Below are 144,179 nucleotides of genomic sequence, written 5' to 3' on the forward strand. Positions count from 1 at the left end.
TTATCATTTTCTCTCCTAACACCCTATTTTCTTTATATGTGATTATCTTGATTTTTCTTCCATTTAGATATTTATTGATTGTCTTCTCCAGTATATTGTAAGCTCCAAAAGGCCAGGCTCCTGCATATCTTTTTTTTTTAACTTGTTGAATGTTACTTATTTATTTATTTTTGTGGAAGATCAGCCCTGAATTAACATCTGCTCCTAATCATCCTCTTTTTGCTGAGGAAGACTGGCCCTGAGCTAACATCCGTGACCATCTTCCTCTACTTTGTATGTTGGATGCCTACCACAGCATGGCTTGCCAATTGATGTCATGCCTGCACCCGGGATCCAAACCAACGAATCCTGGGCCACCAAAGTGAAATGTGGGCACGTACCCGCTGTGCCACCAGGCTGGCCCCATCCTGCCTCTCTTATTCACATCACCTAGCCCAATGTCTGATAGGTAGTTAGTTGATGGTAGGTGCTTAATACAGGCTGAAAAATGAAAGAGAATAAAGAACAAAAATACATATGTACATGTAAGAAAAATAATGAAAGATAAGTGCATACATAAGAAGACTTATTCTATTTTGAGTTAATAATTGATTTTTCACAAAGGTAACTATGTTATATTCCCTTAACATAGCAAAATTCCCTTAATGATGAAGCTCCTGCTCTATTTTCACCAATTCTCTATCCAAGAGGAGAAATATCCTTTGTTCTTTGGATAATCTTAGGTTTATTTTTAAAAGTAAGCCACTGGAAACTTCCTTTGAAGTGCAGAAAAATTAAGAGGGATTAATGGATAGAGAGATAGGTTAATGGATAGATATGAAATGGAACAATTTTACTAAACTGTTCAAGTTGAAATTTAAGTGATGGCTATACGGATGTTCACTGCAAAATTCTTTCAACATTGCTGTGTGTTTGCAAAGTTTCATACATGAAATCAAGAAAGAAGAAGTACATACTGAGTATAGTCTTGCCCTCAATAAAGTTGAAGTTCAATCTCCTTTATTTTCAGTGTCTTTAATGTTGGTGATTAGCAGGGAAATAATCAAGTCCTTTATTATGTACCGTTTAAGAAACAGACGGTATACTTATATCTGGTATGATTTCCAACAATACGAATTATGTGCTCACATGGTTAAACAAAAGTTTGATTACTTAGAACCCCTGGCTCTGTATTATCCCTCCAGCCTGAGATGTGCATGGTGGTCCCAGGGGATTTAATACAGTCAGACATGCAGCGTGACCGTGGGTGTTACTTGTTGGAACAGGAGAAATTATTTTTTCCCCTGTGACTCATTAGCCTCTCATCTGTGGAAAAGTGCTCCTGTCATTGTTCAAATCATTGAGTCTCTTTCCATATTTTGTGTCTGTGTGAATCCATGGCCATTCTTACTTTTGGTGGCTCTAGAATGGGAGAAACCCTCATATAATAATAATAATAATAATAATAATAATCGCCAGCGTCTGAAAGAGCGTTCTCAGCTTATGAAACTGTTCCACTTGCCCTACTTCATTTGATCGTCCAAAATATGCTTTGATGCACAGAGGTCGGGTAATATCATGTCCCATATCAATTTTACAGATTGAGGTAGGAATTGTATAAATGACCTTGACAATTTCATTGCAGAGTATTCAGTGACGGAGTAGAAATTTGAATCTAGGTTCCTGACTTCTAATCCAGTCACCCTTCCTTAATGTTGAACTAAATATGCACACAATTTCTCACAGCCTAATTTGAACAAGAGGAGTGAAGTCTTAGAGGACACAGGGTCCAGGACGACCTCATGAAAATAGCCACAGCAGAGGTGAATTTCTCTTTGTTTGAATTCATGCTAAGTCACCACAAAATCTCAAAACTATTTCTTATAATTTTCTTCCATGTTTAATGCAGTTCCTGTCCTTTCTGGAAGGTTAAATCTCACCGTGACTCCTCCCAAGTGAAATTTCTCTGAGCTGCATACTCTTTCAGGATTGTTGAGTAGAAGTTAGTCATCAGGAACTCTTTCTAAGTTGCTGCTGTGCCTGTCATAGGCTCCTCTCACTTTCCCCTCCCCAGGCATCTGTTCTTGCTGAGATGGAAAGATAACTATGTTAATACTTATTCCATCAGCTTCTGGGAAACTATTAAAGATATTCCACAAATGCCAACTGACCATGTCTTCTGCACTTGATCTTTGCCCAAAAGCTGAGAAGTGATTGCCCTTCTCTTCTAATGTCTCTTAATTCACCTTTATTTTGAATTTCCTGGCATGGAAATTAATAATCATTGACTACGCAGTCAGTCATCCCTGAGTCTGAAAACTTTTCCTTCATTTCCTACCTGTGACATCAAGCAAGTTACTTGTCCTCCCTAAGCCCCAAGCTTTTCATCTACAAAATAAGATTAATTACAGAGCTTGCCCCATGGGGCTGTTATAAGGATTAAATGGAATAATGCCCATGAAGGGTGTTGCTCATTTCTTATTGTTCAGTAGATAGTCTTAAGTATTGGTAAGTATTTTAATAATTCATAGTTAGAATATAAAAGTGCTTTTCATATAATTGACAAAAATTACCTTTGTATCTAATTAGAGTGAATTATATTCAGATAGATCTATTCCTTCCTTCATCCCTCCCCCTCTCTTTCTCTTCATCCCTCCCTACCTCACTCTCTCCCTTCTCTCCTCCCTCCCTGCCTTCCTTCCTTCCTTCCGTTTTTCCTTCCTTCCATCTGCACATCTCTATTGAGTGTCTTTACCATGTCAGGCAGTCCCTGTCCTTAAGGTTGTTGAGGGCTTCTGTGGAAGACAAAGAGATTAATTAAGCAATAATACAAATAAATGTAAAATTACATCTGTAATAATTGCTACACAGCATATAACAGGAGGCCTTGACTTAGTGGGGAAGATTCCCGGAGGTGTGATAATGGTGTTGAGATGTGCAGGTGAGTAGCAGCTAACCAGGTGAGAAGGAGCGAGGGTAGGAAGAATGAGAGAGCAGTTGAGACACTGGGTTCAGGAGCAAAGACCCTGTGGCAGAAGGGAGTTTGATGATTTGAAAGAAGCCTTTGGAGCTGAAGTAGAGGAAGCAAGGGCCGGAATAGTACAAGGCAGGGCAGGGTGCATAGGGAAGGGCTAATGCAGGGAAAGTCAGTTGGAAATCATCAGGGTTGGTCCAACCAGAGCCATGGGAATCCATTGAAGAATTTTAAGTAGAGGTGTAACATAACTCTCAAGAGTCATTTACCTTAAAGTAGTAGAAGGTTCGCTGATTAAGCTATCTTCCTTTGTACAACCATAGATCAGAACCCTATAGTACAGAGGGCAGAAATCAAATGACGTGGAGGAAGGATTATCTAAATTCTAACTCAGTGCTGAGTGGTCTGGGAAGTTGTGGAAGTAAGAGGGTTTCCTTCTTATCCTCTGAGTATTTTATTGAACAAGTAATGGAAATGCAGTCATATGCATCACCAAGTGCAAATACCAGTCGCTGCAGAGTGAGAGAGAGAAAGCAGTTGAGTTATTAAATTCAGGAAAGTGACTGTTTTATTGACTAGCAAACAGCAAGTACAAATTTACTCCATCATACATCTTTATTCTCACCAAGTACATTTTTGAACTGATTTCACATTTCCCCTGCATCATGTGTCTAAATCTCCCAAGTTTATTTACTTGTACATAACCTACTCCATTTGTGGAACTACAAAGTTGGCCTGTCTTGACACCAAGGAAGGAATGCCTTGGAAGTCATAAGTTTGCCCAGGGAGAGCTCTGGTTGCTGTTTCTAGAGAACAAATGATGCTATTTCTAGGAGAACAAACGATGCTTGAGCATCTCTACATGTTGGACAAGATAAGACAGAGAAAACCAACCAATATACAACACTCCCACTTGCAATCTTTATTTTAGGCAGGAGAAATTGTTTATAGATCCACCAGCAGGAGAAATGTGGGCTCTTGCCAGATCCATCCAGGGCTTATACAGACCTGCATCACTTAGTGACAGGGATATATCCTAAGAAGTGTGTCGTTAGCTGATTTCACCATTGTGTGAACATAATAGAGTGTACTCATGCAAACTCAGATGGTATGGTGTACTACACACCTAGGCTATATGGCATAGCCTATTGCACTTAGGCAACATGATATATATGAGGCTGCTGCTGGTATAACCCGGAGTATTATTTTAAAGTAAACTTTTTTTATAAGTAGAAAGAGTACATTCTAAAATAAGGATAAAAGTATAGTATAGTAAATATGTAAACCAGTAACATAGTCGTTTAGTATCGTTACCAAGCATTATGTACTGTACATAATGGTACAGGCTATACTCTTATTTGACTGTCAGAGCAGTAGATTTGTTTCTACCAGCATCATCATAAACATGTGTGTAACATGTGCTACAATGTTTTGACAGCAATCACATCACTAGGTGATAGGAATTTTTCAGCTCCATCAAAGTTTTATGGGACCACTGTTGCATATGCAGTCCATTATTGATTGAAACATCATTAGGTGATGCATGGCTTTATTATGAGAATCAGGAAGTCAAGAAAGCCTTTTTTCCCTTTTCATCCTCTGCCCAATTTCTCTATTTGATGTGTTTTTTGATATTATTACTATTTCAATGTCCAATTCTCCCAGGCAACTAGTTGTTATTTTCTTAGGTTTGACATGCATGGCTAACTCCCCACAACTGGGGACCAATTTAATGTATTGTCCTATATTGCTGCACCTTGTACCACTCTGGCCCTTGTGCCCTCTGCTTCAGCCCCCATGGCTACTTTCAAGTCATCATACTCCTTTCTGCCACCAGGTCTTTGTTTCTGAACCCAGAGATTTAATTATGAAACAAACAAACAAAAAGAATATATTGCAGTCTGTGGCGTAAGGCAATGAAATGCTCCCTGGTAGGATATTAGACAACAGAGAAATCCATAATGCTGACTCACTTGGAGCCCGGGATGGAAGCTTGTGCTGTTGTGCATTCCCTCCCTGCATCCAAGGTCAGCTGTAACATGCTCCCATGAATGGATGAGCAAAAGAACAGACACTAGATATCTTTATAGTACTCAGACTGTCCACTCATTCTTCTAGTATTGAAACTTTCTCATCTTAAGACACGTGTAATTCGATGCCAAGCCTGAAAAGTGCATTGACAGAGCCTTGGGTCTACATTATAGAAAAAAACCTCTTTTTTTCTTTAGGGTCACTCAATAACGAGGTACCATAGCTCTTCTCTGGTGGGTGGAGACTAGGCAAACAAGGCTTATGCTCAGGGACAGAGTAATTTTTAGCAGAAGACCAGTGATCTTTAAATGTTGAACCTTAACCTGCTTGATCAGTTACTTTTGGGCCTGGATGTGGAAAGCTCCTTTAAGAGGTTTTATAAATCGGAGAGAAAATATATATCTATACACATTAATTACACAAATGCATGTGAAATAGTGAAAATCTAAAGTGAATATTGAAATATTTAAAGAGACTTTAATGTTAATTATACTCAATTTTTAAAGAAAATGAAATTCACCCATTTGAAAGAGGACTAAGCAAAAATTTGTCCTTCACTAGGAACTTCTTAAATACATTATTCTCATCTAAAAACAATTTCACTATTTTCCAAAGTACCTCATTCGAGGTCTGTCATTTAGCCAACTTCTGCAATGCCTTCTTCATCAGTAAATCTTTACCTGCTCCCTCAATTTATGCCTGGTGACCAAGGTAATCTGACCAAGGTATATTGGTAAAACTAAGTTCAAGATTCTATTGAAAAAATGAAAACATTGGCTCCCATTTCCCTGTTGTCACCCTGCCCAAAGCCACTTTGTGTTTCCTCTGCTTCTTATTTGCAGAGAAACACTTCAGAGAAGGAGGTTATCATGTGTCCTCAGAATTCACACTCTGGCACACTCAGTGATGACAATGGTGCTCACAGTTAAACAGGAAAGAACTCTTGCACATTCACCAACCCCCTTCAGAGATGCAATTATGTGCATATTAAGTCTGAGATTCTGCATCATGTTTCCGCATTCCATAGTAAGCATCCATCCAGAGGGCTCCAGATTTGTTCTGTGCCTTGTGGGAGGGGTAAACAAAATCATCAGGAGGTGAGGCTCTAATATACAAGGAGCTACTCCACAGATCATTTGTTCTTTTACCTGGTTCAGAGCAACAACATCATCTTCAACTATATTTGAATAATCTCTTTTTCTGTTGCCAAGTGGTGGGAGACAAACACACTGAACTGTTTTGTGGCAGGTGTATTCACCTTTCTTTTATGGGAAAGATTGAGCTTTTCTTTCATTTTATTCTCTTCTGAAACCCAAACTATCATCTATCCTTTTCTCTACTATTTAAAATAAAAAGACTTCTCTGACTCACTGTAAGATAAACCAGATACTTGTAAACCACCCCATCGTATATTCACCTACCCATCCTATTTTATAATGTGAAAGACATTATTCTAGGCTCTGTGTATACAGAAATGAATAGGATAGATGCATGTCCTGTCCACAAGGAGTTTCTGGTCTACACTGGGAGATGCATATTAAATAATTCATTAACCAATGCATAATTTAATCATGGTTGTGAAAAACTTCATGAATGAAGAGATCTAGGTGTTACAAGAGCATGTGATGAAATTAATCTTGGGGTAAGGGAAGAGTGAGATGAGGAAAAGGCATTAGACATGAGCCTTGGAGAGTGAATGCAAATTGACAAACTGATATGAAGGTGGATTGGAAGAGTGTGTGAGAACTTAACACCTAGAACACTGGGCCTTTTTAAAATTCAATTTTATGTTTTTTCCTGGTTAGAAAAGCAACATATCACAGAAGAATCCTGAAGAATTAATTCAGTTGTGCAATCTCTCAATTTCAATGATCACTCCTCTTATCCAGTCCACCATCACCTCTTAGACCTGGACTATACAAAATCTCCCCAACTGGACTCTGAACTTATAGTGTTCACTAACCTCTTTCTACTCCGCATCCTGAATGAATGATCTTTCAAAATCTCAAAGTATATCATGTTCCTTAACTACTTAAAACATTTTAATTGTGGCCAGCTGTACTTCAAATAAAATCCAAACCCCATCGAAGTATAGGTGTGATCTTGCACCTGTCACCTCTTTAACTCTTTCCATGCACTGTCACACTCTCACTTAACAACTCCAGGCACACCAGCCTTCATTTTCAGTTCCTCCAACAGCCTTTTTTATATCTGTGGCTCAAGCCTCAGAGGAAGTTTTCGTTGAAAAATAACAAAAAAGTTATATAAAATTAAACTCCTTGTCAAAACCTCATTAAAAAAGAGTTGTTGTTATTACCTGTGATGCACCAACAAAAATAAAGAACCAAGCCATTTTTATTAATCTTATGGTAAAAGTACACTTTTCTTCAATCACTTTGTCTACCTGCAGATACCCCCACAATCTTCCTTTTGTGTTCTCCTCTTTGCTCTGTTGTTGTTTGGTTTGGTATGCTTTTTTGCCCAGAATCAAAATAGAAAAGGGCATTTAATGCATCCTGGTCTGGCAATCTTTTCCTGCCCCTCTCCACCTGGCTTACCTATGCTCTCATTTGGGACTCTTTCTGACCTTTGCATAGAGATAATAGGCTGCCTACATATCAGAGTTCCCATCACGTCTCCTTTGCATACTATAGCATGGTCTGCATCAATGAGTATTTGTGAAAAACAAATCAGGGGTTCAGCTCCAAATCATATGTGTGTGGCTTATTAAGATATCTGAAATAAGAACCCACCCTCTAAGAATTCTTAGCTAAATGTATTTTGAGGAGGGGATCAACAGACAAGAAACAATAGTAGAATTGACCCAGAATATATTTAACACCTATCATATAAATGCAAAGTCCCAGGATAGCCATGAAATACAAAAATCTTTATTTTTAACTTTTTTATTGAGGTAGCATTGGTCTCTATAGTGCATAACTTTAAACACACACACACACACACACACATATATACACATTTCAGGTGTGCATCATTATATTTAAACTTCTGTATAGTCAGCATCGTGTTCACCTCCAAAAGTCTAGTTGCCATCTGTCACCATACACATGTGTGCCTTTACCCTTTTGGTCCCCTCCATTGCCTTTCACCGCTGATAACTGCCAATCAGTTCTCTGCATCTATGTGTTTGTTATTTTAACTTCCAAGCATGAGGGAAAAGGTACGGAATTTGTGTTTCTCCGTCTGAGGTATTTCACTTAGCATAATACCCTCAACGTCCAACATGTTGTCAAAAATGGCAAGATTTCATCATTTTTTGTGGATGAGTGATATTCCATTATATATATATATACACCATGTCTTCTTGATCCATTCATCCAGTGATGACCACTTAATTGCTGGCATGTAGGAAGCTTTGCAGGAGAAGCTTGAGTTTTGGAGTCAGAAGACCTATGTTTGTGTTTTCATGTTAACAGGATGTGTGAATTTAGTCAAGTGTCTTTCTGTACTTGTTCTCTCATCTATAAAATGTCTCTAACACCTACATGCAAAGAAGATTAAGTGCATGTAAAAGAGTTTCCTAAGCTCCAAAATATTTGCTGTGATGATGATGATGAAGATAAGAATGAGGATGACAAACTGTTGGCTATAGTTCAAGTACTGTGCTAAGCATTTTACATAGATAATTTCAGTAAACTCTCATCAATATATCTATGAATTAGGTTCTATCATAATCTCCATGTTATAGATAAGATTCTGAGAGGAGACTATTTTTCCAAGGTCACATAGCAGGTTTAACTGTGGAACTAAAATGTGAACTCGTATCTATCTGGGTCCATAGTTAACACTCAACTGCCATGTTATATATCCAATATATAAGAGTCAAACATCCTTACCTTTGGGAAATACTTTATTAAAAGGCCATTGACTCTGGGTTATAGACCTTGGGTCCCGCCTGGTTCTATAACTTATTCTATATGTGACATTGGGTGAGTCCCAATCTCTCAGGACCTAACCAATTAAATCAGGGAGTTGAACTATGGGCTCTCTCAGGTTCATTGCTTTAGGGCCATTGGATATTTTATAATCTTTGTTTCAGTTGGTATGCTAGACATAGTTCATTAAGTAATTAGCAATCCAAGTCACCTTGGCTATATGCCAAATGAATGGAGTATACTACAGATATCAGAGGGAGTTAAAGGGTAAAGCTATACCAGGTGGTGAAGGCTTTTTGGAGAAGATGGGCCTGAGCCATGTATTATTTCCCTCCATAGCACTATATTTACAAATATTTTATTTTTGGTTAACCTAATGTGGTGTCATGGCCTGGCCTAAATAGGCAATTACAGCTCTTTCAGGGGAGAAGAGCAATCCAGTAAGCCCTAGAGAGACTCAGGCAGGAAGAAAAAGTTGGTGGTTGCATGCTTCCTGCCACCACCACAGTGTAGGGACAGCATTTTATCAACAGCAATGAGTCAGCTAGAAGTTGTAGCCAAAAGCCCAAGAGTTATTTGGAGTTGAATTTTCTTTCCTCGATGAGGCCTGTGGGAGCCTCATCCATCCACACCATCCTTGCCCTTGTGAGAGTGAGGATCTAGGCAGTGATTCTCTACCAGGGGTGATTTTGTCCCCCAGTGAACAATTGGCAAATATCTAGAGACAGTTTGACTGTCATTACTTAGCAGGGGAAGCTGGGGGAGCCTGCTATCTACATCTGGTGGTTAGAGGCCAGGAATGCTATTGAACATCCTGCAATGCTCAGCACAGCACCACCACCCCTTCACCTCTAGTAATACAGAATTATCTGACCCAAAAGGTCAATACTGCTAAGGTTGGGAAACTCTGACATAAGGGAACAGTATTTACAACAAAGACAGAGAAGCTAATTCACTAAGAGCAGCTATGAATAGAAGCTTCTTATTTCTATTCTCACCTCCCACTCCAACATCAGAAGGAATAGAGAGGAAAGCACCTCCAGTCACTAGATCAACACGTGCAAGGTCTTTGGGCAGGGTGGGAAAAGCTTTACACTGAATATGAGGTTGATTTTTTAACAGCTTCCTATTCTAAAAGATTTGAGACTCACAAAAGTTGCAAAAATTATAGTTTCCCATGTACCCTTCACGTAGCTTCTCCTTCTCCAGATAATGACGTGTTACGTAACCATAGTACATAGTCAAAACCAGAATACTGACTATGATGCAATACTTTCAAGTCAGCTACAGACACTATTCAGGTTTCACCAGTATTTGTATGCAATCCTTTTGTCTATTTGTTTGTTTCGGTGTACAGTTCTATAAAGTTTTATCACATGTGTAGATTCAATCATCACCACAATCAAGATACAGAACCGTTCCATCACCACAACAAAAATCTCTCTCATGTTACCTGTCAATAGTCACATCCTTACCCCAGCACTCATATCTGGTTACCACTGATCTGTTCTCTATCACTATAGTTTTCTCACCTCAATAATGTTACGTAAATGGAATCATACAGTATATAGCGTTTTGAGGGGTTTTTTTTCTTTATTTCCACTTAGTATAATGCCCTTGAGAGTCATCCAAGTTGGTGTATATTTCAATAATTTATTCCTTCTCATTGATGAATACTATTCCATTGTAAGTATGTACTGCAGCTTGTTTAACCATCTCCTTGTTGAAGGACATCTGGGTGGTTTCCAGTTTGGGGTATGGTAAGTAAAGCTGCTATAAACTTTTGTGTTCAGCTTTTATGTGAAACTAAGTGCTCATTTCTCTAGGACAAATACCCAGGAGTGCAGCTGCTGCATCATTCATATGATAAGTGTACATGCACCTTTATAAGAATCTGCAAAACTGTTTTCAAATGGGTCTGCACCATTTTACATTCCCATCAGGAAAGCATGTGAGATCTTTTAACTTGGAGACTTTCAAAATATAAGACTTTTAAAATGGAAAGTGCCTTGCTTTAGTGACCCAAATGAGGTGGTTTTAATAACTAAAATGACAGCATAGCTAAGTCATCTGATTGTGATCATATTAAGGAAACTCACTGTCCACCTGGAAAGGGAGGTCCCAAAGAGCATGGGAGGTAGCAGTCATTAAAGAAAATAAACCAGTTTATCTTTATACCTAAATAAGTAGAGATTCCACAATCAAACATTCTATCAATAATTGTCATCTTCTTTGAAAGGCAAATTTCTCTTTCCAGTTTTTACTTTTTAAAGACAAAGATAACTGCCACCCGGAGCTTCTGATTGCCATATGTTTAATTCATAGTATCATCCAGAAATCAACAAATTCCAGCCAATTGCAAAGAACCTGACTTCCTAGTGTGTCTGGTTGACCTTATGTGAAAAATAGGTATTTTTAATACACCTAGAAACAACTGGGTCTGTCAATTAATGATATGAGTATGATAGCATGTAAGTTAAGTTATGTTACTTCTCTAATCTATTACAAATTGTAACAAACAACAGTTACTACATCATACTTTCTATACAATTTGATAAGGTACATAAATGAGTTAACACAATGCCTGAGACAGAGTGAATATTTAATAAATATTTACTATATTTAGGCGAAAATGACATGTAAGAGGGTGGAACAAAATCAATCACCAAAATTGATTTCTGGTGATGAATAATGCATTAATATTAAAAGAGATGTCAGGATGATAGGCTGTTTTAGAATACAGTTCAATTAGTGTTGAGGCAGATTGAGTATAATTTGCTAACTGTTATCTAGCAGATATGAGGAAAGAAATATTTAGATCTACACTTATCCAATGAACTAGCCACTAGCTACATGTGGCTATTTATATTTAAATTTGAATGAATTCAATGAAATTAAAAATTTAGTCTCAGTAACCACATTTCAACACTAGCCACACTTCAAGTCATCAATAGGCATGTATGGCTAGTGCCTACTGTCTTGGACAGCACAGATATAGAACATTGCCATCATGGCAGAAAGTTCTGTTGGACAGAGCAGAAGGATCCTCAGACCTTTAATCATACTTCTAATATACTTGAACTTTTTAATAATATTATGTATTCTGTTTTTTGTGTTTAAAAAAACCTTTGCAAGAATAATTCTATAGGCTTCACCAGATTGCCAAATATGATTTAGAGCCATAGTAAAAGATCAAAACTAGAGGTAGAGACCTGATACACCATTGTCCTGAAGAATGAGAGTCAATGCTCTTGCACAAGGAGAGAAGGTATTTGCGAAGGAGGCAGAATCTTAGCAAATGTTCACCTGACAGGAGGAGAAGCTGATGAATGACTGGAGAAGGCAAAGATCTAAGAGAGTTCAGTATCGAGGAGCCAGAAGAAGAAAGAGTGGGCTGCTGAACTGGGTCAAATGCTACAAGATGAAGAGGTTGAATACTGAGCTCAACCTCAGCAACCTTAGTTGCTCCTGGTTTGAGCAACTAAGCAGTCGTGGTAACCCAGTGGAGACGTTTCTGTGTTTGATGGGGCTAGAAGCCAGTTTACACGGAACTGAGTGCGTCCTTCAGAACAGTATCAGTACTAAAAACTCTGCATTCAAGAATTTGGCAAGAGTGAAGGAAAAGAAAGGAAGGTAGCTTGAGGATATAGAATGAAACATTTTTTTAATGGACTTGCGGTTATTTGGAGACAGAGGAAAATGAATTCATGGTCAGAGAAATACCAAGAATGTTCTATTGGAGGTGGGACAGAACACAAGAGAATAGGCTGTGTTATAGCCAATATTTCTCCACTTGCCCTTCATCTCTATGTGGAGGAAGCCCCTCATCTTGGGGCCATCCCTGAGTAGGCTAGAAGGCAGTGACAGTGTCCCAGTACTAGCTTTGCAGGGCAAATCTTTCATTTAGGAATCTCCAGTTCCAAAAAGTCTGTTTAGGACCTTTTCATTCTTCAAACCTCACCTTAGGGTCACTTCCACCAAGTCTTCCCTGAATTCCCAAAGACATTTTGGGCCCTCTCTTTTCTATGATATGATAACAACCTATAAATGTTTCTCTCGCACATTGAATAAAAACACTTAAGCATTAGTATTTTGTCTAGGTCTTTTCGGTATCCTCAACAGCCAGCTTGTAAAAGGAGCTTTGCAAATATTTGTTGGATAAATAAACTAATGAACATGATGTCACTATAGTGTTCCCTTTAGCCTTTCAAAAAGTCTTCCTAAAAACCTATACTATAATTAGTGAGGGAAATTCCTTTTACTAGATTGGAATTACAAAGGCCAAAAAGGAGCAAAATAAGGACTCTTACAACCAACTGAAATGATTGGCAAATCCCATATCACTCAAACACGCTAGCTATGAATATTTAACACTATTCATACTTACTTGCCTATGATAAAATTAGCAGAGTTTCTTGGATTCATACAGGCCAGGAATCAAATCCCACTTCTTCAGTCTCTTGCTAAATATATGACCCAGAATTAGGTGCTTAACCTCTCAGATGTTCAATTTCCTCATCTGTAAGATAGGAGTGAAAATACCTACCTGTCTATTGTGAAGAAGAAACAAATAACAGATGTGAAGAACATAGCCAAGAGTAGAAACTCCATAAATGTTAGCTAAATGTATTTGTCATCTTGAGTGTTTAATCTGGGAGGTACGGAAAATATAGGATTAAAAGGGAGTGGTGGCAAAAGTTCAGTCTTAAATCCACGTGATAATTTGCTTGATGACTTTGAATTCTTTGACCCTTGGAAAGCCATAATGATTTCATATAGGCTAGAACATAATGCTTTTCTAGTTTTTTGTTGTAATTGTTCTTTAACATTATTCTGATAAAAGTAGTTCCAGACACTAAATGTTGGCAAGAACATCCCAAATCAAGCACTTTTATTGCTACCCCTTGCCATTATATGGCATAAGAACCTCAGAGTTTACTTGTTACAGAGAAAATAAAATGACAGAGGATGCCCCAGCATCATTTTGTGGCAGTCACTCTCATTACTCTTGAGCATTTTGTTACACAAAACTATTTTTAGCAGTTAACATTTAGTGATTCTTCCATTATGCCATACATTGAGCTACATGCATTTCCTTACTCCTCACAACAACCCATAAGAAGGGTGCACAGTGCCCCCATTTCCCACTCACTTGCTGTGTAAGTTAGGACTACTCACTTGCCCTCTCTGATCATCAGTTTTCTCTCATAAAGCAATATGAAACTAGGTGTCTCTTCCCGCTCTGACACTGGATTTTTCTTTCGTTACTACAGATAAAAATGCCAAAGGAGAGACTGTAATAAAGGAAGTAGGAGGATTCTGTGCTATAAATTGGTCCCATTTTTCTGGACTGGCCCGATAAAGACATTTATTGGCCTAAAGTGACTTCATCACTTGTGCAACATATTGTAATCCTCTCTGGACACATTGGGACCACGAGGAATTCTCTGGAAGCATAGGCACAGTCAAGTTGTGGAGATTTTCCAGTCACTCCAAGATCTTGGTTTCTAAATAAAATTTCCGGTTAATATAAACCAAATGGCTGATTCCACGGAAGGGGCAGGAAAAGTGAACCTGGTACATCTTTGTATGCCAGGAAATAAGGATTTTCTCAAAAGCTCATGAGGATATATGAAAAGAATAAGAAGTCAGTTTGACAGGGCTTCCTTTGACCATAATTGGTAAAATTTGCAAGATGAATAATAATAGAAATGGATAAAAGTCCATTGATTTTAAAAGAACCCATGAGTCCTTACTCAAACAAATAAATTAGATACATAGATGAATAGATAGCTATGTACATAGGTAAATAGATGGATATAGATTGATAGATAGAAAGATACAGGTGTCCTTACACATGCAGTGTGAAAGAAATAAAGCAAATGTGGTAAAATTCTGACAATTGATGAATCTAGACGGTAGATGTAAGAGTATTCACTTGTCTATTCTTGAAACTTTTATGTAGGTTCCAGATTTATTTATTTTATTTATTTATTTATTTACTTATTTATTTTTGAGGAAGATTAGCCCTGAGCTAACATCTTCTGCCAATCCTCCTCTTTTTGCTGAGGAAGAATGGCCCTGAGTTGTCATCTGTGCACATCTTCCTCGACTTTATACGTGGGACACCTACCACAGCATGGCTAGACAAGCGGTCCCATGTCCACATCAGGGATCCGAACCGGCAAACCCTGGACCGCTGAAGCAGAACATGTGGACTTTGCTGCACCACCAGGCCGGCCCCAGTAAAGAATTCCTCTATTTTTTTTTTAATTATTTTTTTTCCTTTTTCTCCCACAGCCCCCCGGTACATAGTTGTGTATCTTTTAGTTGTGAGTCGTTCCATTTGTGGCATGTGGGATGCCACCTCAGCATGGCTTGATGAGTGGTGCCATGTCTCTGCCCAGGATTCAAACCAGGGAAACCCTTGGCTGCAGAAGCAGACTGAGCGCACTTTATCACTGGGCCATGGGGCAAGCTCCAAGGTTCCAGATTTAAAAGCATAAACATTTGGGAAGAAAATTGAACCTAGTAATTTTCTTCTTAAATAGCTGTGAACTATGAGCTTAAAAAACTCTCTGGTAATAATAAGATTTCTTCTCTCTTTAGAGCCAAGAGATCCAAGAGATGCAATGATCGTTGATCAATAAAATCTCACTCTGATCATCCACAAGTTCTTTCTGAATTTTCATTAACTCTTTAACACAGACAACCTTCCTGCTCCATTTTGTCAGAAAGTCAAATTTTGCCATCTTTAATTCTTACAAAAAGGCAAGTGGTTTTGCTATAATAATTAGAAGATGCATAGTATTTATCTTAATTAGTAAGTTTCTAATTCTATATTCAGGGCTGATATAATAAAGGTGCTGAAAATGAGGTAAAAAATGTTGAATTCAAAATAACCAATAAATTTATTTTAATTTACATTGTCAACAAGCCTCCATCTACCATATGAATCACCATAATGGATTCCTATCTTCACACACAAAGACCTGTCTAGATTTTGCCTGCAGAGAAGCTTACTCTGGTCAGTTAAATCTTCAATCTTCACTTTGAAATACACACACACACATATAGACTTTTTACAGATGCACTTAGGGGAAGTACCCTTGAGTTCTTGAGAAACACAGTGATAGTTTTCTCTTCACTTGAAGAGACATGATGAAGGGGACATAGTTTACTAATCTCTGAAAGGTCCACAGAAAGGAAGAAAAAAGGATAATGAAGAAAAGAGGGAGGAGGAGAGGAAAAGAAAGAGAGAGAGGACAAGGTGAAGGAGTAGAGAATAAAAAGATAAGAAATAGGAGAGAAAAGAATCAAAACTTCACTTGTGTGATGGAGTCTATTTCGAGAAATAGCATGTTACAATAACATTTGCCCAGAAATTTGACCCCAGGCATCCACAGTGGATATGTGAGAAGGGTGTTAAGTACCTCTAGATGTGGCCTCCATGTCCTAGAGACTGAATGACATTATGCAAGGTTCATCGTCCTGGGGACCATGAGCAAGTGTCTCATGAAACCAAGCAATAAACCTATAGTATCTTCCAAAATTGAGATGAGACTATCCTGGATATTACTGAACAGGAATCAAAATTGCCATGAAGTTTTACAACAAAACTGAATTAACCAGTAATTTGAAGTTACTTGAAGCTTGACCACCAGTGCATGCATTTATTTTCCTTGAATATTAGAGAGTCCTTAGGAGAAAAATTTTAAGAGATCATCTCCATTCCACCACTTTTGAGCAATCTAATCCCTGACACAATATTTAATCTCGCTGTCTGATTTCCCCTGCCTAAGAAAAGGAGCTAATAATACTTATCATATACCACTATGGTGAGAACTAAGTAAAATGAGGTAAGTCAATATGACAGAGGCATGAAAAAGCTTGACAAATGTCTCTTCTCTTCACTCTTTCTCTCTAGAAATGCACCTGAAAGAACAGCTAAAGGTCACTGGCAAAGCTCAAACTTGGTCCCATCTTTCTGCTCATCCATTCATGCCTTTATTCACTGATTTAACAAATATTTAGTGAGGACTTAATCCTAAGACAGTCTCTACAAATAGAGTGAGGAATCAACTAGGCAAAACTGCTGTGTCCTGGACTTTAGAATTTAACTCCCTGCTCTGTTGTCTAGCCATTCTCATCTCTTCTTTGACAAATTGAACATAGAAAATCTTGGGTGTTTGTGTTTTCCTTTCAGGATTAGGTCTCCCTTTCTCCATTCTCTGCATGAGCTAAGGCAGTAGCTGAGACCACAAGAGTAAGTGGTTGTGATGAGGTGGTAAGAATATGAGGCTAGGCTGCCCCATTTGAATCCTGCTCATGGCAGGACCAGGCCAGCCAATTGGCAGCTGTCAGGAGACCAGCTGGGTGCTGGGAGTCCCTGTGACTAAAGCAGTCCTTCCTGAATGTCTACACTGGAACCATGAGACTCTTCAAAGCCAAAGCACCAGTAGCTACCTGGGGTGCTTTTCAAACAAACTTTGTCGAAATGATCAGGCTCCTGGGCCTTAATAGCAATGGTCATTTAAGTTATTTAAAAAAAAAAAGGAAATTGAAGTGAAGCCTGGGGAGGTGAGAGAATTACCAACAGACGCATGTAACTACATTTCTGAGGAAAAAATTACATACGTACAATAGTAATACTGGTGGCCGCTACATCTATTGAGTTACTCCATTTACTAGACACTAGACTAGGTTCTTGCCATATATAATATAATTTAGTCCTGTCTACAAATTTATGGTTATTGCTTTTGTTCACCCCTTTTTAAAAAATAAGAAAGCTGAGGTACATAGATAATAAGAATCTTGTGCAAGAATACTTAGACATTTCTGGCTCTAAAGTTTATGAAGTTTCCAGTATTTTAAAGAACCTCCCTGCCTCCAAAATGAAATAGGTACAAATGTTTTAAAAGAATGGATAGGCCGGCCGGTGGCGCAGCGGTTAAGTGCACACGTTCCGCTTCCACGGCCCAGGGTTCGCTGCTTCCGATCCCGGGTGCAGACATGGCACTGCTTGGCACACCATGCTGTGGTAGGCGTTCCACATATAAAGTAGAGGAAGATGGGCATGGATGTTAGCTCAGGGCCAGTTTTCCTCAAATAAATAAATAAATAAAGGAATGGATAGCCATCTTGATAGTCTAGTTGGTATCCATGCAGGCATAGACAGGAAAATAACAATTACAGAGCCCCTGCTATGAACTAAATGTTGCCAATGGTAACACCAGAGGATGGATGTGAAGGTCTTTAGCTATCTCCCTCAACACACACACAGACTTCCCACCAGTGTGTCTGCATTGTGTGATATGACCAGATGACATTAGCTCAAGATTAGATAAGGTGCCAGCCATCTCCCCTAGACAAGCCCCTACCCTGCCCCCAGCAAACTTCCAGCCAGATTGTTGCCCTCAAACTTCACTTACACTGAAATTACAGAGCTATCTTGAATTTTAGTATTTAACCTACCAAATGTACCAAATATATGTATATTGGATTTGTGAAACTCCCATCCAGAAATCATGGACACTACTGAGGGTTTCTGTAAATAGCATAGCACTTATGTTAATTCACTGTAATCCTGAGTGTTGTGCTTACTCTTTCATTTTACAGATGGGAAAACTAAAGCCCAAAGAAGTAAGGGAATTTACTTAGTTAATAAGTAATAGAGCTGAAATAGGATCCCAGACACATCTGGCTCCAAAATCCCTGCTTTTTCTTTTTTTCTTTGGCCCCCTATTAAAAAAAACCTGGTCTTTCTAAATTATAAAAATAACGTATATTCACTTGTATAAATTTTGGAAAATGCCATAATGAAGAAAAAACTTCACTAATAGTATAATCTAAAGAGAACTAATGCCAACATTTTCCCCCCGACCATATACTTTTGAGTAAATAGAATTTTGACTACTAATTTTTTCATTTATTTTACAAGTGTTAGTGCCTACCATTAAAAATCCTATAAGAAGTTTGTTTTTAATATGTGTATAATGTTCAATATATACACAATAAATTAGCTGTCTTTCTTACTGTTGGACATTTAGTCCATTTCTGATTTTTAATAATTATAAATATCACTGGAATAAAACCCTTAGTACCTATATCTTGGGCTGAATTACTGATTTAGTGAGGGCTGATTCCCAAATAGAAGAAAGGGCTTTTTCTATTATTTCATGCTCACTGTTTTCTTAAAATTAAGATCTGTCCCTCACCCTGCACCCCCACTCCCACCCTGGAATGTCTTCTTCTAGCTCTTTTCAACCACTGAGTCAAGTTATTATTACATGTATATGTCCAGACTCTAGGTTTGGAGAATACAGTGAAAAGAATTTGTGATGTAGAATCAGAAAATCTGATTTCACACCCCAGTTTACTATTCACTGACACAGTGACTCTGGCAGTTACCTGAGTTTTTCAGCCTGTCTTTTCTCAACTGGAAAATGGGCAGTAATAGCACTTCCCTGAAGAGATCAATGTGAGAATTAAATCAGATAAACATGTGACGAGGTTTCTGTAAATCATAATGTGTTCCAACAAATGTCGATTTCTATTACCTTTAGTCATTTGACAGATTTAGTTGGCTTTCAAAGGGAAATAAACGAGAGAAAATGGTTTATCATAGATTTTTTTTTTGATAAAACAAAATCTTTCCTTAAAAAATATTTTTAAACAAGTTTAAAAGCCCTATTATGTTGAATTGGCAAATCTAAATTTCTCCACTCCCACGCATGCCAGACAGCTGGTGAACCCAATCTAGCCAGGATGCAGAGAAGGGGAGTCATGTGACCCTAGCCTAGCCTCTCTTCCCAGGGGCAGGCCACAACATTCAGTCCAACTGTCATTGGCCCCAGCTCTACACTATAGGACATTCAATGATGAAGGAGGAGGCTACTAAGAAATCAGCCAAGAAGGAGAGGAGTAGTCAAGAGAGAAATGTTGTCTAACATCCAAGAAAAATGGTGCTCCAGCCTCCATCAGGGGAAAAAGACTCAGGACAGATAGAGAAGTTAGAGGCTGAGAAAGTGTTTGCTCTCAGGTTTGTGAAGAGACAACTAAGCTAAAGAGTGTTTTGTGTAGGCATCATACTGCAATGGGATAAAAGTATAGGAAAAGGGTCATTTTGTTACAATCAGAGGTAAGGATTAGAAATTTCATGAGTCAACTCAGAAATCCCAGGGGTTCAATGATGATGAAGTTTGAAGAAAAACATGAGGGCAGTGGGAGCCTTGTAAGAAAGAGTCAGCCCTACCGAGGTGAGAAGCATCAGGGGAATTGGAAGCCAGTAGCAACTGAGAAACTGACGCTTCTGTAAAGCAGGAGGCAAATGAGAAGTGGGACATGCCCAGAAAAATCCTCAACATGTACAGCTGGCAGGAGATGCAGAGACACAAACAGGAGGTCGAGCAATGGCTGGTGATCAATCACTAGGTCTTCGATGTTCCTGGCTGGGCTGACAGACATCCAGGTGGGCAGCAGGTCCTCAACCACTATGCCAGGGCAGATGCCATGGTAATAAACTCAAAGCTCTGCCCTTTCTCTCTTCCAGTTGCTGGATGGCTGGGACCTTGGTTCTCTTCCCAAAAGTATTTCAAGAACATGTTCAAGCTCCACAATCGCTCCTCTTCTCGAAAGCCAATTTTTCAGCATCACTATCCACCAAGAATTTGCAAGCAAATTAAGCCTCAAGGTCTACCTATTATCTGCACCGGGTTTGGGATGAACTCAGAGGTGGATGGTGGATACTATGTTTGAGTATTTGAGTTTTGTTTTGTTCTTGGTGTTTTTTGTGTGTTTGTTTGTTTTGAAATGGAAGAAGAACATTACAAATAGGTGAATAAAATCCAGAAAAATATGTCAGCATACAGGTAGAAATTTCTCAGATGCTTAATATTTGAATGTCTAAAGGACAGACAGTAATTCATCTCTTAGGCGTCAAAATGTTGTTCATAAAAATGATGAAAATCTACAATGGCATAGGCTTTTAGACCTGCAGAGCTGTCTTGCATCCTGTAGCTCAAACAGTGCAATACAGGTAATATAACACACTTTTATAGAAGAAATTAAAATCAGAGAGGTTAATTGACTGGTCCAAGGTCACCTAGCAGTAGATATCAGATTCAAAAACTTTATCTTTCTTAAATTCTAGTCTTTCCACTTTTCTTCACTACTTCTCCTCATCAGCCCTCCCCAACAAAATGGCTAAGGAAAAAAAAAAACCTATAACATTTATTGGATGCCTAGAATACCCTAGACACATTCAAATGCATCACCTCTCTTAACCCTCACCATGAGGAAGGTGGATATTATTCCCATATTACAGATGAGAAAATCAGTGTTCAAAGAAGCAAATACCGTATCACATAACCAGCAAATAATAGTGGTAAATTTTGAAATGAGGTAGGTTTTTGACCATAAAGCCTTTTATAGCTGAGACCTTATCAAATAAAATTTCATTTAATATTCGATAGGGAGGTCTCTGAAACCCTTAAATTCATTTAGAAATCCCTTTTAAAATATTCTATAACGAATTTTGTTTTATCCCAATTAGGAGTTCTTATCTGCACATTGTACAGAGAAAGAAACAGAGAATAAGAATAAGAGGAGCTGAATCACTAACCCAAGATCAGAAAATTAATAAGTGATGGAGCAGAAACTTAAACCTATGGGTTTTTACTTTGTTGTCCTTGTTGTTTCACAGTTTATTATATAAGTTCTCCAATTGGTTTCAAAGCATAGGATTGAAAAGATAAATACACTAAGCATCACTCTGTGAATGGTACTATACTAATAATAACATAATAAGGAATCAACTGGCAAATTTGCAAAGTAAACAAAATTTTGTCTTCTGATGCAATCAACATTTTCCCCCCAATTTCTCATCTCCCATCTCTGACCAAGTTCTTCTTCTCCTAACTTCCTGTATTGATTCCACAATCAAATGAATTCCTTTATAAACATACCTTGCTAAATCCTCACCACTTTTGTCACATCTGACGTATTTTAAACAAAGTTCATCCTCTTATTGGGAAAGTGAGCATGAGTTTGGAACAAGGGATGGGAGTATTGTGTGTGTCAGGAAGATGCTTGCTGTGTAGGAATCCAGACAACTGAGGGTAGAAGAAGCAAGATGGAAAGTATTTCTGCAAAAATATTAAGGGGGAGATTAACAAAAATAAAATGAAAAAAAAACACTACAGATCCCTATCTAGCCCGCCCCCTCATTCCCACAACTCAGAGATAACATGGATAATGCTTTTGTAACACAAGTTAGAGAATTATCTCAGAGGATATGATGGCAAAGACATGGAACTTCAACCACCATGAAAATAACTGATAGACTTACACATCTTGAGGCAGCTCAGCTGATAAATCTGTAATTTGCTAATAACTTTTATCTCCCAAAACTTAGGAAAAGACCAGGATTCTTCAATTCTAGTCAACAAGGAGAAATAGATTAATAAAATAGAAATCATCAGAACCTTAGAGAAAAATAGCCATGACACCTTAGGATTCATAGCTTTAGAATGAAAATTCTGAGAATGGTCAGCCTTGTACCTTAGACGTTAAGGAATTAAATCCAAAAATGTTCGTAGAAAATATGCCCCAAAAGAAGAAGGCTCAAGAAGAATGGGAAGGTATCAGGAGAATTCTGACAAGCACCATACTCCAGGACGACTCAGAGTATGGTGAGCCTGAGCTTTGGAATCGGTTATGTGAACCTGGGAAAATTATTGAAATGCTCTGGATCTCAGTTTCATCATCTGCAAAATGAGAATTACTTTCCCCATCTAACTGGCATATGGTAAATAAGACTAACGCTTATAAAGTACTTAGCATAATGTCAGACACTTAATAAATCTTTAGTAAATTGTGGTAATTATTACTCATATCATGGGCATCCATAGCCTGAGGATGTGATTCTTTTACTTCCTGTTTACCACCAGCTTAGAAATATGATTACATTTGGTGACATCTGATTGGGCACAGAGGGGTCCTTGAGGAGTGGAGAAGCAGCATGCTGTCTAGTGAAGGGGGACAGAACATAAAGTCAGAGGACCTGAGGTCCAATGCTTACTCTAGAACTTAAGAGGTATTTATAGGTTCTACCCTGAAAAGAAAACATGGATGAAAGTATGGCCTCTCTTTGCCAGCACTGGACCCATGGCTGCACCTGCCTGAAAGGGGCACACTTTCCTTATTCACACAGAAACTATTCTCCAAGCCTCCATCATCCATATAAAATGTGAATAATAATACCGAGTCTGTACCAAAGGGTCCTTCATTTATTCGTTCATTTAGTCAGGCATTCTAAAACCCATTTTAGGATTCCATCCTACTGATTAAGAGTACAGGCTTGGGAATGAAACAGGCCTGGTTTGCATCTGGGCTCCAACACTTACTAGGAATGTCCTGAGGAGGTTGCCGAAGCTCTTGGAGGCTCAGCTCCTATATCTGGAAAGTGGGACTAATAATACCTTCATCTCAGTATATTTGTAAAAGTCAGCGGAGATCAAAGAGAGTGCTCCCTTTGGTGCTTGGCACAGATTAAACACTCAAAAAATGCATTTCTTGTGTTTTATCATTACTTAGTTCTTCTGAGCTGGGAGTTGTAATTTTCTCAGGAGAACTTTACGAAGAAAAATAAGTGCATAAAACAAAATTGGCATTTCAGCTCCTATTATTACACATATGACTTATCTGATTGTTTTCAAATTACATGCTTTGAAACCAACGGCCCAGTGCTAATAACTAGAATCTAGAACAGGTCTTCCCACCTGGAAGAGCTCACCCCAGAAAAGCCAGAAACAACCTATAATTCCAAGAATAAATGATTATATAGGTCACAATATATCCGTATGATGGGTTATTTTGCAATTATTAAATTGTGGATTACAAAGCATTTGATGACAGGAAATACATAGAAATGAATAGCCACAAGTACTTTTTTTGTTTTTACCAGAAATAATTGAAGTTAATCAAAGTCTTTTTTTTAAAGTAGGATATAATAACGTATATACAACAATTGCATTTTTGTTAGAAAAATTTGGGTGCATATTTTTTTTTTTGCCTTTAAGCTATTTTATTGAGGTCATATTGGCTTATAACATTGTGTCAGTTTCAAGAGTCCATTACTATATTTCACTATCATCTGTGTGCCAAAGTGCTAACAGGTGAAAATGGGCCATGAGGATACGCTGCCTTTCAGAAAGGCCAGCCTAGTATTTAAGTGAAGGATGAAATCGAGAAGAATTGGTCAAAAAATGAAGGAAGCAGTCCAGGGAACATGTTAAAGGTCTGAACAATGCCTTGACATCAGGAATGGGAGAAGAGAGGGTAAGTGCCACAGATGTCTAGGAGACACAATTTATAATATTGGATGAGTGACTGAATGAACAAACAAGATGAAGGAGTCTAAACTGACATATGGATATCTGGCTTAGGTAACTACATGGTGATATCCATTACAGGAGTGAGAATCCAGGAGGATGAGAAGGTTTGGAAGGGAGAGTGGAGAGAGAGAGAGAGAGTTTGGGTTGCAGTCCAGCTGAAAGAATTTAGAAAAGAAACCCCAGTATAAGGAAGAGCTTTAAAATAATGGAAGCTCCCAAAGAATAGAATGTATTGCAGTAGAAAAATAACCCTCTGCTTATCCATGTGGGTAAAGGGGAATCTGGGTGACTTCATGTAAACATTCTCCACTTCAAAGTGGCTCTCTCCCAAGACAAGGGCAGACTGCATTCTCCCCACAAATTGTCCTATTCATAATTCGTGCTTTACCCCAAATATGAGGAGACTTGTTCTAAACATTGCCTTGGAGTAGATGAGATCTAAGAAATGTGAGAAGAAGAGAAATTACCCAACGATGTGGAATGGGTATCTACGATTGGGTAGTGAATAGTCTGGTGAGCCTTATTTAGGTGAGTGAATCAAGGACTGTATTCTAGTTGTCCTTTTTAAGATTATATACATGTATTTTCCATTGGTATTTTCTTTTCTGAATTTTGGAAAATGTCAACCCACCTCAGATGAAATGCTAAATAATGATAACATAAAAATGTGGTCATGTATTGATGTCTGATTCCAAGGTTTAAGTTCTTAGCCACTAGACTGGATCCTCAATAAGGTTTTAGAAGGATTGAATCAATGAATGAAGGAATTAATAAACCCATTAGTAGACTGGGTATTATTATCCACATACAGAAAAAAAGTTCAAGGCTTGAGAAATTAAGTAATTTACACAATATAAAACAGCCTACTTGCCTGCTACCCTATACTGTACCTTAGTGTGAGTTATCAAGGTACATTCTGGGTGGTTGCAGCACAAGATTTGGCAAACAGAATGTCCACTGGATTTCAGCCCATATGCACCGTCTTGGCTGACAGCCTGCAGCATAGAGGGCACAACTTGTGTAGAGTACTTAGGTTGTAAAGGCAGGATTTTGTGTCAGGCCTTCTGACTTTACATGCTTTTCTCTTCCACTAGTATCATACTGCTTTTATGGTAAAGTGCATCACTCCATGCCCCATTAAATAACAGCAACAATTTAGCCAGATTTTCAAGCTATTTGTGAAAGCAAAGTTATAATCACATCTTTCCTGTTTGATACTGTTTTGGAAATAACCAGTTTGAAGATAAGCTATGATAGAAATTTCTATGTAGGTCAAGGAGTAGAGATGATGGTTGAGAAGTGAATCAGAAGGCTAACAGATGAAAATGGGAAATGCTAAAGTAGCAAAAAGGTCAGAAAATAGAGATGCTGAGGGTAGGGCAGGGATGGTGGTACTTAAGATCTGTTTCCTCTGAGCCCAACATTTTGATGATTCCGACTTTCTCCTTGTTGGAGAAACTCTATTTAACCTACTCATTCACTGTTTCCCTTATTCAAAGACATCTAATCAAGCATATGCCATATTGCAGGCACAGGGATAGACAGTAGGTCTATTTAATCAATAGTACATGGTCCCAGTCTTCAAAAAATTCAAAGACCACTAGAGAAGGGAGTGAATACACAGATTCCTTACAACATAATTTGAAAAGCTTTAGAAACAAAGTGTCATGGGAGCCAGAGGGGATCATGAATAACTTTCCCGAGTGAGTTAGGAGAGGCAATATATCATCTGAATCTTGAAGGGTGAGGAAGAGCTGTTATGTAGAGAAAATGGAAGGAGGCAGTCAAGGCAAATGGAACAGTATGTGCAAAGTTTCAGATCCATACAAGGATATGGAATGTTTATTGAATGGGGAGAATTCCAGTGGACAAGATGGTGCATAAGGTGAAAGGTAAGCCTGGAGAGGTAGGTTGGAGCCAGAGGCAAAATGACTCATGTGGTTAAAATTTAAGAGGAGGAGATACTATTACCATCTGCCCAGCAGAAACAAACTGATTTTAACATCATGCCAAGACAATCTGAAATCACTCCTCTCTTGAGAGGCCTTTCAGAAAAAGAATTTTACATGTTAAGGCTGGAGTGGACCTTTACAGCTTCATGGCTTTAGATTCACATAGTGTTGAGTTCAAATTCCTGCTCCACTATTTAGTGAAGCTTTGGGGGCAAGACATTTCTCCACTCAGAAACTGGTGTCACTATCTGTGCAGCATAAGTGATAGAATCTCACAGAACCAAGATGATTATTATAAGTTGGCACAGAGAGCCCCTTGTACATAGGATACACTCAATAAATGTTGGCACTGTTCCCTCTCCTTCCTTCAGCAGGAATGTACTTGCCCAAGAATGTTAACAGAACCCATTTGTGCAGGTCTTTCAAGGAGATTTCACAACTTAATCTATTAGGAAATTCTTTTAAATCAAATGTCTCAAGACTACCTAAATTCCTTTGTTGTACTTCTTATTCAGTACAATGAAAAGAGTTCCACATAGTAAGTCAATGCTCGCTATTCTGGAAAACTCTGTAGTTTGTCTTTATCTGTTGTCATCATATTGATCTGTGAATCTTGCTGGGGATTAGAAGAAACAATGAACCAGGAAGAATATTATTGTCATCACACTGTTCCAGCACTCTGGATGACTGCTCAGAGTAAGATGAAATTGCAATAGCTTACCTTTCTTCTATACTCTGATCTTGATCCATCAGATTGATTCTGATGGATTTTCCATTCTAATATGCTCCTAAACAACAAACAGAACAGGATTTTTCAGTATAAATCACCATGAAATACTTTAATCTTGTTCTTAATCACTAACTGACTCTCTTCCTGGTTACGGGAACCAAGGTTTATATTCAGAAAGTGTGACAATTAAAAAATGATCTTTGGGATTATATAGTTCAGCACTGCCCAAAGGAGTCAGAAAAAGTGTGCAGAATTAGAATGGACTGCAGCGCCTGGACTGGTTCTAGTAGATACAAAGCCCTTTTTACCTCACTGAATCCGGAGCCAGTTTGGTGAAGTGAGTTTAAAGAATGATATTTCACCCTTCTAATTAACCTTATTCACTATATGAACACCTTCTTATAAATAGGCTTATATGTAATTCTTGGATATATCTAAAGTTGCTACTGGATTTGAAGATGGAGGATTCATTATATACACCAATTCAGAGCTCACACATTATGCGTAGGGATATAGGAATAATATCTCTGAATTCCTGTATTGAAGAGAAGGTAAGTAGTGCGTTCTTAAGACTAGAGGTATAAATATAAGAAAGATAGCCATTACACATTGAGAATTTACTATATGACAAGCAGATTCCAATTGACTCAATTAATCCTTATAAAAATGATGGGAATTGAGTTGCTATTATAACCACTCCCATGTTGGAGAACAGCAAATAAGACCAGGAGCTGGAGAGGAGACTTGTCCAGGATTACACAGCTAGTGAGTGGCAAAGCCAGATTTTAGATGAAGGAAGGCTGCTCCAGGGTCCAGTTTCTTAGTACTGTGCAATACCAGCACTCCAGAGTAATGTGCATGGCTTCCATGTATTCAAGTTACAACCTTGGTTAATTTCAATTTTAATCGCCCCTGTCCCCAATACCATAATAGGAAGAAGTACAGAATCTTTCTCTTGGAGAATCCTCCTTCCCCAAAACTGTTTCAATCCCTGGGAGGGAAGAGGATATCTCTTACTTCCAAATATAAGCAGAATATAGGAACCACCGCTGCTTCTCATAGCCACTTGGAATTATCACCTAATGTAGGACCTTAGATGGAAAATACAGTTGGCCAGCTCTGTTCTGTGCCTGGCTGTCACAATTCCCTGCAGAGACTGCCCTGGTGCTTTTTAGGAAAAGTGACTAGACTCCTTCAGTGACAAATTTAGCCAAGAGTGTGGCTTTGGACAATCCAGAGCTCAAGGGCTGTGCTTGCATGATCTCTTATGAATGTGTCTTAAGCTACTATCATCAACTTTGACCTATCTTTCTTCAGAGAGTACTTAATTCAAGGGTCTTATTTCTCTGGGCCTTGGTCAAGAACCAAGAGGGAGACTTTGGTGGGAGATAAGATTTGCATAGCCAGTCTTGTTGCTGCATGCCTCAGAGAGTGTGAGCAACTTCCACACCAAGCCTGTTGTTGGGCATTGAAGATTCATCATGGTGCATTAATTCAATCCAATGCTTTCTTCTGCTGCTCAGTAAAATACACTGTGATCTCTTCTAATGCTTGGTGATAACCTGGCAACATTGGACTTGACTAGCGAAGCAGTGAACTCAGTAGGTGGATCTCCAGAATGAGGTTTTCAGAGATGGTTACTAAGGGTAATTTTGACCAACTTGAAGCATCAGCCTGGGGTTGGAAGCAAATTCTCTATAACAGAGTTGGCACTGGTTCCAAAGATGGGCACAGGATGAGATGATAAAGGCATATCCACAGTCTTTTAAGCCTCTAATAATTCTAATAATTCTCTATGATTTATAGGATATCTTCAGAGTCAAGCACTTGAAGCATGACTTTGTGTACTTGTACCTCATGCCATTGCTCACCAGAGAGCTCACCTCAGGGGTGCCCAGCCAGGAAAGGAACAAAAATGTATGTAAGGTCTAAGGACTCACGAGCATGTAGAGGGATAGGGACAAGGTATATTTCAGGGCCAACTTATCATTTTCTGTGAAAACAAGACATCATGCCTAGGTGGGCCTACAGTAGCAGGAATGAGTGGATTCTGTATATTGCAAAAACAACTTCATCCTCCCTAGACACTCAGAACTCTTAAAGTGCTGTGAAAGAAAGGAACGGAAGTTTTGGTCTTGTACCCAACAGTAATTCCACGTCTCTAAGCACTTACTTCATGTCAGGCAATTTATGCCTATATGATTTTTCCAGAACTGCTTGTATTTCTTTGTTTGATGTCTCTATCTATAATCCCTGTGAAACTAAGTTCCATGAGAGCAGAGAATATGTCTATTTTGTTTATCTGTGTCCTCAAGATCCACCTGCCCAAGATCAGTCATGCCTTAAGAACTCTATAAATAGCTATTGAAAGAAACATGTTAATATCTTGACTATGGCTCTTTTCACATTTGGGGAAATTATACTTCAGGGAGAAAACATTAGTTTCAGAAATTCCCACAGTTGGTGTGTTAAAGAACTGGGACTCCGTGTCACTTCTATCTGGTCCAATTCCTTAGGTATTCCCAAGGCCGTGTGCCACTCATTCTTTCTCTAAAACTTTGGTTATCTGAAATACTGTCTCCCAAAGGACGGGGTCTCTAGAAGACTAAAAATTCATGAGGATGGTTTTACATTAAGCTTAAAGGGATTTAAACCAATATTGAGCATTTCAGTTGTTTGCAATGTATTTTTTTAAACAGCTTACGTTCGTATAATTCTTTTGAAATAATTTGTACAAAGTGTTGATCCATACATCATGGTGAGGCAAATAGATTAAGGATTATTTTTCTGCTTTAAGAAATGAAGAAGCCAATTCCCAGAGGGACAGGAGGAATCTGAGGTCACCGAAATGTTTAGATGCAGACCTGAGATAAAGACTCAAGTTGGCTCCTTAGGTCCACACGCATCCTGCAAGGTTGTGCGTCAGGAAGCACAGCTCTGTACTTAGAAGAGTTGGCTCTGAGGGTGTACAGCTTAGACACACAACTCCGCCCTGCCACAAGTTTATGGGTGTAGGCCAACTACTAAACCTCTCTGTGGTTCATTTCTCTCTCTATAAAATAGCAACAACAATTGCATCAACCTCATAAGAATTATTGGGAGATTATTGAAAGAGATGAAGGTATTTAAAGCACAGTGTCTGGAACATAGGAAATGCTAATTAATTTTAGCTACTATCAATAGCATGAACTAATGGTGGCACTAGTAATTGACAAACCTCTATATATGTTCCCATCATTTAGACCAGGACCTCCAGGTTAAAAAGGGAAGAAGATGCAAAGCTTAATTATTTTTCCTGAAATTTTTCTCTAAGGAAAAGAAGATCCCACCAATGACTGTGAGCTATGAGATAATCATTCATCATTTAAAAGAGTGTTGGTATCAGGGGGTAAAATTTTAAATTTTAAAGAAAGAAAATAAACTTTCTTTGGTACATCTTTTATCTCTATTTACCCATATACTTATAGAGAGAGAGAGAGAATTACTGTTTGAGCACAAAACTGTGAGTCAGGAAGTATAGTTTTAAGTCCAGCATCTGTCACTGACTAGCTGATGACTTCAGACCTGTCTCTTTTCCGAGCTTTGGTGACCCTCTCATCTGTACAAAAAAATGAGTGGGAAAAGATGACCAGGCTGGGAGGCACTCTAGACATGACCTATTAAAATTATCGATGGCCATCAGAATTCCAAGGGTGAGGGGGGCTTGAGAGATGAGCCCATCCAGAGGTTTCCCAGGCAGTGTGTAGGTTAAAAGTTGCATTAGTAAATGTTGTAATAAAATTTTGACTTCTAGAAGTATGTTCTTAGCTCTTTTTTATTTCAAATTCCTCTCCTTACTTACATCTGAACAATCCTGCTCTCTTTCTTTTACCCTGATCATTTTCTCAACTCTCTTGATTTTTTTTTCTTTTTGGAGGAAGATTAGCCCTGAGCTGACATCTGCCACCAATCCTCCTCTTTTTGCTGAGGAAGAATGGCCCTGAGCTAACATCCGTGCCCATCTTCCTGTACTTTATGTGTGGGACGCTTACCAGAGCATGGCTTGACAAGCAGCGCATAGGTCTGCATCCGGGATCCAAACTGGCAAACCCCAAGCTGCTGAAGTGGAATGTGTGAACTTAACTGCTGCGCCACTGGGCAGGCCCAGGTGTCTTGATTTTAAACCCATTAAAGCCATTAAGCTAAGAGAAATTTCTTCTCAGCCTTTTCACTGACTCTCCAGTAAAATGTGACAAGTTTGGAAATCAATCCTTGCCTTATACATACATACATGCACATATGCACAATACATGTACACAGAAGGAATTCCCCTCAACCAGCAGACAGACACTAAAGTCACTGCAGATCCTGCCTTGTTTCTGGAGCCCAATTAAGCAGCTCACAGGAAAGTCATACTTTGAACTAATCTAAGTGAATTATATTTGTCTTGTTCATCATCTTCTAGACAAGAGCCCTTTGCACACATAAACAGGTGATGACATTGAAAACACTCTTTAAACTGTAACACTAACTGCAGTAACACAGATCCATATAGACAACAGAGTTCCCCAAAACATAACCAGAGATCAATTGACACCTGAAATAACACTGATAGTTTAAAAGACAACCATTATACTTATGTCTCTCTTTACCGACCATCACCCACTCAGAAAAAGAAACTAATTCTAACTGAATCCTATAGCTGTTTGAGGAATGTTTACAAATCACTACTCATCTTTCTCTTCTCCAGAGAAAAAGAAAGTATCATAACTTTTTCAAAGATTTTGTTTGTTCATTGTTTTTTCTGTTTTTACTTCTGCCCAGTTAAATTTATTAATATTAACAAATGTCTGTTCATAAAATTAAGTCATTCATAAGTTTCTTCATTATGTTCATATGTGTTCCCTTTTCCCTGAAGGACCTAATTCCTTCCTTGAATATTTATCTCACAGTCCCAGCTGGTGGAAGATTTCCAAAAATTGCAGAGGACATTGGAGGCTATGAACATGTTCTATGCCAACCTGAGGTTCTTTTTCCTTCATCAAGCCGGGATCTTGATGTGGGAAGCCCTGGCTTGGCTAACGCTGTGGCATTTTGGCAATGGCTGGCCTATTACCGTATTCATTTCCTTTTCTCTCACAGTTTCTCAGGTAAGCAGGCATCCTAGCAATGGCTTAAAGGGAAGGCTCAGAATTTTTTCTTCCCTCTTGATAAAGAGATTGGTGTCAGCAGCTGCCTGACATTTCTTGGCAGACTACTCATTAGTGTCTAAGACCGTCAATTTACCAAAATTCACTGGGCCCAAAATTCTCTTGTCTATAAAATGGCATAATTTTTTTCATGGAAATATTCTGAGGAGGGCTAAACAAGTTAATGTGTAAAACACCCTAGTATATGGTAAATATTTGATTCATGACAGTTGCTACACTTTGCCCAATTTTACCTACACAAGTTGAGTAACTGAAGTTCTGTTCTCAGACACCTTTTTCTTTCATTCATTTTTCAACCAACATTTATCAATACATCAAAACATGAATTCTTAGAGCAGACACTACATCTTACTATACGAGGATTAAGAACATGTGAATTTCCCTAGAAATGACAACTAGCAGCTGGCAAAAAGCAGGGAATTTAGTGAATCATTGGTGAATAAAGTAGGGATCTCTGAGCATGGTCTTCTATGAGGAGCACAATGCATTGTGGGCACAACGGCAAATGCATCTGGTCCCTGTCCTTGGAAAATGTCATCCACTGGAGGTGACTGTCATTCAAATATCTAAACATACTCTATGACAGAATGACATTGATGTCAAGGAGAGGCACAAGCATGTGTTTTTTTGAGCAGAAAGAGGCATTTAATTCTGATCAGAACAACTAGAGAAGGTTTGTGGAGAATTAACATCAATGTTAATTGCAGAATTTTTTTTAAAGCTTTTATTTTTCCTTCTTCTCCCATAGCCCCCCAGCACATCCTTACGTATTTTTAGTTGTGGGTCTTCTAGTTGTGGCATGTGAGATGCCGCCTTAGCATGGCTTGATGAGCAGTGCCATGTCTGCGGCCAGGATTCGAACTGGAGAAACCCTGGGCCACTGAAGCGGAGTGCACGAACTCAACCACTCAGCCATGGGGCTGGCCCCGAATGGCAGAATTTTATATATTAATTTTTTCTTGAAAAGCTAACTTGCTTTATTCCTTGAAAAGGAGCTTTTGGAAACAAGAAAGGAAACAAACATTTGTTTGGTGCAAAGGATAGCCAGGCCGTACATATATTTAAGTTGCATAACAGCTCCATGAGTAAGGTGTTATTATCCTTGCTTATCAGATGAAGAACTGAAGTACAAGCTACTGATAACTTACCAAGAATCATGCTGCTCATAACTGTTAAAGAAGGTTTGGAACCCAAACATGCCTGACTCCACAGGTCATACTCTTTCCACTCCACATTGCAAGATTCTGACAGGCACAAGGAGAGCATTCTAGGCTGAGAAAACCTCTTCTGCAAAAAGCAGGGAAGTGAGAAAGAATGCGATATGTGTGGGAAATAGGAAGTAAACTTAGCTTGAGGTCAGACGACATCTCCCACTCTTCTTCTCAAACAGGCTCCTGAATCTAATAGCAGGCTAATTTATTAATTTCTTGACTTCTGAATTTCTCTAACAACTTCATCTTTCTAGGCTCAGAGTTCATTTTTGCATCATGACATACACACGTGTCCATATTTAAGAAGTCAAAGTGGAACCACCTGAAGCACAAATTTGTGATGAGTCATCTCAGAGCACAGATGTTGAGAGACTATGATGGGATTCTTGAAAGTCATTTCCCTGAGGCAGCGGTCTCCAAATTTGTTTGTGCACTCATATCAATAAAACATGTTTGTAAAACCCCACAAATAAATGTAAGCATACTAAAAATGAAGATATTATATATATATGCGTGTAATATAACATTATAATATATATGTTAAAATTAGAATTTTTTGAGAAAAAGGTTTATTTTTATTTAAGAAGTTCTAGTATTTTCCTTACCCCAATAAATGATTTAGCTCAATCTCTGGCACCCCATTAAGGAGCCCCCTCACATAAGAAAGATTGTCTTTACAAATGAAGAAATGCCTGTAAAAGCATGAGAGGGAATATTCTTAGAAGTGGTCTGGACATTTATCTCTGGGAAACTAGGGGAATCCAGCAAGCCTGATTAGTTCTGCAAGGTTTGGGCTATGAAGAAATTAAGTACAAATTGCAGGAAAATAGATAAATTTTAAGAGAAAGAGAAGAATGCATAAGGAAGATCAGATGGCTCTGTTCAAGAGTCAAGTTTTGCAAAACCTAGATTGCTGGAAAAAGCCAGGGCAGTGATGGCTGTTGGTCTTATCCCCTCTAACATAAGCTGCAGGAGGGCAGGCACACAGTTGCATGTACCTCTGCAGTGCGGCACCTAGCAGAGTACCAGGCACATAGCAGGACTTCAATAAGTGTTTGTTGAATGAATAAATGAACAAACTAAGATAACAGTACAGGACTGCTAAGAGTGGCTTCTAGCCCTGGCTCTGTTAATGCTCACAATGTGACCTTGAGCAAATCCCATGTTATCTCTGGCCCCTAGTGTTCTCATCTCTAACATTAGGAGTTAAATAGATCTCTGCTTTTTCTATGACATTGTAGGTTTTGGTGACTATATATTCAGGCTCCGGTGTGAATGCCTCTGAGCCTTTGCCTAAGCCAAATCCTTGCATTCAAGCCAGACTATCTTAGGGAAACTCAAAGGCACTGACTCAGAACCTATTTGTTTATCCTGAATGTGCTGGTTTTGTACTGAATTGGCAGAATCTTAGAATCACCTAGTCTTATCTATCCTGTTTCTGTTTGAGCAAATTGAGGCTTAAGTGGATTAAATAACGTTAGGTTGGATCTGGATTCATATTAGAAATATGTCTGTCCCCAAAATGGTTAGAAGTTGCCATTTTATGTGAGAAGTTTCATTTAACTGGAAAATAAATATATTCCTGGTTATCTGGTTCCCTAGCCTCTAGTGACTTAGAAGTGGCCAATTTATAAGAGAAAGAAGGGAATGCTGGAGTTGGATCCCAGAGTCCTGAGAATAAACTACTGACAGCAAGTGATAAGGAAGGCAGACGGGAACTCACATTAGATGAGAGCCTGCCAAGTGTGAAGGTCAGAAATGGCCCATTTAGGTGACTGTCTCATATAATGCTCATGAGATGCAGGATTATACCACTCATGTTTGACAGCCAAGATTGATGTTCTAAGAGGTTAATTACCTAAGCCAATGTTCATAAGCTGATGAGTGGAAGAAATCACAGCACAGTACTAAATCATGCAGGCTCCAGAGTAGTCATTCCAGCTTCTCAATTCTGGCTGTCATTTAGTCATCAAGAGAGCTTTTAGAAAACACTGCTGCCAAGCCACCCTCTCTAGATGTTCTGATTTAATTCATCTGTGGTGGCATCCGGACATTAGCACTGGTTTGAAATCCCCACAGGTGATTCCAACTTGCAGCCGGGATTAAGAACTGCTGCTCTAACAACTGCCTTCTGTGGGAACTCAACCACTAGTTAGCTGGGTCACTTCGAACAAGTTAGCTAATATCTATAACCTCAGTTTCTTCAGTTGTAAAATGGAGATAGATGATGGCTTCAACCCAATAGGGATGTTGTTAGGATTATATGTGATATTCATGTGTTGTGCTGAATGCAGCCTGACATATCGGAAATGCTCTCTAATTGGCGGCTGTTACTAATATTAGGCACAGTCTTTCCATAATCAAAATGAGGACCCACAAACATTAAGAAACATGTTTAATTGTTAAGTTGCTAAGAAGATAGGGAAGTAGACCATAAATCACGGCATCATTATATCGGAAGAATCTAAGAATCACCTAGTCTTATCTACTGTCATTCCATTTGAGCAAACTGAGGCTTAAGTAGATTAAACAACAGGGGGTTGGATCTGGATTCATATTAGAAATATGTCTGTCACTCAAAATGGCTAAAATGAATACTATATTATCATTATACACGACAAGTTTCATTTTACAAAAATATTTCTTTAGGCACACTATTCTGCCCTTTAACCACCAGCACTAGATAGATGAAATGTTTCTGGATTTACTCAGAAATCTTTATCACAGAAATAAAGCAGAGATGGTTTCTTACATCATTGTGAGATTCAGGTAATGGACCTTTCCACCCTCCCTCCCCTGTCCTGAGAAAGTCAGAGGAAAAGTCGACTCTTTCCTGGAGGCAAATGTCAGTTGCTTTGGTGCTGGTATGTGGAATATTTCAGATCAGCCGCACCTTGTGCTGCTTTTTAAGAAATCGCTGTTTTCCAATTGGTTCAAATTTGTAGACAGCTCTCTATAAAATTTGTCTCCAGAAATAAAATTTGCACTTGTTGAAATTGATATAACTTTGATGACTCGTGAATGGAGTAAATAGATGGGAAATAGATCTGAAAGCAAATCAAGTAAACTCTGCTTTTTGCAGAAAAAACAGTGATTCATGAGCAAAATGAATATAGTCTTTTTCTCTCTGCTGCAATTTCTGAATGGTATATGGAAATAATTTATCAGTGGGTCAGTTAGGTAGACATGCCCTAAAGAAAGAGAAAACCATAATAATCTGAGAGTCAGTCTCTACAACATTTATGGGAGGGACTTTCCAGATTCTCTCTGTCTAAGCCATATCTGTGATAGAGAGGGAACGGGATCTTATATCTATTCATGATATTTTCTCATCCTTTCTCTCATGTTACTCTTTTAATCTCAGCCAAAAAAAAAAAAAAGGATTGCTCTTCATATTTTACCAAGGAGGAGGTTAAAACCCTAGAAGGTCATCTGGTGATTAGTGAAAACCTTGGGTACAATCCCACATTTTCTCAATTCTTATTCTTGTCTTAAGTCTTTCCCCATATATCATGACTAGAGATTATTGATTACTCACCTATTCAAAATACAGTATTTAGATGGATAGGGAGAAACTCAAGAGTGTTTTACACCTCAGCTTTTCAGAAGAATTCAAAAATAATTTTGTTATTTGTATGAGCCATGTTTTTCCTGGAACTCTTCCCTGATTCAACCACCCAGGTTAATTCTCCCTTAACATGCTCTTGTGCCCTGTGTACCTCACTGATACAACTTATTTCTGCCTGTATACACACTAGACTGAACACTGCATGAGGGCAGTATGCTGTTACTCACTGGTTTACCACCAGCCTTAGTCCATTGTAGCACATTGACTGGGTGCTCTAAATATCTTAATGAGCAATTAAATAATTAATGCAAGAGAAGCCTGGGAATTTAAATTGGGCTTCACATTGAAAAAATCTAAAATGCCAGGCTGGGAAGTATTTGCTCGATTAAGTAAACTACATGGGTCCAGAGAGAATCTCTGAGCTGGACAGCAGCGTAATTGGAATTGGGCTCTAGAAGGACATTTCTTGAAGCCACAAAGGGAAGATTGGAAGAGTGAGTGGCATGGAGGAGGGGAGACCAGAGACGTGACTATTGTAACAACCTGGGTGAGAGAGAAAAGGAACCTGAGTTCGACTGGTGGTACAAATATGAAAATGGAAAATAATAAATGAAGACACACTGTATTGGCTGGGTCCATGGAACATGGAAAGTCATTAAACGTTGAGGAAACCCAAATACAAACCACCGTTTGAGTTGTAGGTGGTGACATTAACCAAGGGAGGAAAAGTAGAAGATGAAGCAAAACTGAAGAGTTGTTTTTCAACATCCTGAGTTTACAATATTGAAAGAAAACCTCAGGAGAGATGTCTAGCAGGTAATTGCAGGAAATGCACTTCTGGACCTTGGAGGGGAAATAAGGACAAAACATACCTGCTTGGGCATACTGCCCACAGAGGTCACCCAGAAAAAGATTAGAGGAAGAGACTTGATTTGACTGAGAATCTTAAGGACATTGCCACTGTAGAGTTGGAGGGGAGAAAAATGAGCCAACAAAGCTAAATGAGATTAACTGAGTCCTAGCAGGAACCACAAGAGAATGTATGAGGCAGAAGATAGGAGAGGATAAAGGTTAGAGATTGGCTAATAAACAAAGTCATATACTGAGAGGAGTCATTATAGAGAAAAGCCAATTCAATTTCATTTAATTTTGTTCAGAGAAATTAACAACTTCTGAAGAGAGAATTGGTGAGCTAGAAGATTTGTATATAAAGAAACTCCCTAGAATATGGGACAAGGTGACAATGGATTGGCTTGGATATAAGGTTACTTGAATGATAAAAAGTGTCCCTCATGCAAATATCCAGGGAATTCCATGTAGATAGAACTTCAAGTCAAAGGTGCTGATGAGAAAGAAGAGGAGAAGCAAAGAGAACAGTTAGGAAGTGAATGCAGTAGCTCTTGAAATCTGACCAGTGCCAGACAACGTACTGACATTTCAACATACATTGAATTTATATATATATATATATATATATATATATATATATACATATTTTTTTTTTTTAGATTTTTTTTTATTAAGATTATGGTAGATTACAAGCTTGTGAGATTTCAGTTGTACATTATTGTTAGTAATGTTGTGGGTACACCACTTCACCCTTTGTGCCCTCCCCCCACCCCCCCTTTTCCCTGGTAACCACCGATCGGTTCTCCATGTCTATACGTTAACTTCCACCTATAAGTGGGGTCATATAGAGTTTGTCTTTCTCTGTCTGGTTTATTTCGCTTAACATAATACCCTCAAGGTCCACCCATGTTGATGTGAATGGAACAATTTGGTCCTTTTTTATGGCTGAGTAGTATTCCATTGTGTATATATACCATATCTTCTGTATCCAGTCGTCAGGTTCTGGGCATTTAGGTTGATTCCATGTCTTGGCTATTGTAAATAATGCTGCAATGAACATAGGGGTGCATGGGATTCTTGGGATTGCTGATTTCAGGTTCTTAGGGTAGATACCCAGTAGTGGGATGGCTGGGTCATAGGGTATTTCAATTTTTAACTTTTTGAGAAATCTCCATACTGTTTTCCATAGTGGCTGCACGAGTTTGCATTCCCACCAACAGTGTATGAGGGTTCCTTTTTCTCCACAACCTCTCCAACATTTGTCACTTTTGGTTTTGGATATTTTTGCCAATCTAACGGGTGTAAGGTGATATCTTAGTGTAGTTTTGATTTGCATTTCCCTGATGATTAGGGATGATGAACATCTTTTCATGTGTCTGTTGGCCATACTTATATCTTCTTTGGAGAAATGTCTGTTCATGTCCTCTGCCCATTTTTTGATCGAGTTGTTTGTTTTTTTGTTGTTAAGTTGTGTGAGTTCTTTGTATATTATGGAGATTAATCCTTTGTCGGATAAGTAGCTTGTAAATATTTTTTCCCAATTAGTGGGCTGTTTTTTTGTTTCAATCCTGTTTTCCTTTGCTTTGAAGAAACTCTTTAGTCTGATGAAGTCCCATTTGTTTATTCTTTCTATTGTTTCCCTCATCTGAGGAGTTATAGTGTCCGAAAAGATTCTTTTGAAACTGATGTCAAAGAGTGTACTGCCTATATTCTCTTCTAGAAGACTTATTGTTTCAGACCTAATCTTTAAGTCTTTGATCCATTTTGAGTTTATTTTTGTGACTGGTGAGAAAGAATGATCGATCTTCATTCGTTTACATGTGGCTGTCCAGTTTTCCCAGCACCATTTGTTGAAAAGACTTTCTTTTCTCCATTGTAGGCCCTCTGCTCCTTTGTCGAAGATTAGCTGTCCATAGATGTGAGGTTTTATCTCTGGGCTTTCAATTCTGTTCCATTGATCTGTGGACCTGTTTTTGTACCAGTACCATGCTGTTTTGATCACTGTAGCTTTGTAGTATGTTTTGAAATTGGGGATTGTGATGCCTCTCGCTTTGTTTTTCTTACTCAGGATTGTTTTAGCAATTCGCAGTCTTTTGCTGCCCCATAAGAATTTTAGGATTCTTTGTTCAATTTCTGTAAAGAATGCCCTTGGTATTCTGATTGGGATAGCGTTGAATCTGTAGATTGCTTTAGGTAGTATGGACATTTTAACTATGTTTATTCTTCCAATCCATGTGCATGGAATGTCTGTGCATCTCTTTATGTCGTCGTCAATTTCTTTCAAGAAAGTCTTGTAGTTTTCATTGTATAAATCTTTCACTTCCTTGGTTAAATTTATCCCAAGGTATTTTATTCTTTCCGTTGCGATTGTGAATGGGATTGAGTTCTTCAGTTCTTTTTCTGTTGGTTCATTGTTTGTGTATAGAAATGCTACTGATTTACGTATGTTGATTTTATACCCTGCAACTTTGCTGTAGCTGTTGATTACTTCTAATATTTTTCCTATGGATTCTTTTGGGTTTTGTATATATATGATCATGTCAACTGCAAACAGCGAGAGTTTTACTTCTTCATTGCCTATTTGGATTCCTTTTATTTCTTTTTCCTGCCGAATTGCTCTGGCTAACACCTCCAGTACTATGTCAAATACGATTGGTGAAAGCGGGCACCCTTGCCTTGTTCCTGTCCTCACAGGGATGGCTTTCAGTTTTTGTCCATTGAGTATGATGTTGGCTGTGGGTTTGTCATATATGGCCTTTATTATGTTGAGGTACTTTCCTTCTATACCCACTTTATTGAGGGTTTTTATCATAAATGGGTGTTGGATCTTGTCGAATGCTTTCTCTGCATCTATTGAGATGATCATGTGGTTTTTGTTTCTCATTTTGTTGATGTAGTGTATCACGTTGATTGACTTGCGGATGTTGAACTATCCCTGTGTGCCTGGTATAAATCCCACTTGATCATGGTGTATAATCTTTTTTACGTATTGCTGTATTTGGTTTGCCAGAATTTTGTTGAGGATTTTTGCATCTATGTTCATCAGTGATATTGGCCTGTAGTTCTCATTCTTTGTGTTGTCCTTGTCAGGTTTGGGGATCAGAGTGATGTTGGCTTTATAGAAGGTGTTGGGGAGTACTCCATCTTCCTCAATTTTCTGGAATAGTTTCAGAAGGATAGGTATTAAGTCTTCTTTGGATGTTTGGTAGAATTCTCCAGAGAAGCCGTCTGGTCCTGGACTCTTATTTTTGGGGAGCTTTTCGATTACTGTTTCTATTTCTTTACTTGTGATTGGCCTATTCAGATTCTCCATTTCTTCCTGATTCAGTTTGGGGAGGTTGTAAGAGTCCAGGAATTTGTCCATTTATTCTAGGTTGTTCAATTTGTTGGCATATAGTTTTTCATAGTATTCTCTTATGATCCCTTGTATTTCTTTGGTATCTGTTGTGATTTCTCCTCTCTCATTCCTAATTTTATTTATTTGAGACTTCTCTCTTCTTTTCTTGGTGAGTCTGGCCTAGGGTTTGTCGATTTTGTTAATTTTTTCGAAGAACCAGCTCTTTGTTTCATTGATCCTTTCTATTGTCTTTTTAGTTTCAATATCGTTTATTTCTGTTCTTATTTTTATTATTTCCCGCCTTCTACTGACTCTGGGCTTTGTTTGTTCTTTTTCTAATTCTGTTAGGTGTCGTTTGAGGTTGCTTATGTGAGCTTTCTCTTGTTTTGTGAGGTGAGCCTGTATTGCAATGAATTTCCCTCTTAGGACTGCTTTTGCTGCATCCCAAATGACTTGGTATGACGTGTTCTCATTTTCATTTGTCTCCAGATAATATTTGATTTCTTCTTTGATTTCTTCAATAATCCATTGTTTGTTCAGTAGTGTGTTGTTTAGTCTCCACATTTTTGCACCTTTCTCTGCTTTATTCTTGTAGTTGATTTCTAGTTTCATAGCATTGTGATCAGAAAAGATTCCTGATATTATTTCAACTCTCCTGTATTTATTGATGCTTGCTTTGTTTCCCAGAATATGGTCTATTCTTGAGAATGTTCCATGCGCACTTGAGAAGAATGTGTAGCCTGCTGTTTTGGGATGAAGTGTTCTATATATATCTATTAAGTCCATCTGGTCTAATTTTTCATTTAATTCTATTATTTCCTTGTTGATTTTCTGTCTGGATGTTCTGTCCATTGGTGTTAATGGTGTGTTGAGGTCCCCTACTATTATTGTATTGTTGTTGATGTCTTCTTTTAGTTCTGTTAAGAGTTGCTTTACAAATTTTGGTGCTCCTGTGTTGGGTGCGTATATATTTACAAGTGTTATGTCTTCTTGGTGGAGAGTCCCTTTTATCATTATATACTGTCCCTCCTTTGTCTTTCTTTACCTGTTTTACTTTGAAGTCTACTTTGTCTGATATTAGTATAGCAACACCTGCTTTCTTTTGTTCATTATTACCTTGGAGTATTGTCCTCCGTCCCTTCACTCTGAGTCTGTGTTTGTCTTTGGGGCTGAGGTGTGTTTCCTGGAGGCAGCATATTGTTGGGTCTTGTTCTTTGATCCATCCTGCCACTCTGTGTCTTTTGATTGGAGAGTTCAATCCATTTACATTTAGAGTGATTATTGAAATGTGGGGGCCTACCACTGCCATTTTATCTCTTGTTTTCCAGTTCTCTTCAATTTCCTTTGTTTCTCGTCCCATGGTTTAGTCTGTTCTGATGTAGAGCTGCTACTCTCTGTTGTTGTCCTTCTACTTATCTCCTTTGCTCTTGGTTTGGTAGTCCCTTTCCTTTTTTTGATTTTTCAGGAATGAGGGTTTTCCTGAGCATTTCTTGAATAGGAGGTTTGGTGGCAATGAACTCCCTTAATTTTTGTTTATCTGGGAAAGTTTTTATTTCTCCATCGTATTTGAAGGATATTTTCACTGGGTAGAGAATTCTCGGCTGCAGGTTTTTGTCCTTCAGATTTTTGAATATATCATTCCACTCTCTTCTAGCCTGTAAAGTTTCTGCTGAGAAGTCTGCTGAAAGCCTGATGGGGGTTCCCTTGTAGGTTAATTTCTTCTGCCTGGCTGCCCTTAGTATTCTCTCCTTGCCGTTGACTTTTGCTAGCTTCACTACTATATGACTTGGGTTTGGTCTACTTGAATTGATAAAGTTTGGAGATCCACTGGCTTCTGTCACATGAAGTTTCATCTCCCTCCCCAGGTTTGGGAAGTTCTCAGCCATTATTTCTTTCAATAGGCTTTCTGCCCCCTTCTCCCTCTCTTCTCCCTCTGGTATACCTATAATCCTTAGGTTGCATCTCCTAATTGCGTCAGATAATTCTCAGTTTCCTCATTTCTTTTTAGTCTTAGCTCTCCTCCTCTGCCTGCAGCATTTATATATTTCTATCTTCCAAATTGCTAATTCTTTCCTCCATATTATCGGCCCTACTGTTCAGTGCATCTAGATTTTTCTTAATCTCCTCTATGGTGTTCTTCATTTCCAGTATTTCTGTTTGGTTCTTCTTTATAGTATCGAACTCTTTTGTGACATAGCTCCTGAATTCGTTGAGTTGTCTATCTGAATTCTCTTATAACTCATTGAGTTTTTTAATGATGGCTGTTTTGAAGTCATCATCATTTAGGTTGTATATTTCATTGTCTTTGGGATTGTTTTCTGTGTGTTTGTCATTTTCCTTCTGTTCTGGAGATTTAATATATTTTTTCATATTGCTTGATGTTGTAGACTTGTGCCTCCACATAGAGATAGTTACTGCTTCCACTTGTTTCTACTGGTGTGGTGGGTGGACAGCTGTTTATACTGCTCCAACCAGGAACCCTAACAGCTGTTGCTAACTGGGCGTGGGCCCCTCCACGCAGTCACAGTCATCCTGTGGGTTCCCTCTTCAGCTGTGGAGGCCGTCAAAGGGGGGCTTCAGGCTGCTGGTGCCTACTGTTGCAGACCACCTAGACGTGGTCCGTCCTTAGGTTTTGCAGTGGTTTTATGGGCTTTCCCAGTGGCCAGGGGCAGGATCACCTATATTTGCAGCTCTGTCACTGTCGGCACCCACAAAATCTCACTTGTCCACTATGGGTCACAGCAGAGCTATGGGCATTTTCTACAGTCTGTGGTTAGCTCCCCTAGCTACGCTAGTTTTGTCCCAAGGTCTTCCAGCCTTGTGGTTGCCATATGGGTGCTCTCTACTAGTGCTGTGCAGAAGCTATCGCTGAGGCTTCTGTGAGACTGTAGAGTTTCCCCCCTGGGCCACAGCGCCAGGTTGCTGGAACTCCACCCAGCCCCAGACCTCTCCCCTAGGATCTCGGGGAGCCCATTGCCCTAACTGGGGGATAGCCAGATACCTCGAGTTCAGTGGCAGCTGGTCAGATGCTGCCCTGCCTGGGATTCTCCTCTTTTGGACCCTCCCAGCATTGTGGATGCTGGGAAGGGCCTGTCTGCTAGTGGCAGGCAAAGACCCCACCTGCTGCCTGGACGGGACTTCAGAGTTTCTCCCCCAGGCCACGCAGCCGGCCGCTGGAGCTCCACCCAGCCCCAGACCTCTCCCAGGAGATCTCCGGTAATCTCGAGCCTCTCCCGGGTGAGAACCTGGTCAGCGGAGCTTGCCGCGGCAGCTGGCAGGCTGGCGCGCCATTTGGGAGAGGCCCCAGGCGTTGTGGAAGCTGGGAGGGGCCTCTCCGATAATGGCAGGCAAAGTCCCTGCCTGCCGCCGGGAAAGGACTTCAGAGTTTCTCCCCCAGGCCATGTTGCCAGCTGCTGGAGTTCCACCCAGCCCCGGACTTCTCCCAGGAGACCTCCGGTTATCCAGAGCCTCTCCCGGGCTAGAGCCCGGTCAGCGGAGCTTGCCGTGGCAGCTGGCGGGCTGGTGCGCAGTTTGGGAGAGCCCCCAGGCATTGTTCAACATACATTGTATTTTTAAAACTCAAGATAATTCCCTGTACTTTATGCATCATCTGTGGGTAAAAGAGCGAATCTCTAGAAAGGAAGGTGTAGGCTCATTATCATGTGTTTAGTTAGGAGAAGAAGTGTAAGTATTAACAGAACCTAAGAACAGGGCTCTGGTCAATGCATCCCCATGGCTATAAATTCCACATCGTGGCTTAGGGCAGCCTCACTTTCTGGTCTCAAGCTCTGCATAGTCCTTCTGTCAATAAATCAGATGGTGCAGAGTCTGATATAGATCACCAGATGTGTTAGAACACAAATTCTTTTGGTGTGAGTCAACATTTGAGTTTGTCCCATTGAGAAGGGGACTCAAATGGCTCTTGTGCATTCTTTTACAGCTGCCTGAGCAAAGGGTCCCAAATTATAAGTTTTAACAATTTCATCCACAGGGCAATGTTTTTGGCTCCCACACTTAACAAGGATAACAGCTGGATTCTGGGCAGCAATTAACAGGAAGTTTTGGAATACCGGTCATGAGAAGAAAGATTATTGACTGTTTTTATCCCTAGGTAGCGACATTTTGTGGCTTTAGTTGTTGCTCTTCATTAGGAGATTTTGTAGGTCATGTTGAAATGTCAAGCTGAAATAATCTGAGGTCTAGAGTTTGGACAGAATAATTGGCTTTTGTAAACAAGCTGCTTTCTCAGTACATTGAACAGGGCTTAAAAGGTATGGAAAATTACCAGCCACTCATTGAACATTTTTCTGTTAATTTTTTATCTAGTAATGTAAATTTAAACTCCAAACTCATGTGAATTCAGGGTGGTAGTTACAAATACTCAGGTGATAATTCTTTTTGACATAGCAGAAGATGTTTTCCATGAGGGTAATATTTTTCTAAACCATTGTGTACTGAGATTGTAGATTTGGGTGCATCTACACTATGCATATCTAAGACAAAGTCTCCCCCCCCACCCCGCCCCCACTGAGCTCTCTGAACAAAAGACCTATGTTTCATGTAATAGTAGCATCTATTTGGCAGCCCAAGCAACTTCTCATCACCACCATTCTGGTTTGCAGGTTCCTTTTCAGTCTTCAGTTGCTAGGCATTTTCATTACTTGCTTATGCGCTCAGTATGACTGTACAGTGATCTCATTTATATTTTATCCATGTACTTTTTGAGATGTTTTACAGTTTAGTTTTATGGTTGTCTATTATATGAGGCAGCCTTGAGCAGAAGGATGAATAGGGTTTTCAAAAATAATTCTTCCCGCCTTCTCACTTGTTTTGAATTACCTGTCAAGGAACAAAAATTCCCACTATTGGTTTATGTGCAAGTAAATAGAATTCAGATTCTGAAAGCAATTATGAAAGCAGAATTCTAAAAATCTATTGTATCAAGGGTATTATCACTAGTACTAAACATTTACCATCCAAAGTACACAGAATATGACAAATTTCATTTAAATGGGAAATTTCTGATAAAATATTAATCTTAATTTTTTTTGGATACTTCATGTACAATTGATTCTATTATTTTGCAGCAACACCCTCATATACAATTGCCACTAAACATTTGTGGTGGTTAGGCTTAGAGAATTTTTTTAAATGATCATTTCTTTTAATGCCCAAAAAGACAAATGTTATGGTATTCTAAGATAAGGTATACAACACAAAAAATGATATTGAAATATATTAATTACACTTTCTTGTTTGAAGAATAATATATTCTGAAAAATATAAACACAACTCACAAGATTCAGTGAGTTCTTATATTGGCAATATTCAAAATTACTGTACATTAAAAGACTAAAGGTCATTCATGAGTAATCAAAATCAAGACTACAATGAATGTTGATTAAAATCACACTACCTGTTATAATAAATAAAAAACAAAATCTCAGTGACTTATCACAATAGAAGTTCTCAATCCATAAAATGTAGTAGAAAGAAGGCATTCTGGCAAGGGAACTCTGTTCCTCACAGTCATTGAGGAACAAACCTTGTAGGAGACTGCAATAAGCAACACAGGTAGGACTGCCAGACTTCACAAATCAAAACACAAGCTGCCAAGTTAAATGTAAGCCACAGATAAACAGGGAAAACCTTTGTTATAACCAACTTTTCACACCACAGGAATTTAATATTGTTAAAATAATGTTATGTAATAAATACTCAGCATTCTAATTCCCCCACTTTTCCCAACAGCAACCTTTGTAGATGTTTTATTTTCAGGTTCAGGATCCAATCAAGGATTGTTTGTTAAGTAATTTTTAATATAAATATCTCCCATGCAATATTTATAGCTCGCTTATACTAAAAAATTATCTGTTGTCTATCTGCAATTCAAATTTCATTGGGTATACTGTATTTAAACTGGAAACTCTAACACATGGCTTTCAGAGTTTCCATAAATGTTAATAATCAGGGAACAGATGAGGAAGAGAAAGACTAGAAAGTCATATGGTTCCAGTTTGAGGGGAGGAGGCAGGACCTAGTTCAGGCCTAGAATTAGCATTCATTACTTTTACCCATGTTCTATTGGCAGAACCTGGTATCATGGCCGCACATAAGAAAGTTTGTTTGAGGGGCCGGCACCATGGCCGAAGGTTAAGTTCACGCCTCCGCTGCGGCGGCCCACGGTTTCGCTGGTTCGGATCCTGGGCATGGACATGGCACCGCTTGTCAGGCCACGTTGAGGCAGCATCCCATGTGCCATAACTAGAAGGACCTATAACTAAGATAAACAACTATGTACCAGGGGGAATTTGGGGAGAAAAAGCAGAAAAAAAAAAAAGATTGGCCACAGATGTTAGCTCAGGTGCCAATCTTTAAAAAAAAAGAAAGTTTGGTTGAAACCATGCACTGATGCCATGCTCAGAAGAAAAGATGAATGTAAGGTTGAGCAGTAAGTCAATGTCCGCCATACCAATGGTCCATGATATACTACTCCTCAAAAAGTACTGCTCAGCAATGTGGAATGGTATTTAAGAGAAAAGACATTGGAATCAAGGAGTTGAGGGCTTGCAGTATATGGAAAATCATAGGTGAAGACATCTCAGCTGTCTACATAACCAGATACAGAGGTAGCATGACTCAAAGTAGAACACAAAGAGATTCATGACTTAAAATAAAATAAGCTATCATTACATAGTAACAAAATTTTTACAAGATGATTTTCCTGCAGCTTGGATATACCCAGAAAGCAAAACAATGCAATGGGAAATGCAAAACTATTTCTAAGAAATCCATACATATATGGATATATATAAAATGAGAGGACTATGTGACTTGTGAAGAATGCCACCTAGATAGCAGTTGCATGCTAAGCACTGTAGCATCAAAACACCCTGAAGCCTTCAAACATATATGGATCATGATTCTATGTCAGAAAATTTCAATAATGACTACTAATAATTTCAGGAATTTGAATGGATTAAATTCAAATTAATTAAATTTGATTAGGATTAATTAGGATTCAAATGATAAATGACTTAGAAAAACTATAGGCCATTTAAAAGGTACCAAATAATACTGACATATGGCTTTAGCAAATATAGGTAACTGTTTAATGTAGTGGAAGCATGTTTTAATCTATATTTCATAGAAATACAGGTATTAGACATCAGCCTTATACTATGAAATCTTATTTACTTTGAAAGTGAATCCATGGCTCACATATCACTTTTTTATGTGGTAATTACTCGTTAAGAAAATAGAAGGAATATTTGGAAAGCAATGAACTCTGTTTGGAGTGTTTGCCATGAAAATCCCATTCAAAAAAAGTGACATGAAATGTAAGAGCATTTTTCCTCCAAGAAGTCACCAATATTTCCCTTCCTTTCTTGGTTCTCCTCCTGGTCCTTTCTAAGCTTTAGTAGCCCTGACACAAGGAAAAAGCACCGAAGTGACGGAATTCTTTCCTGTCAGATTTGGTGCCCAATAGAAGTTGCAGTATGTCTTCCTCATTGTATTTCTAGTGATCTATATGACCTCTGTGAAGGGTAATATTGGAATGATCCTACTCATCAAGACAGATTCCAGACTTCAAACACCCATGTACTTTTTCCTAAAACATTTGACTTTTGTTGATATCTCTTATACCTCTGCTATCACTCCCAAGATGCTGCAAAATTTCACAGTAGAAAAGAAATCAACATGATTCAGGGACTATGTGATACAGTTAGTCGTTTATGCAACATTTGTGATGAGTGTCTGTTATCTACTGTTTGCTTTTGCAGTGGACTGCTATGAAGCCATCTGTAACCCACTTTACTATGCCATAATTATGTCTTAAAGAGCCTGCATCCAGTTGGCAGCTACTTCAAATGTCATGGGCTCAATAAATCCTTGTACACACCGGTTTTACATTTCCACTGTTCTCCACAAGTCCAATACCATAAATCAGTTTTTATGTGACATTCCCCCAATTCTCACCCTTCCGTGCTCCAACATTGACATCACCATCATGTTTGCTGTCTTTGTGGGATTTAACTTGGTGTTCATTGTATTGTTTATCATCTTTTCTTACGTTTATATCATGGCTACCATCCTAATTTTGTCTTCTACTGCAGGGAGGAAAGAAGCCTTCTCCATGTGTGCCTCGCATCTGAGAGAAGTCAGCATTTTCTATGGAACTCTGCCATACATGAACTTGCAGCCTCATTCTAATAATTCCTGGGAGAATATGTAAGTGGCTTCTATGTTTGATGGCATTGTGATTCCCAAGTTGAATCCCCCGATCTATAGTTTGAAAAATAAGGAGGTAAAAGAAGCTCTAAATGGGAAGGGAGAAATTCTTCCAGATTGGTCCAAAATTGTTAAGATTCATCACATGAAAGCATCCAGTAGAGATGTTTGACAATTTAATGTTTCTGAATTTGGAACATGTTCACATCTTAAACCATGCTACCTCTTTTGATGGATATGTTCCTAGAATGTAGGAAATACAGTCACATCTCATTGATTAATTTTCCCTTGAATATAGTTTGAGAAACGTATCTTGTACTATTCATGGTTATTTAAAATATTAAGTATGTATGGACTTTACAGAGCACCTATCTGTTGCATTTCAGATATATTTCAAATTTGAAATACGTTCTTAAAGACTAAAAAACACCAATTTAGTATATAATCAATATTAAAATTGAAGTTCGTTATTTCACATTCATTTAAACATGTTTCCTAAACTGTCTACAAACAGGCTGTTCATATGTTCTGTTCTAATTATTGTATAAACCTGAGTGTGAAATGACCATACTTCTTTGAGCAGTACCTTATGATTCAGGCTATACATTCAACTAAATCTTCTCCTATTAGCAACAATCTGCAGCACTTGGAAACAGTTATTTCTTCTGTGATGTTATTACTTCTTTTTGTCATCAGTTATCCTCTTTAGTCTGAATCCATCTCTTTCTTCCATAAGGTAAGGAAACTCCTGGAAGCATTTTCTGTATTTCTCTCCAATAGAGATAGAAAATCTCAACTGTATATGGATCGAGAAACTGAAACAATAGTCATTCATTTATGAAAGAAAATGAAAACACTAGATCATAAACCTGTATGGACTGATATGTTCATCACAGTGTTATTGACAACAGCCAAGACATGGAAACAACCTAAGTGTCCATCAATGGATGAACGGATAAAGAAAATGTGGTATATTTACAAAGAAATATTATTCAGCCATAAAAACAAATGAAATCTTGCCATTTGCAACAAAATTCATGACCCTTGAGGGCATTACACTAAGTGAAATAGACAGAGCAAGACAAATGCCATATGCTCTCACTTAAATGTGGAATCTGGAAAAAAAAATGAAAAAAATCAAGTTCAAAGAAAAAGAGACCAGATTGATGGTTTCCAGGTGACTGGAGTGGAGGGTGGGCAAATAGGTGAAGGGGATCAAAAAGTATAAAGGCAGTTATAAAATAAATGTGTCATGGGAATATAATGTACAGCATGGTAATTGTAGTTAATAATACCATATTGCAGATTTGAAAGTTGCCAAGAATGTAAATCTTAAACGTTTTCCTCAAATGAAAAAGAAAATGTAATTGTATATGGTGACACATGTTAGCCAGACTTATTATGGTGATCATTTAACAATATACAAAACTACTGATTCATTATGTTGTATATCTGAAATTAACATTATATGTCAATTATACCTCAATAAAAAAAGCCTGTAGGATATGTTGTTCAATGCAAAAAATATGATTGTGATAAGCTAATAACAGTAATTTTATATATGTATATATTTATATGCAGTTATAACTAAAATTCTAGACAAAATACCTTGGAATGTAACAATGCGCTTTTCAGATGGAAGTGAAAATCTGTTTGTATCTTGTCTATTCAGGACTAGACTAAAGACATAAGTAAATTCATATGGTTAAAAATACACGTTACGCTGCACACAAAACATTTTCAAAGATAGACTATACGTTGGGAACAAAACAAGTCTCAATGAATTTATGAAAACTTAAATAATATTAAGCAGTATTTCTGATTAAAATGGTGTGGAATTAGGAAGAAACTACAAGAAGAAAGCTGGAAAAGTCACAAATAGGTGGAGACTAAACAACATGCTACTGAATAACTATTGGATTGATGAAGGAGTCAAAGGAGAAATCAAAAAATACCTGGGGACCAATGAAAATGAAAGAAAAACATACCAAAACTTACAGGATGCATCAAAAATGGTACTAAGATGGAAGTATATAGCAATAAAGGCCTACCTCAAGAAAGAAGAAAAATCTCAAGAAAACAATCTAACCCTACACTTAAAAGAACTAGACAAAGAACAAAAGAAGCCCAAAGTCAATAGAAGGAAGAAAATAAAAATCAAAGCAGAAAATCATCTTCAATGGTGAAAAACTGAAAGCTATCCTTCTAAGAGCAGGAACAAGATAACAATGCCCACTCTTGCCACTCTTCTTTGTCATAGCACTGGAAATCCTAGCTATAGCAGGTAGGCAAGAAAAAGAAATAGAAGGTAATCAAATTTGAAAGGAAGACGTAAAACTGTCTCTATTTGCAGATGACTTGATTCTATAAATAGAAATCCCTAAAAACTCCAAGGGAAACCTACTAAGAAATAACTAAGACACAGTAAAGTCGTAGGGTACAAAATCAACATACAAAAATCAGTTGCATTTCTATAAACTAACAGCAAAGTGGCAGAAAGAGAAATCAAGAATACAATCCAATTTACAATCACAATAAAATACTTAGGAAGACATGTAACCAAGGAGTGAAAGATCAGTATGGTGAAAACTATGAGACGTTGTTGAAAGAAACTGAAGAAGACATAAAAAAATGGAATGCTATCCCATGCTCATGGATTGTAAAGATTAACATAGTTAAAATGATCATATTACCTAAAGAAATCTACAAATTCAATACAATCTTCATCAGAATCTCAGTGACATTGTTCACAGAAATAGAGCAAAGAATTCTAAAATTGATATGGAACAACAAAAGACTCCAAATAGCTGAAGCAATCCTGAGAAAAAAGAACAAAGCCAGAGGTATCAGAATCCCTGATTTCTAAATACACTGCAAAGTTAGAGTAATCAAAAAGGATGGTACCTGCGGAAAAAAGACACATCCAGATCAATAGAAGAGAATTGACAGCCCAGAAATAAACCTGCACATCTATCAACAGCTAATTTTCAAGAAACGAGTGAAGAACATACAATAGAGAAAGAAAAGTCTCTCCAATAAATGGTGTAGAGAAACCTGGACAGCCACAAGCAAAAAAAAAATGAATGTAGACCATTATCTTACAACATAGGTACAAATTAATTCAATGTGGATTAAACACTTGAATGTAAGACCTGAAACCATACAACTCCTGGAAGAAAACTCAGGCAGGACTCTCCTTGACATCTCTCTAAGCAGTATATTTTTGAATATCTTGTCTCCACAGCAAAGGGAAACCAATGAAAAAATAAACAAATGGGACTGCATCAAACTAAAAAGCTTCTGCACAGCCAAGGAAACCATTAACAAAATAAAAAGCTTTCCAATTGGGAGAAGATAATTGCAAATCATGTTTGATAAGGGGTTAACATACAAAATTATTATCTGAGAACTCACAGAATGTTTACCTCACCATCATGAGATTCTGCCTGACACTATCTAATTCTAAGGGACACAGATTATGATAAGAGGAAAGAATAAGCACATGGCTATCAAGCCAATGTACTCTCCTTGTGCTGTGTCATCCCAAAGCTACTGTCTGACTCCATGCTCATACGGCCTCATGAGTAGTGTTACGGTAACAATTTTGGGATAATACCTAGCATGACTGGGACACTCTTTTTCAAGATGCCTATATGCTTTGAAACAGTGGTATATGCTGGCCCTGATAGCTAGAATATATGACTCTGGGAACCAAGAAAGGGAAGTAGAAGTAGCCTGTATCACAATTACTCACACAGACACTTAGGGAGTTTGTCTTTCCTGTCACTGCAAATTTAAGACTGATGGACTGTGCATTTCTCTTCCTGAGAGCATTCACTGCTACCAGCCTGGGAGGTCTGAACCACTGGGGGAATTAACAACCACCAAAAGCAGCCTTCAACATATGATTGATGAGAATTGTTATATGTGGACTCAGCTTCCTGGTCCCTCAGCTTGGTTAACTCTAAGATCTCTGTTTTATACTGACTCCAGAGAATCCTCAACTACAGTAAGCTCCCGTAGACCACAGAAGTAACTGACTTTTATTGGCCAACTTCCTTTTGCTGTCTCATTTCCTCACTCCTATACTGGTGCTTCCTTGACTCCCAAAGAAAGTATTCAAACTTAAATCCTGGTTTCAGGTTCGGCTTCTCGGAAATGCAAACTGGTAAACCAACCTGGCCTGAAAAGCAAGAAGATAAAAGTATTAAAGCTTCTATGATTATAAAGAAACAAAATATCCTTGCTCTATTTCTTTTGCTAGGATATTTCCTAAATCTTTCTTCGCAGCAAGCAAAGATAGGGAACCTCCTTTCCTTGACATGTAGAATGGAACTTAGCTTTGGTCTGTACACCTATGTGTCTGTGTGTATATGTGTGTGTGTGATAGTCAAGCATTTAAAACTTGCCTTGTAAGTTGACCTTATATTTTGCAATAAATAAGATGTGTTCAAAAATAGTAACAGTAGTTATGCTTGTTTGGTAGAATCACAAATGATTTTTATTCTTTCTTTTCTACTTAGGCATACTTTACAATGATTTATAATAAACATGACTACTTTTGTCATTTAAAAATCAAAGTTAAAAGTTCTTAAAATAAAATTTCAGCTAAGTACCTTTCCATCCCTATGAGTGATTTCTGAAGGAGTTATATCTGTAAACATAGACATCTAGATGTGATTTGCTAAATCACCGTTACACAAGGTGCAATGTTTTCTATATAAATAAGAGGGCACTGTCTACTGTCTTAAGAGAGAAAATCTAGTCTGGTTCTTGCTAAGAGAAGACTAGAGGTGTCATAGTAGGATATCTCAGACTTCAGCATGGATTACCATAGGCTGCAGTGTAGATAAAAAGAGAAGGGACTGAATATACCTTTTTTTAAACCCAAAATTGCTGGACACAGTCATGCATCAGAGTGAAAAGAGAGCAAGGGAGATTGTTGACCTCCCTAGTCCATGAAGAAGTAATAGTAGCATCAGCCTTATTGGTATATAGAAAGCAGAAATTGTATATGCAATTAGGAATAGGAAAAAGATGGTTGGGTTGCAATAGGTGAGCCTCAGGTGGCTTACAGGAGACTCAATGAAATGTATTTCCCAACCTGCACAAAGTTGGGCTCTGTGCTTATTCAGAGTACCAGTCCTTTGAGGTTCACTTTGCTGTCACCTTTGGCATGAAGCTACCTTTGTGCCCAGATTGCTGTCATCTCCCTGGGCACTAGACTCTTTCATATTTTAGGAGTACCCTCACATTGTGGATGTGACAACTATAAATAATAAACTGCGCTACAAGGCACAGTTCTGTACTAGACAGAATTCTTCTGAAGACTTGATCTATACAGTAACCCTCCCTTATCCACAGGAGATACTTTTCAAGACTCCCAGTGGATGCCTGAAAGCACGGATACTACCAGAACCCTATATATACTATGCTTTTTCCTATACATACATGTTTGGGTTGCAGCAGCAAAACTAGCATGAATTTCTTTTTTCTTCACAATTTTATCGATAGAAGATTCATTCTTACTGTATATCTTAGTAACCTCAGCATGTGATTTTTTGTCTTTCCTTATTAAGTTGAGAAATATCATCTTTTCACCTAAAGGAAGCACTTTCAGCTTCTCTCTGGCACATCTGAATTACCAGCATCACTACTCTTGTGTTTTGGGGCCATTATTGAGTAAAATAAGGGTTACTTGAACATAAGCACTGCAATACTGTGTCAGTGGATCTTATAACCTAGACAGCTATGAAGTGACTAACCTGTAAATAATGTCTACAAAGTGGATCCAGTGGACCAAGGGACAATTCACATCCCAGGCAAGACAGAGCAGGAAGACACAAGATGTCATTATGCTACTCAGAGTGCTGTGAAATTTGAAATTTACGAATTGTTTATTTCTGGAATTTTCCATTTAATATTTGTGCACTGAGGTTGACTCCATCCAGGTGCTGAAACCACAGAAAGCGAAATCATGGATAAGGGAGGACTACTGCATTAGCATAAGTTCTGTATTGTCCCTTGCTATACTGCCTAGCACAATTATTTGTACAAAAACAACCCTCACTAAAAATATATTTTCAAGTGCCACCTTTAAAGACCTTATGGCATATGAGTGTCAGTTATACAAGGGATAAAAAATAAGCATGGGCCACCGTAAACAAGGAAGTAAGGACTCAACCCATCTAAGCCTTAGTCTCCTGGTCTATAAAATGGGGATGATAACAGTATCTGCTTCATAGGATTGTAACAATAATTAAATAAAAGAACTCAGGTAAAAATCTTAGCACATTGTCTGTCAAATAGCAAGTTGCCAATAAATGTTAGGTGTCATTATAATGAATTCGTTAAGAAAAGGAGATTAGAAAAACCAGAGCTGGAAGAAATCCTGTAAAACTCATCTAGCATCATTGTGAAGGGTATCTGTCCTTGAATCAGAACTTCCTGAGATCAAACCCCAGCTTTGCCATTTATCACATAGGTGTCTCGCACTCTCTTTGCCAGTTTCCTCATTTGTAAATGGATATAATTGTCTGGCCTAAGTGACGTAATACGTCTAAAGTATTTAGTAAATATCACTTTGTAGTCACAATAAATCTTTGGTTATAATGATCAATTTCCTGGCTATTTTGCAAATGAGATAATCGTCATCAAAGCACCGGCCAATTGTCCAAGATCACACAGCAAGTTTGTGTCAGTTTTGGAACTAGAATCCATGTCTCCTAATCCCACCCAGTTTGAAAAAAAAAAGTCAAAATGCCTGTAAAGATCTCAAGACAAGATGTCATGAAGAATGAGTCTAGATCTGGCCTTGTTGAGAATCCACTGATGCAGCCTTCGCAACCTAGCCAAGGGCAAGATAAGACCAACAGGGGGCAGTACATGCACATCAACGAGGTCGGCTGTATGGATTTCCAGTCTCTTCAAATTCCTTTCATCTTCCTCCTCAAAATCACACCAGAAAATCGAAAACTAGACCATCAATGTCCTGACCACACCTCAGCACCATCTTTGCCTGTATAAGCTACAGATAGCCCTAATTGCACACTCTGCTCTCAACTCAGAACAGAATTTTTAACAACAGTTTGCTCCTGAAACCCATATTGTAAATTGATTTGCTGAACCAGAAACAAGCTTTTAGGAACTTAAGGAGCATCACTGCATCTAGGGCCATTAAATAATTCTAGTGCTTATAAAGTAGAAAATATTACCTTAAAAGCAGGGGGGTAACATTAAGATGCCTCACTTCCACCTCCAGAGCCCCCACCTCCAAAGTTAAAATATTTGAAATAGAAAATTAGGATTGCTTATTCTGAGAGTAAAACTGCAAGTGAGTGAAATATCACTGAGGTCAAAAATAGACAAAGCCACTTCTGAAAGATCTGTCCTGTTACATTGGACAGAAATAAGGTTAAATTGTTGCCTTATCTAAAGGAAGAGTACATTCATTAAAAGAGGAGTTTGCCAGTAATGCAACCACACACACAGACACACAGAAAAACCTCTAAAAACAGAGGATAAAGGGAAATTTCCTATCCAAACGTATTTTATATATATATATGTGTATATATATATAAGGAATTCTGCAGTATCATTCTTATGGCAAATCTGATGCGCAATAGGATGCAGACATGAGGAATGAAACTTAAGGAGGGACCCCAAAAGTGGAGATAAGTCAATGTCATCCCCACACCACAGCCAGCCTGGGTACAGGTTAGAGACCACATGTCCCTGTTTCCATCCCAGTGAAACACAGGAGGCCATAAGGGAGTAGCAGTGTCATGCAGCAATTTGCCCTCACCCTCCGACTAATTGGGAACCCCAAAGCGCACTGGGTAAATCCCACTGCTGAGGAGTTAGAGATGGAAATCTAGTGGCTGCTTTCCTCCAAGTCCCTTTTGCTACTCTTAGCAAACAGCCTTGTCTTGGAGAAAGGAGTAATATAATGCCTGGGGGACAGTGAGTGTTCAGTACCATATTTGATGAAAGGACAGGGCTTAGGGAGCCTCAGTATCCTTTCCTCCAGTTTGAACCAGCCCATAAAGAATAGGCTGGAAATTGAGGACAGATTCCTTTATGAATATCCAAAGGCTCTGGCCAAACAGAAAGGGAAAGATGGAGGGTCTTAAGGATGCAGCTAGACAATAAGTAGAGATCTGATAAAATTAGTTCAGAACTGAATGAGATTGCTAAAATAGAAAGAGCTTTAGCTACAAAGCCAATTACAATTGTGTCCTGATCCCAGTCTAGTCACATTCCAGCTGTGTGACTTTGAGCAAGTTCCTTCCTGTCTGTTCTGATTCTCATCTGCACAATGAGGCTAAGGATCAGCTATAAAGCCTGCCTGAAAATTGTATTTAACATTTTGGAAGATAGTAGTTATGTAGCAAAAAGTAAAAAATACAATGACAAGAATCAGAAAATCACTGCAGAGCTGAATGTTTATTACTAACCATCAGCCCGCAGAGGCATGTATCTATGGCTTGCAGCAGCAAGCACCTCATAGGAAACCAAAATTTGGGTCTTTTGTTAGGCCTTCAGAAAGCACTTTTCCCCCTCCATGAGAATTTGTTTCACAGGCTTTGCAATTATTATCAGATGTAAAGATGATGCAAATAATGTGAGAGTGTAACCACTACCTCCCTTCCCAAAAAAGTGCACCTGGTACAAAAGACCTAGGGACATTTCTAATTAGGTTGGGAAAGAACCATCAGGCATGATACTGAAATGAGTCACAAGGCCTGACACTGCTAAGATGAGAAGGGATATTGGAGTGTATTTTAACTGAGACTTGCACCCACCCACCCTGCACCCTCTATCACAGAAAATATAGGACACAGTAGAATGTGGACATGCCTGGGTCTTAATGAGCCATCGATCCATCCATTCATTCTGTACTCATTAAGTCATGACTGAGCCCTCACTACAGCCAGGTTTTTGAAATACAGGACTAAAAAAGGCATGATCCTTGCCCTCAAAAAATTCACAATCTTGTGGAGGAAAGACACAACAATGATGACACCATGCCCGAGGAACAATGAGAACACAAAGGAGCTCCAGCTCTATCCAGGTTGATCATGAGAAAGTAAAAGTGCTACTTAAACTGGTTCTGAAGAATGAGTAGTAGTCTCCTAGAAAGGAGAGGAAAAGGTAGGACAGTGTGCATGAGCAAAGGCACATAAGTCCTCCTTATGACTCCACACATAGTCTAGTGTAGGAGCACAGAAGATGTGAAAGGGTACCAGATGATAAACTGATGGGCAGAGATAGCACATTCCCCTTTCTTGTGTGTCTTCTAAGAACGTCTAGTTGGATGTTCAGCACATATGTTCTCCGGAGAAGAGTGTTTATTATTAAACCTCATGTTGTCTGTAGATCTAATCTCCATATATGATAGAGTGGAATGAGAAGTATACTCTGTTGTGGTGGCAAAGAGGACTGAAGAACTTACCACAGCAGGGAAATGAGACAAGGCTTCCTTTTATCTAAGAGCTGGACAGACCCTCAGATATTATCCAAGGTAGTTTTCTTAACTTGGCATCCTTAAGTACTCAAAGAAAAATTCTGTTTTTATTCAATTTATAAAAATCATATGTATATTAGGATGACCACCCTATTATCGAGTTCTTCCATGCAATCTTGATAGTCAAATTTTGCATTTATGATTTTGAACATCTTGACACCAAATGATCTGCCAAAGTGATACCTTTTGGCTTCTGAGTTGGTATAATTTAGGATCCCCAGGTCCTGTACTTTGAGAACAAGTTTATCTAATGCCATCCCTCAATAAGCAATGAGGATATGGAGACCCAGAAAAGGGGTATGTCTTTGTAATGTATCCACTAATTTGTAACAAGGACTAAAACCCCAGAAGCCTGGATCAATGTTTGCTTTATCACAGATCAGCCACCACCCCCTCTGGATAAGCAGTCATCAATCCCATGAATTTCAGGATCTCTAGGTACAGATAAGTTCATAATTCACAAGGATGCAGTTTAACTTTTTTGTCACAGTTTCAACTTCCAGTTTAACTTGGACTAGGTCTGTGACCTACCTCTCTGAGAAGCAAGCAGAAAGGGTCAGGATAAATGTGTCCAGCTTAGGGTAAAAAAAAGATAGCTTTTAAACAAATCCACACTCTCTAATCTTCACATATTACAGAATTTGCGACTTCACACATATAGGAAGCAGGGGTTTTATTTTTTACATTCTGATGTGGGAGGAGCTCAATAAGTCCTGACCAGCAGATGACCTGCAAGCTGGCTCTGAACAGTTGGAGGCTCCCTACCCCTGCCCTCTCTATGGGATGAGTGCTCCACTTGCCCTTCCAATTCCCAGAAGCTACCCCAAGACAATGAGTTTGAAGTAGTAATATGGTAATGAAGTTATCTAGACTGTGTGCGTGACTGAACCCAGTTAAGGTTCCCTGTGTATATGACTGAATCCAGTTAAGGCACCCATATGAACTTTAGGATTTGGCAGGCAGTTGCAGAAATCTACACATCATATGCCTGCCCAAAAGAAGCCTTGTAAGTTCCCTTGCTTATTAAGCCTGTCACCTACCAATCTGGAGGGGGCTGCCTCTTTCTTCAGTCTCTCCCTGCCCTTGACATAAGAGCGATTGTTTCAGGTTACACCTGGAAGCTCCCTGTGAATTTGCATAACAACGGATGGTACCATGAAACTTCTGATCCTAAAGCAATTATTGATTTGTTGTTTAATTGAAGGGAGAAAATAACAACTTTCTTATTAGTAAAGTTTAAAAGCAGAGGAAGCAGTCAATTTGTGGTTTGCTTTATAGGTATTTGATACCTTATATGTAGTCACTGAATGAATGACAAGTTGATGTTACCTAAAACACCCATTTAATGCAATAAATAGTCGAACTTAGAAGTGGGAGATAAGTGAACCAGTGGGTGTGTGGATCCATGGAACTCTAGAACCTGGCACTTCAGCAGAATCACCTGGGGAGTATTAGGAAAAGGCAAACTTGACCCTGGACTAATTATCTTAGAATTTCCATGGCTGAAGCTCAGAATTCAACATTTACTAAAACTCCTCAGGTAATTCTGATGATTATCTAATCAACCCAAATGAACTCTTGCCATGTTTTTCAATGGAAAAGATTCTAAGTTAATTGATTGAATTAGCTATGGCAATCAATTATAATCCTACCTGAGATGTAAGACCTCCCAGCATCAAGGTAACTGTTGATACCGACCCTGATTCCATCGTAATCCTGATTTTATAGATGACATTCACAAAGGTGACAAATTTTTCCCAAGGTCACATAGCCTGCTTAATTGTGGAACTGAAATTTGAACCCAGATCTATCTGGCTCCATAGTTAACACTCAACTACCACACTATATGGCCTATCGAACATGTTTACCTTTGGGAATTACTTTTATTAAAAGGTTGTGGACTCTGTGTTATAGAACCTGAGAACAGCCTGGGTTGATAACTTATTCTGTATATGACATTGGATGAGTCTCAATATCTCTACATCCTCACCTGTTAAAGCTCTAAGCTTTCTCAGGTTCATTTCTTTGAGGTCATTTGACATTCTATGAACTTTGTTTCAGTTGGTATGCTAGACACATTTCATTAGGTAATTAGCAATCCAAGTCCTCTTGACTATATGCCAAATGAATGGAGCAACCTACAGATATCACAGGGCTAAAGAGGAAAGATCTCTAAGGGATATAGCAGACGGAAAAGGCTTTTTGGAGAAGATAGGCCTGAAACATTTATCACTTTCCTCCCTGGTTACTATATTTACAAAGATTTTGTTTTTATTTAAGCTAATGTGGTGGCGTGGCCTGGTAAAAGTAGTCAATTACAGCCCCTTCAGTAGAGAAGAGGAATCCAATAGGCCACAGAGAAAAGCAGGCAGGGAGACAAAGTTGGTGGCTCCATGCTTCCTGCAGACCACCACAGTGTAGGGACAGCATTTTGCCATCAGCTTTGAGTCAGCTAGAAGTTGTAGCCAAATGCCCAACAGTTTCTTGGAGTTGAGTCTTCTTTCCTCAGTGAGGCCTGTGGGAGCCTCATCCATCCACTCCATCCTTGTGATTGTGGGAAGGGGTATCTAAGGAAGAGATTCTCTACCAGGGGTGATTTTGTCCCCCAATGATAAATGCAAATACCTAGAGAACCAGTTTGAATGTCATGATTTGGCAGGGGAAATAGGAGGAAAGTGCTATGGATGTCTAGTGTGTAGAGGCCAGGAATGCTACTGAACATCCTACAACACTCAGGACATCTCCCCCATCCCCAGCAATAAAGAATGATCTGGCCCAAAAGGTCAATAGTGCTAAGGTTGGGAAACTCTGATATAAGGGAACAGCAATCATAACAACAAAAAAAAGGTAGCTAAACTCACTAAGGTCAGCCATGAATAGAAGTGTCTCATTTTTACCCTCTCCTCCCCACTCCAACATCAGAGGGAATAGAGAGGAAAGCACCTGCAGTCACTAGGCCAACTCAGGCAAGGTTTTTGGCAGGGTGGGAAAAGATTTAAACTGAATACTAGGTTGATTTTGTAATAACTTCTTAATTTAAAAGAGCTTAAGACTCTCAAGAATTGCAAAAGTTATGGCATAGAGTTCCCGCGTACCCTTCACCTAGTTTCTCCTTCTCCCAATAACGACATTACATAACCATAGCACATGGTCAAAAGCATAAAAGTGACTATGATACAAAACTGTTAACACAGGTACAGACATTTTTTGGACTTCACCAGTATTCGCATGCCCTCTTTTTTTTTTTTTTTTTGGGTATACAGTTTTTTAAAGTTTTGTCACATGTATAAACTCAAGTAACCACTACCATAATCAAGACACAGAACTGTTCCATTGCCACAATGAAACCCTCTCTCCTGTTACCCCTCAATAGTCACATCCTTCCCCCAGCACTTATCTCTGATAAGCATTGATCTGTTCTCCAACACCACAATTTTGTCACTTCAATCATGTTATGTAAATGGCATCATATAGTATATAGCCCTTTAAAGGTTTTGTTTTTTCCACTGATCATAGTGCTGTTGTGAGTCATTCAAGTTGTTGTATGTTTCAGTAATTTATTGAAATACTTACTTACTGATGCATAGTGTTCTAGTGTATGGATGAACCACAGTTGGTTTAACTATTTCCTTGTTGAAGGACATCTAGGTGGTTTCCAGTCTGGGGCTATGGTAAGTAAAGCTGCTATGGACTTTTGTGTTCAGGCTTTTATGTGAAAATAAGTTTTCATTTCTCTAGGACAAATACTCAGGAGTGCAGTTGCTGCATCACTCATATGATAAGTGTACATGAAACTTTATAAGAACCTACCAAACTGCTTCCAATGGATCTGTACCATTTTACATTCCCATCAACAATGCATGTGAGATCCACTTATGAGAATGATGTTTTAAAATGAAAAATGGTACTCACTAAACAAGAAAAATCTCACATAAGCAACCTCAAACGACACCTAAGAGAACTAGAAAAAGAAGAACAAACAAAGCCCAGAGTCAGTAGAAGGAGGGAAATAATAAAAATAAGAGCAGAAATAAACGATATTGAAACAAAAAAGACAATAGAAAGGATCAATGAAACAAAGAGTTGGTTCTTTGAAAGAATTAACAAAATTGACAAACCCCTAGCCAGACTCACCAAGAAAAGAAGAGAGAAATCGCAAATTAATAAAATTAGGAATGACAGAGGAGAAGTCACAACAGATACCAATGAAATACAAGAGATCATAAGAGAATACTATGAAAAACTATATGCCAACAAATTGAACAACCTGGAAGAAATGGACAAATTCCTAGACTCCTACAATCTCCCCAAACTGAATCAGGAAGAAATGGAGAATCTGAATAGGCCAATCACAAGTAAGGAAATAGAAACGGTAATCAAAAACCTCCCCAAAAATAAGAGTCCAGGACCAGACGGCTTCTCTGGAGAATTCTACCAAACATTCAAAGAAGACTTAATACCTATTCTTCTCAAACTGTTCCAGAAAATTGAGAAAGATGGAGTACTCCCTAACACATTCTATGAAGCCAACATCACTCTGAACCCCAAACCTGACAAGGACAACACAAAGAAGGAGAACTACAGGCCGATATCACTGATGAACATAGATGCAAAAATCCTCAACAAAATTTTGGCAAACCGAATACAGCAATACATCAAAAAGATTATACACCATGATCAAGTGGGATTTATACCAGGGACACAGGGATGGTTCAACATCCACAAGTCAATCAACGTGATACACTACATCAACAAAATGAAAAACAAAAACCACATGATCATCTCAATAGATGCAGAGAAAGCATTCGACAAGATCCAACACCCATTTATGATAAAAAATAAATAAAATATATCAATAAAATGGGTATAAAAGGAAAATACCTCAACATAATAAAGGCCATATATGACAGACCCACAGCCAACATCATACTCAATGGACAAAAACTGAAAGCCATCCCTCTGAGGACAGGAACAAGACAAGGGTGCCCACTTTCACCACTCCTATTCAACATAGTACTGGAGGTGCTGGCCAGAGCAATTCAGCAGGAAAAAGAAATAAAAGGAATCCAAATAGGTAACGAAGAAGTAAAACTCTCGCTGTTTGCAGATGACATGATCTTATATATAGAAAACCCCAAAGAATCCATAGAAAAACTATTAGAAATAATCAACTACAGCAAAGTAGCAGGGTATAAAATTAACGTGCATAAATCAGTAGCATTTCTATACACTAACAATGAACTAACAGAAAAAGAACTCAAGAACTCAATCCCATTCACAATCGCAACGAAAAGTATAAAATACCTTGGGATAAACTTAACCAAGGAAGTGAAGGATCTATACAATGAAAACTACAAGACTTTCTTGAAAGAAATTGACGATGACATAAAGAGATGGAAAGACATTCCATGCACATGGATTAGAAGAATAAACATAGCTAAAATGTCCATACTACCTAAAGCAATCTACAGATTCAATGCTATCCCAATCAGAATACCAAGAACATTCTTCACAGAAATTGAACAAACAATCCTAAAATTCATATGGGGCAACAAAAGACCGCGAATTGCTAAAGCAATCCTGAGCAAGGAAAACAAAGCCGGCGGACTCACAATCCCCGATTTCAAAACATACTACAAAGCTACAGTGATCAAAACAGCATGTTACTGGTACAAAAACAGGTCCACAGATCAATGGAACAGAATTGAAAGCCCAGAGATAAAACCTCACATCTATGGACAGCTAATCTTCGACAAAGGAGCAGAGGGCCTACAATGGAGAAAAGAAAGTCTCTTCAACAAATGGTGCTGGGAAAACTGGACAGCCATATGCAAAAGATTGAAAATTGACCATTCTTTTTCACCACACACCAAAAAAACTCAAAATGGATCAAAGACCTAAAGATTAGGCCTGAGACAATAAGTCTTTTGGAAGAGAATATAGGCAGTACACTCTTTGACATCAGTTTCAAAAGAATCTTTTCGGACACTATAACTCCTCAGTTGAGGGAAACAATAGAAAGAATAAACAAATGGGACTTCATCAGACTAAAGAGCTTTTTCTTCAAGGCAAGGGAAAACAGGATTGAAACAAAAAAACAGCTCACTAATTGGGAAAAAATATTTACAAGCCACTTATCGGACAAAGGGTTAATCTCCATAATATACAAAGAACTCACACTGCTTAACAACAAACAAACAAACAACCCGATCAAAAAATGGGCAGAGGACATGAACAGACATTTCTCAAAAGAAGATATGAATATGGCCAATAGACACATGAAAAGATGTTCATCATCGCTAATCATCAGGGAAATGCAAATCAAAACTACACTAAGATATCACCTTACACCCGTTAGATTGGCAAAAACATCCAAAACCAAGAGCGACAAATGTTGGAGAGGTTGTGGAGAAAAAGGAACCCTCATACACTGTTGGTGGGAATGCAAACTGGTACTGCCACTATGGAAAACAGTATGGAGATTTCTCAAAAAGTTAAAAATAGAAATACCCTATGACCCAGCCATCCCATTACTGGGTATCTATCCTAAGAACCTGAAATCAGAAATCTCAAGAGTCCGTTGCACCCCTATGTTCATCGCAGCATTATTTACAATAGCCAAGGTGTGGAACCAACCTACATGCCCAGAAACTGATGATTGGATAAAGAAGATGTGGTATATATACACAATGAAATACTACTCGGCCATAAAAAAAGACAAAATTGGCCCATTCACAGCAACGTGGATGGACCTCGAGGGTATTATGTTAAGTGAAATAAGCCAGTCAGAGAAAGACGAACTCTATATGACTCCACTCATAGGTGGAAGTTAGTATATTGATAAGGAGATCTGATCGGTGGTTACCAGGGAAAAGGGGGGTCGGGGGAGGGCACAAAGGGGTAGTGGTGTACCCACAACATGACTAACAATAATGTATAACTGAAATCTCACAAGGTTGTAATCTATCATAACATTAATAAAAAAAATTAGAAGAAAAAAATGAAAAATGGTATATCTTAATAGCCCATTGAGACTTTTTGTTTTGTTTTTTGAGAAGCATTAGCCCTGAGCTAACATCCACAACCAATCCTCTTTTTCCTGAGGAACATTGGTCCTGAGCTAACATCTGTGCCCATCTTCCTCTGTTTTATATGTGGGACTCCTGCCATAACATGGCTTGTTAAGCAGTGCATAGGCCTGCGCCAGGGATCCAAACCAACAAACCCCGGGCCACCCAAGCAGAGCACACAAACTTAACAGCTGCACCACCAGGCCAGCCTATTGGGACTATTTTAATAACTAAAATGACTGTACATCTAATGCATATAAATGCAATCATATTAATGGAACTCACTGCCTACCCAGAAAGAGAAGTCCCAAAGAGCACAGGAGGTAGCAGTTATTATAGAAAATAAAACTATTTATCTTTATATCTAAACAAGTAGAGACTTCACGGTCAAACATTCTGTCAGTAAATGCCATTTTCTTTGAAAGGGAAATTTCTGTTTCCGGTTTTTATTTCTTAAGGACAAACATGACTGCCACTTGGAGGTTCTGGTCACCATGTGACAACTCATAGTATTGTCCAGAGATCAACGAATTCCAGCCAAGCGCAAAGAACTTGGCTTCTTAGTGAGTCTGGTTGACCTTATGTGAAAAATTAGTCCTTTTAATAAACTTGGGAACAACTGGAGCTGCAGTTAATGATATGAGTATCATATCATACAGGATAAGCTATTTAACCTCACCAATCTAACACAAATTGTAACAAACGATAGTTCCCACATCATACTTTTTGGGCAATTTGATAGTGTGTAGAAAGCAGTTAACACAGTGCCTCAGACATAGTGAATATTTAATAAATGTTTTCTATTTTCAGGAGAAAATGTCATGTAATAGGGGAGAATAAAAGATTAGAGAGGTTTTGATTCCTGTTAATGAATAATGCATTAATAGTGAAAAAGATGTCAGAACGAGCTGTTTTATAATAGGGTTCAATTAGTTTTGAGGCACATTGAGTATAATTTACTAACTGTTATCTCCAGGTATGAGGAAATAAATATTTATATCTTCACTTATCCAGTGCACTAGCCACTACCCACAAGTGGCGATTTACATTCAAATTTGAATTCACTAAATTAAATCAAAATTTATTTTCACTAACCACATTTCAACACTAGCCACATTTCAAGTCCTCAATAGGCGTATGTAGCTGGGACCTACTGTCTTGGATAGCACAGTTATAGAACATTGCTGTCTTGGCAGAAAGTTCTATCGGTCACAGCAGACAGATCCTCAGACCTTTAATCATACTTTTAAATACTTGAACTTTTTAATAATATTATGTATTTTGCTTTGTGTTTAAAAGTATTTCCCAGAAGAATTCCATAGGCTTTACCAGAGTGCCAAATATGATTTAGAGCCACAGTAAAAGATAATAACTAGAGGTAGAGATGTTGACATACCTTTGTGGTGAAATACTGAGAGTCAACATTATTGCACAAGGAGAAAAGGTACAGGCAAAGGAGGCAAAATCTTAGGAAACACTCACCTGATGGGAGGATAAAATAATAAATGATGGGGACAGGCAAAGAACCAAGAGTACTCAGTATCCAGAAGCCAGGAGAGGAAAGAATTGGGTGGTTAACTGGGCCAGATGCTACATGGAGATGAAGAGGTTAAATATGGAGCAGGGGCTCCTGGTTTGAACAGCTAATCAGTCATGGTAACCGAGGGGAGAAATTTCTGTGGTTGGTGGGTGTAGTAGCCAGTTTACATGGAAATAAGTGGGTGCTTAGGAGTGGAAGCAGTACCTGAAGACTATTCTTTCAAGAATTTGGCAAGAATGAAGGAAAATGAGGAAGGGTATAGAATGAAACATTTTTTAATGGACTTGCAGTTATGTAGAGACAATGGAAAATGTGCTCATAGTCAAGGAAATACCAAGAATGTTCTATTGGAGGTTGGACAGAAGGGAAGAGAGTAGGCTGTGTTACAGCCAATATTTCTCCACTTGCCCCTCATCTTTATGTGAAGGAAGCCTCTGACCTTGGGGCCATCCCTGAAAGATAGATTAGGCTAGAAGCCAGTGATCATGTTCCAATACTAGCTTTACAGGACAAATCTTTCATTTAGGAAACTCCATTTCCAAAAAGTCTGCTCTGAGGCCTTTTCATTCTTCACAATTCAGCTTAGGGTCTCCTCCATCAAGGCTTCCCTGAATTCCCAAAGACAGTTTTGGGCCTTCTCTTTCTGTGATACCGATAACATCCTATAAATGCTTCTCTCTCACCTTGAACCAAGATGCTTGAGAGTTAGTGTTTCGTCTTGTTTTTATTGGTCTCCTCAGCATCCAGCTTGTAAAAGGAGCTTGTTGAATAAATAAACTAATGAACATTATGTCTATATATTTATCCCTTTAGCCTTTCAAAAATCCTTCTTGACTATTGTGCATAATACCACAATGAACAAGGGGTGCATAAGTCTCTTTGAATTGTTGATTTACAGGTCTTTGGGTAAATACCCAGTAGTGAGACTTATATGTAAGTGGTGTACACACACACACACACACACACACACACACACACACAATGGAATACTACTCAGCCATAAAAAAGACAAAATCGTCCCATTTGCAACCACATGGATGAACCTAGAGGGCATATGTTAAGTAAAATAAGCCAGACAGAGAAAGACAAATACCATATGATTTCACTCATATGTGGAATATAAACAAACTTACAGACAAAGAGAATAACTTAGTGGTTACCAGGAGGAAGGAGGGTGGAGGGTGGGCATAAGGGGTAAAGGGGGACACTTGTACGGTGTATGACAAACAATACTGTACCACTGAAATCTCACTATGTTACAAGCTATGATGACCAAAATAAAATATGTGTATATTACCAACCCCTCAAAAAACATATTCCATCTTTGCCAAAGGGAATTCCTTTTACCAACTTGGACTTACTAAGGCCAAGAAGGGGCAATTATTAAATTTTTAATGAAAATAACGAGCATAAATTCTCAAATAGAAATTTGATAAAATGTGTCAGTAGCTTTAAGAACAAATATTTTGATCCATTATTTCTCATTCAAGACATTTCTCCTACAGAAATAGTGCAGAAAAGTACTTACCTAAAAGGATTTCCTTACTTCATCATTAATAATGGGAACAATTTCACAATCACCTAATCAATAATAGGGATATAGCAAAATAAAGAATGTTACATCCTTAGTGTGGAATGCTAGTAGTAATTTAAAGTGCTTCCTTCCAAGAATATTTTACAGAGCTGAAATGATGAAAAATATTCTAAGTAGTCAAAAGCAGGAAACAAAATAGCATACATCATTTAATTGGCCCATTTTTATTAAAAAGATATAAATACATATGTGCATATATATGTACATATATGTATGTGTGTGTATATGAGTGTATATAATGATGAATCTAAAAGGGAGATGGCCAGGGCGAGCCTGGTGGTGCAGCAGTTAAATTCACACGTTCCACTTCAGTGGCCCGGGGTTTGCCAGTTCAGATTCCAGGTGCAGATCTATGCACCACTAGTAGAGTCATGCTGTGGCAGGTGTCCCACATATAAAGTAGAGGAAGATGAGCACAGATGTTAGCTTAGGGCCAGTCTTGCTCAGCAAAAAGAGGAGGATTGGCAGTGGATGTTAGTTCAGGGCTAATCTAAAAAGAAAATTAAAAAATTAAAAGAGAGATAGCCATCTCTGTGTGGTAGAATTAATGGTAATTTATTTTCTTCTTTTTATTTTCGATAGAGTCAGACATCTGCTGTTTCATTCTTTGTTCTACTGGCAATAGTACTCACACATTTTCCTTTGGGTAACTACCTCTCCTGGATTGACATGGTGTGACTCTAGGGAGCTAACTTCATCAGGTGGATTCATGACTTCTTGGGCTCAGTTCATGAGCAGGGTTCGAGATCCAGGTCTGTGGACCTGGTTTCTCTCTTCCTGGTGCCATAGAATGAGAGTCAATCCAGGTATCTTTTTCGTGCTATTGGTAAGGAGCTTATCTTTGTATGGATTTAAAGCTCAAACTACCAAAGAAGTAATATGCCTGAGGGCAACATGGAGAAGAATGAAGTTGGACAATGAAGAACAGAAACAAGGACTAAGTCTTGAAAAAAATTACTTTTCCCCATTAGATCTAATCATGCTTAAAGACATGTGTAGCTCTGGAATTTTCAGTTTTTTGAGCTAATGAATTATCTTTTTTTATTAATTTTGGGGACATACATTCCACTTTTTTTAAATCACTTTGATTTGTGTTTTGTCTTTAAACTCATGGAGTCATTACTGATATGGATACTCTTTTAAGCGTATAGGACAAGTTATTGAATCAAGGGAGACAGAGGTCACTTCCAGCCTGAGTGATTGCTAAAATCTTCTCAGAGGAGAAATCATCTGAGCTGGACCTTGGAGAAATGAAAGAGACAGCAAGTATAAGAAGCAGACGTAAGCTGGGTTTTGTAGGGGTGTAATGTAAGGCGGTAGGTAAGATGTTTCTTCTGAAGTAGAGAATGTGTGGCGGAGCAATAAGAGATAGGGTGGAGCCAAAATTTTGACTACTAGCCTAATGTGTTTAGAAATTATCCTATAAAAAATTAAAGCTCCACTAAATGTTTTTAATAAGGGTATGTGACCTTTTGAAAATTATCCTCCAAGAAAAATAATTTAGTGAGAGTGCTACCTAATAAAAGTGTACAATGGGGGTTTCTCTTTGGCACCCTCGTTCACGCTTCCCTTCAGTCTATGATCTCTTCTCTAGGAAATTTACCAGGTAATCTCCTAGCCTTCAATTTACTCTTTGATTTATCCTCCATACTTTTTTTAGATGGACCTTTTCAAAGGTCTAATTGAGACACCTGAAAAACCAAGATGTTTCTTAATGTATATTCTGCAACATGAATAAATCTCACAATAATTATGTTGAGTGAAAAACAGCCAGACTGCCCCACCAAAAACACATAGTGTATGGTTTCTTTTATATAAAATTCTATAAAAATAAAAGAAAATTGATTAGGGATTGCCTGGAACTGGGATAGGTCTGGGGGTTGTGCTTGTGAGAATGATTACAAGAGGGCATGAAGAAACATCTGGGAGTGATGCACAGGATCACAATCTTGATTGTGGTGATGGTTTCATAGCTGTATACATATGTCAAAACCCATCAAGTTGTACCCTTTGCATATGTTCAGTTTAGTCTATGACAATTAACTCTCAATAAAGCTGTTTGAAAAGAAAAAACAGCCAAGATGACCATGAGGTCTAGTTTTAAAGCAACAAACAAAAGAAACGCTCTACAACTAAAAATTAATTTTCAAAATAGTTCTTGCATTTCTTGAACCCTATAGCAATAACTCTCTAAAATACTCCTATTCTCTTTTGTTCCCATGTCTTCTGGATCCCTCAGGTGCTCATACAGCTCTTTATTTTAAATTCCCTGAAAATTTCACCTTCAGCCGCCAGTCTAAGTATATTCTGTATTTTTCTAATTTGTATTAAATCCACTTCCAGACCTCAAATTTTGGCAAGAATGTCCCAAATCAAGCATTTTTTTAGTGCTATTCTTTGCCCTTATATGGCATAAGAATCCCAGGGTTTACTTGCTTCTGACGGAAATGAAATGATAGAGGATGCCCCAGCATCATTTCGTGGCAGTCACTCTCATTACTGTGGAGCATTTTGTTACACAAAACTATTTTTAGCGGTTAACATTTACTGATTCTTCCATTGTGCCATTCACTGAGCTAAATGCATTTTCTTACTCCTCATAAGAACGCATAAGAAAGGTGCACAGTACCTCCCACTCACTTGCTGTGTAACCTACGGCTGGTCTCTTGCCTTCTCTGATCATCAGTTTTCTCTTGTAAAGCAATATGAAACTAGGTATCTCTTCCAATTCTGGCACTGAATTTTTCTCTCTTTACTACAGATAAAAATACCAAAAAAAGAGACTGTAACAAAGGAAGTGGGAGGATTCCATGCTATAAAATGGTCGCGTTTTTCTGGGCTGGCCATATATGGACATTTATTGGTCTAAAGTGACTTCATCACTTGAGCAACATACAGTGATCCTCTCAGGACAGATTGGGACCACAAGGAATTCTCTGGAACGATAGGCACAGTCACGTTCTTAGAGACTTTCTGATCACTCCAAGATCTTGTTTTCTAAAAACAGTATCATATTAACATAAACCAAATGGTTAATTCCAGGGGAGGGACAGGAAAAGTGAACCTGGTACATCTTTGTATGCCAGGAAGTAAGGATGTGCTCAAAAGTTGATGGGGATATATCAAAAGAACAAGAAGTCAAGTTGAAAGATCTTCCTTTGCCCATAACTGGTAAATTTGCAAGATGAATAATGATAAGAAAGGATAAAAGTCCATTGATTTATAAAGAATCCATGAGTTCTTACTCATACAAATAAATTAGATAGATAAATAAGTAGATAGATAGATAGATAGATAGATAGATAGATAGATAGATAGATAGATAGATGTGTCCTTACACATGCAGTGTGAAAGAAATAAAGCAAATGTGGTAAAATTTTGACAATTGGTGAATCTAGATGACAGGTATAGGAGTATTCACTTCTCTATTCTTGGAACTTTTATGTATGTTCCAGATTTAAAAACGTGAACATTTGAGGAGAAAATTAAATCCAGTGATTTTGTTCTTAAATGACTGTGAACTATGGGCTTCAAAAACTCTCTGGAAATGATAACATTTCTTCTCTCTGTAATGCCAAGAGATCCCAGAGATGTAATGATCATTGATCAATAAAATCTCACCCTGATCACCCACAAGTCCTTTCTGAATTTTAATTAACTCTTTCATACAGACAACCTTCCTGCTCCATTTTGCAAAAATGTTAAATTTTGCCATCTTTAATTCTGATAAATTATTTTGTTATGATGATTAGAAAATGCATAGTATGTATCTTAACTAATAAGTTTCTAATTCTATGCCCAGAGTTGATATGATAGAGGTGCTGAAAATGAGGTAAAAAATGTTGAATTCCAAATAACCAATAAATTTATTTTAATTTACATTGTCAACAAGCCTCCATCTATCATATGAATCACCATAATGGATTCCTATCTTCACACACAAAGACCTGTCTAGATTTTGCCTGCAGAGAAGCTGAGTCTGGTCAGTTAAATCTTCAGTCTTCATTGTGAAACACAGACACACACATATACTTCTTACAGATGCACTTAGGGTAAGTACCATTGAGATCTTCAGAAAGACAGTGATAGTTTTCTCTTCACTTGAATATACATGGTGAAGGGGACATACCTTACTAATCTCTGAAAGGTCCACAGAAAGGAAGATAGAAAGGATAATGAATAAAAGAAGGAGGAAGAGGGGAGGAAAAGAAGGAGAGAGAGGGCAAGGTGCAGAAGGAGAGAAGAAAAAGGTAAGAAACAGGAAAGAAGAAGAATCAAGACCTCACTTGTGTGATGGAGTCTGTTTCAAGAAATCAACATGTTCCAATAATATTTGCACACAAACTTGGCCCCAGGCATCCACAGTGGATATGTAGGAGGGGTGTGAAATACCTCTAAATGTGGTCTGCACGTTCTAGATGCCAAATGACGTTATGCAACGTTCGTCAACCTGGGGAGCACGAGCCAAGTGTCTAATGAAACCACACGGTATACCTGCAATATCTTCCAAAATTGAGATGAGAATATACTAGCTACTATTGAGCAGGAATCAAACTTGCCATGAAGTTTAAAATAAAACTGAATTAGCCAACGATTTGAAGTTACTTGAAGCTTCACCACCAGGGCATGCATTTATTTTCGTTGAATATAAGAGTCATTAAGAGAAAAATTAGAAGAGGCCAGCTCCATCTCCACCACTTTTGAGCAATCTGACAAAATATTTAATCTCTCTGAATCTGATTTCCCCTGCCTAAGACTTGGAGCTAATAATACTTATCACATACCAGTATTGTGAGAATTAAGTAAAATGAGGTAAGAACATATGACAAATGCATGCAAATGCTTGAAAGAATGTCTCTTATTCTCCCTCTTTCTCACTACAAATCAAGTCCCTGAGAGACCAACTAAAGGACATTGGCAAACCATTGGCAAACCTTAAACTTCGTCCCAGCCCCCTGGTCATTCATTCACGCATTTGTTCACTTATTTAACAAATATTTAGGGAGAATCTAATCCTAGGCCAGATTCTACAAATAGGATGACAAACCAAACAGACAAAATTACTGCCCTCTTGGACCTCAGAATGTAATTCCCTGCTCTATCCTCTAGCCATTCTCATCTCTTCTTTGATGAGTTCAGCAGAAGAAATCTTGGCTGTTCACATTTTCCTTTTCAGGATTACGTCTCCATTTCTCCCTTCTCTACATGAGATAAGGCAGTAGCTGAGACAACAAAAGTAAGTTATTTTGATGAAGCTGTGAGAATATGAGGCCATGCTGCCCCACTTGAATCCTGCTCATGGTAGGACCAGAGCCAGCCAATCACCAGCTGTCAGAGGTCCAGCTGAGTGCTAGGAGCCTCTGTGACTAAAGCAGTCCTTCCTGAATGTCTGCACTGAAACCATGAGACTCTTCAAAGCCAAAGCACCATTAGCTAGCTGGGGTGCTTTTCAGACAAACATTGTTGAAATGATAAGGTACCTGGGCCTTAATAATGATGGTCATTTAAATGACATTTTTTTAAAAAAGCAAATAAAATCAAGTGAAGCCCAGGGAACTGAGAGAAAAACTAACAGACACAGGTAACTACATTCCTGAGCAAAACTTGAAAAATGTACAATAATAATAATGGCAGCTGTTACATCTTGAGTAATTACAGGTATTAGGCACTAGATTAGCTTCTTGCCATATTAACATAATTTGATCATTTCTACAAATTTATGAGTATAGTTTTTGTTCACCCCTTTTTATAGAATAAGAAAGCTGAAGTACAAGGATAATAAGCTGGTGCAAAAATACTCAGCTTAGATATTTCTGGCTCCAAAGTTTATGTTGTTTCTAGTATTATAAACATCCTCTGCCTCCAGCATAAAACCAGTACAAATATTTTAAAGGAATGGATAGCTATCTCTGTAGTCTACTTGATATCCAAGCAGGCACAGACAGGAAACTAACAATTACAGAACCCCTGCTATGCACCAAGTGTTGCCAATGGCAACACCAGAGGAGGGATGTGAAGGTCTTTAACTAACTCCCTCAACACACACACACACACTTCCCACCAGTGTGTCTGTGTTTTGTGATATGACAAAAAGACTTTATCTGAAGATTACCTAAATGTCAACCAACTCCCCTGGACAAGCCCCTTACTTGCCCCCAGCAAACTTCCAACCAGATTGTTGCCCTAAAAACTTTGCTTACAACGAAATTCTGGAGTTATCCTGAATCTATGTATTTAACCCACCAAATATACCAAATGTATATATGATGGACTTGTGAGACTCCCATATGGAAGTCATGGAAACTACTGAGGGTTTTTGTGTAAATACCACAGCACTTACGTTAATTTACTGTAATCCTGAGAATTGTACTTATTCTTTCCTTTTATAGATGGGAAAACTAAAGCCCAAAGAAGTAAGGTAATTTGCATGGTGTTCTATAGTTAATAAGCGGTAGAGCTGAAATAGTAACCCAGACCCATCTAGCTCCAAAATCCATGCTTTTTCTTTCTTTCTTTGGTGCCCTATTTTATATTTTCTTAAAAACCTTGCTTTAGCTAATTATACAAATGACATGTATTCATTTGTAGAAATTCAGAAAATATCATAAAGAATAAGAAGAAAAAACTTCAATACTACTATAGTCCAAAGAGAACTAATGCCAACATTTTGGCATTTTTCCTTCCAATAATATACTATTCAGTATGTAGAATTTTATCAACTGATTTTTTTCACTTGTATTGCAAACATGAGATCATAACATTAAGAATTTTATAAAGCTTTGTTTTTAATATCCATATAATATTCAATACAGACATAATAATTGATCAGCCTTCTTCCTTATTGTTAGACATTTAGGGCAGTTCTGATTGTTAACAATTATTAATAGCACTAGAATAAAACATTTAGTACATAACTCTTGGCCTGAGTTACTACAGATTCACCTGGCACTGATTCCCAAATACGAGAAAGGGCTTTTTCTATTATTTCATGCTGCCTATTTTCTTCAAATTAATGTAAAATTCTCCTACCTCCCACCCCCACCACTCTGGAATGTCTCCTTCTTCCTCCTTTCTGAACCACTGAGCCAAGCTATTGTTACATGTATATGTCTAGACCCTAGGTTTGGAGGATAGAGTGGAAAGAGTTTGGGATTTGGAATCAGAAAATCTGAATTCATGGGCAAGTTTACTTCTCACCGGCCGGGTGACTCTGGCAGTTACCTGAGGTTTTCAGCCTATGTTTTCTCACCTGGAAAATGAGACTATAATAGCACCTTCCTGAAAACATCAATTTGAGAATTAAATCAGATAAATTATGTGACAAGGGCTGTGTAAATCATCATGTATTCTAGCAAATGTCAATTGCTATTACCTTTAGGCATATTGACAGATTTAGTCAGCTTTCAAAGGGAAGTAAAAGAGATAAACTGGTTTACTCTTGATTTTCTTTTTGGATAATGTTTTTAGAGAAATGTTTATAAGGACGTTTAAAAACCCTCACATGTTAAATTAACAAATCTAAATGTCTTCATTCACATGCAGGTCAGAGAGCTGCTGAACCCAAACCAGCAAGACACAGAGCAGGCGAGTCATGTGACCCAAGCCTAGCCCCTCCTCCCTGTGGCATGACACAGCATTCAGCCAACTGCCATTGGCCCCAGATCTTTACTAAGGGATATTTAATGATGAAGGAGGATGCTACTAAGAGATCAGCCAGGAGGGAGAGAAGTGAAGAGAGACAGGTGGTCCAATTGCCCAGGAGAAAAGGGGGCACAGCCTCCATCACAGCAGAAAAGATTCAGGACAGACAGAGAAGTTAGAGGCTGGGAAGTTGTTCACTCTCAGGTTTGTGAGGAGACAACTAAGCTAAAAAGTTTTCTGTGGAGGTATAACATGGCAATGGAATAAAAGGAGAGGAAAAGGGTCATTTTAATGTTCCAGTCAGAGGTGAGGATTAGAAATTTCAGGAGTCAACTCAGAAAGCCTTCAATGGAGGTGAAGTTTGAAGAAAAAAATGAGGGCAATGAGAGCCTTGTAGGAAATGGTCAGCCCTACCTGAGTCAGAAGCTGGGGAACTGGAAACCAGAGGCAAATGAGAAAGCCGAGCCTTCTGTAAAGCAGGAGGCAAATGGGAAGTGTTGTGACACGCCCAGAAAAATGCTCAACACCTACAGCTGGCAGGAGATCCAGAGTCACAAACAGAAGGCAGATCAGTGGCTGGTAATCAATCGCAAGGTCTATGATGTCACTGGCTGGGCCAACAGGCATCCAGGTGGGTCCCGGATCCTCAACCACTATGCCGGGGAAGATGCTACGGTAAGGAAATCAAAGCTCTGCCCTCTCTCTCTTCCAGCTGCTGTGTGGTTAGGACCTTGGTTCTCTTCCCAAGAGTATTTCGAGAACATGTTCAAGCTCCACAATCGCTCCTCTCCTCCCAAACCAATTTTTCAGGATTTCTGTCCAACAAGAATTTCAGTGCAAATTAAGCCTGAAGGTCTATCACCAGTGATGGACTCAGATATTGATGTTGGATACTATGTTTGTGTATTCTCAGTTTAGTTCTGTTCTTGGTGTTTTGTTTTGTTTTGAAGTGGAGTCACTGTTTTGTAAGAAGAAGTTTACCAATAGGTGAGTAAAATCCAGACAAATATGTCTGCACACAAGTGGAAATTTCTCAGACTCTTATAATTGGAGTGTCTAAAGCAAAGACAGAAGTTCATCTGTTAGGCATCAAAAGGTTGTTAATAACAATAATGAAAACCTAGAATTACATAGCCTTTTAGACTTTGTAGAGCTGTCTTGCGTCCTGCAGCTCACTCAGTGTAATGCAGATGAAGAAAATGAAATGAGAGACATTAAGTGGCTGGCCCAAGGTCACCCAGCAGAAGATCTAAGATTCAAAATTTATCTTTCTTAAATTTCAGTCTTTGCACTTTTCTTCACAGCTTCTTCTCATCACCCTCCCCCACCAAAACGGCTAAGAAAAAAAAAAACTATAGATTTATTGGATGCCTAGAATATCCTAGACACATTCAAATGATTCACCTCACTGTGGCCTCACCATAAGGATGGTGGTTATTATCCCATATTACAGATGTGAAAATTAATGTTCAAAGAGGTAAATAGTGTGTCACACAGCGAGCAAGTAATAGTGCCAAATTTTGAAATCAGGTAGGTTTTTTGATCATAGAGCCTTTTATAGCTGAGTCCTTACCAAATTAAATTTCCATTTACTCTTTGATGGGGAGGTCTCTCAAACCCTTAATTCATTTAGGAATCTCTTTTACACTATTCTACAAGTAAGTTTGTTTTATCCCAGTTAGGAATTTTATTCTGCACATTGTACAGATAGAGAAACAGAGAATTAGAGGAGCTAAATAAATAACCCAAACTCAGAAAATAATAAGTGATCAGGCAGAAATTTAAACCTGGATTTCTTTTTAATTTGTTGCCTTTGTTGTTTTCACAGTGTAGTATACAAATTCCCCAGTTGGTTTCAAAGCATAGGATTGAAAACAGCGATTCACTAAGCACTACTCTATAAATGGTACCATGCTAATGATAGCAGAATAAACAATCACCTAGCAAATTTGCAAAGTAAGCAAGATTTTGTCTTTTGATGGTATCAACATCTTTTTTTCCGCAATTGCTCATCTCCTTTCTGAGCAGGATCTTCTTCTAACTTCCTGTCTTGATTCTTTAGTCAGATGTATTCCTTTATGAACATACCTTGCTACTTCCTCACCACTTCTGTCAGATCTGATATTTTTTAAACAAAGTTCAACCTTTTGCTGGGAAAATGAGCATGAGATTGTAGCCAGTGATAGGAGTATTGTGTCTGTCAGGAAGATATTTTCTGTGTAGGAATCCAGAGAGCTGAGGGTAGAAGAAGCAAGGCGGAAAGCATTTGTGCAAAAGTAATAGGAGAGAGGGGCCGGCCCAGTTGTGCAGTGGTTAAGTTTTCAGGTTCTGCTTCGGTGGCCAGGGTTCACAGGTACAGAACGCGGGCATGGACTTGTACACCTCTCACCAAGACATGCTGAGTCAGCATCCCATCTAGAAAATAAAGGAAGATTGGCACAGATGTTAGCTCCAGGACAATCCTTCTGGCCAAAAAAAAATATTAAAAAACTAAAATAAAAGTAAAGAGTTTAAAAAGAGAGAGAAAAAAATACTACAGATTCCTATCTAGCCCATCCCGTCATTCCCACAACTTGGAAATAATGTGGATAATGCTTTCCTAACACAAGTCCGAGAATAAGTTCAGAGGATATGTTGGCAAAGACATGGCCCTTCAATAAACATGGAGAAAACTGATAGACTCACTCATCTTGAGGCAGCTCAGCTGATAAAACTGTAATTTCCTGATGACTTTCATCTCCCAGAACTTAGGAAAAGACCATGATTCTGCACCCAATTCTAGCCAACCAGGAGGAATTGATTAATAAAATAGAAATCACCAGAACCTTATGGAAAAACTATCCATGGCACTTTAGGATTCATATCTTTAGAATGAAAATTCTGAGCATGGTCAGCCATGTACCTTAGACTTTAAGGATATAAAGCCAAAAATGTTCATAGAAAATATGCTCCAAAGGAACATGGCTCAAGAAGAATGGGAAGGTGCCAGGAGAATTCTGACAAGCACCATACTCCAGGACTACTCAGAGTATGGCAAGCCTGAGATTTGGAATCAGTTATGTGAACCTGGGAAAATTATTGAAATGCTCTGAACCTCAGTTTCATCATCTGCTAAGTGTTAATGATGTTCCCCGTCTAACTGGTTTATGGTAAATAAGGCTAATGCTTATAAAGTGCTTAACATAATGTCAGACACTTAATAAAGTTTATTAAATTGTAATTATTATTATTCATATCACTGTCATGTGTAGCCTCAGGATGTGATATTTACTTCCTGTTTACTACCCCTCTTAAAAATCTGATTATATTTTGTATCATCTGATTTGGAACAGAGGGGTCCTTGAGGGGTAGAAGGCATCATGATCTCTACTTAAGGGGGGCAGAACATAAAGCCAGAGGACCTGAGGTCCAGTGCTTACTCTAGAACTTAAGAAGCGTTTACAGGTTGCACCTTGCAAGGCAAATATGGACCAAACTATGGACTCTGTGTGCCAGCCCTGGACCCATGGGTGCATCTGCCCAGAACGAGTACCCTTTTCTTATTTACACAGAAATAGTCTTCAATCCTCCATCCTCATCAAAGGTGAATAATGATACCTAAGTACTGTGTCCCATAGCATCATTAATTAATTCATTCATGTAGTCACCATTCTAAAATCCTTATTAGGTTTCCAGCCTTGTTAAGGATGAAGAGTAGAGGTTTGGGAATGAAACAGGACTGATTTGTATCTGGGCTCCATCACTAGGAATCTCCTGAGGAGGTTACTAAAGCTCTTGGAGCCTTGGCTCCTTTATCTGGAAAGTGGGAACAAGAATACCTTTATCTCAGTATTGTTATAAAAATCAGTGGAGATAAAATAAAGTGATCCCTTTGGTGCTTGGCACAGATTAAACACTGAAAAAATGCACCTCTTGTGTTTTATTATTAATTACTTCTCCTGAGGTTGGTGGTAATTTTCTCCAAAGACCATGCTGAGGAAAATAAGTTCATAAAACAAAATTGGCACATCAGCTCTTACTATTGCACATATGAGTTATCTGATCTTTTTCAAACTACATGATTTAAAGCTACCAGCCTAGAGCTAATAGAGCCTAGGCCAGGTCTTCCTACCTGGAATAGCTCAACTCAGAAAAGTCAGAAACAACCTATAAGACCAAGAACTGATTATATGGATCACAATATATCCACATGTTGGGCTATTTTGTAATTATTACAATGAGGATCACGAAGCATTTGATGACAGGAAATACGTATAAATAAATAGCCACAATAATTTTTTTTTGCTTCTTTCCCCAGAAATGCTTGAATTTAATCAAAGACTTTTTTAAGTGGGATATAATAACGTATACAAAACAGTTGCAGTTTTCTTAGAGAAATTTGGGCGCATGCGTTTCTTTTCCTTTAAGTCATTTTATTGAGGTAATGTTGACTTATAAAATTGTGTAAATTTCAGGTATACATTATTATATGTCAGTTTCCATGTAGACTGCATCACGTTCACCAGCAATGGATAAAGAAACAGATAGATAGTTACCAGAGGGCAAGAGGTGTGGGGAAGGGCAAAAGAGGTAAAGGAGCCCATACATAAACTAGCCGCAAGTTTTATATACAGGAATGGTGTGTTCCAGCCTCCCTGAAAGAGATAATTGCAGTCTTGTGATGTGTGTCCATGAGCAGCACGTTTGGAACAAAGGAAGCAGGTTTATGATCCTATGTGCTGATCAGCCCACACCTGTCTCTGGACACCACAGTGAAGGAGGGACACTAAGAAACTCAAGTTCTTTCTCATGACAGCCAAAGCTCAATATAATAGGGAAGGGAAGACAAAAACTTAGAGGAAATACAGCAAAGTCCATTTCAACTATTTGGAGGATTGCATTGTGAAGGAGGGTAGATTTGTGTACAGCTCCAAAAAAGAGAATTCCAAATTGCTTGAAATGAGTAAAACCAATAGAGGCAAGACTAGGGCAGTGGGAAGAGAGGATGTGTACAAAGGTGGAGTACACATATGATTGGTGTCATGAGTAAGCACACAGCCAAAGTGGGCATCTCAGCTTAGACACTTCCATAAAAGGAAGTTTATGGATGCCACTTTGTCTTAGCACAATATCAGCAAATAGTATGTCCTCAGTGAATGTCAGTGACTGTCATGGTGTGAGTATGAAAAGAGGAGAAGGAGGAGGAGAAGATGAACCGAGGGAAGAGGTGGGGGAAGAGTAAAGAGAAGGAGGGGAGGGAGGAAGTGTCTTGGTTGCTGAGCTAAGCAGTCTGCATTTTACCCTGACTGTATGTCTTCCTCTCCTTCAGCTACACATGACATTTCTCTAGCACAGCATCGCCCCCCCATCCACAATCATAACAACAAAATCCCCCAAGGTTTCTAGGCTGTTGATGAAAGGAAAGCTGTAAGTGCATCTCCTCTGGGTTGTCAAAATGTCTTAAATACTCTGATTCTCGTTTGAACAGTGGTTCAAACTGAAAAGTAGGTACAGCAGTAGAGAGAGAAGTACCAAAGGGCTAATAGGTGAAAGTGAGCCATGAGAAGACGCTGCCTTTCTGACAACGCAGCCTGGCAGTTAAGAGAAGAGTCATTCAAAATGAAGGAAGGAGTCCAGGGAACATGTTGAAGGCCTGAGGAAGGCATGTGCAACAGGAAGGGAGAAGATGGGATAAGTGCCAAGGATATCTAGGAGACATAAATTATAACAAATGATGAGGGAATGGATGAGTAAACAGGCTGGAGAAGTCTAAACAGACATGAATATCTGGCTTAGGTAACTTCACCATTCTAGTTAACCTTATTCACTCTAGGAGCACCTTCTTATGAATAGAGTTGTATATAATTCTTCTTATACCATTTGAAGATGGAGGACTCATTATGTTCACTAAGTCAGAACTCACTCTCCATTAGGCATTCAGGTTTAGGAGTAAAATCTCTGGATTGCTGTATTGAACAGATGGTAGGCAGTGAGTTCTTATCACTAGAGGTATAAATATAAGAAAGATAGCCATTATACAAGGAGAATTTACTATATGCAAATCAGATTCTAATTAAGTCACATAATCCTTACAATAACTTAATGAACAGAATTATTTTTATCATCACTCCCATGTTGGAGAAGACAAAATACAAGCAGGGACAGGGCAAGAGACTCATCCACCATTACAGAGCTAGTAAGTTGCCAAGCCAGATTTTAGATGTAGGAAGGCTGCGCCAGGTTATGCTTTCTTAGTATTATGAAACACCAGCACTCCAGAGTAATGTCTGTGGCTTCCACGTACTCCAGTTACAACATTGGTCATATTTCATTTTTAATCACTACTGTCCCCAGTGCCATAATAGCAAGAACTCTAGCATCTTTCTCTTAGAGAATCAGCCTTCCCCCAAAGCCATTTAAATCCATAGGCTGGAAGAGAATTTCTCTTCCTTCCAAACATAAGCAGGAACCACTATATAGGAACCACTGCTGCTTCTCATAGGCACTTGTTGTTGCTACCTACCATGGGACCTGAGAGAGAAAAATCCTAAATGCAACAGAAATACATGGAAGAGTTGTAAACAACGGAATGAAATATAGTTGGTCAACTGTGTTCTGTGCCTGATTGTCACAAGACCCTGCAGAGACTGCCCTAGTGCTTTTTAGGAAGAGTGAGAAGACTCCTTCAATGACAAACTTAGCCAAGAATGTGCTATTTTGGACAACCCAGAGCTCAAGGGCTTTGCTCCTAGGCTCTCTTATGCATTTGTTTTAAGCTACCATCATCAAATTTAACCTTTCTTCAGAAAGAACTTAATTCAAGAGTCTCATTCCCCTGGGCCTTTGGCAAGACACAAGAGGGAGACTTTGGTGGGAGATATGATTTGCACAGACAGTCTTGGTTGCTGCATGCTTCAGATGGTGTAAGCAACTTCCACACCAACCATGATGTTGGACATTGAAGTTTCATCGTAGCCCATTAACTCAAGCCAACAATTTCTTCTGGGGCTCAATAAAATGAGCAGTGATCTCTTCTAACACTTGGGGATAACCTGGCTACGTTGGACTTGCCTAGTGAAGCAGTGAATTCAGTAGGTGGATCTCCACCATGAGGTTTTCAGAGAGGGTTTCCAAGGGTAACATTGATAAACTTGAAGCATCAATCTGGAGTGAGAAACAAATCCTCTATAACAGAGCTGGTATTGGTTTCGAAGTTGGGCAGAGGATGAGATAAGGAAGGGGACTAATTTGTTGATAAACAGGTCTCTTTTAAGCCTCTAACAATCCTCTCTGATTTACAGGATGTCTTCAGAGCCATGCACCCGCAGCTTGACGTTGTGCAGTTGTACCTTAAGCCCCTGTTCATCGGAGAGCTTGCCCCTGGAGAGCCCAGCCAGGAGAGAAACAAAAATGTGAGTGAGGTCTAAGGACTCAAGAGTATGGAGAGGATGGGGACAAAGTATATTTCAGGGCCAACTTATCGTTTTCTGTGAGAAATCAGTCAACATGCCAAGGTGGACCTACCATAGCATGAAGGAGTGGATTCTGCATGTATCAAAAACAATGTCCTCTTCCTTAAACCCTCAGAGCTCTTAAACCTCTGTAAAACAAAGGAATGGAATTTTTGGTTCCCAACCAAACAGTAACTGCAGGTCTCTAAGCATCTGCTTGATGTCAGGCAAATTAAGGCTGTATTTTTTCCCATGACTGCTTGTAATTATTTGTTGAATGTTTGTATCTATGTTTTCTGTGAAACGAAGGTCCATGAGAGCAGAGAATATGTCTATTTTGCTTATATCTGTCTTCAGCATCTATCGGCACAAAATCAGACATTCACTAAGAACTTTATAAATAGCCACTGAATGAAAGATGTGAGTATCTTATCTACAACCCTTTTTACATTTGAGAAATTATAGTTCTGGGGAAATAAATCACTCTATGAAATTCCCATAGCTGGTGTGTGAAAGAACTGAGACTCCAAGTCACTTATTTCTGGACCAATTCCTTAGATATTCCCAAGGCAGGGCACCACTCTTTCTTTGTCTAACACTTCGGCTACCTGATGTACTATCTTTCAAAGGAAAGGGTCACTAGAAGACTAAAAATTCCCTAGGATTGTTTTACATTAACCTTAAAGGGATTTTTATTAATATTGAACATTTCATTTTATAACAATGTGTTTTTCTGAATTAGCTTACATTTGTATAATTCTTGTAAAATAATTTTCACAAAGTGCTGATAATATATCACTGTGAGGCAGATAGAATAAAGATTATGTTTCTGCTGTAGAAAATGAGGAAACAAGCTCACAGAGGGACAGGAGGCATCTGAGGTCACAGAGCTGGTTAACTGCAGCCCTGAGAGGAACACTCAGGCTCTCTCCTTAGCTCCACATGCACCCCGTTCATCCCGCGAGGCTGTGTGTCAGGAAGCTCAGCTCTATGTTTAGAAGAGTGTGCTCTGTGAGTGGACAGCCTGGACTCACAACCCAGCTCAGTCACAAGTTGTGTGGGTTTAGGTCAGCTACCAGACCTCTCTGTGGTTCTGTTTCTCTGTCTATAAAATCGCAACAACAATAGCACCAAACTCACAAAAGCTATTGGGAGATTGTTGAAAGAGTTAAAGGCATTTAAAGCACAGGGTCTGGAACATAGAAAATGCTAAGCAGATTTTAGGTACTGTCAATAACATGAACTCAGTGGTGGTACTAGTTGTCGATAAACCTCTAGATATGTCCCCATCATTTAGGGCAGGTAGTCCTAGGTTAAGAATAGAAGAGGATGCAAAGCATAATTATTTTTCAAAAGAATTTTTTCTATGGAAAAGAAATCCCCACTAGTGGCTGAAAGCTATGAGATGATCATTCATTATCTAAAACAGTGTTGGACTCTGGGGCTAAAAGTCTACCATAAATTTTCTTTAATACATCTCTATATATACAGATAGAAACATGTATATAGAGGGAAAATTACTGTTTGAGCATGCAACGCAGGGTCAGGAAGCATAAGTTTAACTCCAGGATCTGTCACTGACTTGTTGATAATTTTAGATCTGTCACTTTTCTGGGCTTTGGTGATCCCCTGCTGTGTACAATAAATGGGTTGGAAAAGATGACCAGGCTGAGAGGCACTCTAGACATGACATTATAATTATCGATGGCCATCAGAATTTCAAGGTTGATGGGGGCTTGAGAGATGAGCCCATCCAGACTTTTCCAAGGCAGAGGATCTTATTAAAGTTCCATCAGTAAATTTTGAAATAAAATTTTTGGCTTCTAGAATTATTTTCATAACTCTTTCTTTTTCTGTTTCAAATTTCTCACCTTTCTTACATCTGAAGAATCCTGCCCTCTTTCTTATACCCTGGTCACTTTCTCAACTGTCCTGACTTTAAACCCATTCTAGTCATTAAGCTAAGAGAGATTTCTTTTCAGCCTTGGCACTGACTCTCCAGTATAATGTGGCAAGCTTGTAAACAAATGCTAGCATTATACATACACACACATGCACATATGCACACTACATGACCACAGGACCAGGACCCCTCCAACCAGCAGACCAACATTACTTCCACTGGTGACCCTGTGTCTTGTTTCTGGAGATCCGTTGAGCAGTTCACGGGAAAGTCATCCTTCGAGCTAATCTAACTGAATTACATTTGTCTTGTTCATCATCTATGCAAGAGCCCTGTGCACATATCAACAGGAGATGACATTGAAAACGCTTGTAAACCATACCACTAACTACAGTAACACAGATCCATATAGAGAACAGAGTTCCCCAGAGCATAGCCAGAGATCACTCAACACCTGAAATAATACTGATGATTTTAAAGACAACTGTTAGACTTATGTATGTCTTTACTGACCAACCCCCATTCAGTAAAAGAAACTGATTCTAACAGAATTCTGTAACAGTTTGAGGACAGTTTACAAATCACTACTCATCTTTCTCTTCTCGAGAGAAAAAAAATTTATTATAACCCTGTGTGCGTGTGTGTGTGTGTGAGGAAGATTGGCTCTGAGCTAACATCTGTGAGCTCTATCTGTTTTTCAACTAATTTTATTGAGATCATACTGCTTTATAACAATGTGTAATTTGGGGTGTACACTGTTATTTATCAATTTCTGAGTAAACTTCATCGTGCTTGCCCCCAGTAGCCTGATTTTTGTCCATCACCCTACATATGTGCCCCTTTACCTTTTGCCCACTCCGAACCCCCTTTCCCTCTGATAACCACTAATTTGTTCTCTTTATCCTTGTATTTGTCTTCTACATATTGTTGAAATCATGCAATATTTGTCTTTCTCTGTGTGGCTTATTTCTCTTAATATCATAACCTGAATGTCCACCCATGTCGTTGCAAATGGGAAAATTTTTGTCTTTTTATGGCTGAGTAGCATTCCATTGTATATATATATACGCACCACATCTTCTTTATTCATTCGTCAGCAGATACGCACTTGGGCTGCTTCCATCTCTTCACTATTTTTAGTGCTGCAATGAACATAGGGCTGCATAAGTCTCTTTATGTTGTTGACTTCAAGTTCTTTGGATAAATACTCAGTAGGGGGATAGCTGGGTCATATGGTATTTGTATTTGTAATTTTTTGAGAAACCTCCTTACTGTTTTCCATACTGGCTGCACCAGTTTGCATTCCCACCAGCACTGTATGAAGGCTCCCTTTTCTCTACATCCTTTCCAACATTTGTTTCTTTTCGTCTTGGTAATGATAGCCATTCTGACCCATTTGAGGTGGTATCTTGTTGTAGTTTTGATTTGCATTACCCTAATATTTAGTGATGTTGAACATTGTTTCATGGGTCTGATGGCCATCTGTATATCGTCTTTGGAAAAATATCTGTCCATATGCTCTGCCATTTTCTGGTTGAGTTGTTTGTTTTTTGATTGTTGCGTTCTATGAGCTCTTTATATATTTGGGAGATCAATCCTTTGTTGGATAAATGATTTGCACAAATCTTCTTCCAGTTGGTGGTTTTTTTTTTTTCATTTTGTTCATGGTTTCCTTTGCTTTGCCGAAGACTTTTAGTCTGATGTAATCACATTTGTTCACTCTTTTGTTTGCTTCACTTGCCCGAGTAGACATGGTATTCGAACAGATGTTGCTAGGACCAATGTCAACTTGGGTACTGCCTATATTTTCATCTAGGAGTTTTATGGTTTCAGGTCTTACATTCAAATCTTTAATCAATTTGAGTTAATTTTTGTGTTTTGTGCAAGATAATGGTCTACTTTCATTCTTTTGTAGGTGGCTGTCTAGTTTTCCCAACATTTATTGAAGAGACTTTCTATTCTATATTGTACGTTCTTGGCTCCTCTGTCAAAGATTAACTGCCCATACATATGTGGTTTTATTTCTGGGCTTTAAATTCTGTTTCCTTGATCTGTTTGTTTCTGTGCCAGCACGATGCTGTTTTGATTACTATAGCTTTGTATTATATTTTGAAATCAGGGACTGTGGTGCCTCCAGCTTTGCTGTTTTTGTCTCAAGATTGCTTTGCCTATTTGAGGTCTTTTGTTGCTCCATGTAAATTTTAGGATTGTTTGTCCTATTTCTGGTAAGAATGTCATTGGGATTCTGATTGGGATTGCAATGAATCTGTAGATTTCTTTAGAGTGTGAACATTTTAACTATGTTTATTATTCTGACCAACGAGCATGTGATATCTTTCCATTTCAATATATCTTCTTCAATTTCTTTCAATAATGTTCTCTAGTTTTGGCTGTACAGGTCTTTCACCTCTTTCACTAAGTTAGTTCTTAGATATTTTAATCTTTTTGCAATTTTAAATGGGATTGCGATATTTTATTCTGTTGCAATTGTAAATGGGATTGTATTCTTGATTTCTCTGTCTGGTAGATCATTGTTAGTGTATAGAAATGCATCGAGTCTTTTAAATTGATTTTGTATCCTACAAATTCGCTGTAGTTGTTGATTATTTCTAATAGTTTTCTGGTGGATTCTGTAGGTTTTTCTATAAATAGAATGATGTAATCTGCAAAGAGCAAGAATTTCAGTTCTTCCCTTCCAATTCTGATATCTTTTATTTCTTTTTCTTGCTTAATTCTTCTGGCCAAAATCTCCAGTACTATGTGGAATAGGAGTGGAGTGAGTGGGCACCCTTGTCTTGTTCCTATTCTCAAAGAGATGGCTTTCAATTTTTAAGCATTAAGTATGACATTCGCTGTGAGTTTCTCATATATGGCCTATATTATGTTGAGGTAATTTCCTTCTATACCCATTTAACTGAGAGTTTTTATCATAAATGGATGTTGGATTTTGTCAAAGGCATTCTTTGCATCTATTGAGATGATGATATGATTCTTATTCCTCATTTTGTTAATGAGGCGTATCACATTGATTGATTTGCATATTTTGAAACATCCCTGCGTCTTTAGAATAAATCCCACTTGATCATGGTGTACAATCCTTGTAATGTATTGCCATATTCAATTTGCCAACATTTTGTTAAGGATTTTTGCATCTAAGTTCATCAGCAACATTGACTTGTAGTTTTCCTTCATTGTGTCATCCTTGTCTAGTTTTGGTATCAGGGTAATTTCAATCTCATAGAATGAGTTAGGAAGCATTCCATCTTCTTCTGTGAAATACTTTGAGAAGGCTAGCTATTAAATCTTCTTTGAATGTTTGGTAGCATTCTCCAGAGAAGCCGTCTGGTCCTGGTCTTTGTTTTTTGGAAACTTTTGGATCACTGTTTCAATCTCTTTCCTCATGATTGATCTATTCAGATTCTCTATTTCTTCTTGATTCAGTTTTAAGTGGTTATATGAGTCTAGAAATTTATCCCTTTCTTCTGCGTTATTCAATTTGTGGGCATAAAGCTTTTCACAGTATTCTCTTATGATCCTTTGTATTTCTTTAGTACTGTTGTAATTACTTTTCTTTCATTTCACATTTTATTTATGTGAGGATTCTCTCTTTTTCTCTCGGTGAGTCTGGCAAAAGGTTTGTTTGAGTTCTCAAAGAACCAGCTCTTAGTTTCCTTAATTCAATTCTACTGTCTTTTAGTCTCTATTTCATTTATTTCTTCTCTGGTTTTCATTATTTGCCTTCTTCTGCTGACTTTGGGCTTAGTTTGTTCTTCTTTTTCTACTTCTATCAGGTGCATTTTAAGATGACTTACTTGGGATTTGTCTTTCTTGTTGAGGTGGCCCTGTATTGCTATAAATTTCCCTCTTATGGCAGACATTGCTGCATCCCGTAAGAGCTGGTATGTTGTATTTTCATTTTCATTTTCATTTTTATCCAGGTATTTTCTAGTTTGCTTCCACTTTGATTTCTTCCTTGATCCAATGGATGTTCATAGCATTTGTTTAGTGTCCACCTATTTCTGCCTTTCCCAGTTTGTTTCCTGTAGTTGATTTCTAGTTATATAGCATGATGCTGAGAAAAGATGGTTGGGATGATTTCAATCTTCTTAAATTCATTAAGGCTTGCCTTGTTTCCCAACATATGGGAGAATTATCTTCGAGAATGATCCATGTGCACTTGAGAGGAATGTGTTATCTGCGATTTTTGGATGGAAAGATTTGCATATATCTAAGTCCATTTTATCAAGTGTTTCATGTAAATCCACTATTTCCTCATGGTTTTTTGTCTGGATGTTCTGTCCATTGATGTAGTGGACTGTTGAGGTCCCCTACTACTATTGTGTTGCTGTTAATTTCCTCATGAAGTCTGTTAATAATTGCTTTATGTACTTTGGTACCCCTGTGTTGGGTGCATATATATTAACAAATGTTTTCTTCTCTTGGCAGAATGTCACTTTTATCATTATACACTGCCCCTCTTTGTCTCTCATTGTCTTTTTTAACTTGAAGTCTGCTTTGTCTGATAGAAATATGTCGACATCTACTTTCTGTTTTTTGCCATTTGCTTGGAGTACTGTCTTCCATCCCTCCACTCTGAGCCTATGCTTGTCTTCAGAGATGAAATGTGTTTCCTGGAGGCAGAATATTTTTGGGTGTGATTTTTTAATCATCCTGCTATTCTGTGTCTTTTGATTGGAGAATTCAATGTATTTACATTAGAGTGATTATTGATATATGAGGGCTTAATACTGCCATTTTATCCCGTTTTCTCATTTTTCTATGTTTCCTTTTTTTCTCTTCCTTTCTATTTCTGACTGCCATTTCATTTTTGTGGTTCTCTGAAGAGGTTTTCTCACTTTTCCCTCTTTTTATGAATTGTAGCTCTGCTCTGATTTTTTCTTTGGTGGTTACCACCAGGATTGTATAAACGATCTCATAGATGAGATCATCCATTTTCTCATAGCCTCTTATCTCCATTAATCTAATCAACTTCTTTCCCTTTCCTCTCCCCTTCTGCATTATTGCTGTTACAAATTGTTCTGCTTTTAATGTTCTGAGTTTTTGAGACTAAGTTGAAGTGTTTATCCTTACTTTTGATGCCTACTTTCCATTTATCTCTTAACTTATAATGGAATCTTTGCCTCCCTGTTCTGATACAGGGCTGCAGTTTTATGATCATGTCTGTCTATTTGTCTCATTACTCAGAGCTTTGTAGACCTTTGCCTTTTTGTTACTGGAGTGAGGGCATCTTTAATTATTTCTTGTTGGTGAAGTCTAGTGGTGATGAAATCCCTCAGCTTTTGGCTATCTGGCAAAACTTTTATTTCTTCATCAGATCTGAAGGGAAGTTTTACTGGATAACGTATTCTTGGCTGAAAGATCTATCTTTCAGTATTTTGAATATAACATTCCATTCTCTCTTAGATTGTAGGGTTTCTTCTGAAATATCTGCTGAAAACTGGATAGGGTATCCTTTGAAGGTTGTTTTCTTTTGCCTTGCTAGACTCAATATTTTTCCTTTGTCATTGACTTTTGCCATTTTTAGTGTTATATGCCTTGCGGAAGGGCTTGTAGCATTGATGTAATTAGGCATTCTATTAGCTTCATGTATTTGTAAATCTGGAACCTTCCCCAGGTTTGAGAAGTGATGAGCTATTATTTCTTAGATCAAGCTCTCTGCTACTTTCTCCCACTCTTCTCCTCTGGAATACCTGTAATCATTATGTTTCTTTTCCTAATTGAGTCAGATATTTCTCAAAGAATGAGTTCTTTTATTTTAAATCTTAGTTCCACCTATCTCCTCCTCCACTTATAGAATTTCTATAATTGTTGTCTAAATCACTAATTCTTTCCTCCATACATCTGCTCTACTTCTTAAGGAATCTAGATTACTTCTTTTCTCATTAATTGTCTTTTTCATATCCAGAATTTCTGCTTGATCATTTTTTATACTTTCAATCTCTTTGTTGAAGAGGTTCATTTTATTCCTGAGCTCCTTGATCTGTCTTCTTGTGTTCTCTTGTAAATGGTTGGGTTTCTTTATGACAGCTATTTTGAATTCTCTGTCATTTAGGCTGTTAAATTCTGTGGCTTCAGGGTTGGTTTCTGGAGAATTGTCATTTTCTATCTGGTCTGAATTGTTGTTGCTTTTTCTAATGGTGTTTGATGAACTAATATTTATTTATTTATTTATTCATTCATTCATTTTTGATGAAGTTTAGCCATGAGCTAATGCCTGTCTCCATCATCCTGTTTTAGCTGAGGAATCTTGGCCCTGAGAAAATGGCTTGCCCATCTTCCTCTATTTTATATGTAGGACACCTGCATCTGTATGGATTGATAAGAAGTACATAGGTCCGTGCCTGGGACCTGAACCAGTGAATCCCGGGCCGCAAATGCAGAGAACATGAGCTTAACCAGTACGCCACTGGGCTGACCTCTGAGCTAATCTTTTGTGATGGCATTTGTGGTAGTATTAGGTCACAGATTCCACCCGTTACCACTAAGGGGAAACAGGAGCAGAGTTTCTGGCCTGACCTCATCTGCTTGAAACTATGGGGGTTTTATAGATGCTTGCCTCAGGATGGGGTGTGTTCAGGCACTTGTGGGGACTATCTGTGGTGGGCAGGGCTTCATTTTTGGACAAAACTAGTACCACTCCTAGTGCCATGGGGGCATGCTGGGCTCTACCTCCCTGCCAGGAAAGCAATCACCAGTGGGCTAAGGGCTGCTGCTGCCTCTTCCTACAGCTACTCTGGGACACATTTCCTGTTTTGGGGCTCAGTGGCACCATGGGTACTCACATAAGCCTAGAATGTGCTTCCTCCAGCATGTGTTTCTGCTGCAGTCTCTGCTTGTGGTCCACAGGGCTGCTATGCTTGGTGGGCAGGGCTTCGTCCCTGGGACCAAGCTAGGGCCACTCTTTGGCACTTTAGGGGCCCAGTGGACTCCCCCTCCCTGTTGGTAAAGCAATCAGAAGTAGGCTAAGGGCTGCAACCATCTCGCCCCCTACAGTTGCCCCAGTGCATGTTCCCACTTTCAGAGCACTCATGCTGGGTTGGGAAGTGTCTGTGTGCATGCACAGGGCCACCAGGGGAGAGTAGGGAGTGCTCACCTTTCTCCACCACTCCCCATGGAGCCAGTCTCTCCATGCTCAGATGTATAGCTGTGTGTCTCTGAGGCATCCTGCTGTGCTGTGTGAGCTTCCTCCATTGGTCAGCGAATCTCCGCTTACTTATAATTCAAAAGGGGGAGAGACAAAGGGAACATCTAACTCTGCCATGTTGTTGCAGTCATACCACATGAACTTAACAACTACACCCCCTGGCCAGCCACCACCGCAACCTTTTTGAAGGGTCTCTTTGTTAATTGTCTTTTGTTTATACTTCTGCCAAATTAAATTTATTAATATTAATAAGTTTCTATTCACAAAATTAAGGCATTAGTAAGTTAATAAAATAGATTCTTAATTATGTTCATTTGTGTTCCTTCTCCCTTGAAGGCACTAATTCATTACTCAATGTGAATATTCATTTCACAGTCCCAGTTGGTGGAAGATTTCCAAGAATTGCGGAGGAAATTAGAGGATATGAATATGTTCAACGCCAATCTGGGGTTCTTTTTCCTTCACTTTGCCCAGATCTTGATTTTGGAAGCCCTGGCTTGGCTAATGCTGTGGCATTTTGGCAATGGCTGGTGTATTACAATATTCACTTCCTTTCTTCTCACAATTTCTCAGGTAAGCAAGCATCCTAAGCCCAGGCAATGGCTTCAGGGAAAAGCTTAGAATTTTTCTTCTGTCTTTAGATTGTTGTCAGCTGCTGCCTGGTACTTCCTAGCAACCTACTCATCAGCATCTCACACCAGCAAATTACCAAACCTCACCATCCCCCAGTTCTCTTGTCTGTAAAATGGCTATAGCAAATTATGTTATGGAAGTATGCTGAGGACAGCTAAACAAGATAATGTAGAAAATACCTAGTATGTGGTAAATATTTAATTCATGGCAGTTGCTACTCTTTGCTCAATTTGATCCACACATCTTCAGGAACTGCAGTTCTACTTTCAGCCATGTAACACTCAGCTTATATTTCATTCATTTAGCAACCAAGATTTATCAATTCATCAAACCATGAATTGTTCAAGAGCAAAGACATCTCATTATATAAGAATTAAGAATGTATAGATTTTGCCATAAAGGACAACCAGCAGCTGGCACATAGCAGGGTATTTGATAAATCCTTGTTGAATCAAATATGAATCTCTGAGCATGGACTTCTATGAACACAACACAGTGTTGTGGACATAAACCCCAATGCATGTGGTCCCTGCCCTTGGAAAATGAGTCATCCACTGGAGGAGACTGTCATTCAAATATCTAACATACTATATGACACAATGACATGGATGCCAAGGAGGGGAAAGAGCTTGTCCTATTGGAGAGGAAAGAGGCATTTAATTCTGATCGGAACAACTGTAGAAGGTTTTAAGAAGAAGTAACACCAATGTCAATTCCAGAATTTCATATGCTATTTGTCTTTGAAAAGCTAACTTCTCTTATTCCACGAAAAGCAACTTTTCAAATAAGAAAGGAAGCAAACATTTGTTTGGTGTTTAGCATAAGCCAGTCACTGTACACATGTTTAAGCCGCATAAAAGCTCCGTGAGTAAGATGTTATTATCCTCGCTTATCAATGAAGGATTAAGGTTCAAGCTACTAATAACTCACCAAGATTCGTGCAACTCATAAGTGGTGAAGAAGGTTTAGAACCCAAATCTGCCTGACTCCACAGGTCATGCTCTTTCCACTCCACACTGAAAGATTTTGACAGTGGCAGGAAGAGCATTCTCAGCTGGAGAACCATCTGTGCAAAAGCATGGAGGTGGGGAAGAATGTGACACGTGTGGGAAATAGAAAGTAAACTTAGCTTGAGCTCAGAGAAGCTCTCCCACTCTTTTTCTCAGACGGACTCCTGAATCTACTATCGTGCTAATTTATGAATTAGTTCTTGACTTCCCAATTTCTCTAACCACAATTTGGTCTCTTCTAGGCTCAGAGTGGATTTTTACAGCATGATGCAGGACACCTATCCATATTTAAAAAGTCCAATTGGAACCGCCTGATGCACAAATTTCTGATATGTCATCTCAAGGTATGAGATGTTCAGGAAGTATGATGGGATTCCTGAACATCATTTGCTAAGGCACAGGTTTCCAAGTTTCTTTGTTCGCTCATCTCAATAAAACTGTTTGTATAAGCCCACAAATAAAAGTAGATATATTAACAATGTATGTATTATATATACATATATTTACATATACTAATATGCAATATAACTTTGTAATATATATGCTAAAGTTAGAATTTTATAAGGATAACATTTATCTCTATTTAAGAAATTCTAATATTTTTCCTTATCCTAGTAAACTATTTGGTACCTCCTTAAGAATCCACCTTACAGGAGAAGGATTGTGACTTTACAAATGGAGATGTGCCTGTAAAATCATGAGAGGGAATATTCTTAGAAGGGGTCTGGACATTTATCGCTGGGAAGCTAGGGGATGCCAGAAAGCCTGATTAATTCCAGAAGGGTGGGACTATGAAGAAATAAAGGAAAAAATGCAAGAAAATAGATAAACCCTGAAGAGAAAGAGAAAAAATGGGCAAGAAATTACAGATGGCTCTGTTCAAGATTCTTGGGTTACCAAACCTAGACTGCTGAAAAAACTGCAGAAAACCAAGGTGGTGATGATGGCAGTTGGTTTTATCCCCCCAACATAGCTCCAGGAGGGGAAGCACACACTCCTATGCAATGCACACTGGGTGCAGCACCTGGCAGAGTGCCTGGCACATAGGAGGCCTTCAATAAGTATTTGTTGAATGAAGGAATGAACGAGTGAATGAAGAAAGAAACCTAGGTAACAGAACAGGATTGCTAAGAGTGGCTTCTAGCCCTGCCTCTGATAATGCTCATTATGTGACCTTGAGTAAGTCACATACTATCTCTGGCCCTCAGGGTTCCCATCTCTCACATTAGGAGCTAATATTGAGGAGTCATTCTGGCTCCTCCATTCTGGCTCTCATTTACAGTCATCTGAAGAGCTTTTAGAATACACTGCTTCCCAGGTACAGGTAACCTCTCTAGAGGTTCTGATTTAATTCATCTGTGGTGGGGTCTGGACGTCAGCACTGTATTGAAAGCTCTCCAGGTTGATTCTAACCTGCAGCCAGGATTAAGAACTGTGGCTCTAACATCAGACCTGCCTTCTGTAGGAACTCAGCCACTAGTTAGCTGGGTCACTTTGATCAAATTGCTTAATGTCTGTGAACCTCAGTTTCTTCAGTTGTAAAATGGAGATAGATGATGGCTTCAACCCGACAGGGATATTGTTAGGATTATATTTCATATACCTGTGTTGTGCTGAACACAAAGCATGACATATGGGAAATGCTCAATAACTTTCAGCTGTTAATAATACTAGGAATAATCTTTCCATAATCAAAATGGGGACCCAGAATAATTAAGAAAAATGTTAAATTGTTATGGTACTAAGAAGATAGGGAATTAGACTATAAATCATGGCATCATTAAATTGGAAAAATCTTAGAATCACCTAGTCTTCTTGTATACTCTCATTCTGGTTGAGCAAACTGAGGCTTAAGTAGATTAGACAACACAGGGTTGGATCTAGATTCATATTAGAAATATGTCTGCCACTCAAAATGGTTAAAATGAATAATATATTGTCATTATATGTGACAAGCTTCATTTTACCAGAAAATTTATGTAGGCACACTATTCTGCCCTTTATCCACCAGTGTTGGATAGTTGAAGTGTTTCTGGATTCGCTCAAAAATCCTTATCACAGAAATAATGCAGAGATGGTTCCTTATGTCATCGTGAGATTCAGGTAATGGACACTTCCACCCTCTCTCCCCAATTCCAAAGACGTCAGAGGAAAAGTGAGACTCGTCTGCCCTGGAGTTGGTTTGTTGCCAGTGTATGGAATATTTCAGATCAGCCCCACTCTAGCTGATGCTTTTTTAAAAATCCCTGAGTGTATACACAACTTTAAGAGTCAGTGAGTGGTATGCACTTTGATAGAAGTTTGGAGTGTGGTGGGGCCCCAGAAGGAGGACTGGAAATAGTGTAGCACCTGTTGAGATTGAAATATCATGAGACATTCAAAAAGAAATGTTTGGAAAGTGACTGCCCATTAAAGCATAAACTTCAACAGAGTGACCTGGGACTGGAGAGAATAAGAGAGAGATTCCACCATAAGGGTATTAGAAAATCTTAGAGGTGAGATGAGAATACCACTCCTGATGGATTGGAGTAGGGGGGTGGGTGCTAAGAGAAGACACAATGAATACTATAGAAAGACAGCGCTTACAGATTTTCAAACATGCTCATCCCTCTCTACCATAGATGAATCAACCAACATAGTCCAACAGAAAAATAATGCCAACCACGTTTAAATGACTTGTCATTTTAAATTTTCCAGTAACCACATTTTAAAAGGTAACTTTATCATATATATATATATATATATATTCAAACATTATCTTTTCAACCTGTACTCAGTATATAAATTATTAATAAGACAATTTAAATTCCCTTTTCATCCAGAGTCCTCAAAATCTAGTGTGTATTATATACTTCCAGCCAATCTTAATTTGGTCACATTTCAAGTGCTCAATAGCCACATGTGATTAGGGGCTACTTTATTAGACAGGCAAATCTAAAACACGTGTAGGCCAGTTATTGAGAGATGTCAAATACTGAATAAAAACTACTGCTACTGCTTATTCTTCTATAAATGATTAACAACAGGAGAAATGAGAGGAACTTAAATATTGCAATGTGCCAACAATTTATGTACAGCCTCTCATGTCTCCCCAAATGACCCATGGATAAAAATGTCATTATACTGTATTTGCTGGAGATGAAATTGAACCTCAAAGAGGATGAGTGATTTGTCCAAACCACGGAGCAGTGTTTATCTGGTTTATGAAAGAGGTTGATGTGTTTCTAAATCCTGTGCTCTATTAAGGTCTGCAGACTTTCATTCAGAGAGAGAAAACCAGAAACGACCTCATCAGAGATGATGCAACCTTGGCATCAACTGTAATAATCTTACTCACATTTATTTTTATATGAGAGCATTGAAGCCTGTTCATTCAATGATCTGAGCCAAGACCCCCTACAAAATCATTTCAGATCTATAATTTTTTGAAATGTTCATTGAAGCAGGATTCTTCAAAAGGAAAGGCCAATTTTTTTCCACAGAACTAATTCAAGCCTTGGAGCCGAGGTTTCTTTATTTGTAAAATAGGAAGAATACTCTCCGCCCCATCTACCTTCAGACTTTTTTTTAAACGAGAATCAAAAAATAGACAGATGGAAAAACAATTTATTTCCACAAGTTTTTATGATTTTTTCATTATCAAGAGTTGTTTTAGCCTGAATCAGATGATTATTTGTCTGTAGGCTTTGAGAACTTCCAGTTAGTGAATCACCCTGTGACCTGGTTGTGGGGACAAATTTGAGAATCTCAAATCTCTTATTTTGACTTTGGAGATGCCTGAAGGAATCTGTGACAGTGAAGGATATTTCAGGAGAGAAATCTTGCAGCTAATCAACCCTCTCTTCTCCTCAGGCCATGTCGAGAAACTGGTGGAACAGTGGACACTGGCAGCATCATGTAAAAACGAACATCTACCACAAAGACCCAGATGTTAATTTACTACCACTATTTCTGGTTGGAGATTTGCAAGCTGTTGAGGTACATTTAGAAATCATGGGCACCAGAGAAATGTCCCTGGAAGTGGTTCTTGGAAAAGTCTTCAGCCTTGCTTTGGAAACATCAAGCTGGAAGTTCCAGCTTCAATCATAGTCTGAGGGCACCTCTCCTTTTGCATCCAGGTTACAAATTTGAAATAACTGAATCTGGGATTGTAAGAACAGGAGGACATGTGGAGTGTATGACTCTATGACCATAAAGGTCACCCAGTCCAACTTCCTGCAGTAGGAAATGTGATAACCATATCACTCTGCTTCAGCAATCCTGATGGCAGAGGGATCCCCGCTCAGTGCCTGTCACTACCTCTGGACAACCCAAGCTAATATTAGACAATTAAACTAGATGACTGAGGTTGACAATGACTCTTCAAAATTTAACAAACTTATAGAGACATTCATTAGAGAAGACCTGTCGGTATATTCAAAACTCACTAAATCACAAACAACTAAATAGCTAACTATCTCAACTAATTCCAGCTCAGCTAGAAGATACTATGCTGTTATTTTTAGTTAATGTTCATTTTGATTCATTTACACATGACCCACAGCCCAAGTGCCTTGTAAGACACTTAGAGCCCCCACCACTAATTTGTGCTTCTTAAACAACAGAAAACAAAAGGGAAAAGTCAGCTCCAGAAATTGTCACATGTTGATTATTTTCCCCAACTTAAAGTCATCATGTAAAGAACAATTGCTAAATTTCTTAGGAGGTAATCTTTTTTCAACAAAGGAGGTATAAGAACAGCCACAGAAGTCTCTCTCCTCAGGGAGAAATGGTAAATCTTGAGAATCAGGTACTTAGGAAGACAGTGTTATCCCTTTCTAGAAGAATTTAGGAGTTTTGTAAAAACAAAAGAGGATAGTTTTGTCAGTTGCTGCCCAAGTCCTGTGGTACATAAACCAAAAACTGTACAGCTTTTTGAAAATAGGTTTTCCCAGCTTTGGGGAACTCACCTTCTTCTGCAGCTGAATTAGGAAATGAATATACTGCCTAGACTGAAAAAGAAAATTCTGGCTGTTATCAAAAATCACTTGCTTTTGACCATGGCTCCACAAACAACTTGGACTGCTGTGATGTCTGTGGACTCCTATGCTCATCACAAAACTGTGTCGTTTTAATTTCTCTAGTCCTCCCCCCAGAGAAAGAGAAATTTGTCTCACCGAAGTTCATGAAGCAGCCTGACCCTCTCCAGAAGTGCCTTCTTTAGAGCCATATTCAATACGCCTGTTGCCTCTTCAAAAATGACGTAGGCCACCTCTCCAAGTTTTACAGCTGCTCTTGGGACTTATGCCTTGAAACATAGAGTTCTGTACATTATAGTGTCAAAGCTACCATACAAGATATTGCTTAAAATTATTTAAACTCTAAAATTCAGTTACTTCACATCAAAAAATAGTTCTGAAGAGACTTGAACTTATCCTTTCTTCTCATTTTACTGTGAATCTTTCTACCACTATTTCCAAACATTCAGTCCTTCAACAAGGATGAATTAAATCTTCAATGTGTCAGGTCATGTGCACTGGAAAGACATAGAGTCCTCCTTTGGAATGATATTCACAACCAGTCTTCACCTAGGTTCACTAACTCCCAAGCATTTTCTACCTATTCTTTCTTCCATGCTTCACACTACTTAAATGTTTGAAAGTTTGAGAGTAACTGAAAATAGCTATTATTACTTCATCACCATGATATTTCTTTTTATTTCTCCAATAAGAGAAGGGTGGAAAAAGTCCACTATCCAGAAGAGAGGAAATCTATATGTAGAAGTGAACTTATCAAGGAAATGAGGAAAGCAAGAGTCAAACACAGCCCACGGAGTTATAACTAAGTGAACACACAGCAAAAATACAGAGTGAATGCGAATTATCATTTATTCATTCATTCCTTTAATTAAACATTCATTGAGTCTGCTAGTTCCTGGAGTTATAACCATTACTTCTCCACCTGCTCTCAGGGTATTTGCTGTCTTGTGCACTAAAAGACTAAATTAACTGAGGAGACCCCAAGAAAATGAATCAAATTCCCTGTCATGAGATTATATATAATATCATAATGTCTTAGAAATAGAAAATCACCGCATGAGATCCATGATGATAATGATGGCACAAAGGAGGAAAGATGAGATAAATAGGAGGGGCCATGTCTATATCTTTCCTCGCATGACCATTCATTAAATATCTGTTGAAAGAATAAATATAGATGGAAACTGAGCTTCAAGCAGAATTCTATACACCACAGTTAAAGAAGAGCTGGGAAAACTCATCACAAATGTTCTTCTCAATCACCACTTCACTCCACATAAGTAACAAATTTTCACAATGGAATCGATGGGAATAAAAAAAAAATGATCGCAATCTCCATGGTCAATTTTAATAAACCATCCATGCAAGATTTGCCCACATTTAATTAAAGCAAAAAGATGCCAAAAAATGTCATCTCATTCCAGTTCTGGTTCTTCTAGTGCCTCTAATTTGACTGCTGGTGAACTTTGATTGGATAGCTCTTTCCATAGAGATTTTAAACACTCACATACACACTCATTCACACACGCAGATGTCTTTGATGTAGTGGCCAGAAGTATTGTCTTTTACCTAAATTTTTTTCTCTCTCCATTCAGTGTGGCAAGAAGAAAATTAAATACATCAATTATGAGAAGCAGCACCTGTACTTCTACATGGGTGAGTCTCCTTGCAGCCACATTTCTTCATCCCATTTCCTTGAGGCAAGCTGTTGTCAAGGCAGAAGGCAGACTGGAACCCTCCGTGTCTTATTTTAACTGGAAAAAGCTGCATGTCTTCTTTCAGACTTTCTGGGGTGAAAATCTGAAAAGGAAAATGGAAGAGCAAATAATAATTTTTAATACTCATCTCATCACTCTGGGTATAAGGCAGGGAAGGAGATGATCCAAGAAGGATGGAAGGCAGGATGCCAATCAAGGGGCTTTGCATCTGGGACTCTCATCATGGATAGACTAAACACCTGTCAAGAACAAAAGAATAGAAATATTTGAATCAGGAGGAAAGACAGATAGGAAAATAATGCCAAAGCATTGAAAGGATGATGCCAGAAAAAGTAGAGGAATGATAATAAAAGACACACGTAGATGTTCTGTGTGAAAGAAAGCTGGCTCTTCCCAGAGCTTACACACAGCTGTAGAAGATATCCTGGTGGACAGTTATGTATATATATATTTCTAATATACATATATGTACCTGTTATATATCTATATCTATCTACTGATCAATTGATCAATACATAGATAGGCATACATATAGATTTATATAATAGGTCTGAATGTGGTGCAGATATAAAAGAAAGCAGGGTAGCTGAATGATGCTGGTACCAATAAAAAACCTCGAGGGTATTATGTTAAGCGAAATAAGCCAGTCAGAGAAAGACGAACTCTATATGACTCCACTCATAGGTGGAAGTTAACATATTGACAAGGAGATCTGATCGGTGGTTACCAGGGAAAAGGGGAGGTGGGGGGAGGGCACAAAGGGGGAAGAGGTGTACCCACAACATGACTAACAATAATGTACAACTGAAATCTCACAAGGTTGTAATCTATCATAACATTAATAAAAAAAGCAAAAAACATCAGCAACAAAAATACTTTGCTCTTAATCAAAATCAAATTCATAACAGCTCACAAAGAAAGGTTTCATAGAACTCCAAAATATGCTCATCTAAAACGTTTGAGAAATAAGCCCCAATCAGGGACAGTCCCACACATTTCCTGTAGATCAGTGGTTCTTGACCAGGAGCAATGTTAACCGAATGGAATATCTGAAAATGTCTGGAGAAATTTTTGGTTATTAAAATGGAGAGGGAGGAATGATAATGGCATCCAGGGGCCAGAAAGCCAGGGACACTGTTATGTAATACAGAGGACAAACCCTAACAATAAAGAATTATCTCACCCCAAATGCCCACAGTGGTAAAGCTGGGAAAGTCTGTTGCAGATGATCTGATTTGCCCAGATGTTGGTTGCCAGTAGTCATCTGTAACATACCTTATCAGAGTGGCCTGTAGGGTCATATTTTGTGATATGGGAGCAGCTTCCACTGCTGCCCCTGCTTTAATTGGGCAGCCCTACCTATGGTAGCCACCTGCTCCTTTTGTTGCATGACCAAAATGAGGAAAGAGGACACTGGTGCTCCATTTTGAAAAGCAGCTGACCCCCAGACTAACTAGATGTGTGTTCACATAAGAAAAAAGCAGTTGGAGTTTCTTTTCTGAACTCACCTCCCATGTCTATAGTTCTACAATATGCCCTCAGCTTATGAAGAATGAATGAATGGTGTGGATTCACTGCAGAATGCCCACCTCACAAACCACACTACTCTCAGGAACTCTTTCACTGTGCCCTTTCTCTTCAAATGCCAACTTAGCAACTTGGGTACAAATGAGTCATACTCAAACTGTCAAAGAAAAACAGAGGTGGGCATTTGTTAAAGGTGGCACTACAGACTTTATTCAAGCTATTGCAATAGGAAAGAGAGGCTTCCTTATAAGCTGAGCTCAACTCTGGTGAAACAAAAAGAGGGAGACTTTAAACGCTGGGGCGTGCTAAAGGAAATTACTGAAAGACATTGAAGGGAAGGGAAGCTGGTCAACATGATTAGGAAATCTGTGTTCGGCTCTTACCCTCCCACAGAGACATGGATGAACGGCCCTATCTTTCCTGATGATTATATTTCAAAAGGATGACTCCCAGGTCCTCGAGAAAGATATCTCTGTATTATAGAAGATACATCTCAAAGGGGCATAAAAAAGGTTTATAATTGTAAGTTTTCTAACAGAAATGCTCTAGAAAAGGGAGGTCAGAGACCCATAGTCATGTTTTGGCTTGAAGAAACAGTACCTTCTGTTGACAGTGTTGAACTTTCTCAGGCAAGGACTTTAAGGGGACTGGGGTCCCCCCAGAGATGTGGCTTTGAACTGTTAGACACTGTGTTAGTGTTGTTCAAATATCTTAATGTGGAGAGTGGATGAAATAATTTGTATTGAGGGTTTGCAGAGTTTGAGAGCTTGCAGACCAATGCTGAGGCCTAGGCAAGAAGAGGATTCAGACGACTGGACTAAAGTTTGGTCAAGGAGAGGGTCTGTCAAAACCAAAGGGTCTGCATAAGATGACTTTGTGCTCTAGGCAGCCTCATCGGTGCTAGGAGAGACGCAAGTACATAACCCTCTACCCAGGCAATGAGTAAACCTTCTTTATTTCTGCCACGCAGACATATTGTTACTGGGCTGAATCCTAAACATTGTGAAGGACTGAAGAGAAAACTTGAAAGCTCATAGCAGAAGTTCTTCCAGGATCCAGCATTCCATCAAGAATGACTCAAATCTTCAAAGCTTCACTAGTCTCCTTGAAGGAGCTTGTACCAAATTCCTAGTTCACTCTCAGAGACTCAAAAAACCCAGTGGAGTCTAGGGTGTGGTCGTGGATATCCACCTTGCATTCTTTCTCAGGGACAACATATCCAGGGGTGGCATATGAAAAAGATAGACTCCTGCTCAATTGAGGTCATAATCTGCTCATTTATTCTCCATCTTTTCTTTTATTCTTTTCCAGTTCTTCCCTTCACCATGCCTATATATTCCCACTTCCTAACCGTGTGGCAGATAGTCCGGCAAAGGTGTTGGGAGGTGAGTAACTTGACTCATTCTCAGAAGCAACATCAGGTAGAAAATGGGAAATGAAAATGCTTGGCCCCTGCCAGACAGATCCTTGAGTAATGAGACATAAGATTTAGCCAGTATGTGAAGGGACCCTAACCCATTGAAAGGGAATTGAAATTGTGTTCAGAGCATCTAACTTTTGAGCACTTCTTTCTGCAGGATGTGGCCTGGATCAGCACTTTTTACATCCGCTTTTTCATCACATTTGGCCCTTTCTATGGCATCTTTGGAACCGTGTGCCTCATCTATTTGGTCAAGTAAGAAAGCAAGAATATCCTCTTATTCCCATAACCTGGATGGTCCTCTTACCATCCTTGTCTAATCACTTTGTGATTTGAAGAAGATTATGACACTATGCCCCATTCCTTATAACTGCAACGTTTCCAAGAAAATGTGAAAAAAAATTGGTTAAAATATTTTAATATGAAGAGATCCCTGGGAATAAAATTACCCAGTCTTCTCTTTTCTTCCCCACTTTCTCCATTCACAATTTCAGTATTCCATCTAATCCCAAATCCTTTAAAATTATAATCCAGTTGGCCTTCATAATCCTTCCCAAAGTTAATGGAAGGAGAGGAATTTTTTAAAATTACTTTATGACTGGAGAATTTCCCAAAACCAAAGTCAGAGAGATTAAATCCCTTTCTCGAGTTTATAGAACCAGTAAGGGCCACTGGCAGTGCCAAACCAGACATTGGAGCCAGCTCTAACTGATGACAAAATTTAGGCTGTCAATCACTTTGTATATTCAGTTAAGTTCTCTAGATATCCTTTGATCCTGCACCAATGTTTACAGCAAATTATTGAGTACTGCTCCCATACATTAGACAGTATGACAGGTTATGTGACCAAATGCTTAAAGTGTCATCTCTAGATATAGAGGGAAACAAATGACCCCCATTCTTTGGGAACTGTTGAGTCTCTTCCATTTCCTCCAATGCTCTGCTAGCTCTTGCAGCCTGGTGATTACCAAAGCACGCCTTAGAGTCATCACTTCCCCTTTTATTCTCTGAAAGGTCTCTTGAAAGTCCCTGGATAACATATGTCACCCAGATGAGCCACCTGTCAATGCAAATGAGCAGAGAAGAGAATCGGGACTGGGTCAGCACTCAGGTAATAATGGAGATCCTGGGAGAGGATACTTCAACCAGACTGATTAAGAGTGTTGTTACCTCAAATAATAATAATTCAGAGTCTGGGCAGGTGGCATAGTGGTTGAGTTTGCATGTTCCACTTTGGTGGTCTGGATTTCTTGGGTTCAGATCCTGGGTACAAACCTACACAGGGCTCATACAGCCATGCTGTTGCAGCCTCCCACATACAATATAGAGGAGGATTGACACAGATGTTAGCTCAGGGAGAATCTTCCTCAAACAAAAAGAGCAAGATTGGCAACAGAGGTTAACTCAGGGCCAATCTTCTTCACATCCACCCAAAGAATTAATCATAATCATAATCATAATCATAATTCATATTTATCAAAATGCTTGACAAGGGCCTGGCACTGTCTACTTCTTTCTATGCAACTACATGAGGCAGATGTTATGATTATTTCCATTTCATTGATGAGAAAATTGAGGCATGAAGAAGTTGAGTAACTTGCATAAAGTCACACAGCTAGTGAGTGGTAGAAGCATGTCCTAAACCTTTGCAGTTGGATTTCAGAGCTCTTGCATGCAACCAAAGTTCAATAAATTTCATTCCAAGGGCCAAATCCTCACTGCCTATTTTCATAAGTAAAGTTTTATTGGAACACAGCCATGCTTATTCATTTATATATTATCTATGACTGATTTCATGCAATGACAGCAGAATTGAGTAGCTGTGAAAAAGAATTAAAACATTTTCTGTCTGGCACTTTGTAGAAAATTTTACTGACCCCTGCTTTAAACCTTCACATGACAAAGCCTGTCAAGTGAATTTGAGATTCCTACAATTACAGAATGAATTTTTCACCTAGGAAGACCCTAGAATTCACCTCATTTCATTGTATAGGGAGAGAGGCCCAGAGAGAATACATGACATGCTCTACAAGCCTGCCAGTAATGATTAACAGAGTTGTGATCAAAGCAGAACAACCCTGCCTCCTAAGCCTTTCATTACCATGCCATGATTAACTCCAGAATCCAGCCAATATGCTGCTTCCTCCTCCAAGCTCATGTCCAAACTCAAGGCACCTTCCATGAAGTAAAGAATAGTGGTTCTCAAACCTTTGGTCACAGAACAACTTTACATTCTTAAAAGTTACTGAGAACGTCAAAGAGCTTTGGTTTTCATAGGTTATATCCATTGATATTTACTGTATTTGAAAATAAAATGGAGAAATATTAAAATATTAAGTTTAAAATGACAAGAATAAAACCAATGCATGTAAACATCAGATTCATGATGCCATTCCATGTTTAGCAAGCTCTGGAAAAATCCATCATACGTGGAGAGAATGAGAACGCAAAAGGCAAAAAGTATCTTAGAAGAATTACAGGAATAGTTTTGAGACGGCAGATCCCCTGAAAGAATCCTAGGGAACCCCAAGTTCTTCTGAAGTATACTTTGAGAAACACTGAAATAGAACAAACAGAAAAATTGCATTCAAAATGACAACAACCCCAACTGGAATTAAACATTAGAAAGGCATTGAATCAAATGACATTCCTGAGGGTTCTTAATCTTGGCAGTCTGGAGAAGCCTATGAATTCCTTCTCAGAACAATGTTTTTAAAATACATAAAATAAAATGCATTAGACTAAAAAGGAAGCCACTTATATTGGAATGCACAGAACTATTGAATGCCTTACTCCTCATTTAGAAGTCATTAAGTCCACGTAATGGAAATGGTATTCTAACACCTACAATCTGTACCAGAACCTTACAATCCCACTTCCAACTTCCAAAGTCTTCATGAATGACACTTCTGTCTTCTGTATCCAAGGGCTGATAGTAACTTTTAGCCCCTTCACATCCTACATATGTTTTCATATCTATTGCCTTGTATATAGTTCTTAGCAAAATATCTTATTAATTTGTTAAATTGTAAGCTCCTTGAGACCTAGGACTGTGTATATCTTTTATCCCTCGTAGTTTCTTACACAAAATAGGTACTCAATAAGCACTTGTTGACTGAATAAAAGAATAAATAAACATTTTCTTTGTTTGACCTTTGGACTCATTTACATCTAATGTAATCTTTTTCTTTGCAGGTCTTGGCAAGCTGTAATGTGGAACAGTCCTTTTTCAACGACTGGTTCACAGGGCACCTGAACTTCCAAATTGAGCACCAGTGAGTGATAGGAAGAGTGATAATAGTGATCAGAGGGGCAAGGGCTATCACTTATAACATCACCCCCATACAGTTCAGAGCAGAGCCCTAGGCTCGAGATACCAGAAGGAAAATATGAACCAGAATTCTCTAAAGGCTGCTATATTTCTATTAACATCAACTGTAAGGAAGGGAAGAAATAAAAGATGGACATATAATAATTTTGAGTAAATAGAGTGAAATCTAGAGTGAAAGTACCAGCGCCTGAATCACAGATTCCTATGGACTTAGGAATTGGTGATTCTTTTCTTTGCATTTGGCTAGCTGGGAAAGCCCATGAAAAATCACACCACTTGGATAAAAAGTTGTGTTAAACTGAATTACAAATTAATTTAATTATCTATGTATATCTATATCTTTACAGCCAAGGTTACAAAATAATCCATGAGAGAATCCAATCCCTCCTGCAATTTCCAAATCGTACCTGGAAATACTTTACCAATGGGTCAGTTAGGTAGACATGTGCCAAAGAAAGAGAAAATGATAATTCTTTGAGAGTCAGTCAATCTAGAATATTCAGGGGAGGGACTTTCCAGATCCTCTCTGTCTAAGCCATATCTGTGATAGTCAGAGAAGGAAAGAGATCTTATGTCTATGCATGATATGTTCTCATCCTTGCTCTCATGTTAGTCTTTTAAAATTCCAGCAACCAAAGAAAGGATTATTATTCCTATTTTACTGAGAGGGAGGTTAAAACCATAGAAGGTCATCTGGTGATTAGTGAAAACTTTGGGTAAAATCCCACCTCTCCTCACTTCTTACACCTGTCTTAGGACTTTTCTCCACATATCATGACTAGAGCTTATTGAATCCTATTTTCTTGATACAGTAGTTATATGGATAGAGAGAAACAGAGATGGAGATGGAGGGTGGTTATCTCTAATTCTCTAGGTCATTCAAATGGTAGAAAACCCCATGCTTCCATTTGCCCTGGCCAAATAGAAATAATTTCAATGGAGCTAATAGTTATTTTCTTAGCTCTTCCTAAACATTTGCCACCCACCGGGCTCACAGAGGGTTAAGAGATAAAATGACCGTGTTTTGCGAAGACTTTTTGAACATCCCAGAACAGAAGTATTGTGCAAGGTCAAGGTTGTGTCTGTATTGCAGATATAATTTTATTTAGTAATAGGAAAAGGACGCCACTCCTTCGAGTCTCTCTTTAGGTCCAAGTATTATATCTCTCATCTCTGTTTCCCTAGTCTATTCCCCACAATGCCGCGCCATAATTATCACAAGGTGGCACCTCTGGTGAGGTCACTGTGTGCCAAGCATGGACTGCAATATGTGAACAAGCCCATGTTGAAGGCGTTTGGAGATATTGTCAGGTAATAAAAGAGTCTCTCTCAACTCAAAGCTCTCATTTCCTTCACTGCCAGTCCCCAGTAAATTTCCTAACTAGAGATTCATTCATGCAACAACCATTCATTAAGGTGCACCTGTGAATGCCCACTATGGATATGAGTCTCTACAGGGCACAACATCAACACCAGTAATGATATCATAATTCCTACTGTTACCTACTGCTTTCTAGGTACTTCCTAGTGAAAATGCCCTGCTGCCCTACTAAACTTCAAGTTTCTTAAAATCAAGGCTGCATATTATTTGTCTTTCTATCTCCTGCTGAACCTCTACCTGCTTTAGACATGAGTGGTGGAAGGGACAGTGAAATCCTCTGGTCCAGGGTTGCAAACGTAGATGCCTGCAGGGTTTGGTGGGACATAAGTGTGTGAATGAGGAGGAGGTGACTTATCCACTATATACTGACTCCAGGGGTGACTAACCAAGGGTGGTGAGACCTGGAGAAACTGGAAACCCATCCTCATCCTGAAGCATTCACAGTTCCCTAGAGAACATTGTGCTGGTCAAATTAACAGCCAGTGATCTGGGTTTAATAACTGTCTCTTTCTTTCAGGATTGAAAACAAAACAAAACATCATTTTGAATGATGCCAACAAGGCCAGGCCCAGTCTGATCTGATCCCTAACTAATGCTCTAGTTTCAGACTCTCTAACACTGCCTTCCTTCTCTTCTGCCCTCCAGATATCCAGTTTCCCTTCAGTTGCTGCATAACTCTTTGCTCTGTGCCATTTTATTTCTTTTGCCACCTTGTCTTCTGCTTAGAGGGTTCCTCCAACTCAGCCCCTCCCTTGAGTTCACCTAGTCAATTTGTGTTGACTCTCCAAGGCTCAAGTCAAATGCCTTTTCCTCATCTCAATCTTCCCTGACCCTAACACTAATACCATCACATGCTCTTGCAGCACCTGGATCTCTTCATTCATGACCTTTATCACAGTTGTGATTAAATAACATATTGGTTAATAAATTATTTAATATGTATCTCCCAATCAAGACCGGGGACTCCATGTGGAGACAAGTCACTTCTGTCCTAGTCATTGCTGTAGCCCCAGTACCAAGAAAAATATTTTTCACAGTATAAAATAGCATGGGTAGGTGGATATAGAGTGGGGTGATTTACAAGTATCTGCTTTATCTTATAATGACTCAGAGAAGCCCTTTTATTGTAAATAGTAGAGAAAAGGATAGGTGAGGTCTTGGGTACATAAGAAAATAAGTGGAGGAAAAGCTCAATCTCATCCATAAAGGAAAGTTGAAATCAACTGCTAAAAACCAATTCAGTGCATATGACTTCCTCCACTGGGAAACAGAAAAAGACGTTTTGCAGATATAGTTGAAAATGACAACATTGCCCTGAACCAGGTAAAAGAACCGATGTTCTGTGGAGTAGCTCCTTTATATTAGAGTCTCACCTTCTGGTGATTTTGTTTCCCCCTCCCACAGGGCACTGAAGAAATCTGGAGCCCTCTGGAAGGATGCTTACTACAAAACAGGGAAACATGATGAAGAATCTCAGACTTAATATGCACGCAATTGCATCTCTGAAGGGGGTTGGTGAATGTGCAAGAGTTCTTTCCTCTTTAACTGTGAGCACCATTGGCATACCTGAGTGTGCCAGGAGTGTGAGTTCCAAGAACACATGGTTACCTCCTTCCCCGAAGATTTTCTCAGCAAATAAGAAGCAGAGGAAACACAAAATGGCTTTGGTCAGGGTGACAAAAGGGAGATAGGAGGCAATGTTTTCACTTTTTCAAAAGGATCTTGAACTTATTTCTACCAGTATGCCTTAGTCAGATTATGTTGGTCACCTGGCATGAATTGAGGGACCAGGCAAAAGCTTTACTGATGAAGAAGGCATAGGCCAAAGTGGGCCAGAGCAGAGACCTCTAATGGGGTACTTTGGAGAACAGTGCAACTGCGTTTAGAAGAGAGTCATGTATTCAAGAAGTTCCTACTGAAGCACAAATTTTTGCTTATTCCTCTTTCAAATGTGTCAACTTCATTTTCATTCAAAATTAACTATAATTATCATTAAAGCCTCTTAATATTTCAATATTCACCTTAGATTTTCATTATTGTACATGGCTATGCATAACAAATGTGTATAGTTACATATTTGCTGTCCAAGTTATAAAATCTCTTAAAGGAGCTTTCCACATCCAGGCACAATAGCAACTGTTCAAGCAGGTCGAGTTTCAATATTTAAAGGTGACTAGTGTTCTGCTAAAGAATAGACTGTTCCTGAGTGTAAGATTTGTTTGCCTAATCTCTACTGACCAGAGCAGAAATATGGTACCTCATTATTTGGTGACCCTAATGAAAGAGAGAGATTTGTTTTCTAGAATGTAGCCCCCAGGCTATGTCAAGGCATTTTGCAAGCTTGGCATCAAATTAGGCATGTCTTAGGATGAGAAGGTTTCAATGCTAGAGGATGAGTGGACATTCTCAGTAGTATACTAATACTGAGAGTCTGTGCTTCTGCTCATGTAATCATGGGGGCATGTTAAAGCTGACCTCAGCTGCACGGAGGGAATGCATAATATCATAAGCTTCCATTCTCATCTCCAAGTGAGCCAACACTATTTGTTTCTCCATGTCTTGCATTCTACCAGGGAGCGTTTCATTCCCTTCCTCCAAACACTGAAATATGCTCTGTCTGTTTGTTTCATAATTAAATCCCTGGATTCAGAAACAAAGACCCTGTGGCAGAAGAGAATGTGATGACTTGAAAGAAGCCACTGGGGCTGAGGCAGAGTGCACAAGGGCCAGAGTGGTACAAGGTGGGGCAATGAATGACAATACGTTAAATTGCTCAGCAGTCCTGGGGATTAAGCCATGCACGTCAAAGCTAAGAAAAGAACAACTGTGTGTCTTGGAGAATTGGACAGTGAAATGGTAATAATATCAAATAAAGAATATCAAATAGGGAAATTGAGCAGAGAATGCAAAGGAAAAAAGGCTTTATTGACTTCATGATTGTCATAGTGCAGCCATGTACCACATAATGAAGTTTCAGTCTATTATGGACAGAATATGTGACAATGGTACCATAAAATTGCGATGGAGCTGGATAATTCCTATCACCTAGTGATGTCATAGTTGTCATAACATTGTAGGACAACATGTTACTCACATGTTTGTGATGATGCTGGTATAAAGAAATCTATGGCTCTGCCAGTCAAATAAAAGTATACCCTGTACAATTATGTACAGTAAACAATACTTGATAATGATAATAAATGACTATGTTACTGGCTTATGATAGTCTACTATACTATAGTTTTATCCTTATTTTAGTGTGTGCTCTTTGTACTTATGAAAGAAATTTAGTTTAAAACAGTATGCCGTGTTATACCAGCAGCAGCCTCATAAGTCTCATGTTGCCTAGGTACAATAGGTTATACCATATAGACTAGGTGTGTAGAAGACTATACCATCTGGGTTTCTGTAGTACACTCTGTGGTGTTCACACAATCATGAAATTGCCTAATGATGCATTTCTCAGGATGTACCCTCATCGTTAAGTGATAAGGACATTTTAAGGCCTGGATGGATCTGGCAAGAGACGGCATTCCTTCTGCTGGTGGATCTATAGATGACTTCTCCTGCCTATAGTCGAGGCTGCAAGTGGGATTTGGGTACAGTGGTTGGTTTTCTGTCTGATCTGGTCCAATTTCCAGAGATGCTCGAGTATCGTATGCTGTCCTGGTCACTAGATATATCAAGGCGTTGATTCCTCATTGTCAAAGCTGGTCAGCTTTGTAGTTCCCCAAATGGAATAGGTTGTAGGCAACTGAACAATCCTGGGAGATTTCAAAAGATTATGTAGGGGAAATGTGAAATCAGTTAAAAAATATGCTTGGTAAGAATAAAACGTGTATGATGGAGTAAATTTTAACTTGCTTTGTGCTAGTCAATAAGATAATCAGTTTCCTGAATTCACTATCTCAACTGATGTTTCTCTCCCACCCTGTTGTTACTGGCATTCACACTTGGTGAGGTGTGCAACTGCATTTCTTTGCTTCTACAATAAGCCTCCCAGAGGAGGAGAACCAAGGCCTTTTACTTTCACAACTCCCTAGACCACTGCGCATTGAGTTAGAATTTACATGATCCTTCCTGCAGGTCATTTGATTTCTGCCCTCTGTACTATAGGGCTCTGAATTGTGGTTGTACGAATGAAGGTAGCTTAGTCAGCCAGGATTCTGCCTCATTAAGCTAAATGACTCCTGAGAGTTATGCTATGGCCCTACCTAAAACTCTTCAATGGACAAGCCATGAAGATTACCAACAGATTTTGCCTGCATTATTCCTACCCTCTGCACTCTGCCCCACCTGGTACCATTCTGACCCTTGCTTCCTCTATTTCAGTGCCAAAGGCTTCTTTCAAATCATCACAATCCCTTCTGCCACAGGGACTTTGCCCCTGAACCCAGTGTCTGAACTTCTCCTTCACTCTTCCTGCCCTCACTCCTTCTCACCTGGTTAGTTGCCACACACCTTCAGATCTCAGCACCATTATCACACCCAAGGGAAGCTTCCAATGTAAGTCAAGGCCTTCTGTAATTTATGGGGTAGCAATTATTACAGGTGTAATTTTACATTTATTTGTGTGATTCCTTAATTAATTTGTCTTCCACTCTATCCTGCAATATCCATGACAGCAGGGACTGGGTGACATGTTGGAGACACTCAATAATGGTGTTCAGAGGATAGGAAGGAAGGAAGGAAAGAAAGAAGGGATAGAGGGAATTAGAGAAGGAGGAAGGGAGAGAGGGAGGGGGAAAGGGAGGGACCAATGCAGGAATAGATATATGTGAATATAATTCATTCTAATTAGATACAAAGGTAAATTTTAGCAACTATAGGAAAAACAATTCTATATTCTAACTCAGAATTACTAAATTTCCTACCAATATTTAAGAGCATCCACCAAGCCCTAAGTACTGAGCTGCAGCCCTCATGGGCTTTGTTCCATTTAACCTGTATACCAGACCCATGAGTAAGTCCTATAATTAACCTAATTTTATAAATGAAAACCTTGGGGATTAGGGAGGCCAAGCAAGAAGTCGGATGTCCCAGGAAGGAAATGAAGGAAAAGGTTTCAGACCCAGGGATGATTGACTCCATAGTGAAGGCTCATTAAGTCCCATGCCAGGAAATTCCAAATAAAGGGGAGTTAAGAGGCACTAGAAGACACAGGCAATTGCTTGTTGGCCTTTTGGCTAAGATGAAATGCAGGAGACATGGGAAGTTGGCATTTCTGGAATATGTCGAATAGCTTCCCTGAAGCTGATAGAACAAGCATTAAGGTACTTATCTTTCCATCTCAGTGAGACCAGGTGCCTGGGGAGGGGAAGATGAGAGGATCCCATGACAGGCACAGCAGCAACTTAGAAAGAGTCTCTGTTGACAGTCTAGTCAACAATCCTGAAAGAGTATCCCCCTTATAGAAATTTCACTTGGGACTAGTCAAAGTGAGATTTACTCTTTGAGAAAAGATAGACACTGCGTTAAACATGGAAGAACACTATAAGAAATGGATTCGAGATTTTGTGGTTGCTGAGCAGGAATTCAAATCAAGAAAAATTCACCTTCCCTGTAGCTATTTTTATGAGGTCTTCCTGGACCCTGAATCCTCTAAACCTTCACTCCTCTTCTTAAAATTAGGCTGTGAGAAATTGTGTGCATATTCAGTTCAGTGTTAAGTAATGGTGACTGGATTAGAATTCTGGAACCTAGATTCCAATTTCTGCTCCTTCAGTTAATGCTCTATAATGAAATTGGGCAAACCATTTATACACTTCCTATGGCAATCTGGAAAATTGATATGGGGAAGGATATTACCTGGCCTTTATGCATCAAAGCATGTTTGCAAACACAAATGAATTAAGGCAAACTGAACAGTCTCATAAGCCAAGACCTCAATCAGATGCCAGTTATTGTTGTTATTATTATAGTGAGGGTTCAACTCATCCTAGACCCACCAAAAGCAAGACAGTCTTTAGCATCACATACACCCAAAGGATGATAAGACACTGGGTCATTTTAACAATGATAGGAGCACTTTTCCACAGATGACAGGCTTATGAGTCACAAGGGAAAAAAATAATTTCTCCTGTTACAAGAAGTAACACCCACAGTCAGCTTGCATGTCTGACTGTCTTAAATCTTCTTGAACCAGAGTGCACATTTCATGCCTGAGGGACCGTAGAGAGCCAGGGGTTCTAATAAGCCAAACTTCTGGTTAACCATGTGAGTGCACAATTCTTACTCTTGGAAATCATACCAAATATAAGTACCGTTTGTTGCATAACCAGTATATTAGAAAGGACTTTCTTGACTATTTCGCTGCTGAGCACCAATCCTAAAGTTGTAGAAAGTATAGTAGTTTGAACTTCAACACTATTGATGACAGGGCTATACTCAGAATGCACTTGTTCTTTCTCGACTTCATTTGTGAAACTGCAATCACACAACAATGTTGGAAGAATTTTACAATGAACATCTGTATAGCCATCACCTAAATTTCAACTTGAACATTTTGGTAAACTTGTTTATTTCACAGTTCTCCATCTACTTAGCTCTCTATCCATTAATCCCTCTTATTCATTAATGTACTGCAAAGTAAATTTCCAGAGTGTTACTTTTAAAAATAAACCTCAGATTATGCAAACAACATAGCGTATTTCTCCTCTTCAGTAAAGAATTGGTGAAAATTTTGTAACAGCTTCATCTTCTAGGGAATTTTGCTATGTTAAGGGAATATAACATAGGGAACTTTCCACAAAATAAAATATTAAATCAAAACACAATAAACCTTCTCATGCATACACTTATCTTTCATTATTTTTTCTGTATCCTTGGGCACATCTTATTCTCATCCTTCTCTTTCATTGCACAACGTTTATTAAGCACCTACCATGTGTCGAACATTGGGCTAAGTGGTGTGAACAAGAAAGGCAGGAGCATGGTCTTTTGGCACTTACAATCTCCTGGAGAAGACAGTCAATAAACAAGTAAATGGAAGAAAAATCAAGATGATCATATATAAAGAAAATAGGGTGTTAGGAGAGAGATTGATAAGTAGGGGACTAGTTTAGATAAGGAGGTCAGGGAAAGACGGATACGAGAAGAAGTTGAAGGAGCCTGCCGTGAGATCCTGAAGAGCAGGATCATCAGGAGCAAGTGCAAAGGCCCTGAGCCAGGAATGAGCTCCTGTTCAAAGAATAGAGCAGAGCATCTGCAGGACTGTGGGATAGTGTGCTAGGTCTTGCCCTCACTGTCGCTTCAACTTCATTTCTTCAGGGTATGGTTCACCTTGGCTTTTCAGCAGCATTCAAAAACAATTTTCTATTATTTCTATGAGCCTAGTTTTCTCTAAGAAGTCTTCCCTGATTTAACCGACCAGGTTAATTCTCCTTTTATAAGCTGTTGTGCCCTGTGCACATCACTTATACAACTTATTTCTGCCTGCACACCCACTAGACTGAAAACTCCATGAGATGAGTATGTAACCACATACTCCATTTTATCACCAGCCTTAGTCCACTGTGGCACATTGACTTGGTGTTCAATAAATATTTTGATGACTACTTAGATAATTACTTGATTAGAGCAATGCCAGGTAACCTGGAAAGTGAAATTGGGGTTTAAGTTGAAAACATCTAAAATGCCAGACTAGAAATAAAAGGCTTATTAGGTAGATTGCATGGGTCCACAGAGAATCTTTGAGCTGTAGAGCAGCGCAATTGGAATTGGGCTCTGGAAGGACCCTTCTTGAAGCCACACAAAGGGAAGACTGGGAAAGTGAGTGGCATGGAGTTGAGGACACCAGAGTTGACTATTGCAACAACCTGCATGAGAGAGAAAAGAAACCTGAGTTCAGCTGGCTGTACAAATATGAAACAGAAATGAATAAATGGAGACATGTTGTAGAGGCTGGGTCCATGAACACAGTAAGTAATTAAACATGGGGGAAACCTAAAGACAAACCAAAGTTTGGGTTGTTGGTGGTGACATTAATCAGCGGAGGAAAAGTAGAAGACAGAGCAAATGTGAAGGGTTGCTTTTAAATGTCTTGAGTTTACAGTATTGAAAAAAGCCTAAGTGGAGTTGTCTAGCAGGTAATTGGAGAAAATGCCCTTCTGGATCTTGGAAGGGAAATAAGGATAAGAGATACCTGCTCAGAAATACTCTCCAGAGAAGTCATCAAGGAAAAGAGTAGAGGGAGGCATTTGATTTGACCGAGAATCTTAAGGATATGTTCAATGTAGATTTAGGGGGAGAAAAATGAGCCAGCAAAAATTAATCAGATTAGCTGGGTCCTAGCAGGAAACAAGAGAATGTATGAGACAGAAAATGAGAGAGGATAAAGGTTAGAGAGTGACTAATGAACAGTCAAATACCAAGAGAAGTCATTATAGAGAAAAGCACACTTGACTTCATTTAACTTTGTTCAGTTTGCCAAAGTTGAGTTGGGTTCATCTGAAGAAGGACCTAAACATCCAGGCAGAAGAATGTGTACTTGAACATGTTGCCATCATGTTCTAAAAGTATTATTTTGCTAATGTTTGAAAGTGTGGCACCATTTAAAAAAAAAGAGATAAAGATTTTATATTTGTATTCTACCAAAAATTTTTTTGTAATGTCACAAGCATAAAATTAGAATGTTTATATGAAACATAAGTGGAAATGGAATAGGATGCTTATCCACCAAGATGACCCACCCAGGAACTATGGTTTACCCAAACCTCATTCAGCTATAGTGAAAGATGGGGGATCAATATCTTAGCATATCAGGATGTCCCAGCACACAGGTTGGAAAATTCTGGTCCACATCACCTCAGGGGACATGGCTGGATTTTACTGCTTTCCAACAGGCAGAGATACTAGTCAACCACTTCAGTTGTATCATTTATTAAAAGATTGAGACACTGCCACTGTTGTTGTTAATGCCATCTTGTCACTTCCAACTCCTAGTGACCCTGTGTACTGCAGAGCTGAAACCTGTCCCGTCTTTTTGCACCATCCAACAGTCTATATCAGACAATACTCTGCTGCTATTCATAAGGTTTTAATAGCCAATTTTTTCATAAGTGGTTGGTCAGGTCTTTCTTCCTAATATATCTTAGTCTACATTGAAACCTGTCCGCCATGTGTGACCCCACCAGTGGCATGACTTTCAGCATCATGCAGCATCATGGCAACCTGCAGCCTCCATAGTATGGCAACCTACAGATGGGTGGTATGGTTCCCTGACTGGGAAACAAACCTCTTCCATGGTGGTAGGACCTCCAAATCACTATACCACCAGGGCTGGCTAGAAACACCACCATAGCAGTTGGCAAATAGCCACTGCCCTCTCTCCTAAGTCCCACAACTCTCTCTCCCTGACACGCCACCCCTTCTGCCAGGACATACCCTCTATGTGCCTGGAATGAGAACAAGTGGGTGGGTGGTAAATTCCCATACCTTTTAAACCCTATTCAATGTACTGAAAAAGCAGCTTATTTACAAAAGACAATTATCCTGTCCAAAATAATATTTAAGCTCTAGGTCTCAGATTATTTGAGCTTGATGATTTTAACAGGATTTACAAAATCTCCCAATTAAGCGTAACAATCAAAGCAACAATGTCACTATCTAGTGATAAAAACAGGAAATAATCTCCCTTCTCATGACCAGCAATCCAAAACTTCCTGGTAATTGCTGCCCAGAATCTGACTCTTATTCTGGTGGCTCTGTTCAATATGGGAACCAAAAACTATGCCTAAGTGGATGAAATTGTTAAAGCCTCTAATTTGTAACTCTTTTCTCAGGCAGTTGCAAAAGGATGCACAACAGGGATTTGAGTCCTCTTCTCAATGGGACAAACCCAATCAGTGACTCACACCAAAAGAAGTTGTGTTCTGACACATGACTTATTGAGACAAGGACTAGGCAGCACTGGAGAGACTGGAAACTGAGGCTGGCCTAAGCCACAATGGGGAGTTGACAGCCACAGGAATGCACTGACCAGAGCCCTGTTCTTCGGTTCTGTTAATTGTACATATCTACTCCTAAGTAACCATGTGATAATGAGCTTGCCGGTTCTTTGCTAAGACACTACATCCTTTACCCACAGATGATGAATGAAACACAAGGAATAATTTTGAGTTTTAAAAATACGATGTATGTTAAAGTGTCATTATCTTGCCTGGGCGTGGTCAGATTTCACAGGCTACTGCATTAACTTCCTAAATGGTCACTTTCCTCCCCATCTTCTTTCTCATGAACACCCTTGAACTTGATGTTCTCTCTACCTGGAACCCCTTGGATATTTTCATGAGGTGTATTATTTATCATTGTGGTCATCTTCTATGCAAGCCGATTCATACACAGAATCACTGTGCCCTCCCCCACCACAATCGCCTGTCATTCCTTAACCATTACCCTGTTTTATTTCCTTCATAGTATTTAATACCATCTGAAACTATCTTCTTTATTATTCATCTCATCTCACTGGAATATAAGTTTGTGGAAATTAATACAAGAAACATTAACAAAATTGGAGGTGGAAAGGCCTGCAGGGTGAGCTCTCATGCCCTATCACACATCATCAATTACAGCAAACAGGAAGAGACTGGAAGCTTGCATTTTGACAGGAAGTAAAACTGCTTTACTACTGGAGGAAGATTTTTCTCCTCACCCAGCAACAGCCCAGCCAATGGGATGTGCCACAGCTGAGTCAATGAGAAGCCATTGCCACCCTGAACCCTTACTTCTCCCAAGTGAAATTTCCTTTAGAACAACCTCTCCCTACTGCCCCTTTTTCTCTATAAAGGCAGCTCCCTTCCTTTCTTTTCTGGATTTGCCTATGGTTTGCCACAGCATGCATGTGCTGGATTGCAATTCTTTTGGCTCTTCCTGAAAATTCATTTTGAGATAAAATACCGAACAAGTTTGTGTTTAAGCTAATAAGTTTTAATACAGAAACCCAGAAGAGCACTTTGTAAATGAATGAATGAATTTATGTATATCCTTTCATTTATAAAATGGAAGAAAAATGGGAAAAATATCATCAGCTCCTTGAGAGCAGCAGTTTTGTCTCATTTGTTTACTGTTATATCCAAGCACTGACCCTGGCCCAGAGTGGGTGCTCAATAAATCACTGTTCTTGAAGGTCTGCTTCATTCCCACCTCAAGCCATCAAACACATCTCAGAGTAGTTCTGTGGAGGCTACAAGGTCCAGGCCTGGCTGGAGTTTCCTAGGCAAAGCTACCAGCAGCATCCAATGGAGTCCTCCTTGGAGAAGAACTGATGCCCGGCTTCAGATAATCCAACAAGTAACCATGGGAAACCTATATTGAGGCTAACATGCACTGCAGGCTCATGAAATATGAGCACATGATTGTTCTTCCCTCAAGGAGTTGGCAACTTTATCAAGAAGCCAAGACTAATATAAATTTAAAACGAAGGTACAATTAAGACTCCCCAGGGCTTTGTTAGAAATAACAGTGCGTAGGCAGCTGTACTGATGGGCGCCTGCGCAGTGGTTTCCTGTGTCTACTACTAGAGTGGGTCACAGGGCTCAGGCCCATCTCGCAAGAACAATCTGAGAGGCCAGGCAGTTGCACAGACCCAGGGGGAGGACTAGAATCGCTGTGTAGAAAGAAGTGCCAGTGGGCCAGCTCCAGGCCTGGGTGCCCGAATGGAGAAAGCCATCTCCCAGGCTCCTTGCCACTTGTCCTGAAGAAAGTAATGGAGCAAGCCCGTGAGGCGACCCTCCATAAGGAATAGAGAAAGGACAAGCTGCAGGAAGACTAGGCCGCCAGCAGCCGGCCCAATGGCAGCCTCATCTTCCGTCACGCCGCCCATCTGGGACGAGACCTTCCCCTATGATGGCGAGCCATTCTGCCTGGAGACATGAACCTGGACGAGCTCCTGCTGCAGAGTGGCATCCCCACCGACCCCACCCACGAGGCTCAGAACCTGCTGCTGCCTGTGGCCCAGCTGGAGGGAAGGAGTCCAAGGCATCCCCACCATCCTCCTTCACCGCTGCCTTTCAGCCCTCTGCGACCATGTCCAGCACAGGTTGGTGACGGCCCTTTGGCAGGGCCACCAGCCCCATCTGAAGAAGTCCACTTGCCACTGAGGACTGATTGTGTCCACAGACCTAGGGAGCCCCTCATCTCAGGGAAGGTCCTGGTGGGCTTGCAGTGTGGAGAAACCCTCTGCTCCCCACCCTCAGCACAGTCCTCCAAGGCTAGAGGTAAAAATAGCAGTCACATCAGTGGCACTGGGAGCCTTTCTTTTGATTGCTGTGCCACACGTGGTCAGGAGAGTGGAGTGAGCCCTTCCAGCCTGAGGCTGCACAGCACCAAAATCCCACCATGTTTCCTCAATGCTGTCTTTACCCTCTCGTGCCCTTTGCCACAGGTTTTTTGGAAGCTCAAGCAATAATAATAATACTCACTAACATTTCTTTTGCACCAGGCATTAATACATAATCCTCACAAAAAATTGATACTCTTATCTCTGCTTTGTAAATGAGGAAACTGAGGCACAGAGAAGTTAAGTGACTTTCCTGAGGTCACACAGCTGGTACATAGTGGCAGCAGCAGTTGAACCCAGATGTCTGTCTCCATAGCAAAGTACTGCTTAGGCACTGGAATGAGGAAGGCATTCCCACCACCTGCCCAGAAAAAGACATCATCTTTGGGATTCCTCCTTCATCCTCTGGTCCTTTTCTATTTTTACCTCTGGAAGTTAACTTGTTTTTTTCATGCCCATTGGACATGAGCCCACCGGAGGAGGCAGGACCCTGATTCACAGGGCTCTGCAAAGCTTCCTGCAGGCTCGGTTAGAGCTTTATAAAGATCTTCCTTGACTTCTTATGAGTTACATCCTGATAAATCCATTGTAACTTGAAAATATCACAAGTTGAAAATTCATATAATATATCTAACCTACCGAATATTATAGTTTAGCCTAGCTTACCTTAAATGGGCTCACAGCACTGACATTAGCCTAAAGTTGGGTAAAATCATCTAACAGAAAGCCTAATTTATGATAAACTGTTGAATATTTCATGCAATTTATTGAATACTGAATGTGAAAAAGAGAATGGTTGTCTGGGAACAGAGTGGCTGTCAGTGTATCGGTTGTTTACCCTTTTGATTGAGCGCCTGACTGTGGGAGATGCAGCTCACTGCAGCCGTCCAGCATCCTGAGAGAGGATGATACTGCATGTTGCTCGCCTGGGAAAAGATTCAAATTCAAAATATGCAGTATTTATACTGAATTTGTATAGCTTTCATGCCATCGTAATGTCGAAAAATCACAAGTCGAACCTCTTAAGTTGGGGACTGTCTATAGGCAGGTGGCTTCTGGGAAGGACCCAGGAGCTGGTATGTAACCCAGGGAACCTGTACCCAAAGGACTCTCTTGCTATGTGTGTGTATTTTTATTTTTACTTTTTATTATGGAAATTTTTTCATATGCAAAGTGCGAGACTACTGTAATGAACCTCTGTGTAACCATCACTCAGGTTCCATAATTCTTAACTCATCACCAACCTTGTTTTCTATAGCTCCTTCCATTGCCCTCACCTGATTCTTTTCAATCAATTCCTGGATATCATGTCATTTCACCTGTAAATATATCAATATGTATGTAAAAATGTTTCAATATGTATGTTCAAAACATGTTAAAAATGCAACAAAATATCCACTTACATCTGTAAGTGACAATAAGTCCATCAACATTCAAATTAAAAACAAAAAGTAGCAGTAGCAACATTTAAAACTAAGAAGTAGTCAGTCGGATCGTCTAGAAGAAGGAAGTACTGGCAACATGCCTACTGGGCTTTGGCCTCTGTGCATTGGATTTCTGATGCTGAGTTAAATGAGGAATTTAGAAAGGAAGACGGCTAAGTTTTCATCTAGCTTTGATATTCCAATAGTTTTCATAGCCAGATGGATTATCTTGCACTTATAGGTCTGGATACCCTTCAACATGCCCTCAAATTCCGTATTAATAATTTTGATAGTAATTCCTATATCTCCCCTACAGGAATGTAGAGTTCTTGAGAGTCAAGTACTTATGTCCTGTTCGCTGCCAGATCCTCAGTGCCTAGAACTGTGCCAGAATCAAAGCAGGTACTTGATAAATGCCTGTATAATGATTGAATCATTTAGCCTCTTCCAGCTTTTCTAACAAAACCCCTTGGCTGTATAGAAATCACGAGACATCAATCTTTCTGGACAACAGAAAAATGCAGTGAAGCAGTATCACTATAAATCTTATCTTTCCCTTTTCATAGAAATACTTAAATGATTATGGTGATAGGAAATTAAGAAATGCCCCTATCAAAGGTGTTTTAGGAATTGAGGGCCACAGCATAATAGCAGCTGACATGAAGGGAGTTGACAGGATGAATCAGAGCCAAGTGTCCAGGCAAGCCTCACATCCTAAGTACAGCAGTATGGAGTGGTACTAAATAGGCAGGTGTTTCAAGGGAAATGGATCAATGCACCTTACTTATGCTGCCTCAATAACAGACTATAGACTGTCAGAAAAGAAGAGGTATGGATGTCAGCTCCTCCTGCTCCTGCAAAGCAGTTGGTCTCCTTGTGGGTCACCTGCTCATGTCTAGAGGAGGCTGGCAAAGACTAAGCTCATCTCCCTTGGGGTAGTTAGAGCAGTTAAGGGGTCAGCTGCAATGGGAGCTCTGGTTGTTTGGTTTCTGTGTGCCTCTGCAGTGTGCTGCCTGGGGATTGTTTCTCTGTGACTCAGCTATTGAGAAGTTCTGTAGAGGGACAAAAGGAATCTGTTTTTTGTCTCTTTGGGCCCCCCGGACCCCTGTTGGCAGATTTTCACCAATTTTAGTTTTGACAAAGTACCTTACAAAGCCTTTTGAAATCCACTGTGTATTTCAGTTATCCTGAGTCTTGTTTTTGTGGGGATTTTTTGGTAATATCTTATCTGATTTACCTGCACTTTGTTTTAAACTACTCCTTCTGTCTTCTCCATCACAGTTAAGTGGCAACACCATTCACACAATTGATCTTAAAAAGAATCTAGAGCCAAACTTCATTTCTCTCTTTCTTTCACTTCCTACTTTCTAACCGAAACCAATTCCTATAAATTCTACCTTCTAGAAGTAGTGCAGTTAAGTATAATTGTCTCCATTTCCCGTACACTACCCTAGTCAAGCCACTGTTATCTCTCACTTGAAAGACTGCATGAGCCTCATATGTGGGCTCCCAACTTACATTTTGCTCTTCTAATCTCTACTCCAGTCAGCAGCAAGGGTAATCTGTCCAGGGCAATGATCTATCTAATGTCACTTCAACTGCTTACCTTGCAGTGACTGCCTGTCACACTTAGAATAAAATCCAAACTCCTCAGCAGACCCCAAAGGCCCTATGTGATAAGGCCATTGCCTGGTCCTCTGACCCAATGTGTAACATGTTCTCCTGCAGGCCCTCCTGGCTGCTTTCTTGTGCTTAGAACACACAGACAAGCCAAGCTCATTTCAGTTACCACTTTAAAGATTTTGAACTATCTTTTCCCTCCGTTAGGTTTGCTGTACCCACCGTAGCATCTCTCTAATGAGCCTTTTCCTGACTGAGGTGGTGGCTGCCCTCAGGCACCTTCACTCCAAAGTATGTTACTTTCCTTCTAGCACTTATCCCTATTAGAAATTATCTTGCTTATTGGTGAATTTTCTTGTTGATTCGTTGTTCTCCACACGCACTAGAATGCACATTCCAGGAGAGTCATAGCCATATCTTCCTGTTTCTTATGTGTCCCCAGAGTCTAGGACATTGCCTGGCATGCAGTAATGCTAAAACTATCTATTGCATTAACATAGAACATTTAACATACAATCACTGAATTTATCTTTTTCCTCAAGAAGACAGAAGATTCCTGCGTTTTAGTTCTTTGCAAAGTTGGGTCTGGTCCAGCCTCATGACTGAGATCTTCAATTCTGAATTCCAACTGACTTATGTGAATTCCATCTTCGTCCTCTACTATCCATGTGGTCAGGGCTGACTCCTTTCACTCATGTCTCTGAGCCTCAGCTCCTTTATCTATAAAATGCAGATATAACAGTACTTATGCCATAGGGTTGTGTGCATTAAAGACAATGCATGTAAATCCTTTCAGCCCAATCTCTTGAAATGGAAAGCCTTCAATAAACATTATTACTGTTATCAGTGTCAGTTTTGTGCTCTCAGTAGTCATCACCATTATGTAGAAGGGGGAGGTTTCTCTATCAAAGGTCTTGCCTCAGTTCATTCACATTCATTCATTTATTTATTCCAAGAAGATTGGAATACATTCTAGTTCCAGACACCATGCAAGCACTACCTACACAAATACAGGTAAGTATGCTTGCCCTCAAGGAGCTCAGCATCACGTGCAAACAAGAGATTCACATTAGTAGTTAGCACAAAGGGACAAAGAATAGATATACACCTATTGGCTATGGTAAGAAAGAAAGAACGATCTGAGTCACAAGGGATGGGGAGGAAGCAGGTGCACATTTCCCTGAACATAGAGTCAAACTATGAGTATGAATTAGTTAGAAGAAGGGTGAGCGGTTGGAAAGTGGAGGGAAGCAAGGGACAGAGGCTCTCAAAAGGCATTGCAGGAAACAGCATGGTTTAAAGAGCAGAAGTGATGCATTTGTATATTTGGAGCAGACAGCAGTTGGCCAATTGTGAAGGGTCTCATGTGCTGACACAAAGAGTTTTGAACTTTATGCTGAAAGAATGAGGTGTCGTGGAAAGAATTTAGTCAGAGAAGATGCATCAGTAGATTTGCATTTAAGGAAGATTGGATTTGTGGAAGGTGGGAATGGTGAGTAGGAGGTTGATTAGAAAGTTCGGTTTGTAATCCTGAGCAGAACTAGCAAATGTATGAATTAAGGCAGTGTCTGTGGAGATAGAAAGTAGGAGGCATATGAAAGATAAGTAGAATTAACTGGCCTTTATGAGGCATTCAAAGAAAAACCACCATGAGAAGACCAAGGATGGCCAATGAAAGGGAACCAGAGGCCTTATTAGTTTTAGGATTGAGAACTTTAATTTCCTCTTAGGCGTGCTCTAAGACTTGATGTGAGAGTGACTGTGCACAGCCAATGATCAAGATGTGGTGGGACAGTTGACGAGAGTTAAGTAAGCAGTGCTGGTCACCACTAGCAGTGTTCAATGTGGATTATCCTTCTGGTAGAGTGAGCATTTGTTCAATCAAAGTGCAACTAGAATAATTCTTTCTTTGTTGTTCTTAGTGCCATAAAGTCTGTTAAAACTTCTAGTGACTCTGTTACAGGAGAGCAGAACCAAGCCCTGCTTTTGTGCCAGCCTCACGTCTACCTATGCTGTATCAGATAGTGTTCCACTGATATTCATAGGGTTTTCATAGCCAGTGTTTTCAAAACTCAGTGCCCTGGTCTTTCTTCCTGGTCTGGAAGCTGTCTGAAAGCTCCACTGAAACATGTCCACCGTGGCTGAATCTGCTGGTATTTGAAATATTGGTGACATAGCTTTCCATGTCACAGCTACTTGCAGCCACCACTGTATGACTACTGACAGATTTGTGGTATGGTTCCGTGCCTGGGAAATGAAGCCGGGTGTGGTGCTGAGAGCACCGAATCTTAACAGCTAGACCACCAGGGCTGGCTACTGGTAGACACTGATGCCTGCGATTTCATAGCTATTCAGGCAACAAATTCAAATGTATTGAACACTTCAATACACATGGGTTAAATAATCGAATGCGTGACATAGTTCTTAAACCCATGAAACCTGGAGGCTGAAGTCTCCAAGAGGTGAAGTAACTTGTCAGTGTTCAGTCAGTTAATAAGTGACAGAGGCAGAATTTGGATGCAGGCAGAATGAGTCTGAGAGTTCTTCTTTAAACCCCTATGCCACATAGCCTATCGGGTTGCCCATTCTCCTAGGAAAAAGAACAAGCAAGATAACCATTTGATACTTCATGATAAACACTGGGAGATCGCTGAACATAAGAAGAGTAGGCAATAAAATACAAATTTCTGACAACCTTTTGTAGTTTGGCCAGAGTTCCTACCAGGAAGGGCTTCTACTGCCTGGGGTAGAAGGGATTTTTTCAGTTCTTTAGAATCACTTGGAAATGGAGCTCAGGGAGGGTACATAAAGAGCTTTCTGAAAGGATGGAATTGAACTATAGGGTAATGCCTGTGAGCTTTCTTCAAATAACCACCACAAGGTTAATAAAGTGAGGCATGGAGGTAATCAAGTTAAAAAGGTAAATCAAGTTCAAAAAAACATCTGCTCATCTCGAGGACAGAGCTTCAGTTGAGGATCCTGGCTGTGTAGGGCCCCAGAGAATGCTCGAGGTATGTGACAGTGACTGCAGCTGCAGCAGTGAAAGAGGAAAGAATGGCACCCAGATTTGGAGAAGCCTTCTGACAATGATAATTGGGAAAACTCTCTCATGGCAAAGCCCTTCACAGTTCTAAAGGTATATGCATGTGCATTCTCTCACTTGCTCTTCCAGCACCACTGCGGAAGGCATCTGGTGTCAGTAGATGTATTTTACAGATAGAGAAACTGAGGTTTAGAGTGAGTGGAAGATACAAGATGCAAAACCTGGTTTTCAAAATCCAAGATCAGCCGCAGGTTGGAACAGATGTTCCCCAAGCTCATGGAAGTAAACAAGATGTAAAGGCCCTAAAGAACAGAAAATTTGGTTTAAAAAGAAAGTTTTAATGGTCTCACCTGAGAGGCTCAATACTATACACTCAACACAGCTCCCAGTGTCAAAGATTCTCATGGAAATAGGTCTTAATCCCACAGCCCTTAAAGGTAATCCCCCATTTGTAGCAAAAGCAAAAATATTGCCTTGTGACCGGTGAAGAAAGGGATATTATAACATAAATATGACTTTTTAAAAAGTAACTCTTGTTCTCTTTTTCTAAGCAGACACTGGCTATCGTGTCTGGAAGGAAAATCCAAGTCTAGAAGTCAGATAAATGCACCAGCAATTTCTCTTTAGTTCTTCACAGGCTCCAGACAATCAAACATGGAAACAGAGTAGCAGGATCTGCTGATGGGGTGAGTTGGGATCCATTTGGACATTCAGTTCCTAAACCAATGCCTCGAATATTGTTAATGCTCAGTAAAAGTTTTGTGACTGAAATAATTCAACTTAATTACCAACTAACACTTTGGGAAAGGGAGAAGTCAGGTCTAGACTCACAATTTACTTTACTTAAGAATGTCTTTGAGTAGAACAGTGATTGCCAGGGCCCAGAGGGTGGGAGAAATGAGATATTGGTCAAAGGGTACAAACTTCCAGTTATAAGAGGAATAAGATCTGGTGTCTAATGTACAGCATGGTGACTATAGTTAAAAACACTTCATTGTACTCTCGAAATTTGGTTAAGAGTAGATTTTAAATGTTCTCACCATAACAACAGCAACAACATGGTAATTATGTGAGGTGTAGGATGTGTTAACTAACATTGTGATAAACATTTCACTATATATCCATACATGTATCAAATCATCACATTGCACACCTTAAATTTACACAATATTTTACATCAGTGGGATCTCAATTAACCTGGGGGAAAAATTATACCTCTGAAAGAGATACAGGAAAAGTCTGTTGTGATTGCATACAGAAATTTCTGCTAATTAGAGCAAAACTCTTTAATTCCATATCTTGTGAGTCCCTGTTGCCTCTTGCCCTTAGCATCTGGTGCAGTGTCACCAAGCTTTTGTTCAAAGTCCTTCCTCTGCTTGGAGTTGCCTGCCCTGGCCATACAGATCACCATTTTATACAATCCCAAACATATTTCTAGAAACAATTTTAAAGCCATGTGCTTCAGGAAAGTTTTCCAGATCCCCTAACAAGATGAGATCATTCCCTAAACTGCACTCAAACAGCCTTTGGTTTGTATCCCCTTGTGGACTCTGTTAACTCTGACTTTTCCCACAGAGACTCACCGTAACAACTGAACCTGAGGACTGTGGGTGTAACATATTCACCTTTTTAGACCCTAAGTCTCTGAACATTATTTTTAACAATTGAGATGCTCAAGTTGCTCTTGGGAGTGAGTTGACCTCTTTTAAACCTTAAAATGGTAATACTCATGTTTCTCTAATGTGTTAAAAAGAAGCTGTGTGTTTTATTGAACTGTGATGCTGTGTGTGGCATCGTTTTGGCTTGCTGAGACATGATATGTCTGTAACCTGTGCTTTAAAGGAAATTTAAGGGTTTAAAATATGCACAAAAATGTTGAATTACAAAAAGTCATATAGAATATACAATGCACACAAGTAACTACCAAACAGCCATTGATACAAAATATCACCAATACCATTGAATCCCAAGTATTATATCATACTCTGATTAGACAATAAGCTATTTTCCTCAACATTATATTTTTAAGATTTGGGTTGATAAATATGGCTCTTGTGAATTTATCTCCTCTGATGGTTAATATTATGATTTTTTCTATACAATTATTTCTATACTGTTAACCATTAGTTGTTTAGTTTCTTTTCAATGTTTTGTTTATTATATCCCATGGATTGATTTGTGTTTTTAAAATCTAATTTGACAATCTTAATGATGAGTTTATTCCATTTATATTTATTTTTCTTACTAACTAATGTGGATTTATTTATGCCTTCTCAGGTGATTTCTATTTGTCTTAGTTTTTTTTTTCTATTATTCTTTTTATCTCCTTTATTGTATTTAGTGAGATTGATTTTAAAATTCCATTTATTCCCTCCACTTAAAAAAAACTTTTTATCTTTTGTAATTATTGAAATATGTAAATCTAAGTAAAAGGCTAAGGTATAAGAATTATAGGGGCCGGCCCGGTTGCACAGCGGTTAAGTGCAAACGTTCCACTTTGACAGCCTGGGGTTCCCTGGTTCGGATCCCAGGTGCGAACACGGCACTGCTTGGCAAGCCATGCTGTGGTAGGTGTCCCACATATAAAGTAGAGGAAGATGGGCATGGATGTTAGCTCAGGGCCAGTCTTCCTCATCAAAAAGAGGAGGATGGGCAGCAGTTAGCTCAGGGCTAATCTTCCTCAAAAAAAAAAAAAAAAGAATGATAGAGCTCCTTAAATGTAATGAAACTTGTAATCCAACATTAGTGTTAGCTGATATTTTTAGCTCATTACTTCCCCATAGACAATATTATTAATAGCTTATACTGCCTTTATCCCAGTTTTTCCACATTTGCCAGTTTTTAAGTTCAATATTTTTTCTTGCTTCTGAGACTTTTTTCACAAATCATATTGCTCTCTTCTGAACAACAGTCATTAGAATTATCTTTAGTGCACAGCTATTGAGAGTAAATTCTGTCCATTTTTTTCACATGAAAACGGCTTATTTTCTCCATGTTTTTCATTAACTTCTTATTTTTAAATGTAAAACCTTCATAAAAGTTAAAATGATAGTACAATGAACTGGTATATGCTTCACCTAGATTAACCAATTCTTTTTCTTTCCAATTCGCTTTATCTCCACATAGACAAAAAGATAAGAGATGTTCAGCATACATCTCCAACAAAGAAATCCTTTGTTATAAGCAACCTTTCACACCAAATGATTTTAATACTGATAAAATAAAATTACCTAACATGTACTGACTATTCAAATTCTTCCACTTGTGCCAACAATATCCCTTGTAGGTGTTTTATTTTCAGGTTCAAGATCCAGGGGAGGATTGCTTATTAAATTTGCTTACAATGACTTCTAGTCTTTTAAAATCTAGACCAGTTCCTTGGTTTGCTTTTTCTTTGTCTTTTACAAAATTGAGAGTTTCTAGTTGTCCAAGCCAGTTGATTTGTAGAATTTGCCATCATAAGGATTTTTTCAAGTTGCTACATCAGGATTAGATTCTGGACAAACATTTTTGGCATTAAAAAAAACATAGGTGATGTTTTTGCCTTCCCTTCTATAATTGTTTGTATAGATATCCAGTTCTAGGTTGTGAATTTGTCTCAGGGCATTCTGAAGATTTTATTCTGCCCTCTTCAGGGTTTTCTTATAACTGTTGGGAAGTCTGCTTTTTCAGACCCTGTCACTCCTTCCTTCTGGCTGGTTTTATGATCTTTTCTTTTCTTGTTCCACTTTTTGTCACAATAGTATTTCTATACGTGGACAGTTTTTATTTTTCTGCTTGAGATTCTTCATACTTTCCAATTTTTTTTTTTTTATTTTTTGCTGCTTCTTAAAACTTCTCAGCCATTTCATTTTCATAGGCCAATTTAATGCATTCTGTTCTAACTTCCACATTTCTTTTTTTATTTTAATTAATTAATTTTTGGTTGCAGTAACATTGGATTCTAACCTTATATAGCTTTCTGATGTACATGATAATATATTCCGAATTCTGTGTAGATTACATCATGTTCACCACCCAAAAACTAATTATAGTCCATCCCCTCATATGTGAGCCTAATCACCCCTTTTGCCCTCCCCTCCTTCCCGTATGTTAACCACCAATGCTTTCTCCTTTGCTATGTGTTTGATTGTTATTAACTTCGACATTTCTTAATGTCTCTTATACTTTCTCTTTTCATTGTCACTATGTCCCATATTCTAAGGAATTTCTTCATATATGTCTTCCAGCTCACCAGTTCTCTCTTGAGAAGTTTTTAATTTCTTGTTTAACTCTTGAATGAGTCTTTCATTTCAATGGTTGTTTTGGGGAAATCTGTAAAGTGCTTTAATAAATCTTCATGGTTTATCCTTTTTTTCTTGCACTAGTTTCAGGTTTTAAATTTCTTTAGAGAATAAAATTTTATTATTCTATATTCCATACCTGATATTTCCAATATCCCAGATCCTATGTTATTCAGTTCTGTTAGTTGTTGCTTCTGCTAAGTTTTGTTCAGGATGACATTTTCATTTGTATTTTTTAAAATTCTTTGTATTATAATGTCAATTTTACTGATTTGGTCTGCAGAAATCTTAAGGAATCTGTCTTATTAAGCATAATATCTCTCCTCAGGATATTACTCTGTTTCAGCCCCATAGTTAAGGTAGTGACAACCTAGCACAATTTTCTGTTAATTTTTTATCTAGTAATGTAAATTTAAACTCCAAAAACCTGTGAATTCAAGATGTTAGTTACAAATACTCAGGTGGCAATTTTTATTGTCAAAGCAGAAGCTGTTTTCTGTGAGGTGATATTTTTCTAAGCCATTATGTACTGAATTTATATATTTGGGTGCGTCTACACTCTGCTTATCCAAGAAATAATCTGCCATCTGCCACTTAGGTCTTTAAAGCCATGATGTATGTTTCATGCAATGGCAAAAGTTTTTGTGGCAGCCCAAGCAACATGTCGTAACCACCACTCTGGTTTGCAGGTTCCTTTTCAATCTTCAGTTACTAGGCATTTTCTTTACTTGCCTATGAGCTCAATATGACTTTACAATGATCTTTATTATTTTTGCCAGTATTTTTGGGAGTTTTGTACAGTCTAGTTTTCTCATTATCTATTATATTATGCAGCCTGGAGCAGAAGGATAAGTGGGATTTTCAAAAATAATTCTTGCCACCTTCTCACCTATTTAAAACTACCCGTCAAGGAACAAAAATTTCCACTCTTGTGTTGTGCACAAGAAAGTGGAATTTCAATTCTGAAAATATTAATCAAAGGAGAATTCTCAAAAAATATTTTTCAAAAGTATTATCACTAGCAGCAAATATTTAGCATCTGAAGTACACTGAATATGACAGTCTTCATTTAAATGCAACATTTCTGATAAAATATTGATCATTATTTCTCTGGGATGCTGCATGTAAAATTGATTCTGTTATTTTGCAGCAAAACCCTCACATAGAGTTGCCATTTGACATTTGTGATGGTTAGGTTTAGAGAACTTTTTTAAGTGTTTAATTTCTTTTAACGCCCTAAAAGACGAATGTTACAGTATTCTAAGATAAGGTATAGAGAACAACAACAAAAAATGACATTGAAATCTATCAATTCTTTTATGCACAAAATGTATTATGTACAATATAAAGACTCACAACTGACAAGCCTCAGTTCTTACCTTAGCTATACTCCAAATTACTATATTTTAAAAGACCAAAGGTCACACATGAATAATCAAAGTAATGACTGCAGTGAAGTTTGGTTAAAATAACACTAGCTCTTGTAATCAATCAAAACCAAACTCTCAATGACTTATCACCATAGAACTTCTCAATCACATAAAATGCAGTAGAGGAAAGTCTTGCTGGCAAGGGAACTCTGCTCTTCACAGTCATTTAGGAACACACCCTGAAGGAGACTGCAATAAGCAACACAGGTAGAGTTGCCAGATGTAGCAAATAAAAATACAAGATGCCAAGTTAAATGTAAGCCTCCTCAGATAAACTGGGAAAACCTTTATTAGAATCAATTTTTCACACCAAAGGCATTTAATATTGATAAAAATAACATTGTGTAATAAATACTCAGCATTCAAATTTCCCCACTTTTCCCAAAAGTGTCCATTGTGGATGTTTTATTTGCAGAATCAGCATCCAATCAAGCATTTTTTATTAAGTAATTGTTAATAGAAGTTCATCCCTTCCAATATTTAGATCATGCTTATATATACCTAACAAAGTCTGTTGTGTATCTGCAATTCAAATTTCACTGGGGGTACTATATTTAAACTGGGAACTCTAACACATGGCTTTCAAAGTTTCCATTAATGTCAATATCCAGGCAACAGATGAGGAAGAAAAAAGCTAGGAAGTCATATGGTTCCAGTTTGAGGGGAGGAGGCAAGACCTAGTTCAGGCCTAGAATGAGCATTCATTACATATGCCCATATTCCATGGGCAGAACATGGTATCATGGCCACACATGAGAGACTGATTAAAACTGTGCACTGATACTGGGCTCTGAAGCAAAGACAAATGTATTGATGAGCAGCGAATCACTTTCTACCATACCAATGGTCAGTGATAAATTACTCCAAAAAAAGTTGTGCTCAGCAATATGGAATCGTATTTAAGAGAAAAGCCATTGGAATCAAGGAATTGAGGGCTTACAGTGTATGAAAAATCATAGGTGAAGACATCTGAGCTGTCTACATAATGAGGCACAGAGGTAGCATGACTCAAACTAGAAAACAAAGGGATTTATGACAAAATAAAAAAGCTATCATTATATAGGAATATAATTTTTTACAGGGTGATTCATCCTGCAGCTAGGATAACAAAAAAAGAAAAACAATACAAGGGGAAATGCAAGATTATCTCTAAGAAAACCATACATATATGTGTGTGTATAAAATGAGAGAATTATGTGACTTTTGAAGAACGCCACCTAGATGGCAGTTGCATGCTAAGCACAGTAGCACCAAAACACCCTCAAGCCTTCAAACACCTGTAGAACATCATCATTTCTCATAAAATTCTCTAAAGAATGCTACTAACTTTAGGAGTTTGAACAATAATTAAGATGATGAATGGCTTAGAATAGCTATAAGTCATTGAAAAGGTACAAAATGATACTGACATATGGCTTTAGAAAATATAGAAACCATTTTAATATGATGGAAATGTGTTTTAATGTATGTTTCATCTAATCAAAATGTTAGAAGTCAGTCTTCTACTGTGAAATCTTCTTATTTTGAAAGTGAATACATGGCTCAAATATCACTTTTTTATGTGGTAATTACTTATTAAGAAAATAGAAGCAATATTTGGAAAGCATTCAACACTGTTGGGAGTGTTTGTTATGAAAATCCAATTCAAAAAAGGTGACAGGAAATGTGAGAGCATTTTTCCTTTGAGAAGTAAACAATATTTCCCTCCTTTTCCTGGTCCTCCTCTTGGTCCTTTCTAGAACTTGTTAGCCGTGACATGAGGAAAAAACACTGAAGTGACTGAATTCTTTCTTCTTAGATTTGGTGCCCAATCCAAGTTGCATAATGTCCGCTTCATTGTATTTCTAGTGATCTATATGACCTCCATGGTGGGTAATGTTGGAAGGGTCCTACTCATCAAGACAGATTCCAGGCTTCAAACACCCATGTACTTTTCCTACAACATTTGGCTTTTGTCGATATCTGTTATGCCTCTTCTCTCACTCCCAACGTGCTGCACAATTTCAGAGTAGTAAATAAATCAATATCATTCAGGGTCTTCATCATACAATTAGTGGTTTATGCAACATTTTCGACCGGTGACTGTTACCTCCAGGCTGCTCTGGCAATGGACCCTTATGTAGCCATCTGCAGTCCACTTCCCTTTCCCATGTTTATGTGTCAAAGAGCTGCATTGAGTTGGTAGCTAGCTCAGAGGTCATGGGCTCAATAAATGCTTCTGTACAAACAGGTTTTCCATTTTCACTGTGCTTCTGCAAGTCTAATACCATGAATCACTTTTTCTGTGATGTTCCCCTAGTTCTCACCCTTTCATGCCCCAACATTGATATCAACATCATGCTGGTTGCCTCTCGTCGGATTTAATTTGATATTCATTGTAGTGGTCGTCATCTTTTCCTACATTTGTATCATGGCTGCCATCCCACAGATGTCTTCTACCGCCGGGAGCAAAAAAAGCCTTCTCCACATGTGCCTCCCACCTGACAACAGTCACCATTTTCTGTGGAACCTTGTCATACATATACTTTCAACCTCATTCTAAAAATTCCCAGGAGAATATGAAAGCGGCCTCCATATTTTATCACATTTTGATTCCCATGTTGAATCCCCTGATCTATAATTTGAAAAATGAAGCGAAAGTAGCTCTAAAGATGAGAGGGAAAATTCTTCCAGATTGCACCAAAATTGTTCAATTTCAGCATATGAGAGCATCCAGTAGAGATGTTTGACCACAATTTAATGTTTCAGAGTTTGGGACATGTTCATGCGTTAAACCAGTGACACCCCTTTCAATAGGCAAGTTCTCAGGATGCAGGAAATATAGTAATACCCCACTGGATTATTTGTCCCTTGAATACAGTTGGAGAAACATACCCTATTCATGAAGAAGAGCATTATTGAGATTATTTAAAATATTAAGAAGTATGTATAGTCTTTACAGAGCACTTAGTTGTTTCACTTCAGACATATTTCAAATTTCAAAGATGTTCTTAAAGACTAGAAAACCCCAATTTAGTGTATTATCAATTAAAATTGAAGTTCATTCTTTCCCTTTCATCTAAACATGTTTCTTAAATCATCTCCAAAGAGGCTGTTCATATATTCTGTTCTAATTTTGTATAAACCTGCATGTAAAACGACCATGCTTCTTTGAAAGGCACCTTTTGATTCAAGTGATGTGTTTTACCAAATATTCCTCTACTAGTTACATTCTCTGATGTTTGGAAACAGTTATTTCTTCTGTGATGCCATTGCTTCTTTTTATCATTAGTTATCCTCTTTATTCCAAATCCATCTCTTCCTTCCATAAGGTAAGGGAACTCCTGGAAACAATTTTCTACATCTCTCTGCAATAGAGATGGAAAGTCTCGACTGTAGATGGATCTAGAAACCAAAACAATAGTCATTCATTTATGAAGGAAAGTGAAAACACTAAGTCATAAACGTGTAGACTGACGTGTTCATGGCAGCATTATTTACAATAGCCAAGTAAAGGAAACAACCTAAGTGTCCATCAATGATGTGAATGGATAAAGAATAAGAAATATTCAACTATACAAATGAATGAAATCTTGCCATTTGCAACAATATTCATGACCCTTGAGTGCGTTATACTAAGTGAAATAGACAGAGAAAGACAAATGCCATATGATCTCACTTATATGTGCAATCTGAAAAACACAAAAAGACACCAGTCTCACAGATAAAGAAACCGGATTGGTGCTTTACAGAGGTATGGAGTAGAGGGTGGGCAGATTAGGAAAGGGGGTCAAAAATTACAAACTTGCAGTTATAAAATAAATAAGTCATGGGAATGTAATGTACAGCATGGCGACTCTCATTAATACTACCGTATTGCAGATTTGAAAGTTGGTAACAGTGTATATCTTAAAAGTTTTCTTCACCAGAAAAACATTGTAATTATATATGGTTAAAGAGGTTAACTAGACTTATTATGGTGATCATTTAGCAATTCATATGACTCTTGAATCATGATATTGTATAGCTAAAAGTAATGTTATATGTCAATGATCCCTCATTAAAAAAAAGTCTATAGGATATTTTGGCCAAAACAGAAAATAAGATTGTGATAAGATAACCCCAGTAATTATGTAATTTTATATATGTGTGTGTGTGTGTGTATGTATATATACGTGCATATACATATATAAGTGAAACTCTGTTAATAACTTATCTAATTCAGTACTAGACTGAAGATATAAATAAATTCAGGTGGTTCAAAATATGCATGTTACAGTGCACATGGATCATTCTCAAAGATAGACTGTATGTTGGGAGCAAAACAAGTCTCAATAGATGTATGAAGATTGAAATAATTTTAAGCAGGTTTTCTGATTACAATGGTATGAAATTAGAAATCAACAATAAGAAGAAAGCTGGAAAAGTTGCAAGTACATGGAGACTAAACAACGTGTTTCTGAACAACTATTGAATCAATGAAGAAGTCAAAGCAGAAATCAGAAAATACCTGGAGACAGGTGAAAATGCAAGGACAAAATACCAAAACCTATGAGATTCATCAAAAATGGTAGTAAGAGGGATGTATACAGAAATACAGGCCTACCTCAAGAAAGAAGAAAAATCTCAAAAAAAAAAAAAAAACCCACAACAATCTAACCCTACACCTAAAAGAAGTAGAAACAGAAGAACAAAGGAAGCCCAAAGTCAGTAGAAGTAAGGAAATAATAAAAATCAAAGCAGAAATAAAGGAAATGCAGACTAAAACGAAAATAAAGATCAATGAAACTAAGAGCTGTTTCTCTAAAAGGTAAAATTTAGAACTTAGCTAAACTCAGTAAGAAAAAAAGAAGTTTCAAATAAATAAATTCAGAAATGCAGGTGGAGAAATTGCAAAGGACATGACACAAATATAAAGGCTTATGAGGGGAGACTATGAAAACTATGCCAACAAATTGGATAACCTAGAAGAAATGGATAAATTCTTAGAATCATACACCTCCCAAAACTGAATCAGAAAGAAATAGAGACTCTAAATAGACCAATCACAAGCAAAGATATTGCTACAGTAATCTAAAACTTCCCAAAACACAGAGTCCAGGAGAAAATGGCTTGTCCGGTGTATTAAAACCTAACATTCAAAGCTTTATTACCTATCCTTCTGAAACTCTTCCAAAAAATTTAAGAAGATGTGATGGTTCCTAACTCACTTTGAAAGGCAAAATTATCCAGTTACCCAAACCAGATAAGGGCAGTGAGAAAAAAGGAAAGTTCCAGGCCTGTATTACTGATGAACATAGTTGCAAAAAGCCTCAAAAGATGTTAAGAAAATGCACGCAACACAATAAAACTATCACACACCATTATCAAGTGGTATTTATTCCAGGAACAAAGGGATAGTTCAATACCTACAAATCAATTAGTGTGATACACCACAAAAACTGAATGAAGAATAAAAATCACATGATTATCTCAATAAATGCAGAGAAAGTATTTGACAAGATTCAACATCCTTTTCTGATAAAAACTTCAAATAGATGAAGAATAAATTAGAAAGCATTGAAAGTGGAGCAGACCATATGGAAGAGGGAATTATGAGCTCAAAGATAGAAATCTCGAAATGATTCAGTTTGAAAAAAAGAGAGAAGTATGTTTTTTAGCAAATGAAGAAATTATATGAGAAATATCCAACTCAATTAGGAAAATCAACATAAGAGTAATACCTATCCCAGAAGAAGAAGAGAAGGAGAAAAGAGCAGCGAGCTTCTTCAACGAAATAATAGCTGAGGCCTTTCAAACCAGGGAAAGGAACTGGATATACAAGTACATGAAGCTAATAGACCTCTTAATTATCTCGATGCAGAAAGACTTCCAAGACATGTTCTACTAAAACTGTCAAAAGACAATGACAAAGAAAGAATATTAAGGGCATCCAGAGGAAAGAAAATAACTTGCAAAGAACCCCCATCAGGCTGCCAGTGTATTTCTCAGCAGAGACTCTACAGGCTTGAAGAGACTGGAATGATATATTGAAAATATGGAAAAGCAAAAGCTATCAGCCAAGAATATTCCATCCAGCAAAATTATCCTTCACATATGAAGGAGAAATAAAAGCTTTCCCAGAGAATCAAAAGTTGAGGGAGTTGACTGCCACTACATCTGCCTTCCAAGAAATATTGAAAGGAGCCCTCCTTCCTGAAACAAAAAGGCAAAGGCTTGCAAAGCTTTGAGCTAGGTGATAAATAGACAGATGGAATCAGAAAATTGCAACTATCAGATTTCTTAGTAAACACTTAGATAAAAAGGAAATAAAGCACCCAAAATAGCTATAACCAGTTCAATTTGATCACAAACTCACAACAAAAAAAAAGGACAATTTTTGACAACGAAAACTTAGAAGAAGAGGAAAAAGAGGGAACCTGCATAGGCTGATGACAATAAGATGCTATCAGCAGAAAAAGAACTACCTCCTCTTTGAGCTCATTTACTGAAACTTCATGTTAAACAGAACAAAAAATCAAAGCAGAGTCACAAATCATAAGTAGAAAGAAAACTGAGCAAAACATTTTGGGATAACACCAAACTAAAATGACAGAAATACAGGGAAAAGTGAAAAATGGAAATATAGAACAAGCAGAAAAGAAAAGTAAAATGGCAGTATTAACCACTCATATATCAATAATCACTGTAAATGTAAATGGATTCAATGCAACCGTCAAGGGCTTGTCCCATGGCCAAGTGTTTAAATTCACATGGTCTGCTTAGGCAGCCCAGGGTTTTGCTGTTTCAGATCATGGACATACCCTAGCACAGCTCATTAAGCCATGCTGGGGTGGTGTCCCATGTAGCATAATGAGAAGCACCTAATACTAGACTATACAACTATGTACTGGGAGGCTTTGAGACAAAGAATGGAAAAAAAAGATTGGAAATAGGTGTTAGCTCAGAGCTAAACTTAAAAAAAATATATATCAAAAGACACAAGTGGCTACATAGATTAAAAAATAAGACTCAACAATATCCTGCCTCCAGGAGACCCATCTCAGCTGTCAAGATAAACATAGCCTCAGAGTAAAGGGATAGAAGATGATACTCCAAACAGATGACAACCAAAAATACCGATATCACACAAAATAAAATTCAAGCCAAAAAAGATAATAAGAGGCAAAGATGAACATTTTAATGGTCAAAGGGATATTTCAGCAAGGAGACATCACACATGCTAATATATATGCACCTAACATAGGAGCCTCAAACTGTATAAACTATGAACAGACCTAAAGGGAATATTAACAGTAACACAATATTCGGTAACTTTAACATCCCACTTACATCGAGGAATAGATCATCCAGAAAGAAAGCCAACAAGGAAACATTGGCCTTAGGAGAAACATTAGACCAAATGGCCTTAATAGATATATATAGAACAACTCATCCAAAATTATTAGAATACATATTCTTCTTAAGTGCACAAGGAACATTCTCAAGGATAGAATATACGTTGTTAAACCAAACAAACTGCAATAAACTTAAGAAGATGGAAATCATATGAAACATCTTTTCTGGCCCCTATGGTTTAAAACTAGAAATCAATAAAAAAAGGAAAGCTGAAAAAGTCACGAATATGTGGAGATTAAACAACATGCTACTGAACAACTATTGGATCCATGAAGAAGTCAAAGGAGAAATCAAAAATGCCCGGAGGCAAATGAAAACGAAAACATCACATATGATAACTTATGGGATGCAGCAAAAGCAGCACTAAGCAGGAAGATAAATAGGAATACTGACCTACCCCAACAAGCAAGAAAAATTTAAAATAAACAATCTAACACTATAACAAGAAGAATCAGAAAAAGAACAAGCAAAGCCCAAAGTCAGTAGAAGGAAGGAAATAATAACAATCAGAAGAGAAATAAATGAAATTGAGAGGAAAAAGGCAATGCAAAAGATCAATGAAACTAAGAACTGGTTCCATGAGATGATAGACAAAATTGACAAACCCTTAGCTAGACTCACTAAAGAAAAAAGAGAAGGCTCAAATAAATAAAATCAGAAATGAAACAGGAGAAATGACAATGGATACTTCAGAAATATAAAGACTTGTAAGAGAATATAATGAAAGGCCGTGTGCCCATAAATTGGATGACCTAGAAGAAATGGATAAATTCTTAGCATCATACAACCTCCCAAAACTGAATCAAGAAGACATTGAGAATCTGAGTAGACCTATCACAAGCCAAGAGATTGAAACAGTAATCTAACCCCCACGATCACCAAAACAAGTCCTTGACCAGCCTGCTTCTCTGGAGAATTCAACCAAACATTCAAAGATTTAATACCTATTCTTCTCAAACTCTTCCAAAAAATTGAAGAGGATGGGATGCTTCTCAACCTACTTTATGAGGCCACCATTACCCTGATACCAGAACCATACAAGGGCAACACAAATCAAGAAAACCTACAGGCCAATATCACTGATGAACATAAATGCAAAGCTCCTCAAGAAAATGTTAGCAAATTACCGCAACAATACATTAAAAGGATCATACACTATGGTCAGGTGGAAGGTATCCCAGGGATGCAGGGATGATTCAGTATCTGCAAATCAATCAGTGTGGGACATTCACATTAACAAAACGAAGAATAAAAATCACGTGATTGTCTCAACAGATATCCAGAAAGTATTTCACAAGATCAACAGCCATTTATGATAAAAGGTCTTCATAAAATCGGTGTATAAGGAAAGTAACTCAGCATGCTAAAGGCCACATAAGACAAACCCACAGTCAACAATGTATTCAATGGTGAAAAACTGAAAGCTATTCCTCTAAGAACAGGAACAAGACAATGGTGTCCACTCTTGCCACTCTCCTTCCTCATAGCACTGGAAGTCCTAGTTAGAGCAGTTAGACAAGAAAAAGAAATAAATGGTAACCAAATTGGAAAGAAACAATTAAAACGGTCACTATGTCTGGATGACATGATTCTCTATATAGAAAACCCTAAAACACCCAATGAAACCTATTTATAATTAATTATCAAATACAGTAAAGTTGCAGGGTACAAAATCAACATCCAAATTCAGTTGCATTTCTATATGATAAAAACAAAGTAGCAGAAAGAGAAATCAAGAATACAGTCCCATTTACAACCACAATAAAAAGAACAAAATACCAAGGAAGAAATTTAACCAAAAAGTGAAAGACCAGTACTGTGAAACCATAAGACATTGTTGAAAGGTACTGAAGAAGATATAAAGAATGGAAAGATATGCTATGCTATGGATTCAAAGAATTCACATAGTTAAAGTGGCCATACTACCTAACGGAATCTAGAGATTCAATACAATCCCTATCACAATCTGAATGACATTTTTCACAGAAATGAAACAAAGAATCCTAAAATTTATCTGGAACAACAAAAGAAGCCAAATAGCCAGAGAATCCTGAGAGAAAAAGGACAGAGCTGGAGGGATCACACTCTCTGATTTCAAAATATGCTACAAAGTTATAGTAGTCAAAAATCATCATGCTGGCAGAAAAAGAGACACCCAGATCAATGGAACAGAATCAAGAGCCCCAAAATAAAACCATGCATATATTAACAGCTAATTTTCAACAAAGGAGCTAAAAACATACAATAGAGAAAGACAAGTCTCTCCAATAAATGGTGTAGAGAAAAATGGACAACCACACACAAAAGAATGAATGTAGACAATTATCTTTCACCAGACAGCAAAAGTAACTCAATATAGATTCAAGACTTGACTATTGTGTATAATGCTGCAACGAACATAGGGGTGCAAGTATCTTTATGCCTTTGTGTTTTCAAGTTCTTTGGATAAATACCCAGACATGGAAGCAACCTAGGTGCCCATCAAGGGAGGAATGGATAAAGAAGATGTGGTATTTATACACGGTGGACTACTACTCAGCCGTAAGAAATTATGAAATCTGGCCATTTGTGACAACATGGATGGACCTTGAGGGTATTATGCTGAGTGAAATAAATCAGAGGGAGAAAGTCAAATTCCATATGATCTCACTCATAAGTAGAAGATAAAAACAACGACAAACAAACACATAGCATTGGAGATTGGATTGGTGGTTACCATAGAGGAAGGGGGAGGAAGGAGGGCAAAAGGGGCGATTAGGCTCACATGTGAGGGGATGGACTATAATCAGTCTTTGGGTGGTGAACATGATGTAATCTACACAGAATTCAAATATATTATGATGAACATCTGAAAATAAATAATTTAGAAAAAAGATTAAAGACTTGAATGTAAGACCTGAAACCATAAAACTCCTGGAAAAAAACATAAGCAGTCCACTCTTTGACATCAGTCTTAGCAGAATCTTTTTGAATGTTATGTCTCCATAGACCGGGGACACGAAAGAAAAATAAACTAATGGGACTATATCAAACTAAAAAGCCTCTGCACAGCAAGGGAAACCATTAACAAAACAAAACGACAAATTTCCAGTTGGGAGAATATATTTGCAAATCATACATCTGATAAGGGGATAACATCCAAAATATGTAAATAAATCATAGCTCTCAAAAACAAAGAACAACCTGAACCAACAATGAGCAAAGGATAAGAACAGACATTTTTCCAAATAAGATATTCAGTGGCAAACAGGCACATGAAAAGATGTTCAACAGCATTAACTATTATGGAAATACATATCAAAACTATAATGTGATATCACCCCACATCCATCAGAATGGCTATCATTGAAAAGAAAAGAAATAACAAGTATTGGAGAGAATTTGGAGAAAAGGGAACCCTCATACTGTGCTACTGGGAAGGCAGACTGGTGCAGCCACTGTGGAAAACAATATGGAGATTTCTCAAAAAATTAAA

At 38.5% G+C, this 144,179-nt stretch overlaps 1 protein-coding gene, 1 long non-coding RNA gene and 2 pseudogenes across 2 annotated transcripts; 3 read left to right on the forward strand and 1 right to left on the reverse strand.

Annotated features, from left to right (window-relative positions):
• Window positions 1-1,856: 1,856 nt before the first annotated feature.
• LOC138916402 (uncharacterized) lies at window positions 1,857-77,243 on the reverse strand. The gene is made up of 5 exons (XR_011423643.1): window positions 77,129-77,243; window positions 26,949-27,015; window positions 13,268-13,399; window positions 2,735-2,774; window positions 1,857-2,066 (listed from the first exon to the last, which is right to left on the reverse strand). It is a non-coding gene; the product is annotated as an uncharacterized lncRNA (long non-coding RNA).
• On the forward strand, window positions 48,538-49,473 carry OR5AK38P (olfactory receptor family 5 subfamily AK member 38, pseudogene; annotated as a pseudogene).
• Window positions 76,708-113,103, forward strand: LOC100066553 (fatty acid desaturase 2-like protein FADS2B). Its single transcript, XM_001496785.4, has 12 exons — window positions 76,708-77,389; window positions 83,995-84,105; window positions 93,588-93,785; window positions 95,098-95,199; window positions 98,708-98,833; window positions 101,469-101,529; window positions 104,430-104,503; window positions 104,696-104,793; window positions 105,553-105,649; window positions 107,734-107,813; window positions 109,055-109,180; window positions 110,655-113,103. The coding sequence occupies exons 1-12, from the start codon at window positions 77,006-77,008 to the stop codon at window positions 110,731-110,733; spliced, it is 1,536 nt and encodes a 511-aa protein (XP_001496835.4). The 5' UTR covers window positions 76,708-77,005; the 3' UTR covers window positions 110,734-113,103.
• Window positions 135,079-136,035, forward strand: OR5AK39P (olfactory receptor family 5 subfamily AK member 39, pseudogene; annotated as a pseudogene).

Source organism: Equus caballus, chromosome 12, assembly GCF_041296265.1.
Source record: "Equus caballus isolate H_3958 breed thoroughbred chromosome 12, TB-T2T, whole genome shotgun sequence".
Lineage (NCBI taxonomy): Eukaryota > Metazoa > Chordata > Mammalia > Perissodactyla > Equidae > Equus > Equus caballus.

What these genes read in the sequence shown, in the direction of transcription:
- LOC100066553 (XM_001496785.4), top strand. Translation starts at nt 77,006, where the DNA reads ATGTTCCAGTCAGAGGTGAGGATTAGAAATTTCAGGAGTCAACTCAGA. An exon ending in TTCTTCTCACAATTTCTCAG is followed by an intron (nt 93,786 to 95,097) that starts GTAAGCAAGCAT and finishes GGTCTCTTCTAG; the next exon opens with GCTCAGAGTGGATTTTTACA. An exon ending in GCACCTGTACTTCTACATGG is followed by an intron (nt 101,530 to 104,429) that starts GTGAGTCTCCTT and finishes ATTCTTTTCCAG; the next exon opens with TTCTTCCCTTCACCATGCCT.